The following is a 143,308-nucleotide window of genomic DNA, read 5'->3' on the forward strand; positions in this document are numbered from 1 at the left end:
TGATGGCCCGTTAAGGAGAAAATGGAGGAGAATAGGATGGTATTATGGGTGTTGGATTATGGTGTTATGGTTTGAAGGGTGATGGAGATGAGGTTGGTTACGATGCGTGGGGAGAGAGTTTGGGAAAATTAGGGAATAATGTTTTTTTATAGCAATTTTGTAATTTTAATGATGTAAGACTTTTTAATCATTAATTGATATAATATCAATATTGTAAATAATTTTATTTTTTATGTGCATGTAAAGTGTTATCAAATTATAAACTATAAAATATAGATTGTAATTTTAAAAAAATAAAGGCAAAATAAAAAAAATTTAACTAAACTATAGAAGTATCAAAGTAATTTTCTCTAATTAAAATTATTAGAAATATTTTTATATTTCTAGAAAAAAAATTCGAGGAATGTATGCTTATTTAAATTTTGTTAAGTTTTCATTCTAAAAATTAAGTTATTTATAAGAAATACTTTTTTGGTCACGATACAAAAATAAATACATTTATAGAAAATTAAATTTAAACTAAGAAAATATTTTTCTCTATAATTAAAATCATTTAGATTTTTAAAAATATTCATTTGGATTATTGCAAAGTTAACAAAAATAGGATGCGGGTATACGGCTGGATGAATGTAATAAAAGACGAAAAACTTTTCATATATGTTCTTGAATTAAGTAATTACTTAGTATTGTGTGATTATATATATATATATATATATATATATATATATATATATATATATTATCATCAAGTCAAAAAAGAAGAGTGAAAGGAACTTCCTACGTTTTTCACAAAATGCTCCGAGTGGTAGATAACATCATGATGAATGTAAGAACAACTGTAGAAATATCGAAGATATTGTAAGATTGTCAGTGTCATCAGCACTTCAATTATAAATGTTTTCCGCTATTTAAAGATTCCTCATGTCTCTTTGAACATTAAAATAACATGAACCCAGCAAGCATATGCAGTAACAGTGACACCATCCTTTTGATTTGAGAGCGATGTCTACGTCCATCTTATTGAGGATTAATTTGTCTGAGACAATCCCATATCATTAGCATATGGACAAAACATCCTCCTCTGTGTATATATATATATATATATATATATATATATATATATATATATATATATATATATATATTTGCTTCAACTTTACAGAATTTCTCGTAATTAAGTTCTTTCCCACAATTAAATTATAAAATGGGCCATATATATATATATATATATATATATATATATATATGGCCCATTTTATAATTTAATTGTGGGAAAGAAATGGAGTTAAGTTGACATATTAGCAAGTCGACAAAACGTACTAATCGTACCATTAAATTTCTCTAATTTTCCCAGCATTATTAGTTATTGATTTATTTCTTTGAGAAAAGGACTTCTGGTCTGTGCATTGACACCTCGAGCAAAAGATTTACAGTAAAGATTTTGATTCGAGTTTCCATCCGTCGTGAGAGGGCGAATGTGTTTGGCTTCTTCTGCATTTGTATATATTCTCCTTTGATGTGAGATCACAGCATTCCCAGCTGTTTCTTTCCATCTCTCCCAATAATTCTGTACATGAAATACCTTTATTTCAATTTCGTGCTTTTAGTTTTCAAGAATCTATTAATTAGTTTAAAATTACAAATTAATTTTATCCTTTGATTAAATCAAGATTTTTACCCAAATATTGTATCAAGTTTTTTTATTTAAGTTAGAACTCAATCTTATGACTATCAAATATTGTATCAATTAATTTGCAAATTAAAAACATATCAAACAGACCCTAATTTGATCATTTTAATTCCTTCTACAGTCATTTTTTTTTTTCCAATTATCAACAAAAAAAAATAAATGGTAGTATTGTCTAGTCCTTGTGCTTCCTTTGGAATGAAGTTTAAGTTGCTTGAAAATCATCAACCGGCACAGGATCGGATATTGAAAAGATGCATGGGTTGTCTGGATATGAAAGAGTGATTTGTCCTCTCAATTCATTGCCCTCAAAACGAGTAGTTTGCTACTAAGTTTCAACATGTACTTTTATAAATTGAATGGGTTAGATTGGTTATTTGTTTTTTATAGTTAAATTACTAATTCAACCACATAATAAAATAATCTAATGCTTATTTTTCAAGAATATTTTTCTATTTTCAGATTTTTAGAATAGTGTAATTAATTTGATATTTTTAAAGACAAAACCAACAAAACTCTCATCCAATGATTTTTTTTATCATTTTACATTATTTTTATTGTAAATTCTAAGGGTATTCATCGGTATTGTTGTAAATTATATTTATTAAATATAATTAAAAAAACTTGTTGGTGCATGTTAAGCACGTGTCAGCTTGTGGATGATTCTAGTGCCATTCAGGCGGTGCATAAAAAGGTCGTCTGATAATCAAGTGTCGTCTTATGGGATGGCGTTTGAAAGTTCTCGACGCTACCGACCTGATGAGATGGTGCATGTCCCAAGATTCACAGTGGTTTAGCAACAGTGACTGTTTTCTCGTTTTTTTCTCTCTTTCCCAAACTAGATTTTCATGTCAGCCCTTTAAAAATTCAAAAGCAAACCTTTAATTTATTGATTCTTTAGATTTGGTCCCTTTGACTTTTATTATGGTTTTTTTATCTTTAATAATTTATAAAATTGATATGCCTTTTCAATTTTATTCTTTTTAATTTTTTTTCATCTTTCAAATTTGATCCTCATTCTTTTAATTGCTATTTTTTATTTGGAATCAATTTTTAAATTGATTTTGTTTTATGATTTCACCCTCTTTTGGTCTTTTTTTCTATCAAATTTAATCATTATTCTTTTTATTGCTAATTTTTTTATTTGACAAGTTTTTATTTGAAATCAATTTTTAGATTGAATTTATTTTACAATTTCACTCTCTTTTAGTTTTTTTTTTGGTTAAATTTAATCAGTATATATTTTCCGATGAAAATTATTGACGAAGATTTTCTATCGGTAAATAAAGATAAAATATTTTTTGTTGACACTTCCATTAATTTTTTCAATTTTCTAATTGTGGAGCCTCAACTAGTTTCACTACTACTTAGAGTGTGTTTGGTATTGCGGTAGCTGTTGTGGTTGTGGTTTAAAAAAAGTTGTTTTATAAAAAGTACTTTTAGTTGTGGTTGGTTTGAAAAAATAGGTGTTTGGTTAAAACTGTGGTTGAAATTGAGGTTGAAGAAAAAGTAGTTTAATGTGTTTGGTTAATAATGTTTTTGAAATTGAGGTTATAAAATAATTTTAAAAAATATAAATTAATATTGATGGTTTTTAATTTAAATATTGTGGATTTAACTATTGCGGTAATATTATGAAATAAATCATACTTTATATATAAAAAAATTTATTATTCTATTAAACTATCTACAATTCCATTACATACAAAATTTATCTAACAAGAACTACAGTTTTCATAATTTTTTAGCGTGTAATAAAATTAGATAAAATATTATCATGTATAAAATTCACTCTAAAATAGTTTTTTAAAAAAAAATTAACAAAAAAAAAACTTAACACACTAAAAAAAATAAAAAAATAAAATCCACGCAGAAGTGAACAGTGCAAGAGAATTGCACTGTTCACTATTTTTAACATGAACAGTGCAATTTTCTTGCACTGTTCATGAACAGTGCATCATTTTGCACTGTTAATGTTAATTGCACTGTTTATTGAACAGTGCAATTACGTGAACAGTGCAAACAAAGTATGTAATTCTTGCTTTGCAAATACTGTGTTTCCAATGCAAGGAAAAAGGTGGGACCCAATGAACAATATACTATATTTTTTGATAACCAAACTGCTACAACTGTATTTTAAAAAAAATGCAGCCGCAGCCGCAGAGCCAAACGGGCTCTTAAAATGTTATTTCTAGTTCCTCTTCTTCTCATTTCCTTAAAAGGTAAAAATTCTCCATTTCTATTCCTTTAATTTTCCTTTGTTTCAATAAAAAAAAGAGGTAAATTTATCTTTCTTCGTCTATTTTATTCCCTTCACTTAACGTTTATTTCTTCTTTCTTTATCTTTTTCCTACCACCAAACCACTCATGTTTTAAAATCATGAGTTACTTACAAGCTCACCCAGCTCAACCTACAAATTTTGGATTATTTCAGTTCTGAGTGAAAAATACCGGATTGGATCTTATTTTTGCAATCAATCCAATGGATTTGGCGGATTGGATTTTCACTTGCCTCCTCTAAAATAAAGAAAATATTCTGCTGGCCCCATTATATGACATAGAATATTTGATAGGAAAAAAAAGAAAAAGACAAGAGTGGCCCCACAACGCATATATCACGCCAACATTCCTTGCGTTTCTTGGTCCATATACGTGGGTACATACAAATAGCAGGAAATTGATGGCTTGTTTCAACAGCATGTAGATTACTAAATTAGCGATCTTCAAAACCTTACAGGACCCCACGTACATTTATAAAGCTTGAAATTCCTTAATTTTGTCAAGTGACCCTTCGTATTTGACAGCAAATACACTGTATTTTCTATGTATATACACAGTTTGGCATACGAAGCTTCCTCGGTCTACTACTCCTCCCAAATCTCCATGTTTTAATTGAAGCTGTCATTTTCCCTTTTCAAAAGAAGAAACTTGTTTATTTATTTTTCCCCCACGTAAGTTTTTTCCCACTCCAAAGCATTGGATGCCCAAAATAGTCAACGAAATCCATCTTATCAACTCCCTGTCACGGGCGATGAGTTACTGTGTAGTGTATACATGAACACATTCCATCCTTTCAAATTCCCTATAATGGGTGACGGGCTAACCATATAAGATGGATATATCCTATGGTTTAATTCCCATATCAGCCAAGAACATTAACAAGCGGATAGCCTACTAGCTCCTAACGTTATACACAAGCTCTCATGTGCTTTACTCGACTCCGTAAGCCACAAGGTTGCAACAACAACGAGGAATTCTGCAAGCTTTTTTCTGAATTGAGGCGTCGCATTTTAAATCTGAATTCCTGTAGCAACTTAGAAAACGGGGGCACAGCTAGCTAGCAGCTCTGAATTCTTCAGAAAATTAAACAATTATTAGCCCCAATATTCTTAATTGCACATTTCAAAGAATTCAAGATGCAATGGATCATTGAAATGATGGTACGAGGACAAGCAAACAACCTAGTTGAATTCGAGACATGATCAAAAAGCATGGAGAAAATGGAAACTCCGCAAAATCCAAAAAGGCTAGCTAGTACTCCACGAAGAATTGAAAATCAACGTGTGGCTAGGTAAAGAGAGTGGGAAAAAAACTAGCCTCTGACTTAGACCTTCGAAGGAGTTATAAACATGTCTGTGAAAACACTAATGAACTCAAATCCAAACAAATCATTTAGATGTGTGACCCTTCAGCAGCATATGTTAATATGACATTTCAACCGGCGTGCTATTAAATGATTTATAACATGTCAAAACAGACATGAAAGAACAGGACTCCATTGTCAAAATCCTTACGAAAGTCCACTCAAAAAGTAGACCAAACTTGAAAATCACTCAAGGAAGCATAAATTCAATTATTAGTACATATATATATATATATATATATATATGGCTCTGATTATTATTAAGAAAAAAATTGGTTGAATATATGGTTCTGATTAGTTGGTGTATGCTTTCGTTAGAGGACAGCGACTAATTGGTGAGCTCTTTTACACTCAAGCATGACGAAATTAATGAATCTAGATATTGCAATATTTTATCAAACAGAGCACTAAATGAATTAATAAGCTAAGTTCTTGGTTTTGTTGTCTTTCAGCTATTTGTTTTGTTGGTACGTATGCATGGAGAGAGCGAGCGAGCGAGAGAGAGAGACATGAGCTAACGGCTGCTTCCAGCGGCTACAGGACTACAATATCCGATTGCTTAGGGAATTCCAATTGAGTTCATGGGAAAATTCCATTACCAAGTCTAGCTGCTACTGATTTTTTTCAAGCTCGTGTATACAAAAAAATACTTGTATTAGGTCCTATACGTTATTTTTCTCCTTTCTGCTTGGCAAAAGCAGTCAAATACAATCCCTTTATCTAGTTTATCACGCAATTTAAACTGCTAATATGTCAAATGTAAGAAGCTTAACTTTTTTTTATCATATGTTATTAAAAAAACAAAGAGCCTTGGTGTTATGATTCAAAGTAAGAAGTTATAATTCAAAAATAAATACTTTAATCTATCCCACATCATTAATAAAGAGAAGATGCCTCGAGCCCACCACCATCCCACAACGCTAATCAGAAAAGGGCTATACAAAAAAAAAAAAGCCCAAAAAGTATAACAGGCTTGAAAAGTGAAATATTTGATTGACCGGACAGTATTTTCTTTTTCTTGCGGCTTAAACACAAAAGAAAAGTAACTTGAAGAAATACAAAATCTAGGTATAGCAATCCAAGGGCCTCTTGATGCGAGAAATCACAAATGCCATCAGGAGGAAGATTGAAATACTGCACTCCTAGTTGAAGCCTGAAACCAGTGTTACCAGACCCTGGTTCCCTTGGGCCATAGACGTAAGTAATTGAGCCTCCAAGCCAGGGTAGTTTCTTACACGATCCTATCCTCAAAATTTATTACCATTAAACATCCAAAATGCACAAGGATTGATTGGGGCTCTTCAACAAAGCTGATTAGAGCTACTAAACTGAAAAAATTAAATTAATAGAAAAAACTAGTAAATCAATTAAAAATCAAATAAATCGCTCTATCCAATTTGATTTCAATTTTAAAAAATTTAAGCCAATTAAATCAGATTAAATCATATTGATTCAATTGAATCTGAATATGACTTAAAAATACAAGGTATAAAAGAAAATATATTTAACTCTCATTTTCTCTCCTATTAAACTAACACTAAATCCATCTTTTGAGTTTTAACACCACCTTTCATACTTTCGCCATTGCTATTTGGCCTCCTTTAGGGCTAGGGTGAAACTGATCTTTTTTTTTCTTTGGTTTTTTTATGGAACCTATTTGGCTGACAAGGTTACGTTAAAAAAATTTTCACACGATTTAATTTAAGACTCATGCTAAATAAAAAGTTGGATTATGATTCTTAAAGTTTGAATTGTTGTATTAAGTTTAATGACAATGCCCAAAAAAATGAAGGTCTAGAAATTATTATTTTTACATTCTAAAAGCTTTTTTAGTTCAAGCCACAACGAGAGCACAATTAATAAATTGGTTTGTGTATATATCATAGTTCTAAAACATGGCCTCACTCAACAGGTTGATCCGAAACCCAGTTGACTTAGAGCGCTGGCTGGTTTTACATAGGTGAAAACTAGAGTTGCAATTGGCCAGGCTAAATCTAGGTGACCTACCGAGTCAACCCGAAACTCAAGTGACCCAGCATATTTTTTTTCATTAAGAAAACAGTGTCATTTTGTTTTAGAGATACAAATCCTGACCTTCCCTTTTTCTTCCCTTGTTTCTTCCCCTGTTTATTCATGTCTTCTTCCTTTTGTTCTCGCATCGTTTACATCTATGAGAAAAAACTAAAAAACTCAGTCCAATCCCCTACTCTCGCTCCCTTTGTTCTTCATTTATTTTTGAAACTACTGCTTTAAAAGTTCATCATCTCCTATTATAGGTAATTTATTATTTCCCACTGTTGCCAAATCTTATTATCTTGTATGTTAACATGCTCTTATATTTACAAAAAGAAGTTTTTACAAATATTACTATGGTGAATTGTGACATTGTTTTTGTCTATTTGCAGATATTTGAGTAGTAAAAACAAGCTCACATGTCTAGTTCTCCATACTCTCAAGAAAACGTCTAACAGTGGATAATTGCAACTGAGATTTGTCTATCATCTTCAATGATTATAAATTTCTCAAGTGAAACATATAAATTTTTAGTATATAATTATAAAGAAAAAATTATCAATGTTTGGATAAACTTGTCACACGTGGACGCGCGGTGTCAGAGGGTTATTTAGAGTCACCACCTAGTTATTTGGTTCAGGGTCGCTACAAAACTCGGGTATACTGGTCTTATCAAAGATTCAAGGGTAAAAGACTAGTTGTGACCAGGAAAGGTATCAGCACCCCTAGTGTATCATATCTGAAGTAACCTGCTTTATGTGATTTGATGTGATTTAAAGGTTTTAGTGGTTTTTTTATTGGTGGTCTATCTGTGGTTTAGGATTGAGATTTACTCGTATGAATAAATCTGATGTTTATGAATTTATTATGAACTCGTGTACCCAAATAAATTCTTAGAAAAAGATTCTTCATAATTTGTGTATTATGATGAAAAATATTCCAAATTAAAATTGGTGAATATTTATAATAACTCTGAGAATTTTCTGGTCAACTCCCGATATTTTAAATATCAGTGTCACTTATAGGTTCAATGTTCTATACCAGGATTTTTAACCATTAATTCTAATGAATTAAAAAAATAAGGATTTATTAAAATATTGGCCAAATTCTAATGGGTTTAGTAAACTAGTTATTAAATCCTAAAATGCATGCAAAATATGTATTTTGAATTCTTCATATGTAAATACTAGACGATATGATTTTATTTATGTTTTTGAGAGACTTTGACTGTTTGCAATTAAAAATATTTATTTTGTTTTGTATTTTTAGTTTTAAACATTCTAAAACATATAAAAAAATACAACTACACACTCCCATCAACGGAGAGAGATCTGGCCTTCCAAAGCTTCGATCCTTTTTTCCTTTCTTTCTTCCTGGGTCGACAGTGAGCTTGATCTTTACCTGCAAAACAAAGAAAAACCACGTAAATATTTGATTTTATTTTTATTTTTTTAGATCTGATTAAGCTTTCTATTTCAATCTTTCTCTCTAGTTTGTCTTTCTTTTCTTCTTCTTCAGATGGCAGATCTAGTTATTGGGTAGCATCGGTGCTGATATGTCACTGTCTGCAGGTACTGTTGGAGGTTATTTCAATGGTTAATGGAGCTTTAGAGGTTATTGGGTTGCATCATGGGTATGGTTATTGATGGTGATGGGGCTAATGGTTGTGCTAACAAAAAGGTAGTGATTGGCTCATGGTGGGGTTTTTAGCCATGGTTGAGAGAGGTAGAGGATGGATGGAAAATATAGGGTAACCAACGATGAGAAAGAGAAAATGACAGTGAAGCTACAGTAGTTAGAGGTGGTGAGGAAGTTGTTATTGTCATTGGCAGTGATAGGGAGAGAGAAGAGAGGTTGTCACGAAAAGAAGAAGACACGGCTTGGATTTTTTTTGGGTCTAGGAATGGTGGGTAACGGTTGGATGGTGGTTCGACCAAGGAAAAGGGTTACTAGTCAACTAAAGGTGGAAGATGGGTGGTCTGTAAGGGGAAGAGGTTGCTTGTAAAGAAAAAAAAGAGGGAGACCTCTATACAGGGTTTTTTTTTTTGTCAAGAAAGGGAGGCTGGTGTGAGATGGTATGGATAATAAAGGGAGACAATCAGGAGAGGCGGCCAAAAGGTGTTGTTGGTTTTCTTCTTTTTTTATGTTGGTAGATCTTAGTGTAGAGATAGGGTTTAAAGTTTTTTTTTTTTTTGTATTGTGTGGGTATGGGTAGAGTATGTGTGAGTATTTTTTATTTTTTTTATCTCTTAAATGTTCTCCCTCTCTTAAGTGTGTGTGTGTGTGTGTGTAACTCATTTATTTATATATATAAATCTTCTTTGGCTTGAAGGCAAAGCAAACCAAGATTAATCATTGGATTTTAAGAATAAATCACAACCATTCATTTGCTAACTTGTAGACAAATCAAAAAAAAAATGGAAACATTAATAAAAAGAATTGATTGTGGACCATTTGATTAAAAAAGATGGGTTACTTAGTGAGAGGGTTTTTAATTTTCAAATTGGTCCTCTCCCTTCTGCAATTACAATTAGATCACTAAAAAATTAAATGTATTTTTTTTCTTTTTTTCTCTTTTTTTTATTTTAATGACCTTGTTTATGTTCATTATAATTTGAGATTAAAATAAAAGTATTTTATTTTCTCTAATTCTTCAAATATTATTTTATCTTATTAAGTTGCATCATTGATATTTATATTGTGTTTATCTTTACTTTGACAATGTAGAAATTATTCGAAAATGGTGAAATTATGATCCAATCAATTTTGAGGTATTTTGTGACACTGATAATTAGGTTGTAGAAGATAATCCATCAACCTTAACAATTAAAGAAGATATTTTCGCCTAATCTATCAACGATGACTATTAAAGATACTTTCAATTATGATAATGAATGACTGATGCTTTACTTATTGATTTCTTTTAAACAAAGTATTATATAACATGTAATATTTATTATTTAATTATATTTTAATTATAGATTTTATAAATTTCAATGAGATTGATGATGACACTATAAAGGAGCATGGTTATGTTTTGATAAGCATTGATGAGGTAGACCCAATACCATCGACACTTAATTTGATATTTTTTTTTTCTGTTTTTGTACATATAAGAGCTTACCATGTTCATTATACCAAAGTGAAGGTGTCCACGAGGATGCATTAATATGTGTTGCATTGGTTTTCAATATACTTTAACATCAAACTTGAAATATAATGTTATAGGATCTTGAACTTTTTAATAATGAGGATATTGTTTATGATAAAGTATCTATTAAAATATAGAATTTAAAATTGTAATCATTTAATTGCTTTTTCCCTTGCACCTGTAACATGTTGAATAATAAATGATAATTCAATAACGAATATTCATATGGATATCCTAATCTCGATGGAAATCTAATTTTTTTACTTTATAGGTAATAGGTAAAGTATGGATATAAAGAAATCCGACTAGTGAGTAACCATTGTCATCCCTAATCAATTCAGTGCTATATTATAGTAAACAAAGAATAAAACATTGTTTAAAATTTTTTGGTGATATGGATTTAATAATTTTGTAATTTATGGCATGTAATTAAAAAACTTTACTCTCTCCTCTAAGTTTTCAATTTACCTCAACCAATACATGTGTTTTATTTATTTTCTTATTGTAGAAATTTAAAACAAAAGAGAATGATATTATTTGATAATTTAATTATATATGTGATTTGAATTTCAATTTATATAAGGTTTATATAGTCATATAACAAGACTTAGAAGGAAAAAAAATATACAAATTATAGGAAATACTTGATCATCATTCACTGGATTTTGACTAAAAGATCAATCAAGTGTTCAACCACAAAAAAACACGTGTTTAAAAATTATTGGTGATACAAATTTAAAATTTTTATAATTTATGGCATGTAATTAAAAATCCTTCCCCTCTCCTCTAAGTTTTAAATTTATCTCAACCAATACATATGTTTTATTTTTTCTTATTGCAAAAATTTTAAATAAAAGAGAATGATATTTGTCATAATTTAATTTTTAAACAAATAATAATAATTGAATATAGTTGACAATGAGGTTAAGACAACATAAAATTTGAAATTCATGTAATAATTGAAGAATTAATAAGTTGGAGACTTTAATTGAAATTTGGATTAGTTTAATTAAAAAAATTATGAGCTTAATTAAAGAATTGATGAGTTTAAGGACTTAATTAAATTTTGATTTAATTAATTAAAGGAATCAGGGGTTTAATTGAAAAAACACCAAAGTTTGGAGCTCATTCAAAGAAAAATTGCTAGAAAATTAAAGTCAAAGGACCAAATTGAATAGCCCAGAAACCCAGGAGTGTTGTGTAAATGGTGCTATAACTCAGGGATTCAATTGAGTTTAATCCAAGGGCACAATTAGAAATCAATTATTACTGATTAGGATCCCAATTGTTAAGTTTAAACTGTTTAGGGACCCAATTGAAAAATAGTCATGCCTAAGGACACCACGGCGCCGTTTTGGAAGCATTGTTCATCGTCTCCTACGTTGTGCGCGGATGAAGCCGGTTTAACAGGGAAAATCCAGCAATCACAGCCACTATACCCACGATGCCCATCATCTCTTGCCTCCACGATGCCCGCCGTTTCTGGAGGCAAAGACAGAAGACCTTCTTTGGCATTATAAAAGCCAGAGAAAGGCCTCGATGAAGGGAGGAAAAAAAGGAGGGAATAAGAACAAAAACCCAGAAAACCGAAGAAGAGACAGAGAAAAAAAAACCCCAGAAATCCAGAGCAAAATACACAAAAAAAAAAACTCATAAACACAAAGGTCGGCCGTTGCTTTCATCTTTGCAGACATCCCTGCAGAAAAAAGAAAACAAGAAACACTCAAAAACATCACAGAAAGTCGACACTTTCATCATCTCAGAAGCTGCTGGAAGATTAAAGCATACGGGCACAGAATCAAAAGGAAACAGAAGGAAAGGAGACGAGAGATACCACCGAGCTGCAACCATCTTCGCTGTTCCAGAAGCAGAATCTGCTTGAAGACGAAAGCAGACCGTGGACACAGGAGCAAAAAGGAAAGCAGAAGGAAAAGTCATAGGCAGACGAGAGGCACCATCGCGTTGCAAACATCTTCACTGTCTTCAGAAGCAGGTACGCCCCTTCTTCAAACAAGTTTTGCATTCTTTGAATTTAGTGTTGCAAGAACACTATGCGAAGGTAATTTAATTACCACTGTTCATGCACCCGTGAAATCATTTTACACGTGTTTTCTTTGATTTTTGCCCAGCCAATGACCGAGCTAGTTGGGCCTAGCCCAGCTCATGTGAGTTGAGTTGGGCCCAGTCTAAAAATATATGACTAGACTTAGTTCAGTCTAGTCTAAAAAATAAAAAAAAAACAAAAATGTGTTATGAATTTATTATTTTTATTTATTGATGCTAGAGTTGGAATAAAAATACTAATTGACATTTATTTTATTTAATTACATAAAAATAAAAAAATATGCGTGCAAAAATAAAATAAAATAAAGTAAATTTATTGGTTTATTCACTGACGCTAAAATTAGGAATAAAAATACTGATATAAATTTATTTTATTTTATTGTATTTTACTTTTATTTAGTTACATAAAAAATGTGTATGCGTGAAAAATAAATTTATTTGATTTGTTTATTCAATGATGTCAGAGTCGGGAATAAAAAAATACTGATTTAAATTTATTTTGTTTTTTTGTGTGATGCATAAAAATAAATTTATTTGATTTGTTTATTCACTGACGTTAGAGTCAGGAATAAAAAATACTGATTTAAATTTATTTTGTTTTTATAGCTATGTAATATTTACCAATGCCAGAGTTGGAAATATCCATAGTTAAATATTCATTGGCGCCAGAGTCAAGAATACTACACGCAAAATCATCGTAGCATGAACAAACAAAACATTAGCAATTTATGACAAAGTCACCAATGCAGTCTGTCTTAGGTAGGACGTTCAAGGGGTGATAATATCTTCCCTTTTGTGTAATCAGTCTGATACCATAGAATCTCTATTGACCTGTTAGGGTTCCTAATAACTATAATACTAGATGACGACTCCTTAAATAATATCATTTCCCATCAAAGAATAGGATGCCAAAAATCTGTTCTTTTTTTAGACTAATTTTTAAGATCGTCGCGATGTCGGATGCAACAATATTATTTGATAATATTATTATATATGTGAGTTACATTTTAACTTATAAAAGGTTTATATAGTCATATAACAAGACTAATAAAGAAATAAAATAAAATAAATTATATAAAATGGTTGATCATCTTCTTTAACTGGATGATTGAAATAGTTTCTTAATTGTTTGGAATTACTTGATTCCTTAATTTCTTTTTTTATTGATTAAAAACATATTTACATTATTTATTTCCTTAACACTTATAACATGGTCTATTTAAAAAAAAATTAAATACATTTAAATTTTAATTATGATTAAAAAAAAACAAAACTATAACTTATGAAAAGACTTGGTGGCTAAAGTGGTCTATTTTCTAATGTATTCTAAATAATGAAATGAAACCAACCCTTGTGTAAAAAAATTCAACAGATCTCAAATCATGGCAACCCTAATTGATTGCTAGTTTATATATTACGATGTGTAAATTGAGGAATATAATATTCTAACTTGCTAGTCAAACCAACAAATGTAGATTGATGAATATAATATTCTAATTTCCTAGTCTAACTAACACAAACTTTGTATTTAGACCTTGAATAAGCCTTAGGCCATCAAACCTTTTGGTAGCATGTTTGAGGCTATGACTAATAAGTTTGATGAAGTCATCCAAAAACTATAAACAAAAATTAGGTATTTTATAGGTTGCAATCCTAGACCAAGACATATGGGCTTGAATATGGGTTTGGTGTTTAGATTTGATTATACTTGAAAAATAAGTCTTTTGTTTAACAAAAGCCTCTCTGATGCTTAAGTCGATAAATGCAGGAGAGAAATGAGAAAGATGTAAAAATAAGAGTGAAATGTTGAGTCTAAAGAAATTATAACCTATATGAACCTCTTTGTTTATGTCATAATCCAAGATATTTATAGACCTTAGACATATCAACTCACTTATAGAGTTGCATGAAAATTGATTTGTGAGACTTTAGTGTCCACTATTAGAAGTAGTGTTTGGCATAATATTGGCGAAGTGTTTAGTGAATGTCAATGACATATTAAAAAGAAATAATCATTAGCTAGTAAAAAAAATGTTTGATTTTTATAAAGCATTGAGCATGTTTACACTACAACCATTGGCTAAAAAAGGTGGCACTAACCCTGTATAAAATATGCATTTACAGAGAATACATCAAAAATTATGTCAGTTAATCATAAAAAAAAATATTTTATGTGTGAGTAGTGTGGAGTTGTGTTTTGAATCCTTAAAACTTGAAATATACATTAGGATCTGTATAAAAGTTAAGAATTTTTCGTTAGGTTAGAGCATAAATAATTTTTTGGTTCAAAATAAAAAGAAAAAATAGGTTTGGTTAGTCTAAGTAAACTAAAAAGCATTTTGTTTAGAATGTAGTCTAAAGGGATTGGAAGCAGTCCATTTTGGCAAGAGCTTAAACGGGGCTATTTAGGCTGCTGGCTTAAATGATGTGCATGTGCATGTGTATGTGTGTGTGTGTGTTCCCTATAGTACATGCAATGCACGTGCTAAAGAGTGGACTACTTCTCTATCCTAAGAAAACTTGTATGACCCAGACCATTTTTTAATTGTCTTCCAAGGTGATATTATAATTGTCTCATCAAGATTTTTCTAACGATACTAGGTATCAAAATCAAAGATCAAGTGTGTCCTTGATAACCTATTATTTCCTTCTCTTTTTTCTTCTTATTTTATCTTTCCTCTCTCCTTGCTATGTCATCCATTAAATATTTTAATTTTTATTTTACTCTGTTTAGGACAAAGCCCTAACAGGGTAATTGTTTATTTCACCCTGTTTGGGCCATGGCCCGAATGGAGTAGCTTTTATTTTACTTTATTTTGGCCACAACCCAAACAAAGTGGTTTTCTGTATATATATCACAATTAATCCCCGCCTCTCTAAGGTTTTAAAACATACATGTTTGAAATACTTAACTAGCATAAGTTAGGAAAGAAAACTTACTTGTTTTGTATGGATGATGTTATATGTTGTGGCTATAAGAGTGTTACCGACTTTTGGATGTTGGCTTTTTTATGCTTTGCAAAGTTCCTAACATAAGAGTTTCTTCATGAATTTTGTTAATTTTTTTGTGTGAGAGAGGAGAATTTAATATTGTTGCTTGTAAAGACAAGGAGTGTACTGATAAAAAAAAATTAAATGTAATATGGTTTGTGTATATAGATGAAAATATTTCATGAGCAGCCATAAAAATTGAAGAATGATCCTTGATTCTTTTTAAGGCAGATAATAACATGTACCTAGAGAAATGTGGTCATACAGACCTAAAAAAATGGTCACGAGGACCTAAAGAAAGATCTTTGTTCCTTTAGAAAATATTAAAGACATGTATAAATATTTTATAGAGATTTTGCCATAAATATTTGTTATTGAAATACATTTGGAGACATGAAGATCTCGTCGTGGAGATTTTCATGGATACACATTTGGAGATTTCAATGGAGATTTTTGTTGAAGATATTAAAGATATGAAGAGAAGTTACTGCATTTATTGAAAGTACAAAAGATAGAAATACAATTCCTGGAGTTAATTTGGAGATTATTTGATCTCAAGTAAATCATTAAATATACAGATTTTCTTTCTTTCATGCTTAGGTTTTCTTTCTTTTTTCATGAATTGGTGGAGATAACTTATAATGATTAATCTTTCTATCTCATTTTTCAATGCATGCAATTCCTCGGTGTCATACCCATGGTCACAGTAAAAAAAACAAAATGTATTAAGGCTCTTGATGTTCGCGTTATATTTTATAGGAGAAGGATGTTGCATAAATTCTCTTTCTAATAGCATGTAGCACCTTAGTCCATGTGGTTGTTAGATGGGTTATCAGAAACTTAGAAAATATCAAGTGATCATGAATATGTCATTTGGTGCTCTTTATGATTTGTAAGGCCATCATAGTTATCTAAATTAACATTCATAGGGACATATTCTTTGAAGAGATTAGTGTGTAACACTTTGTGATAAAGTGGAGAATATCATACTTGGTGGGATTAGTGTTCACTCTTAGGAGTTGATCTTATCTCGTGCCCAGGTATTTTTTTTATCGGGGAGTATTCAAGTAAGAGTTAAAGGAGGATTGATGAAGATAATCACTCCTAAGGCCAGGATCCAAGAAGGAGTGCTCTCCCTAGCAAGAGCGGCTTTTTTGGAGTGTGAGAATGTTATGCATATTTTAGATGTTATTTTATCCTGTTCCTTTATTGAACTCGAGTGGCCTTTATATACCTAGTGCATGTAATGGACCTAAGTGTTGAATTTCTTGTTTGTGGAATTGAATGGTGTGAAGTTGTTCTTATATAATCAGAAAATTTTAATGAGTGAGTTACAGGAGATCTAAAGAGTTAGAGTCCTTATAGCAAGGAGGTCAATTGCTCTTTTTTTTTTTTTTAAGTTTTGTCATCTATGAAAAAAGTTTTTTAGTGAGAGATGAAGGTGATAAACCAATTTTTTATTTAGTTTCTCGTAAATGATGTTGGTGATGAAGTCATGAAAAAATTCACATAGAAATTGAACTTTTCACGGGCTATGATCCTGGGCGAGGACATGTGGACTTGAATATGGTCTTGGTGTTTGGGCTTGATTATACTTGAAAAACAAGTTCCTAATAGAATAAAGGGTTCTTCAATGCTTAAGTTAGTAAATGTAAGAACAAGAGTGAAATGTTCATTTTGAGAAAATTGTAACCTGTGTGAATATCTCTATTTATTTGGTGACCCAAGGTATTTATAGATCTTGGTAACGTTAGCTCATCTTGGGAGTTGCATGAAAATTGATTGGAGAAAATATTGGTGCCCACAATTGAAAGTAGTGTCTGGCATAGTAATTGTGAAGTGTTTGGTGAATGTCAATGATACGTTGGCGAGAAATAATCATTGGCTTAGAAAGGAGATGCTTGATTTTTATAGAGTGTGGAGCATATTTGCATTGCAACCATGGCTAAAAAAGTTGGCACAGACCCAATATAAAAATATACACTTATAGAAAATATATCAAAGAATATATCAGTTAATCATAAAAAAAATATCATGTATGTGGGCAGTGCGATGTCGTATTCTAACTTCTCAAAACTCGAAAAAATACATTCAAATATGTGTAGGAGTTGAGAATTTTGTGTGGTATTAGGTTGAGGCCTGAATAATTTCTCATATCAAAACAATAGAAAAGGAAAAGAAGAAAAAAGATTCTAGGCAATCCAAAAAAACTAAAAAGCATTATGTTTGGATAATGGGCTAAAGGGATTTAAAGTAGTTCATTTTGCCAGTAGTCCAAATAGACTAAAAACACCTCTTTTAGGATGTTTGGCCAAATAAGGTGAAGGAATCTTGTTTGGGCCTCAGCAAAGAAGGTGAAAGCACCCTATTTAGGCTCCTGACCTAGACAAGATGATTTTATTTTTATTTTTTTTCTTTTGACACATGCAATGCAATGCAGATGCTAGGAAGCAGGTTGCTCCATTTATTTTAGGAGGCATATGAGGCTCACTCAGTCATCTTGTGCTGGTCTTTCAATATGTCATTACAATCATCTCACCAAGATTTTTATTTAACAATACAGGTGTATCGGAATCGAAGATCAAGTGTGTTTCAATAATAATTTTTTTTTTTAGTTGGTTTTTTTATTTTATTTTTTAATGTTGAATTGATTGGAAATTAGATTTTGTAACTTTTCTTAATTTACTTTTTATAAGTTTATCTTAATCTCATAAACCAAATTAAGGATTTAACATATTAACCTGGGTTGACTCAAGTAATTTTTTTTGTTATTTTTTAAATTTAATATATTTATTTTCAATTTTATCTTTTAACATTGAATTAATTAAGAATTTATTCTTATAATTTTTATAAGATTATCACGGTCTCATAATCAAGATTTTAGATTTGATAAGTTAATTCGAGTTGATTTAATATATTATCATATCAATATTTAAAATGAAAATTCTTCAAATATGATTTTATATTAATATTTAAAAAAATATTAAATACAAGTCTTATTTTAAGTTTATAATTAAATATTTTTTTATTAAAAACATGTTAATAATATTTAAATATTTTTCTTATTAAAAAAAATGATCTAAACAATTATCTAAAAATTAAACTAAATAGCAACCCAGTAAAAAAAAAAACAAGAGAGATAGAAGTGTGGAAGTGTGGACCTATTTTCTGCCCATATCCGAGTGTCTTCATTTCTGCTTTGAAATTCACCGCCACCGCAACACCCTTTCTACTCCTTTCAATCCCAAAATCAAACGGTAAAAAAATGTCTCTCTGTAATGTTTTCTTTTCTCGGCAACCAAACAGCGCGTGCTCCCTTGCTTTTTAGCTCTTTCATTCGTGTTTGTATTAATTACTTGCTATTATATCCTCAGAAGTCGTGATTTGTGGAACTGTTTTTTGATAAATTTAAGTGATTTTGAGTTCCTATCCAGGATTCTATGTACTTTTTTAATATTTAATTTTACATTACTGTTGTTTTTATTTGCTCTTTGTGTTTTTAGGTTTTTGAAGAGGAAGACTTGTCAAGGTGAATTTCTCTCTCTCTCTGTGTTTATTTTTTATTTTAATATCTGATTTCAAGTTAGAAAGAAAAATAAATTAATCGCATTTCAAAAAAAGATGAAACTTGAAACCAAAGAGGCTAAAAAATTGATTTTTTTTTTCCAATCTCACTATACTGTACCGTTAGCAAGTCTTGGTAGCTGGGAATTTTTTATATTTATTTTAGAATTTTTGTTTTTGTGATTATATTGAAATGGGTTTCCCGGGGATGATGTTGCAAATACGCTTCGAATACTTGTTGCAACGGATTGTCATCTAGGGTTTATGGAGATGGATGAGATACGGCGGCATGATTCTTTCCAGGCTTTCGAAGAGACATGCTCCATAGCTGAGCAGAAGAAGGTAATTTTGTTTGTGTGCGCTATTGATTTGCTTTTGTGATGTGCCTGCTGGTTTGAAAGTTCTTGCTATATCTTATATATATAGATAGCAGAAGAGACGTTTGCTGATTTTCTTAAATTCTGAACAATGATCTACTTTGTGATGGCTAAGGCATTGAGAAGCATGTTCTCTTTTGACCGAGGAGCAGTAATTCTCATATTCTCATATTTCTATTTCCAGATAACATGAACAAGTAGATTCTTTAACACCGATCTCTAGTGAAAACTCTTATTTACTGACCCACTAATCAAGTAAAAAACATGCATATCTCCAGAATACAATGACATGTGATACAAAAACATATATTTCTACACAGCCCATGATTTTTAAAGGGACCTACGCAGGCGGCTGGTTTGGTTCCTCTTCTTCATGGCATCTCACACTTCCAAATAGCCTGCTCAACATGTGGAGTACCCCAGCAACTGTTTGGTATAAAAAGCTGTACAACTCCTGGAATGATTCGTATGCTATTTTCACAAATAAACAGGCCCACATCAAGGAAATGATGCAGCCCAAGATTGGATAAAGAATTGCCAGGAGCAAAATTGCAGCAAAGCCACCGGCAAAGAGGCGGATGTTGCCAACATGTGTGTGGTAGATTGATTCAGAAGCTCGGAGCATAACCTCAACCACCAATGCCGTGGCATATATAAATAGAGCCAGGAGGAAAATGAACATGATAAGATGGTGTGTGTCCATGGGAGACGCTTGAATTGATTGGTACTTGACTTGGATGTAATTGCTTAACGTCTTGAGGAGAAGGGCAAAGATCCCATGTTGCACAATAATGATTCTGTCATCACAACAAAATAAAATTGTTTTAGACACGCTAATATTCAACATTATATTTTTCTACGCTGCATGAGGTCAGTAAAAGTCGGGTTTTTTACCAGTAAATATTCGATATAATTTACTTTTAGAAGCTTGGTGTAGTTAATAGTGTTTCCTCTGTTTAGGCCTTGGGGCAATGATTCATGAGCCCTAAAACCTTGTTTATGGGGTAGGCTTTGACAAAGTGGCAAAGTCAATGACATTAGCCCAAAATGTAACTTTTAAAGAGGAAATTTTGACTTCGTTTCCTACACTCTGAGCAAAGGAAACAAAGACAAGATGGATCAACACTAGGTGAGAACAATGAGCTTTATAGACAACGGAAGGAGGCTAGTTTTGTTATTGAGACTAGAACAGGAATGGATTACAGTAGAAGAAAATTTATAGTTAGTGAAGATCAATAAAAGGAAAAAGGAAATTAAACTGAATGAAAAAAAGAAGAAGAAAATACTAACCTTTCTTTTTCAAAAGCAAGATTTGGGCTATTGCTGTCAGCCATTTCCTTTTTTTCCCCTCTCTATAGAGCTAATACAGTCTCTGCAGTTGGTGGGGTGGTGGGAAGGGAGCTGAATTTGGCTATGAGATGGTGCAAAGCCTCTCCTCCGTGTGTATATATATAGATGGTGGGCTTTCTTGGAAGCTTGGTGGTACAAGCAAAAGAAGGGCTGTGGGGGTCAAAGAACGTCTCACAAGACGAATTGGAACAAAACGAGACGTCGCAGAAAGATATGAATTGAGGGGTTTTTTCATCGAACTTTGACTAAAACGGCAATCAAGTCTTCTCCCACGTCATCCGTTTTCGCTTTGTACGAGACGAATTGGAACAAAAGAAGACGTCTCAGAAAGATACAAATTGAGAGGCAATCATAATATTAATCCAAAAGCAGACATGGGTGGAGGCAATAAAATTGTAATATTTGCGTGCCCATAAATATTTTACTTCTCTGTTAAATTACCCGCTTGCTGCTGCAATTTTTCTATAATTTTGTAGAAGCCGTTCTGGATTTTTTATTGCTATGAAGATTCTCAAATAACATCTAGATTTTTTTTTTTTTTTATTTTGATACAGCTGATTGTGCTTGTGATAATTCTCAGTGATTTAATATAATAGCACTTGGATCTCGTTATTAAGGTTCTGACTTACTGTTTTAATTAAGTATATGTTTCCTTTATTAATAGAAGGATTTATTATAATATTATTAAATTAATACACTTTTAAGACAATATATATATATATATATATATATATATATATAAACATATCATTTGTAGTTCGAACATGTTGACACGTTGTTCTAAAAATATTTATAATTACTTCAAAAAGAAAAAAAAGTAATATTATTCAGATAAATATAATAATTTACATAAATGTCAAGTAATGGGATATGCGAATTGGATGGGCACAGTGAATTTTAAACATCAAAAGGTTATTTGAGCAATAAGATATTTCCTTTTATGCATGTAAAAAGAGAATCTTAGATATTTATCTTACTTGTCCTCTCAATTCCTTTTTGGTGCTATAAAGTTGCTTTCACAAAAATTATAATGATAAAAAAATTCACTTTATTGATTTTGCTTTGTATAATGATTTTTTTTAAAGCAACAAAAGAACATGGTTTCAAAAGGAATTGGAAAAATAATATCATGAAATCAAGACAAATTTTTTCTTATTCATTAAATCAATATTTAAAATAAATTATGAAATAAACGGTATAAATTATAATCATAAAAAAAAAAGAGAAAGGAAAAAATCTACATAGTCTCACTAAAGCTCCAATAAAACACCACTAATATTTTCAAAAAAAATCTCGAAAAGACGAATCCAATAACAATAAGAAGATTATTAACTGTGCAATATTTGTCATGTCAAATGTGATGAGGTGGCTCATTTATCTTTAACGGCAAGTGACTTATTTTATTCGTCATTTGTGAGTTTCTTTGTGTTATTTAATTTATATAATTGAGATTTTTTCAATAATATTAGTGGTATTGTTATTAGAGTCTCGGTGTCTTTTTTTTTTCTCTTCCATTTCTTCTCTCTTCATTATATTTTGTGCTAGCTTATTTGAATATTTTTTGAAATTTTGTGTTTTTCAATCATCACGTGCATTATTATTTCTCTAATTTTTTTAAGTGGTTATTTTACCAATTTGTTTTTTAAAAAAAGACAAAAACATACCAATAAGCAAAAACAATCTTATATAATCAGATTCACATGGGATAGGTATCCATAGGATTTTTGGGTTTCCTCTTTCATTTAATGCCAAGTTTAAGTGTTTAGAAGCATGACAGTGGTTACTTTTAAAAGTGTTTTTTATTCCAAAATATATTAAAATAATATTTTTTTTAAAAAAATTATTTTTAACATCAGCACATCAAAATAATCTAAAAAACATCAAAAACATATTAATTTAAAAAGATAAAAATATTTTAAAAATATTTTCTAATCACAGTTTCAAACACTATCTAAATTCAAAATCGTAAGTTGCTTTGACTTCATGTTTTTTCTTGGTTGATTTCTAGAATATTAATATCCAATAGTTATGCAACTATCTTTTACAGCTATTTCAATTTCATGCAACTTTGCTTCCTTTTCTTTTGCTTTCAAGATTCACAAATAAGCTTTGACTCGAAATTAATAGCAACATAATATCCCACATTTATACATTTTTCTTCGCATTCCTTTATTTACAAGACTCGCACGTAATTTTAAAAAAAGTATTATTAATTAATCTCTTGATAATATTTGTCTTTAAAAAACACTTTTACATAGAGAAAGAATATCTAAAACTTATAAACTACTTAGTGAAGTCTTAGCATTATCAATAAGAAGCTTATGATTTTATTTAAATTATGCAAATTATAAGTTTATAACATCTCTCCCCTTCTATAAAAATGCCACTATTTTTCTAAATGAGGAGATATTTATTGAGATATGACTCCCCAATGTTAGAAAAATTCAAAATTATGCATAAACTATAGATTAATTAGCAAAAACTCCTAGTTAATAATTTGCTTTTCATTTCTTATTATCTAAGCGCAATGTGTTTTTTTTAAAAAAATTTAATTGAAAATAAATTAAAATATTGTTTTTTTATTTTTTTATATTAATACATCAAAATCATAAAAAAAATCTAAAAAATAAATTTAATACTAAAAAAAATACTTTGAAGAACATATTGAACCACATTAACAAATATACCCTAAATACATATCATATAATTAAAAGCACTAGAAATATAATACAGTTGAAGCGACAAAACAGCCCAAATATTCCACTTATTTCAAAAAATGAATTGCAGGATATCGTTGTCAATATAAAAGAATTCAGGTATAAATAATATTAATATAATATTAGAAGGTAAAACACTGCAAAACACTATTTATTAAAATACTATTTTATTTTATTTTTAATTTAATCATTTAACAATTAAATCTTTTTTATTTAGTTTTTTTTAATTCTACTGTCCGGTATTAGATTGTTTTAAAAATTATATTTCATAATTTTTTTTCTTTATATTGAGTCATATAATGATCTTATAAATTTAAATTTTTCTTCTTTTTTATTTCAACTTTCAATATTAGATATATTAGAAGTGGAATTTCATAGTTTTTTTTTATGAATTTATCTCGATCATATGACTTAGGTTGTGAGTTTAACAAGTAAACCTAAGTTGACTTGTGTCATTTTTTTGTTTTTTTAATTGATTTTATTTTATTTTATATTTCAATATTGAGTTGATTGAAAATTAAGTTTTATAATTTTTTATAATTTTATTTTTATGGAATTATATAAATCTCATTACTCAAGTCGTGAGTTTAACAGATTGACTATGTTTAATTTTTTTGGGTTTCTTTTTTAACTTGAATATTTTTTAATTATTATTTGTATTTTTTTTAATTTTCTTTTCTTAGAGTTATCCCAATATCATGGTCGAGTTATGTGTTCAATTTTTTTGGGTTTCTTTTTAAACTTGAATATTTTTTAATTGTTGTTCATATTTTTTTTTAATTTTCTTTTCATAGAGCCATCCTGATATCATAATTGGGTTGTGTATTTGACAGATTAACCTTGATTTACTCAATTTATTTATTTATTTTTTAACTGAATCTATTTTTTTTAATTTCACCCTATAACAACCCAATCTTTTTTTAAAAAAATTATTTTTCAATATGAGGTTGTTTGAGAATCAAGCTGTGTAATTTTCTTTAATTTGCTTTTTGTAAAGTTATCCCATTCTCATGAATTTTTTTTTTCAATTTCAATATTTAATATTAGATATATTGGAAATGAAGTTTCGTAATTTTTTTATTTGTTTTTAATAAAGTTATCCCAGTGACAAGTATAATAAGTTAGCGTGGATTGACTTATTTTTGTTTTTTTAATTGATTTTTTTTAATTTTATTTTTTAATATTGAGTTGTTTGGAAATTGAGCCTTATAATTTTTTTCAATTTATTTTCTATGAATTTATCCTGATCTCATAATCTAGATTAAGAGTTTGACAAATTAACCCAAGCTGACTCGAATAGGTTTTTTTGTTATTTTTTTGTTTCATCTTTTAATATTAAATTAATTAAAAATTGATTTTAATAATTGATTTTGATTTATTTTTATAAGATTATCATGATTTTATAATTTAAATTATAGATTTGATAGAATAAATCAAGTTAATCTAATATATCATTGTATTAATATTTAAAAAGAAAAGTATATCAATATTTTAAAAATATATTGGATATATGTCATATTTTAAATTTATAATTAAATAATTTTTTTTATTAAAAATTATGTTTATAATGTTTGAATATCTTTTTTATTAGAGAAAATAATTATCTAAAAATTAAACTAAATAGCAACCCAGTAAAAATAAAAATAAAAATAAAAAAAGAAAGGGAGAGAGAAAAGTGAGGGACTGTTTTCTGCCCATTTCCGAGTGTCGTCCTTTCTTCTTTGAAATTCCCCGCCACCGCAAAACCCTTTCTACTCCTTTCAATCCCAAAATCAAACGGTAAAAAAATGTCTCTCTGTAATGTTTTCTTTTCTCGGCAACCAAACAGCGTGTGCTTCCTTGCTTTTTACCTCTTTCATTCGTGTTTGTATTTACTTGCTATTATATCTTCAGAAGTCCTGATTTGTGGAACTTTTTTTTGATAAATTTAAGTGATTTTGAGTTTCTATCTAGGATCTGAGGTTTTTTTATTTTTTTATTTTAAATTTACATTACTGTTGTTTTTATTTGCTCTTTGTGTTTTTAGGTTTTTGAAGAGGAAGGGCCATGGGAGACTTGTCAAGGTGAATTTCTCTCTCTCTCTGTTTATTTTTTAATTTAATATTTAATATCTGATTTCAAGTTAGAGAGAAAAATAAGTTAATCGCATTTAAAAAAAGATGAAATTTTAAACCAAAGAGGTATAGATTGGCTAAAATTTTTGATTTATTATTTTTTTTCCAATCTCATTATACTGTACTGTTAGCAAGTCTTGGTAGCTGGGAATTTTTTACATTTATTTTAGAATTTTTATTTTTGTGATTATATTGAAATGGGTTTCCCAGGGATGATGTTGCAAGTACGCTTCGAATACTTGTTGCAACGGATTGTCATCTAGGGTATATGGAGAAGGATGAGATACGGCGGCATGATTCTTTCCAGGCTTTCGAAGAGATATGCTCCATAGCTGAGCAGAAGAAGGTAATTTTGTTTGTGTGTGCTATTGATTTGCTTTTGTAATGTGCCTGCTGGTTTGAAAGTTGTTGCTATATCTTGTATATATAACAGAAGAGCCGTATGCTGATTTTCTTAAATTCTGAGCAATGATCTACTTTGTGATGGCTAAGGCATAGAGAAGCATGTTCTCTTTTGACCGAGGGGCAGTAATTCTCATATTCAATCATACATCAAACTTCTTGCTAATAGTATCGAGGTTTACTGCGTGACTTCTATTTGGTAACAGGTGGACTTCTTACTCCTTGGCGGTGATCTGTTTCATGAGAATAAGCCCTCAAGGTCGACATTAGTTAAGGCCATTGAGATTCTTCGCCGTCATTGCCTCAATGATCAACCAGTTCAGTTCCAAGTTGTTAGTGACCAGACTGTAAATTTTGCAAACGTGTAAGAATTTAATCCACTGGTATTTCATTTCTTTTCTTTGGCTGGAAACTGTTTTTCTGCTTCCAATTCATTTTGAAAGAGAGCTAATGACTTCATGTATAAGTTGACCTCTGGATTCTTATCCATGTTGTCACCATGACTTAGTTCATTATTCTAATAAGTTGAGTAAATGTAAAGCCGGACTGTATTTTTAGGATATCCATATTATGATTTTGTGTTTTTTTTTCATGTTGTAACATTTTTGGTTTTTCATTTATATGTTCAATGATAGAAACACTATTCAGGCTATATGTATGGAGACACAAACACACTTGATTCTTTGCAGAAAAATCAAGGTGCAACTCTTCAAATATACTTGGTAGTGCTTAACAACCTTCATTGTATTGTATCAGATTTGGCCATGTAAATTATGAAGATCCACACTTCAATGTTGGTTTGCCAGTGTTCAGTATTCATGGAAATCATGATGATCCCGCTGGAGTGGTATGAATTTATGGTAACATGGTTTTCCTAAGTAAATTTAGAGTGCAGATAACTATTTCTGCTTGTGTTCACTTTTAAGTGGCGCACAAGGATCTGCTGGCTTTTTTATTCAATGCTAATTTAAGATGACAATTTTTCGCTGTCTGTTCTGGCAATGGAAATAAACTTCTTTAAACAAATTTGATGCATTTATTCAACCATATATTTCAACTGCTCTTAAGCACAACACATCTTGTGCTCCTTACTTTGGTCATTGGTGCAGGACAACTTATCTGCAGTAGATATCCTTTCAGCATGCAATCTAGTGAACTATTTTGGAAAAATGGCACTTGAGGGTTCTGGAGTGGGTCAGATCACACTTTACCCCATCCTTGTCAGGAAGGTATGTTAGTGGATAAATTTAGCAGGATGCATGGGGTATTTTAAATACTTTGGAAATGACCTGTAGTTAATTTGATTTGCAGGGTTCAACAGCTGTGGCTCTTTATGGTCTTGGGAACATTCGGGATGAACGGCTTAATAGAATGTTTCAGGTATTTAGTATGAAACCTTTTCTGCTGTTTAATTTCTGATTTGAGGCACTCACCTATCTGTTTGATTTGTCTTTAATTTCTCAGACACCACATGCTGTGCAGTGGATGAGACCTGAAGCCCAAGAAGGCTGTCCAGTGTCAGACTGGTTCAACATGCTGGTACTTCATCAGAACAGGTTGTGTGTGAGTGAAACCGTATTAGTGTGTACGAGTGTGTGAAAGTGTCTGTATGTGTTTTTGCCTGCTTTTCTTGAAAAGGAAATGTCTAGGTTTGTCTTTGAAATTTTACCTAACCTGGACATTTTGACATTCACATTGTCTATTAGAATTATTAAAATTGTATCTTGTATTGTAATTTTTTTTTTATTCTGAATCTTCTATTGTGGTCTGCAGAGTGAAAACAAACCCAAAAAATGCTATAAATGAACATTTTCTACCAAGGTTCCTGGACTTTATAGTGTGGGGTCATGAACATGAATGCCTTGTTGATCCACAGGTGCCACTAGCATTTTTTTTTCAACTATCTTTTTTGTCTGCATCTCACTGAATTGAAGATGGGTTTTGATTTAAAAGGAAGTTCCAGGGATGGGTTTTCACATAACGCAACCAGGTTCATCAGTTGCAACATCACTGATTGATGGAGAATCAAAGCCGAAGCATGTGCTGCTTCTAGAAATTAAGGTAGCCTATAGGAAAACCTTGGAGAAAACATCCTTTTAATAGTTGTGGTACCTTTTGTTTTACAGTGTTTTCTTGATGTGTTTGCCTTGTAGGGAAATCAATATCGCCCAACCAAGATACCTTTGACTTCCGTGAGGCCTTTTGAATATAAAGAGGTAACCTAATGACTTTCTTACTTCATCTGCGAAAGAACTTTACTAACTTGCTTAGGTTCATCATGCAGATTGTATTAAAGGATGAATCTGACATTGATCCCAATGATCAGAATTCAATTCTTGAACATTTAGACAAAGTGGTAAGTCCTGTTTCCTACAATTGGCAAGGACAATTTTGGATATTTTAGGTTACCATTGCCATCTTACCACTTTATCATAGACTTCATTGGTGCAGTGCATTTGCTAACTGTATCATCATAACTTCTTCTGTAGGTCAGAAATCTGATAGAGAAATCTAGCAAAAAGGCTGTTAGCAGATCAGAGCTCAAGCTTCCCTTAGTTCGGATTAAGGTAACATCTGCCTATACTTACAGATGATACTATTTATTACATGTCATTCTCATCATCATCTATGGGGCCCTGCTCTTAAGTCTTCATATTACCATATATTAAACAAAAAACTTAAAAAGTGTTCTTAATATTTCAACAAATCATACTCATCATTATAATCATACTCATCATTATTAGGGACAGGGTACATTCCGCCATATTCGAAGCCATAATTTCTTGTTCAACTCAAATAACTTTTCAGAACTTTATTCTGGCCTTACAATCAAATTATTTGACTCATATTGCAATGCTTCTGACTTTGAAGAGGTTAAAAAGCATTTGGTGCTTCTTTTACCAATCAAATTAGGGAATTTGCAACTTCACATAGATTGCATGTCTCAGATAAGCAGAGGCTAATGGCACCTAAGCCTTCTAGTAGGGATGACAAAAGGTGTCGATAATGGATACTTTACTCTTGGACAATTTTAATCCATCTGCTGACTGATCTGGTTAATTTGACAGGTAGATTACTCTGGATTCATGACAATAAATCCTCAAAGATTTGGACAGAAGTATGTGGGAAAGGTATTCTGCCCAATACTCCTCTCATTCAGGGAGTTAAGCTCACTTTATTTTGAGTACATCCGAGCATTGATCCTTAATTTCTTAAACTTTTTTCAGGTTGCAAATCCTCAAGACATACTTATTTTCTCGAAGGCTTCTAAGAAGGGGCGGAATGAAGGTATTTTGAAACCTCAAATCGATGTTGTTTACCTTCTTTGTATTGATAGTCTGATTATTTGTATATTCTACTATATGTGTGCAAAATTAAGCCTCATTGCAAGTGGATCTGCACATGTGTAATTGCATGCCTGTTCGTTATGGTTTTATTTTGAATCCCAATGAGTACTGCATGTATGAGATCTGGGGAGGTCTAATGGATGAAGTGTGGACCTTGGTCAAAAGATTGTTCAATATCTTTTGAAATATTTAAAATAAATATTTAAAAATTCTTTTTTTATACACTTCTATAATATAATAATACTTTTACAATTTTTTCCAATAAAAAAAACAATTGTATCACATTACTGCTACAAATACTGAAAAAAAAATTTGAACTACATCTATAATGTGCAATTGTTCAATTCTAAATTTAAATTCTTATGACTCTGCCCTAACACTTGAAACAAAACATTCAACAACACATTCCTAAGCAGGAAATTTGAATGCATGGTATGAAGTGATGAGCTCCACACATTCCTGTACACTCAAAAGATTAAACAATGCATATCTATGGAGGGAATTTAAAACACAAATATTTTTCTTCAAGGGATGAATGTTATATGTGCTACCATGATGATGGAGGACCTGTTAGGGATTTTCATATTTTTATCTTAGAAAGAAAATGGTATATGTGCCTTTCTCTCTCTCTCTATATATTGCTTGATTCCTCTTCCCCATCTCCACCTTCATCCTCTCTCTCTCTCTCTCTCTCTCTCTCTCTCTCTCTCCGCACTCTTTTCTTATCTCTTCCCTGTTCAACATTACATGGGGCCTGAGCTGTTTGAGCTTCAGGTATTTTCCAGTTGAACTTGGTCAACCTGAAGTTCATCTTTTAACAATTGCCTTTATGTTGTGGCTTGATTTATAACTTCTTCTTTTTTCTTTTCTTTTCTTTTTTCTTTTTTAAATAAGTTTTGCAACCTTCTAGTGTAATAAAGCAGTATAGTTGCTTAAAGGAACTAACATCGCTTTGAAGTGAAGCTCAAACCATGGTTTATCATCTCAAGTACTTTAAACTATATGCTTGCAAGGAACCTTCAAGTTGGTCTTTGTACTGTCTGTGGCCTTGCAGCTTGGGTTGCTTAGTATGGTTCTGGTACTGTAGTTGTTGAACTTTGACATTGAAACATGTTGGAGTTCTTGTTGCTATTGAAATTTTTGTATGATTTCTTTCTTTAAGTATTTCTTATCGGAAAATGTCCTTATTTCATGCCATGGAACCAACATGTTTTGAAAATAATATCAAGGATTTGTCTTGTACTTCTTTCCCATTGTTTTAAGAAATAAGAAGTTCAGTTTCATTGTAGTAATTGCGTAAATTTGTTGCTGTGTATTTAAGCAACACTATAATGTTTTTCTTGAATTGCAGCTAAATTCGATGATACTGAACGCCTTCGCCCAGAAGAATTAAATCAACAAAACATAGAGGCTTTAGTTGCTGAAAATAATCTGGTACTTGCTCATCATGTCCTCCATTTCTTCATTACTTCACCTGGTAACTCTTGTTTGAATATTAAACATCATAGTAGAATGGAGTTCCTGTATATCATCTACAGGATCCAAATATCTTGTAATGCTTTATTATTCAAGTTCTAGAGGATGACTTTAGTGGGTTCCGTAGATGAGAGATCTCTATCCAACATATAATTCTCTTTTCAACCTCCTATTAAATTGAACTACATAAAATCCTGGAATCAAGTTAGAAATAGCTTAGAATCAGTCACATGGTGCTTTTTTCTTCTTTAATCAATTTTGAGTCTTGATTCTGTGTGATAATTTCTGTTCTTGCAGAAAATGGAGATTCTTCCGGTCAATGATTTGGATGTTGCATTGCACAATTTTGTTAGTAAAGATGATAAGATGGCATTCTATGCTTGCGTGCAATATAATCTTCAAGAAACGCGTGTAAGTGTGCCATACTATATTCCCAATATGAAGTAATTCATGGAATATCTACTGAATCGCTTCTGAATCACTGCATTTATGCTGTCAAAGTCTATATGGATAATTTCTTGTGGACTACTAGTGGTTCTCCTTTGAGTTATTTGTGTGGACCATTGTGTCGGGACATTATACTTCTTGCTGATGCTTTTGATTTATTAACTTGCTTCCACAGAGCAAAATTGCAAAAGATTCAGATACCATGAAGTTTGAAGATGAAGATCTAATTCTTAAAGTTGGAGAATGCTTGGAGGCAAGAATTTTATGTTCTTATTATTCATAATTTTAATTGCCATGAAGGTTAACTAACGTCCAATTATCCCTGGGACTTAGTTCTTTTTCCAAAGCATGTTATACAGGTGGTTGCATTTTTTGAAGCAGTTAGCAGCCACTTATTCAGTCCTTGAGGCTTTCACAGTTGCTCAATTTGATTTTATTTGTTGTGGAAACTTTTAATTTTCACATCTGTTAGTGTGTCTATTCAGTAGGTATCTTTTTCTTCATATATGTATGTGTGCATTATTTACTATTGGTGCCTCAGCATTATGCTTTTGGGGTGGTTAAACCAACAAACAATGAGCTCCAAATGACTCATTCAGAAGCTCTCCTCAAAGCTCATGCTGAGCCCTTATTTTACCTAGTAAAATCAGTTATATACCAAGCCAGGAATTTTTTTTTTTGATGACACTATAATATTTGTTGCAGGAACGCGTCAAGGAAAGGTCTGTACACTCCACTGATGCTGCACAATTCACATCCGGTGCACAGTCCATGGAGGTACTTCCTGCTTATTTTCCATTTTTGTAAGCAAAATGGGTTTTTCCAAGTTCATTGCAATAACATTAGTAATTCCCAATATTTTCTCTTATTAAAAACTCATTGTACCAGCTAAAAGAAATTGTCTGAGCCTCTGCTCTCTCTCTCTCTCTCTCTCTCTCTCTCTCTCAGGATTTCAGAAGTACAAGTGCTGGAGTTGGAAGTGCTGTTTCATTTAGTGATGAGGAAGATGCAGCACAGATATCTGGCTCCACATCCACCACTAGAGGCCGAAAAGGGTCAAGAGTAGGTTCTAGGTCTTCACATGATGTGTCAGAAACTGGTAAAGGCAAAACTTCTGCAAGAGGAAGGGGAAGGGGTAGGGGTAGGGGTAGGGGAAGAGGCTCAAGTAACTTAAAGCAGACGACTCTTGATGCAACTCTAGGGTTTCGCCAGTCTCAGAGGTTCGTGCTTTTGTTCCCGATTTCTCTTATTTTTTGTCTGATTATGTAGAAAGGGATGGAATTTATAGGAATTTATAGTACCATGCCAATTATGTTTGAAGGGGATGGGATTTATCTAAATGACAGCTTTAAGTGGACTAAGCATCAACAATCTCAAGAAAAGAAATAAGGAAATTAAATCATAGCCTGCATCATCTATCAAATCAGAGTTTTATTTAAATTCCAACTATGGCAAAACCAGGGAAATCTGGAGGCTCTGATCACTCACAGAAAAATTCGAGTTAAAGAGAAGCTGCCTTATCTTCATTGTGTACAAAATTTGTGAAAAAGTGCGTTAAACAGTTTTAAGAATCTCTGTTAAACAATACTCATGTATCATTACTACCCTAATTTTCATTTGCCCACTTTTGTTCAAAGCCTTTGAGGGGGTACCTCACTAAATTCCGGGCAGTTCTTTTGGTCAAAAAGGGCATGCTGACTTTTCATATCACTGGCCATACTTCAAATTTTTGGCGTTGCAGGTCTGCATCAGTTTCTGCAACAGCAGCAGGTAGAAGTATTGCTGTTGAGGATGAAAATGTTGATTCGGCTTCAAGTGAAGATTCAAAAAAACTTGGAATGAATGAGGTTGCTGATAGCTCGGTATGGCCAGCTAGCTGCTATTATTTGTTTTTTCATTTCTCAACTCTTTTAAATATGAGTTTTCATGATATCACCTTGATTGGTGTAAAAAAAAAACTGTGCCATAATCTTATACCTTCACTCAGAATAAATTGAAAGAAACAGAACTAGGGATTCCACTAGCAACAGAAGGAACCATCCATCAATTACAGCAATCTTGAATTTATCTTCAGGAAACTAGTTACAAGCCATTGACATGCTCACACATGTACCTGTTTTGCTGTACCGCAATTTACTAATGGATTTTGCAAGATGGGGGCCATGTTTTGTTTAAGCTTGTCATGTGGGTGATTGTCTATATTAGCACACAGCCTCAGTTCATTTTGCTTCAACCTAACCAAGTTAACATAATATTGGATGGAACAAAATATTTTCTTGGAGACCAGATTGCAAGACATTGCCTCTTTCCTATAAATAAGAGTCTCACGTGTGGTCCAACTTAATATTCCGGAAGTAAAATGTAGATTTTTTAAAAGCGAATCTAAAGCTTAAATTCTGAGGTTCAAGTTTGATAATTTTGTTAAATCTGAGTACTTTTGACTTTTGAAGCTCTTGATTAACTGAGAATCAGGCACATATATCAAGATGTCGGTCAATGTGATAGATTCTAATGCATGTGCCAAAAATGGATTGAATCAAATATACATGTAACTGGATTTGGTATGTTGTGCAGAACGATGATGAGAGCATCCAAGGCAAAGGACGCAAAAGAGCTGCTGCAAGGGGAAGAGGAAGAGGTGCTACACCATCAAAGCGGGGAAGAAAATCTGAAAATTCTGCCCTTCAAAGGATGCTCATGAACAAGGATGACGATGAAGATGATGATGATGATGACGTGACAAAGAGATTAAATAAGTCTCAACCTCGGGTTGGTGACCTTTAGATTCTTTCTCTTAGGGGAATTTTATTTGTGCATATTAACTAATACCATATAATTGGTCAATCTCACAGTTTGCCAGACGGCAAAGCTTAGAAATCTCTGCTCCACGGGTTATTTTATGACTACGTTACAAATTTGCAATTTATACTTGAACTTCAAGGTATTAACATTTTTTAGCTCTACTTGAACCTGATAAGTACCCCCTTTTTTGTAGGTGACAAGGAATTATGGTGCTTTAAGAAGGTAAGAGCAGCTGAGGTCTCGCACTCCTATCCTAGATACTGGTGGAGCAGATGGTTTGCTATGATCACGCCAACCCATTCTGGTGTGGATCCTTGTTTGAAGAATTGCTGATGACCCATGTGCTCTGTAATGGAAATGAAGAGAAAAAACTAATCCGGCAGTATTTTCTAACACCGGCAAACCACAGAACTAATAATGCTGATGCGTACTAGAGTGCTAGTTGCCGTATGCTTGCCTTTTTCCAGATAAGTGGATACCTGCCGTAGTTTTGTACAAATTTGAGCTTGTATAGAACATGACTAAGATGAAGCAGCTTTGAGATCTTTTTTTTACATGATCAAGTGGGGTCTTGTTCCTCTTACCCACCCAAGTGGTATCCCAAAGTAAGTTACAATCCAGATAAATATACAAGAGTTAATTGCAAGGTTATTGTTAAGACAGCCTTCTGGAATTAAAAAAAAGAAGAAAGCTGCTTGAAAACTGACGTTGGCCATAAAAAATATGACTCAATAGAATGGTTAGTTTCCTGACAGTTTATTGTGGATTTGAGAATATAGTATTGATTGTTTTTCAAAGTATTTTTTATTTGAAAATATATTAAAATAATATTTTTTAAAAATTATTTTTGATATTAGCATATTAAAATGATCTGAAAATATTAAAAAAAATAATTTTAATAAATTTTTTTTTAATTTTAAGTAAAGAAAATTCTTTTTAATTTTTTTTAAAATATTTTTAAAAATTAAAATTAATGTTCTAGCCAGATTAGAAAGTCACAAGGCCCTAAACAATCTATTTGATAAAAGTCAACTTGTTTGACGTGGGAAGAGTGTCGGCTATGGGACTGTTTGGAAATTTAAAAAGTATATTTTTAGTTTTACTAAAAGTTTTTTTTTATGTATCTTTGAATTACTGATTTTATAAATAATTTTTTTAAAAAAAATTATTTTAATATATTTTTAAATAAAAAATATTTTAAACCACAATTTCAATTCCAAACTATTATTTCAATGCTCAGATAGCAAGGCCTGAGGGAAAATAACCACGGCGCCTGTACGAAAGAAAGCTAAGCATGGCCAGCAAAAAGAAGAAGAAAAGGCATAATAACAAAATTTGCCCCTGAATATGGCAAGTTTGATATGGAAGCAACAGAAGTGGGATGAAATTTCACGTTCTCTGATAGAGAAATTACGTTTACAATATATGTACTGTTCAGCAATGCTTTGTTTATCGGAGGTGTCTCCTCTGAGTCAAATTTGCTGAATGCCTCCCCTTGGTTGGACTGCTGGTTTTTCCCTGCTCAAAAGTTTGTTGAAAAATCAGATTGTGTGAAGCTATGGCATACAAAAATTCACAATCGAGCCAAATAATGACACTCAATTTGTAATCCACCAGAAACATCATATAAGAGATGTTGCTCGGTTCTTTGTTGAAGATAATCCCATCTTCAGACTGAAAGACGCACTTACCACATGAACAAAAGAACTGTAAGCAAAACCACACCAACGATATTCCATCATAACAACACATCAGACCTCTGCATGCAAGTCCAATAAGAAATCCTCCCTAGGAAATAAATTCCGTCAACAAACTCAAAAGCAAACAATTGGAATTCTTTTTTTAAATGAGTAAATTTTGATTTTCAACTGTCACGTTCACGAACATATGGAGCTGCCAACCTCAGGTACTATTGCGTTCTTATGAAAGGTCAAGTGGAGTTAGAGGAGGAAAAGGAATAAAAGAATGGTGCTCATTCTCATACCTGCCTTCGCAAGCTAAAATTCCCAATTAATATTCAATCAAAATTTTAATTTGATTGCAACATGAGGAATGAGGATTGGCGAGGACAGGAGCAATAAAGAAAAAACTTCCACATCATACACATTTATCAGTCCAAACCCAGCATGTGATTCAGAATTTCATATTCTTCCCTTCTTGTGTTTGTAATGCAAAGACATCTAGAAAGAAACAAATGTCTTCCACTAGAACGCGACTGCTCCCACAGGGTAGAAGTGAAATAAATCAAGATGCTTTATAACAGAAGGCTCTTGTTAAATTTCTCATTACCAAAATTTAGTTAACCATTTCAGACTTCTTCTAATGAGCTGTGTAATATTTAACTTACAGATAAAGAAGAAGAAGAAGAAGAAATGTTAAGTTTCATTCAATTTCCGCATGCATGATTTTATCCTCATGAAATAGTAAAGAACCTCACATGTCCATAGATGAATATGCATTTTTCAGGAAAAAAGAAGCAAACAAAATCGAAGTTGAGGACAGAAAATTGATGTTCGACAATTTTGTACCTTTTGTCTAACCAGCACTGGTTTGTCACCCTTTTGTGGCACATTCAGTTTAGTCCCTCTGCTGCTGCAATTCAAGCTCAAGGAAGCTTTTCCTGTCACGTTTTCTTTTCCAGGGCCAACCAATTTGTTGATCCCGCCGACTCTCACCTTCTCCTTAGCTTTTGCGGTACCAGGTAATGGGTGTAGTTCATTACCTCTATGGTCTGCCAACGCTTTTACACGAAGGGTCTGGTTCTGGACCTGCAAAGTTTAACAATTTCAACTTGTTCCCATCTTTATGACAAGTCATTCATTAAAAATCCTATAATAAATGTTACTCATCTTGGCAACCTATTACTGTCATTAAAATAGAATGCAATAAATTATTTTACATGTAATTTATCAAAGAGCCAAAAGTTTCTGGGCTTGGAAAAATTTAGCAACACACATCTCTTGAATTTGTACAGATTCTAACCTTTGATTTTAGAGCTTCTAGGGAAGCTGACTTTGCAACATTACTTATACCTCCCTTCGTAGAATTAAAGACCTTCTCCTTAACTCGAACAACAGAAGCCTTGGACATGTCAGAATCTTTTGTTTTCTTCCTCGCTGCTTCAGTCATCCTTGCCACATTTCTGCTATCTGGAGTTTGTTCTTTGAACGCAAGTGTTGAGCTCTTAGCATCGTAACCAGGGTTTGACGATGATCCCCAACTAGATTTGCTGGATGAAGATTTGCGATCTCTTAATTGCTTATTCTCATCATTAATCTCCACCCTTGATGCTTTTCTTGTAACAAAGCTTTTCCTGAGACCATTCCTGACAGCTGACAAAAGCCCACTTGCGTGATCAAATCCTCGACTTGATACTTCTAGGTTCCTTTGCTTTGCTTGATGATCTCTCTCAGACGTAACAGTACTTGTATTGCTTTCAGCTGCCTTAACCACCAGAGAATTCAAACTACTTTCTGTACCACCTTGACCAGATTTGGCTTCTAAATCAGTTTCCTTAGCATTTCGAGTGAAGCTCTTCCCAGAAACCACACTTGCTTTTGACCTAGAAGTTCCTTTAGAATTTACTAAGCTTAGTCTGGGTTTTATTTTGTCATTGGGTTCTGAATTCACCCTCGAAGATACTTCTAGGTTCCTTTGCTTTGCTTGATGATCTCTCTCAGATGTAACAGTACTTGTATTGCTTTCAGCTGCCTTAAACACCAGAGAATTCAAACTACTTTCTGTACCACCTTGACAAGATTTGGCTTCTAAATCAGTTTCCTTAGCATTTCGAGTGAAGCTCTTCCCAGAAACCACACTTGCTTTTGACCTAGAAGTTCCTTTAGAATTTACTAAGCTTAGTTTGGGTTTTATTTTGTCATTGGGTTCTGAATTCACCCTCGAAGACTTACTTAACACCTTAATTGGATGCTGCTTATTCATTGAAATATCGTTACCTCCTCCCCATTTCTTGCTTGCATAATGTTTGCCCCTTGATCTTGAGACAGAGGATGGAATATTCGGGGAAAATGACTCATTACACTCAAAATCTGAAGATGTACTCTTCTCACCAGAATAAGCAAACGCAGCTTTTAACTGGCGAGAAGAACATTGGTGGAACCTGTATTGATTTAGTTGTTAATAAGCATCCCTCTTTTAGATTTTCACCAACAAAAATTCCACTGCTAAATATGGAAGATAGAAATATAACCAAGGAGGATAAAGATGCTTACGGATGGCTAGTTCTAAACCACTCATCATCTCTGAAATGTGGAAAAAAGAAACGTATCAGTATCACAAATGCAGAATTTCGCTTACCATGGAATTCTAGTAGCAGTTCATAACATAAAGAGGAAGTGATGAACTAACACATCTTGGTAGTTAGACTTCGCTTCTACCAAAAAATCCACCCAAATTGGTGCTTCAATTTCTTCCTATACATCAACAATCAGAGCGTAATCAACAACGTGTAATAAATGAATGCGTGAAAATCCAGATAAATTATAAAGGCCAACATTAGCAAACAAAAGGCAATGTGATTGAAAACAAAAATGATATCAACTGAGCCTAAAGTTTTGGAAATAAGACATCTAATATGCTCAAATCATTTCAGGAATATTAACTGAGTCCAAAATCAACATTGTATATCATGACATAATGCCACAACAAATCTAAATTTTTTTTGAAAAAATCCAATCAATAATCAAAATAGGACCCCAAGATTAAAAATATACTAGAAATAAAACATCTCCTGCCCGAAACATGTTAAATACCTATCAGAGATACTACCAAGATACCAAATTCAAGATAAAGAACCTCGAAATTTCAATCAAAACCTGTTAGATAACCCCTCATAAACTACACACATGACCCTGATAAACCATGTGACAAAATCAACCAAAAAGAAAAAAACATTTCACAATGCAACAAAAATCAGGTACCCATTCAAAGATACAGAAAAAACCATAAACCCTATTAGAAGTACGAGAGTTACCAGAAATGCCCAGTGATCTCTAGCCTTATTAATAGGATCCATTTTATGGTTTCTTTCGTAAGTGATGAAGAAGAACCCTTCAACAACAAAAAATCACACTGTTCATGTTTCTTGATTGAATTGTTGTAAAGAACCCAAATTTTCCATTTCTACTCTAATGGGTTTTGTTTGTTCTCTTGGCTCCTCCGCTTCTCTCCTGTTTTTTTTTTTCACAAAAATCCCATTGTGGAACACGTGTACATTACACGTGACGTTACAAGTGTCTTAGATCTCTGCTTGAGTGAGTTAAGGACGTCGGATTGATTTACGAGTTAGTGCACTATGTGGGGCCTACGAAATTTGACGGTTGAGATCTTTTGATGGGAGGGTTGAAATGTTAATAAAATGGTATGGTTTTAATGGAAATATGGGGCAAGTAATTCGACCGTTGGGAAATTTTGAAATATTGAAATGATGGAATGAGAGTGGGCGAAGGCTACTGTCACGGCGTGGTTCATTTTCTTACATGAAGGACAAATTATATTTCGGAAGGAAGGGAGACCTCGATAGAAGGAATTAAGAAAGAACGAAGATTCTTTTAAGCTATTTGCAATATTTTTCTTCCACTTTTCTCCAATGTTTCTGGATTTTTTTTTAATAAAGGAATTAAGAAAGGACAAATTTTGGTATGGGTTTTTTTTTTTAAATTACACAGTAATTTAAAAGTTTTTACAAAATAACACTATTTAAAATTGTTTTAATTAAATAATAGACTTTTATCTCGTTGTGTTTTAGATACATGAAACGTGTGAAAAACATACAAAGACACAACAATCCTTTTTCTTTCCAAACTGATGTTTTTAGTTTTTATTTTTTTAAACAAACTAACAGTACACTTGTTTTTTTGCCTTTAAACACCCATAAATCAAACTCATTCTAGTCTCTCAGTATTCTTAGATGTTTTTCTCTTCAAATTCATTAACTAAATTAAATATTAGATTAACAGAATAAATAATAAATCTCATTAGAATTATTTTTTTGTTAGATTTAAATACAAGAAAATTTGTTGCTAGAATTCTCTTGGCTACTGGAATTTAATTGATATCACGATTCAGAATTGTAACATCAATTTAATTGATATCGTGATTTCAACTCATGACAATAATAAAATAATTGCTATATTATTTCAGTAAAACTTTTTATTGTTGTGTTAATTCACTATTTCTTTTTAATTGGAATGCAAATTGCTTAATTTGTCCATGTTTATGTCCTTCTTTTCTCATTGACACAAATTTTTATAAGGTTAGGAAGGATAGAGGATAGAGGAAGCAAGGGTTGAGTGTCGTTGGAAAATTGTTCTAAACTTCTCCATCATCTCCCTCCCTCACATCTTAACATAAAAACCGATAATCTTACGATACAAAATCCTAATAATTGTAATTGAATTGGATAATAGGATGTGCTGCAAGGAAATATATTCTTTTTTTACAATGTAATAGGTCGTGCTTTTGAGATGGTTAGGTGATTTTCAAACACTAAATATTCTAAAGTGTAAACAAGTAGTTTATGATTGATATAATCATTGTAAAAATTGATTTTTTAAAAAACGAAATATTTGTTTTAGTACAGATAGGAAAGGGTTTTTTTTTTTTTTTGAAAAAGCGACAAAATTGATGAATTTTGGACCTCTGATTCATTTTTTTCTTAAGAAAAATTGTACCCAAATACAAATACCTTGAATGTGGGACTCAACAACATTTTATTAATAAAAAATTCTTTAAAAAACATAAAAAAACACTATAAACATCCACATTATTTTTTTAATTTCACCCTCCCAGCACAAAACTAAACTAAAGTTCTGCAATGGGGGAGTAATATTTTCTTCTCACAGGAATATATTTGTCTTTCAAAAATTTACTAGGGGTATGAAGGACTTTTATTATTTTATTTAAAAAGTATAATTACCAAAATAACCTTTTAGGCAATTATCCAGGGGCTTTGTGGTCATTTTCTTTTTTAATGAATAGTAAAAAGACTTAAATACTATTGGGATCAAATAATTTTAAAATCTCCGTGGAGGGGCATTCTCGTCTTTGTCTCTAGATTTTTTGTTATTTTTCGGGTGGGTTCAAAGACACATTTGTCTTTTAGTAATATAAAATATTAAGAATAGCGTAACTACACATGCCAACAAGTGGAAACCACTTGTGTGCCGCAATCGAATGCAGTCTTCCACCATAGTATTCATTTTCTCTTGGTGTGATGGGTGTTAGCAGAGGATAGGTAATTTGTTTCTAGTGGCTATTTTTTCTCTCTCTCATCCCCTAAAAAGTATATGCTGACCCGCTTTGTTTTTTGTGTTTCATTTTTAGTTCTTATTTTTTTTATATCTAGTTTTTTCATAAAACTTTTGTTTGTTTTCAATTTAGTTCTTCAATTATAATTTATCTTTTATTATTTTTTCCAGTTTTATCCTTGTTTTTTAGATTTCTAATTTTTTTTCTTGGCTTTTCTATTAAAGTTTTTTTGGTTTTCAATTTCATCATTCAATTAAGGTTTATGGTGTATTATCATTTTCAACTTAGTCCTCATTCTTTTTATTTTTCTTAGTTTTGTTAAAGTTATTTTTCTTTTCAATTTAACCCTTTAATAAATAAAAATTTGTTGCTCTCTCATTTGTTTTTATTTTTTAAATTTTCACCCTCATTATTTTAGATCATTTTGTGTAATTGATTTTTATTCTTTGTTCCATCCTTTGTATGTTTTGGAATTGAACTTTGTAGTTTTTTTATCCATGGTGTTTCTGGTTTAATTACCCAATTCATAAATTTGAAATGTTAACGCAGATCGATATCTTTTCTTTCACTTAATTTTTTTTAGATTTCATCATTCGATATTATTATTTTTTTAAAAAAATGGTTTTGTGGTTTTTTATATTTCATTTCTATGAAGTTATCTCAATTTTACAACATGAGTAACACATTGTAGGTTAACCCAAGTTGGTTGACCTGTTATTATCTAAGTTACATGTTTATCACGCTAACTCGGGTTAACTTAAGTCATTGTTTTTCTTTTTTTTTAATCCAATCTCATACTTCCAAGGTTTTTTTCTAAGTTATCATGATCTTTATTTTTATAAAGATTTTATCCGTTTATTATCATTATCTATTTTCTTATGTAATTAAAATAGAGTTAACCTATTAAACTTGGTTAGACTTGTAACCCCTGTCATTTGTTTTTTTTTTATATTTCTTTTAAACACGCTTGCATCACCTACATGATTACTCTCTTTTTCTTATTTTTATTCTAATTTTGGTTATTATTTTTATTGATACTTTTTTAATAATTTTTAAATTTATATTACAGTTAATATCCTTCTTCTGTGATTTCTTGTTTTGCTTATTTTGTTTTTTTAATAAAGGTTTTTTTAATGTTTTGTGTGTATTTAAATTTTATTCTTATTCATCTATAATTTTTTTATATTTTATATAAATAAAATTTTAAAAAATAAAAAATATTTATTTATTTTAATATGTGCAACCTTGCATGATATTTTTTTCTTTTATTTAATAAAACTATGTACATGTCTATTTATACTGAGCACAAAATCCTTGAGCACAACTGAATATGAATATATGACTCATGTTATGAAATCAAATACTTTGGTTTATATCCATCTCTTAATTTTTTCATTTTTATTTTTAGTTATATTTAATGATTTTTTTAATTTATTGACATAAATGGTTTTTGATTTATTTAGTTTGATGTATATATAGGTTTTTCAATTTATACTTTGAATTTTTTTTATATAAAAAAACACGTCGGATAAGCCTGCATATATATTTAATTTTTTTTAAAAAAAATATTCAATCCACAGTAAAACACGAGTTAAAAAGCTAGTAATCGAAACTAAATCACTTCTCAAGTAATCTTGAAGACCATTCAACATGATGTATTTAAATAAATTTTTATAAATACTGGTCTCAAGATTTGAATATAAAAAATGAAATCATTTCTTTTCAAAAAGAGATTAACAAAACTATCTAAAGGAGAGACAAGATAATATAGGAGGATAGAAGGAGATGAGTTGGCGATACTTAAAATCCTTTGCAGCTTCCTCATTGGTTGTTTTAAACCTCTAAGACCCCCACCACCACCACATGTCTCGCTTCCGTTCTTCACCACTCGTTCTTTTGATTCTCATGCTTTCCTTCACATATAAGCTTAATTAACACTTCCCTTTCGACGCCCTTCCAGTGTACATTTCTCTCCTCTTCAAGAGACATCAACAAGTTTTAACCTAAGAAAACACTGTAGAACGTATTTGCAAGACAATGGCATCACTTGCTAGCTCCAGCACCATTGTTAGACCAACCCCGTTTCTTGGCAAAAGGGGTTCAAATGCTAACCCTCTTAGAGATGTTGTCTCCATGGGAAATGGCAAATACATCATGGTAGCTCTCTCTCTCTCTCTCTCTCTCTCTCTCTCTCTCTCTCTCTCTCTCTCCCTCCCTCCCCTCTAGTTGTCCTTTTTTTTTTTTTCCTTTGATGGGGGCTAACATGGATAGGTTCTGCTTGAATAGAGCAATGAGTTGTGGTATGGACCTGACAGGGTGAAGTACTTGGGACCATTTTCAGCTCAGACTCCTTCATACCTGACTGGAGAATTCCCAGGTGACTATGGATGGGACACTGCTGGTTTATCAGCTGATCCTGAGGCCTTTGCTAAGAACAGGGCTCTTGAGGTAACCTTTTTGTCTCCAAAATCATGACAAGTTTCTCTATAATGAATAATAATTGCCTTAGAAAATCATGTAAGATGGAATATTTTGATAATGCGACTTGGATATTACTAGCCTGGTACAATTCTTGGAGAGGTTTCAGTGATGGAAAGAAGGATCTTCGACAACGTCGAATTAAAACTATTATGCAATATTTTTAGGTGATCCATGGCAGATGGGCTATGCTTGGAGCACTAGGCTGCATCACCCCAGAGGTCCTTGAGAAATGGGTTAAAGTAGACTTCAAGGAACCAGTGTGGTTCAAAGCTGGAGCTCAAATCTTCTCAGAAGGTGGATTGGACTACTTGGGCAACCCCAACCTTGTCCATGCCCAAAGCATCCTTGCTGTCCTTGGATTCCAAGTTGTCCTCATGGGCCTTGTTGAGGGATTCCGCATCAATGGTCTCCCCGGAGTAGGAGAGGGTAATGACCTTTACCCTGGTGGCCAATACTTCGACCCTCTCGGCCTGGCCGATGATCCAGCTACATTCGCCGAGCTCAAGGTGAAGGAGATCAAGAATGGACGGCTAGCCATGTTCTCCATGTTTGGATTCTTTGTTCAGGCTATTGTAACTGGAAAAGGTCCCCTGGAGAATCTCTTGGACCACCTAGACAACCCTGTTGCTAACAACGCTTGGGTCTACGCCACCAAGTTTGTGCCTGGGTCATAAATTAACATTTAATTTCTTGGATTAGAATGGAAAGACCTTGCCTGAATTGTCTTGGTTCCTGTATTTCTAGATTAAAGACTTCGTATCGTTGAGATCCAAAGTAAATTGTATAACCTGTTTTATTGTGTGATCCAGTGTAAATTGTTGTGACGACTGAAGGTTTTCTTAATTAAGATGAACCTCAAACATGGAGGCATGGCATCAATGCTATACAAACCTTACTGCCTGCTATGCCACTGCATCAAATTTGGTGACCTGACCAAAAACCCATGACGGATATTCAAGAAAGTTAAAAACACCATGAGAAACAGCATTTCTAATTGATTGATTCAACTTTCAAGCAATGTTTCTTCCAAATATGAACTTGGTATTTGCATGAACAAAACAATGACAGCAAACTAGAACAGAACAAGCCGATGCTTGGGGGGGGGGGGGGGGGGGGGGGGGGGGGGTGCAAATTACTTACAATGTACTTGTTATGATAGAACAACATAACAAGCAATATAGCAATTTCACAACTGGGACTACCAAGTTCGTCCTTGCATCTACGCTAACAAAATATACAACTGACTTCCACTAAAAAAAAAAAACCTGGGACAGGAACAAACCTATCTGGCTATTCACATGGCCGTCAATCCTTCCACCAAGCAACAAAAATTGGTAGACACGTACAATTTCTCCACCTACACTACCCTCATGAAATATACATACCAATTGCAGTTGCCATAACAAGAATAAAAGCAACACATCCAGAATCGGAAAGGAAGCAGCTTCCTATAAGCATTGTCGCTCCTCGATTGCTGCTTTGAGTACTCTTCAACTTTCTCCATGTCACACCAAATATGATCATATCATAAGCTGGATCATTTTGATCCTCTCATGACTGCCTATCTTCTCCACCATTTTCGGCGATTTCTATCAACTTCTCCATGCCCAAGTTTGTGAAGCCTTGCCTTTGTCTCCCGTAATCTAACCTTATAGTCTTTCTTCCAAGTCTCAAACTTAAGTTTCAATCTTCGAAGCTCTTCATCAGGATTCATGTTGGAAGCTGATTGTCCTGCCCTGACCTCAACTAATGCTTTGGCATCATCATCGAAATTTTGTTTCTGCAGCTCAAATTCCTTCGCGAGATTGTTGACTACATTTACAGAGCCATTATTCTCCCTCCCTGCTCTTAAATCAGGGAAGGCATTAGCAAATATGTTGGGTGTGTTCCCACCAGGAGTTCTTGATTCCATTGAAACATTATCTTCAGAATCATAATCGCGAGGGGATGTAGAAGAATCAAGTTTTCCAGGTTGGGCTGCAGTGTTATCAGCAGCAAGACTCTTTCTGGCAGCAGCAAGACTTGTCTGCAGTAGAATTAAAGAATACTTAGTCAGGCAATGGATACTGAGTTACTTTGCAGTTTTCAATCTTTGTGTGTGTAGGCTTGTGTGCACACACATCAATAAGAGATCAGCAATTTTACTTTCCACATATTGCATTTGAAGCTATTGATAGAGGAGCAACCATAAAAATTTACATGGATTGTCATGCATCGATATGCAAAAATTAATCTCTTAATTCTCGGCTTTGAGATGGATCATGGTGCAGAGATCAGTAATAAAGGAAGTAGCAGAAAGGTTTTGATCTCCTCAGAAGATATGGACCTGAACCAGCCCAATACCAACAAAATTTACCATTACAGCTATTGAATCATTCATCAGAGGATATTTAATAAAGTTGCCTTCTCAACTTCTCCTGGGTTTTGAAAATAAGTCCATCACATAACATTAGAAAATTGAAGATACTACTCAGTTAAAGAGCATGACCATACAATTTACGATTCCTCCACTTTTTTATGACTCTATAGTGGGACCTAGACCAGCTAAAGAGCATTGGAAGTCCCTATGCTTATTTAGTGGATCATCATGGGCAGCCAATATACCTAATATGTACATGGGAATGCTCAAACCAATTCCAATTGACAATCTAATCCTACAGTCTATGTATCTAGTGAAATATAATGACAGTTCAATATAGAAGCAATTGCGTGAAATTAATTTCTCCACAGTTCTTAAATCTGTTTTAAGTTCCTGTTATACTAACCACAAAATAAAACATATGATGTATGCACTTAGTAATGAATTAATATTAACAAGCAAACTCACTTGCAATGATAACATCTGCATCTGCCACATCTCTTCCATTGCTTTCATTTTTGCCTCATAATCTGACCACCTTTTCTCATACTTTTGTAATTGCTCTTGCAGTGCAGCATTTTCCTCCTCCTTTTGCCCAATTGTTGCTTCTGCTTTAACAACCCTTTTTTGGAGCTCTGCCAAAATTGAAGTCTGAATGTCAATCTGCTCTTGTGGTATGACCTGATCAAGCACGAGAAGTCAACTTCTTAGCTCTTCAAAGATGCTTGATATGCACAGAAAAAACAAGGAAAAGGCCTCTCTAAATATTGCACATGTCAGAGCATACATGAAATCTCATCACAGTAGAATGGAACAACATAATTGCACAATGTTATACCCAAAGTATAGCGTTCAAACAGACAAGGCCAAGGATTAACACTGCCCTGAAAGGTTGCAGTTCATCAACAAATGCCATCTATCATAGGTTGAATATAATGCATTATAGCAGGCAGACCAACGACAGTAAATGCAATTATTTATTGTGCACATTGTTTTATTGAATATCAAAATTTCAGAAGAAAATACAGTAGGTTGACTGAATACATGATATGGAAAAGGTCAAATACCTAGAAATCAATTCAAACCAATGAAAGACAAACACTATACAGCCAGAAAGAAGAATGTATTTGGACATTCAACAAATGAACCTGGCATCCATACAGCTTAAAACTGTGGGTGGGTGGGTGCAGAAAAAATCTGTACATATGCATAATAGTGACACAAATTTCAGCCTTGTGGCCCTTCCTCCCATGATGAGTTTCATAAGACAAATAACAAAGGAAATACAACTAATTGAAAGAAATCTTGCCAGAAGCCAGAGAAACCAAATACGTGCAAACTTCTGTACATTATATTTGGGAAAGGCAGTGACCAACAACCAATTTCAACAAAGGGACAAAAAAGAAAATAAAATCAGGTTGTTGAAACGAAATAATAACACCAATGAGCGTACCTTCACTTCTGAAATCTTCTTGCCTGGCTTTCTTTTAGAATTTGAATTCTCATGGATTAACCGCTTCATTTTATGCATATTGTTGAAGTGCTTTCGAGCCAACCACCCCCGGATTACTGCAGGGACAAGTAATGAGAATATTGTATCTAACAGACAAAAAGTAAAAATCAGCAATAAATAACAGCATTTACCAGATTGTAAATATACAGCTGCCACTAGCTGCTCATCCAGTGCTATGGGAGCACTAGCTGTGCACTTCTTTTTAATGTGATTGAATTTCCTTCTTATGTTTTCACCACGGACAACTGCATCTCAATAGTAACTTGAATCAAATGCTGAGCAGAAAATACTTAAATAATCAATAACAAGCTCCTCAGCATCCATCCTAAAGGAACAGACCATGCTAAAGCTGCCTGACAATTGATTTTAGTGCCATATAGCAAAAACATACAGAGCACCAAGGACAAAGGACACCTAAAAACAGAAAATACGATTTGTATTTGTATTTGTATTTGTATTTGTATGGTGCAAAGAAAATGTGAGCCAAAATATGAAATTACCAAGACTACAAAGCAAATGATAAAAATCTCAAATGAGACATTGAAATTTGTTTTTGAAGAATAGTGCATTACATGATTGTAATATCGTCACTCCTTGTTTGAGTTCATGGAAATTGTGACGGGCCTGGCCACCACGGAAGTATTTTTGAACCCCAACAATACCTCGCAGAAACTGTTTTCTCTGCTCTTCTAATGTTCCAATCTGTGAGCCAACAATAAGAGTCAGGGAACTAGTTAAACATGAAAATCTTGCTACAAGCAAAGAGATTTATTCAAACCAATTCCTGAAAGTAGCATCAAACTAATGTGTGAACTCAGCTATGTTTTGCTCTTAAATTGGGTAAATGATGATATTATTGTACACAGAAGAATAGATTGTACCTCCACGTAATGAAACATGGAAATATTACAAGCAAGAACAGAGAGGAGCCAGCAACCCAATATTGTTCCAGCCACTTTAAATTTTTCTAACTCGTCTCTTCCTTTTTCTGATCAAAACCCTAATCTAATACACTGGAGTGCATATAAGCAATTGATACTTAAAGCAACAGCCAATCAAGGCCACAAGGACAAGCAAATGTTCACAGAAATCAAAGCTAACCAGTATGATGACAGCGGCCATATATAGCTTGATCTATTGCACCAGGGCAGAAACAAACCAAGCCAAGACAATTAGAGGTTTGTTCCATTCAAGCTCTATGTGGTTTAATTCTAAAAAGCTTGAGAAATAAATTTTCTAATGGCAGCTCAAGCTTGGAACTGTCGCAGACCTTGGATCTATTGCACCAAAGAAGAAACAAACCAAGCTGAGACAAGTAGAGGTTTGTTCCGTTCAAGCTCCATGAGGTTTAATTCTAAAAAGCTTGAGAAATACATTTTCTAATGGCAGCTCAAGCTTGGATCTGTTACTAAGCTTGACAAGCTTTGATCAGATCTTAAGCTCCTCTATTCCATTGACAACACTGGCAAGAGCCATGCACTCAAAACTTTTACTTGGTCATCTTACACTATTGTTAGTTTTATTATTTATCATTATTTTTTTCATCTATTATGTATAAAACACTTTCTGTTAAGACTTTATTTTCTAGACTGTGCCAGGGTAATTTAATATAAAGACAATCCAATGATTAAATACAGCTCTGGAGGTTTAGCAAAATACACCCTGTCATCAAGTCCATGCTAAAAGGCTGAATTACAACTTCTGGCCATTAAAAGCAACTCAGATATAATCCATAAACACCATATTAGAGGAAATAACAAAACATTTATGAAGTGTGAAAATAACATGAGTACATACCTGGCCCATCCGAAGATACACTTTGGTGTAACCAACTTGATACATTTCAGGGAGGACATTAAAATTTTTGAGAACAGCAACTGACAAGCTTAATGGATCCTGAGATACATTTGTCTCCGGGAGCAGGAAACCATATCTAAATCCAGTGCAGGGTTATGATAGGAACGATCAGCTTTAAAATAAGGAATTATTGGAGAACTAACAGATTGTATCTTATTTACCTTCCTGCAAATTCTTGATGAGTCATTCGAGTAGGATATCCAGATCTTGAGATCCTCACAACCTCCAAAACTCCACAACATCGGAGTTGCTTTGAGACAAGATCATCTTCATACTGGCCAGGAAGCTGCTTAGCATTTGGTTTTATGCAGCGAATGAAGTGAGGTGTAGTTTTCTCCAACTGGTGCATTAGTTTGAAGAGTTGAATCTGTAGGCAGGAACAACCACTCAACATTTTGCAAAATACAAATTATGCCAGAATGCAGATAAAAAAAAAGGTTGATGCTGTTGCCAGAAGAATTATTATTTTGCTCAAGCACAAGATACAATTTTTAGTATGCAGCGATCAATTCTAGAGCACCAAAAGTCAACCAGTAAAAGTGTTCAAAATGCCAGAAAATTATAATTGTTATGCAGAACAGTAGAAGCTTATCTACCTTGAACTTTGTGCCAACACTTTGCATCGAGGGTTCCGACCCACCAAATTGGATGGATGGACTTGCTAATTTCAGTAATTGACAACCACATGATGATAGCAATTGGATGAAATCAGAGTGCATTGGATCTCGGTTCTTTTCCAGAAAGCCATTTGTATCATACACAACCTGACAAAACTCCAAATATTAGTTTATTCTTTAACCTATTATCAACTTAAAGGTTCAGAAAGAATAAAAGTTTCGATGTATCAGAGTCAAATGTAATTTTAGCTGACAGCTGGAGATGCTACTCAAACAAAAGAGTAAAATATGCCAAATACAAGAAAAGGTACCCTCTATCAAAATAAATATCTTAGAGCATTTTCAATTATGAGAAATTACTTGTCTCATTGCTAAGATGCAAATAAATATTAAAATTTGGATTTAGAACAAATGAGTTCCGACATTAAGAGTTTCCTTTGGCATCAATTCCAACTACTGAGAAAAATTGAAGCTATAAAAGCTCTACAGAGTTTCATCATTGTAGCTTTATCTACAAGTGGATCAAATTTGCAACAGGTGCTTGGCCATGATTAGATGCTGCAATATAATTGTTTCCTATTATCTAATTAACTACTTAATAACAAGAAAATCCTCGAAGGAAGAAATATAAGCAGGAAGATATACAGCACCACTTTGCATCTTCAGCTATCCCGCATTATATGGAACTTTCTTTTTTTCCAGAATTGTTGATAATTAAATTTAAAACATGAAAATCATGAGTGAGAAAAGGGTGGAAAGATGGATGATGCAGGACGACCACCAATGGACATAAAGAAATATCTGCAAAATCATTAATAGTACAAGGGTTGAAGTCTTCATAATTATCAGATCCCTATTTACAGGCTTTTTTTGTAACTTTTATTAACTTTTTCTGCGGTCAGTTGTTGTTGTCGTCATGTAAGATTTTTCTTAAGCAAATTATGAACTGCTTTACATGTATTCATTTCAAATCTAATACGACGGAACAAGCAAAAACCCTGATTGAACTAAAGCTGCCAATCTGACTTAAAAATTCAACAGAGCAAAAAATCATAGCTCCTCAAAAGTAAACTATAACTCACCTCTCCAGCATAATGACAAACACCAAAAGCCCTGCCTCTTTCACCTTTAAAACAAGGATTACCATTCAAATATTGCTTGAGCTTATTGGCAAAGGTTAAATCAGTGGCATTGGGGAAATTTGATTCCTCATCCAATAACGACAATAGCCCCAAAGGTTTCTGCAGAAACCAAAACAATCAAGGAGTGACCACCTTAAGTATAAGGCAAGCATTTTGATATCACATGCCTAGGAGAACTCTACAGATGCATGTGCAGGACATAGACAAGAGAAGCTGTTAAAATACCTTCTCAAAGAGATTTAAGCACTCTTGGTTATCCTCAAAATCAACTTTAGTCCAGTCAATCCCATCCTCTTCATACTCCTGCAATTAATAAATAAAATTGTGAGTTTGACAGTTAAAACAATCAGATTCCATCAACCAAAATTCTTAAGCAGGAAGGGGGGGGGGGAGAAAATACACCCAAAAAGTCAATGAGACTTTATAGATGAGGAAATAAAATAATCCAAGTTTTAAAATAGAGAAAAATGGTTTGCGATAATTAGTTGGTGTGATCAGAGCAATGCAGACCTAAAAAATGACTTTCTACACATTTTAAAATGCAACTTACAAGTTAGCACAGAAATTTAACTGAATACTTATACACTTCAATATTGGAGTTGCAACAATCTACATAGATGTCACATTTGTTTCATGCCTATGACCAGGCAGCATAACTTAATGGAAACAGAGAGGCCAACAATTTTGGTGATGTATACTTCTTGATTCGCTTTTAAAAATCCCTCTTGCACAATTTTGAAAGTGTCTAGACAGCAAAAGCATATTCATTTCATTTTTATTAATTAGAGATGACATGTAAACATTCTTTCACAGTGAAAAAACACAGAAAATAAGTTTGTATATGAAATGATAGCATATGGATAGCATTTTGCACCATTGCAATCACGAAGGCCACTTCCATTATGATCAGCACACCCCAGTGTTGATGTTGCTTCAATATGATATGCTTACCTGCTGCTCAAGTTTAAATAGATGCCGGTTGAAATGTTGCTGCAGCCTCTCATTTGCATAATTTATGCAAAATTGCTCAAAGCTATTATTCTGAAAATGTAACGAGGTGATCATCAGGGACACAAGTGTAGAGCACTAAAAGTCTCACCAAACAGATAGATAAGATTTATAAACCTTAAATGACTCAAATCCATAAATATCAAGGATACTTATGGATCTCCCAGTAATCATCAGTTCACCCACTTCAAATGACTTGTTTATTTGTACCACAAGCCACTCAAACAGGTCTGCATAGATAAACTTTGACAATGCATCTCTTCTATCAATAGCCTGAAAAGAATACGCTAAGGAACCCTTAAAAAACCATGTATCACCGGTGAATATACAGTGCTTTTGGGGTAATGCGTGGGTAAATTTGTTTTCAAATGAAGAACTAAACATGCCTGCTGCATTGTCAATTTTTTAGCAATGCTATCCTTTCCAGCTTGGATTTTATGGCTTGATAGAGCCAGCATCAGATCCTGGGCACTGCAATTTAATAGCCTGGCAGCACTGTTTACAGCTGCCAAAAGGAAAACAAATGGAATCAATCTTATTTCAGAAAAATCACCATGATATACCAGTGATAGCATGTCATGAATTTAGCATTGCCTCATGCAATGTGCATGTTTGAAGATCCATTATTAATCAAAATCATTGGATAGGTCCATTCCACTCATTCAACTGAATGTTTATATCAGCAGACATTCAAACACATTCCACGTGTTGTTGATCATGCAAATACTATTTCAGCATGATACTTGAGATGAAATTGCACAAATGATTATGCTCATCCAAATTGCCATAGGAAATCCAGGACCAAACTCATTAAACCCCATCTCTTTCGATGAAAATATTCTTCCTTTAGTGTTAGGAAGACACCAACTCTTAAAACAATGAACAGATTCAACTAGGCACTTGCACCTTTTTTATGATGACTCGAAACGAGCTAATCAAGCCAAAAACAATCAGTATGTGATTTCCCAATTCCATTTATGGTGGAATAAGAGAAAATAAGATATTTTCAGCTATTCTCAAGTACTGAAAGCTGGCAATTCAATTTACTCAAATTGATATCACTCTTACCTTCATCGGCCAATGCCTCCACATGATTTTCGTTGTCAATTACTTGAAATGAAATGTTTCCAAGCCATAACACTGCAGCAAGCATTGCAAATGCCTGCTCTTGATCTTCTTTGTGAATTTGAACAATGTCCAGGGCTTCCTGGGGAGACAAGGAAAATAACACACAAATAGGGAAAGATGGATGCTTATGAACATAAAATAAAATGAAGTGACAGTGGGCCTTCAACCCATAAACAGACAATCATTTGAATTACCACAAGCTTATGAAACTTCATGCCATCATCAACACCGTCGATTACCAAGCACTCACTCTGGTTAAGATACTTGTACTCACTCGCCATTTTAAGGTTAAGTCTATCTGCAGAAGAAACAAGAAATTACCCCAACTTGTATCAATTGCATAGTGGAACATAGAACTAGAGAACACATGATATATGTTTACCTTTTCAAGAAAAAGAGCTGGAACATAGAAGTAGAGAACATAGAAGTAGCATGAGAGTTTCTGACTGACAACTACAATAAAGCCTTCCCAAACTAATCTCAGTCAGCTATATGGATTTATGATTGACCATTAACAAATTTCATTGTGTTGTGTCTTCTACAATTATTAATCACCAACAAAATTAGCATATAGAGAAGGTTCAAGCAATTGGATGATCTTCCATTTGGTTACAAAAAACATCTTTCCAATTTTGCAGATTTCATTTTCTTTTTTATCAGGAAAAGGTGTTCATTTGGCAGAACACGAAGAACTGTTTCCAATTATATTATATTTTGAGAAAGACAACATAATACGTAAATACATTGATCAAGCATGAATATCATTTGAAAAAAAATAACAAATTATTATAATCTGAGGGCACAACAAGGATTTACAGGCTTCAACCACCAATGAAAATAAAAGCAATAACAATCAAAGAGAGGAAAAGTACTTTGGTAATAGTGAGTATCAAGAAACTGCGCAACAAAGTGGATGACACCAGATGTTTTTTGGGATGCTAATAGGGTCGGGGAAAAAAAACTTGAAATTGGTAGGATCCAATGTTGTCCAGATGAAAAACAAAGCAAAATTGTATACAAGTTTCGACATAAACATGGAAAAACAAGGACTCACAATTCTTCTTTTTTAAGGGAAAGGATGGGGGGGTTTGCAATATACTTGGGGAGAAAGAAAAAAGGCTTTGATTTTTCCAAGACTGAGTGAACCTTCATTTCCCAGTGCAACTAACATTCAGTTGAGATTCTAGAAGTTATAGACACGTGAGAAACTATTAGCCTAAGCAGCATTATGTCAATGCTACTAGTTCAGCCCTTTCTGTTCTATGAAAGAATGGAAAATACATGCATCCCATCCCATACAAGGTAGCATAATGCAAAAACAGTACCTCTAAGAGTCGATGGAGCACCAGCACAAAGTTGGTAGAAGATATGGTATGATCTTTCACCATTGGCAAGCTGAACTACTCTTGACTGGTCAAATCAGAAAATGTAATTTCAGAAATGGATGGTAATGCTGATTGACATTCCAAGCTTAAACTTCAGAAGCAGGGGTAACTTACCTTTTCGAGTAGGACTACCAACAATTATCATCGGCGAATGGTTTTCGAATATACATGGTTCAAGTTAATCAGTAACCAGATATCAAATGGCAGACTAATAATGACAATCTATTCAACTTCAACATACTTACAAGTTTGGATTTTAGCACCACAAATATTTCCTGATGCGGTAAAATGAATTTCAATCAACTTTCCCTGCACCAATTGAGAATTACCTATAAACCAAATTGCAAGAACAACAGATTTAGGAATCTAACCCAACAAGAAGAAAAGAATTGGTGACAACTTACAAATCTACTAGAGTTGTCATTCCTGGATGTTTTTGCATTCCCAAATGCTTCAAGTATACAATTGGTCTGAAGGATTTCATACTCCATACCATCATTGCCACAACCAAGAGCAGCCAAGTACTGCATAGCATACTTTGCTGTCTCAGTTTTCCCAGCTCCACTTTCACCACTGTAGGATAAATAATAAAAGTTCAGAGCAGCAGAAATATCTCAATTGCTCATGAAACATGAAAGAGGCAATTAAAGTTGCATAAAAGAAAATACCACAAGACAACAAGGGAAAATATCATGGAAAAGCTCCAAATTAGACTACATTAATGAAAGAAAAAGGCAACAAACCTTATGATTATGGATTGGTTCTTTTCATCTGCAAAGCCGCATACAGGAAAAAAAAGAATGAAGAAATAAGAACTCTCAGAAACAATACCAACTTCAAACTCAAATGGTGAAAGGAAAAAAAACGATTCATCCACCTCTCATCATCTCATTATAAGCAGCATCTGCTATAGCATAAACATGAGGACTGTCCTTAGCATTCTGCTTGTAAGAAGTGAGGGTTTCATTTCCATAAATTGGAATGTCTTTAAAAGGATTGACAGCAATCAAAACTGGCCCTGCTTTACTCTGTGGAAGGAAACACAAGAGCCAGTCAAAGACAAGCCGAAAGGAAACATAAATTTGGCTTGCAAGGCAATTGCATGACCATCAGAATTATATTCTACTCACATAAATCAGATCCTGAGCATATCTGTGCTTAACATTATGAAGCACAGAAGGTTCATTTAAATAACTAAGCTGAATGAGATCATCTACACCCTCAAGGACATCAGGATTTGCAGGTATGAGCTCTTCTGTAGACACTTTGATAACCTAGCAAAATGACAAGCATTATTGCATATATAATCCACCAAGGAAGTGACCAGCACATGTGTAAATAGAATCAGGGATAAAAGGAGCTTATTAACTTACAGTTCCTGATGAAAGTGAAACAGTTGCTTCATCCCCTGAAGTTGACTGTATCTTTCCTATCCCCCATTGCCCATTTGGGAGCCGACACCAGACACGTAGCCTCTGGAAAAAAAAATGTGTAAATTAATGTTTCAATTCTCACAAATTTAAAGAAAAAGCAGAGAGAATTTTTACACAAAAGTATGCTCTTCTCAAAACAAATCTGGTGCCTTCTGGGAAGCTACTGTAATAATTGACAATAAAATAACAAATCCTTAGTATCTAGCCTCTCTAAACACTTCAGCTACAGTGGATCTTCTAATTCAAATGAGGGTGTTTGGCACAGCTTTTGCTTCTGCTTTTAGGTGCTTTTGGCTTAAAAATGCATTAAATTGATGTTTTTTAGTGATTTATGATGATTTTGATGTGCTAATGTCAAAAAATAAAAAACAAAATTGAAAGAATGCATTTTCAAGCAAAACAATATTTTGAAAAGCACCCTGCACCACAATCCTAGACACCCATTTATGATAAAAGGTGTCATCCAAGTACACACTACGTGATACCTACTAACTCATCTCAACAACACAACAAAGTTAACTCGTATCTTCTTTCGCACTCTGCCCCACCCACCATAAACCATTAACAATAACAACTCTGCTCTTTCTTCAAAGTTAGTCTTTCAGTAAGTACAGCAATATAGAATAGGAACTACTGTTCTCTTCGAGCTTAAGTACCCCTGCTGCTACACATGACACCAATGAATTCTCCATGATTAGAAACTTTCTTTAACTCTTAAAATTACTATTTCTGCCATGTAATTATAACAAAAACCTTAACTAACAAAACATGCATAACAAGAAACACCCAAGCATTCCTCTTCTTGCAACACAAAATTGCAAACTAATAATAATATTACACACCAATAACCAAGTTAATCCAACAAAATAAGAATAAAAACCAAACACATTAATTAATTTTTTTCATCAGTTACCTTCTTGATAAAATAACCAATGTTATCATCCCACTCTGGCTCTTTCCCCTTTGGCACTGAACCCGTGACTGGTCCCTTCCCTTTCTCATTATTCTCTTCTACATACGGATTAGAATCCACACAATTTTGATCTTTCCTCATTTTCTTGCTTCCGAAACTCCCTGATTTGTACCCTAACTCCTTCTCCTTTCTTTTATTATACTCCTTCACTTTAGTAACTCTTGTCTCCTCTTTGCTCTCCACTTGTCCATTGGAACCAACTTTAAAGTCTGTAGGCAGTGAGTGGCGTGCCGATGGAAGCCGTGCCCTAGAAGCAGGCCGTGCTGGCAAAGCGGGTGGCAGGTCCTTTGAATTCTCCAAAGCCTCATCTCGTCGCCGCAGCGAATCTAGCATCTCCTCCAGAGAGCTCCTTGTCACTGCAGCTGGTGATGCTGATAACATCATTTTTATCGCCAATTTTTCTTCCAATGTCAAAACCCTGAAAAAATGACACACCAGTAACTCATAATCTTTAAGAAGAACGCTGAAAGTGGGACCTCAAAAATTAGATTACAGTCAGGATTTCTCCTAACAACTTGGGATCGATGCTTGCGTTTATGAGGCCCAGAAGGTATGAGAAGATGTCACAAATTGGGTTTTTCTTTTCTGTTTTGGTTTTTCTCTATTGAGTCAAAAATTGAATAAACTATAAAATTGTCACCAAAAGCTCAGAAACTTGTAATTCAGTACACAACACTTTCAAAAAAACAAAACAAAACAAAACAGCTTAGATAATCTGCTTAAGATCAACTTGGGACCCGCAAACTTAAATTAACAACTAAAGACCGGTGATTATGAGACCCGAAATGCAAAAGAAAAGGGAAGAAACTCAAGATGACACCATCTTCGCAATAAACTATTATATATACAGAAAGTTTCTAATTTGGGGTGGTTTTGTGATTAAAACAAATATTAAAGAGGAACAAAGAAAAACGAAGAAAAGAAAACTATAATTCAACAAGAAGTCGATAATTGTTACCAAAAGCTGAAAAATTGGGATTTATTAAGGACAGCTTGACAGCTTACAAACCCTAATCTGGATCAAAACTACAAATCTCCAGAAACAATAAAGAAGACAAAAATCTCAAATTCAAAATAAAAACAACTTCTTGTCTCAAAAACTCAAAATTGATGTTTAGACAAGACAACAATTCAAAAATAATAATAATAATAATAATAATAATAATAATAATAAAACAAGTATACTTACAATTGGTAACCAGAAACTCGAAATCTTTGTCTCCAACAAACGCCACCTTGTCCACTTCGAAGCTAAAGACCCAAAAAAGAAACCTTAATCTGGACAGAAATTTAAGGCTAAAGGTTTTAAGAGAAGGCGAGATTTACAGGTGGAAACAAGAAAACAAACTTCGTTTTAAGGAAAAAAGAGCGTAAGTTACGAGGGAGGTTGAAAGAGTAACAAAATGTGGTTTGAGTTCGTTAAGAAAACAAAAAACAAAAAACAGAGAGAGAGAGAAACAAACCTTGAGACAACAAGGAAAGAGGGAAAAAAGCTGTTTTTTTATAGAAAAAACAGCAGAACAGAACTTATTACTAGTTTTGATGAGGTTGTTGTTGCGGGTAGTGTCGTTGTTGTTGCTGCTTTAAGGTTTTCTTCTTCTTCTTCTTCTTCTTCTTCTTTTTTGTAATGTTGTTTGTGGTTGCAGGAATTCAAATTTTGTGCTCGTTAGGTGGTGAGGGTATTTTTATTCGTTTCTTGTCAAAAACGATTTATTAGATCTGATATAAAAGATGATGGATAAGGCAAAATGTTAAAACTTTGCTTCATAAGACGCACAACATTTGCCACCGTAATGGTAACTCTTTAAATTTATTTTAAAAAAAATAATTTTTTTTATGATATTAATGTGATAATATTAAAAATAATTTTTAAAAAATAAAAAAAAATATTAATTTAATATATTTTTGAATGAAAAATATTAAGATTAGAGAGGTTGTATAGACATAAATTTATTTTTAAATTGTTCAAAAGACTATTTAGAATTATTTATTTATTGTATTATATTTAATTTTAATTTAATTGATAAATAAATTAAACTTATATATTTAGAAAAGATAAAATTCAATTTATTTTTTTCTTTTATTATACTTATCACCTTCCTCTTATTTTTTTTTTTTAAGATCTCTAAAAAAATAGATAAATGACTATTTTAAAAAAAACTACCTATTTAGTTTAATAAATCACAGAAATTGGCTTTTAATTTATTTTTGTCCTATTTTTAGATATTCAATTATTTTTTAAATTCAATTCTTAACACTTAAAAATAATTATACACATGAAATTTTATTAAAACATCTTAATTTAATATACTAATTTATTTTATTTCATGTATTTACTTTTTAAACCAAATATATTTTTATCTCTTTTATCTATTTCTTCTATTGACCAAATATAATGCGACTTAAAAAAGCCACGAGAGAAAATATGGAAAGTTTACCGGGGGTTTTTGGGTGTTTTGTTTTTATTTTAGGTGGAATTTACAGCTTTTATTTGGTTTTAAAAAAGTAAATATTTGAAAAATTGAGTTAATTACCGTTATAGGATTTGCTGTGTTGTTTGGTTGGATGACATTACCCCACTGAGATTCTACTGCTAATGTGGGACTTTGTTTATTGCACTAGAAATGGAATTATATGTAATGATGTTATCTACGACAAAAAAAAAAAAAAAGAAGAAATCTATCAATCAATCATGGATTGCCGTAACTGTTAAGAAAATTCAAGTTAAAACTAATTCTGATCTTGAATAATTGAACCCATGGCCTCCTCTTCTTCGTTATAAATTTATTTTCTTTTAACGATTCATTAAATAACGAAGCACTTAGACGGATATAATTTGTATAAATAAGGTAGTTAGCTTTTAAACCCTCTACTTTCCTTCGTTTAACATTCATAGTATTATAAGATTAATTATGGCAAATCAAGACTAGGAGAGTGCTTGACAGTATGATAAATTTTGCTTTTGAAATAACTTTTTTTTTTGAAATGCATGTCAATAAATTTTTTTTATTTTTAAAGAATTATTTTTAACATCAGCACATTAAAATAATTCAAAACATATAAATCATATTAAATTTTAGTAAAAAAAATTTAAATTTTTTGAGATCACGGTTTGCACCGTATTTCTAAACATAGTCTAAGTCTCTTGTAAATTGAATTGTGGTTGTTTTTTAAAGTATTTTTTTTAGACATATATTAAAATAAATTTAACATCAGCATATCAAAACAATCTGAAAACACAAAAAAAAATCATTTAAAGTAAAAAAATTTAATTATTTTTAAAACATAAAAACAAATAAGTTCTAATTAATCTCATAAATAAAAGGAAAATAAAGTTCCTCTTGGCATAAAGTTTTTCAAATTATTTTTCATATTTAAAATAAAAAAATTACAAGAACTCATGTTATAAATAACTTTTAACTTAAAAAAAAAACACTTTTTAATCTGAGTCAAATTTTCACTTTTTAATGATATAATTCTTTTCGTAATTCGTATAGCTAAAACCGTGGCGTGTGTTGGTTATAATCAAATGTTCTTTTAGAGAAACATTATATATATTTAAATAAACTTTCTGCTCACCCGTCATCCAGTCGCTTGGAAGCTAAGCACATAGACCAGTGAATTAAAATGATCCACTGCCGGAAATGGCATGGTAGTGAATAAGCTCTCGAAAGAGGGCACTTTCATTTTTTCCGGCATATAAAATAATAAGAATAATTGACGAGTTTTAATGGCTGTATGCAGTGCACCGTGCCGAAAAGGATAGGGAATGTCTTTTTGTCCTTGGACCATTTTTAGTCGATTTTATTAAAAAGCTAAAATAATCTTTTGAAAATTAAAATCATGTGCATGATTATGGGTCGAGTTAAGATAAGGTATTGTAAGTCAATGTTGGTTGGATTGTGACCTTCCATGCTGAGGAGGGATGCCTGAATAACTTGGAAAGTTGTTGACACTAGGGCCAGAGATGAAAAGCTAATTATTATATTAAAAAAATATATAAGTGTAGTTTTTCTTTTCATGTGATAAAATATTTAAGATAAAAATAAAAATAAAAACTTAATTAGTGTATCAGATGAGATCGGATTAATCGATTGTTTAATAAGTAAAAAATAAAGTTTGTGGGACTTGTTCAACCTAGCAGATAAAAAGCGAACCGATCACGCTGTTCAAATGGTGATCTGGTTAAAAAAATTCATGTCATTGTCGTTTTAACCTTAATTTATTCCCAGCTTAAACGTACAATAACAAACTATCAAATGATTAAATCGTACAAAAAATTAGAGAGTGAAATGAAAAGACAACGACACATTGTATTAACCAGGATTAACATGTAAAAACTGTTAAAAAATAATATAAATCATATATTGAAACCTCACTTAAAAGTTTAAGTTATTGGGTTGAATTGATTATTTGACATGGTATCAGAGCCTTGATGATCAAGCAGTTACGAGTTCAAATCTCACCATCCTCATTTATTTGATAAAAATTAAGCACAAGGTAGTGTAAGCTTGTGCAGGTTTCAAGCTCAAAGAGTTTTCACTTGAGAGGGTGTGTTAGAGAATAATATAAATTATATCTTGAAACCTCACTTAAAAACTTAAGTTATTGGGTTGAATTGATTTTTTGTTAAAATCTATGACCTAGTAATGGTCATGACCAGAATGAGCTAACTTAGTTGGACAATTTGTGTCTTTCTTTTTCCTTTATTTCTTCTCTTCCTGGTTGGGCTTTGATTGAGTATTAATTGACCGCGAGCTGGATTACATCCAAAACCAAATTCTTCAGTTGTAAAGAATTAGAAATGAAATTTAAGAAATATAAAAGCGTTTAAGGGTGAAACTGGAAAAAAAAATATGAGTATGAAGAAAGGAATAAAAACCAAGAAAATTCAAGCGAGTATCTTAAACTTGGGTTAATTTTTTAAACTCACAACTCATGAAATGCTAGACTCGAGTTCAACAAAGAAATTCAATTCCCAATTAATTTAATATTGAAGGCTGAAATAAAAAAAATCCAATCTAAAAAATTTGCCAAAGTAAAACAGATAGCAATCAAAAAAATAAGAACTAAATTTGATATAAAAATAAAATAAAATTAAATATTGATGGATGAAATTGAAAAATAAATTCAATTAAGAAAATGATTCAAGATAAAATAAATAAAAATAAAAAGAATAATGATCAAATCTAGCATATGAAATAATTAAAGGAGGATGAAATAAAAAAATTAATTTTATAAATAATTTTAAATAAAATAAATAGTAATAAAAAAACAAAGATTAAATCTGAAGGGAAAATAAATTGAAAGGGTTGGTTTTAAAATTTGGATTTCGTGCATAAAATCAATGAGAAAAGAGAAAATAAGGAAAAAAAATAAAAGAAAAGGCTATCGGTGCCAAACAAGAGATTTGTAAGTTACACGCGCCATATAAAAACAGAGGGGTCGTCAAGATGATTTGAACACTGCCCTGTGAAACACCATTTGGTTATCGTATTGCCTCTACATGCGTCATCCCAATGATACGGCTTTAACCCACGCTTTGACGCATGCAATGCATGCACAAGTCATTTTTTTAATAATATTTATATTTATTCAATTACAAAAGTGCTTTCATTTAACTTAATAATAACAAAAAAAAATTATAATAAAAAAAGATAAAAAAGCCCATGGATACTAATTTTTATTTTATTTTAAAGACAATCTAGTTATTTTAATATGCTTTAAAAATAAAAATCTAAAAGGTCCTAAAAATCAATTCAATATCTTTTGCTTTCACGGCTAAATTATTAATTTTACCGTGCAAAAATATGAAAATAACCTATTATCCCTAACGGTGAAGCCAGATGTTTTTGGCAAGTTGAGCAAATTTGTTATTTTATTATTTCAATCAATAATGTAAAATAAAAGAGTTTAGAACTACAGTATCTGTCACTACTAGTTTTAGCTTTTTCTCAAGGATGCCCCTCAATCGGACACCTGTTTTGGTATTAGTGGCTAGCTACCTCCTGTCCAAAAAAAATATTAGTGGCTACTAAAATGTTTCTATAGGCCAATTTATGTTCTTAGGTTGTGTTGCACCGTGTTTTTAAAAAATTAATTTTTTTTATTAAAAGTTAAATTTTTTTATATGCTCTGGATAGTTTTGATATATATCAAAAATAAATTTTTAAAAATAAAAAATATTATTTTAATATATTTTAATATAAAAAATATTTTAAAAATCAACCATAATTATAATTTTAAAGATATAAGTATAAAAAAAAATAAAAACAAAAAAATTAAGAGAAAATGGTGGATGAGATAGTTACGTGCCAATGTAGAGGTCAAGATTTGCTTAGACCTCTCGAGTCTCGACTATTTGTTTCCATGCAATATTTTTAATTTGTCCTGCTATTCCACTACTATATTTTAGTTTTCTTTTTTCCTTTTTAAAGGACATCATAAGAGAGTCAATTCCACGATAGAACTATATATATATATATATATATATATATATATATATATATATATATATATATATAGTTCTATTCCTTGTAGCTTTGGATGACCTTGGATGATTCATATTTTCTGAAAGACACAACATGCAATTGATTTCTTTATTAAGGTTTTGTTCGGTTATAATTATAATTAAACTAATACCACTCTCCACTGAGAATAAACCATTAATTGACTTAAAATTGACTCTTGACTCAATTATATACAAGAGGTTATTTTCATGTTGAATGGAAAATCAACATGATGTCTTTTTTAATAGAAAACACTTCAAATAATTTTTTAATGATTTTTTTATATTAATACATTAAAATCATAAAAAATATTTAAAAAACATTAATATGATATTTTTTCAAGTGAAAAGCAAATTCAACCTAAAAAACAAATCTTTTTTTTTTTTTTTTATCTCCCTCTCTTCTCCTAGGGACGAGGGAGAGAAAAAGAGAAAAAGGCTCTCGAGGTACACCAAAAATACGATTACGACACTATTAGTAACATAAAAGAATTTTGATGAGATGAATTCAACAACAACAACAAGGTCACCAATGATGATCGAAGTAGGCCACCTATTAAAGGCAAATGAACTACTCGTCATCTTTGAACAGTAAATGTAACTCACTCCGATCTTTATTGGTGACCTTTTTTGGTGTCATTGTATTTATTTTTTTGAGATTTTTCTGATATATCAATAGTGTCGTAATCAAAATTTTGATATATCTATGAGGTTTCTCTATTTCTTTATTTTTCTCTCTTTTCTTTTTTTATTGAAATTTATGTAGTCAATTTCACAATTTCTTTAAAATATTGCATTTATAAATAAAAATGAGTTTAAATATCATGTTTTTCAGTCTTAACATTTGCTAATTATTTTTCAAGTTGTGCTATTTTGCAAATTAAAAAAAACGTGCTAATTTTAAAAAAATAATCTAAATTGGACAGCGAGGGATCCTGGATTTTATAATTTGTTCGAAAGTGGAGGGAGATTAATGATAACGGTAGCATGGCCCCCGATAATTAAGGGCAAAAGGCAACGGCCATATTAGACAATGTGATGGAGAAGTCAACAACAAAAGCTAGCAACAAACTTGAACAGGCAAAGCCCACCTAATCCTCGGCAATGTTGGAATGTATTAGTTATTTCTTTTCTATTTAGGAGTTGATTTAGATTGAGAGTTGATTTAGATTGAGGGACATGTTCTTATTTAAAGTTTTTTTTTGAAAATATATAAAATAATATTTTATATTTAAAAATTTATTTTTAATATTAATATTTTAAAATAATTTAAAAACACTAAAAATAAATAATTTAAAATAAAAACATATTCAGATTTTAATAAAAAATAGATTGCACCGAAACTGGCATATAAATCCCTTGAACCTTTTCCTTCCTTCCTTTTTTCAAAGCTACATTACATTGTGAATGCACTTGGTTTTCCATATATTTATGGCATTAGTCTTCATTTAGAATAATATGTTGCCCCGTTTGAAAACATGAGCCAACTTATATTTTTAAAAATTTTATTTTTTTTGTTAAAAATTAAAATTTTTATGTTTTTGGATTGTTTTGATATGTTGATTTCAAAAATAATTTTTTAAAAATAAAAAAAATATCATTTTAATGTATTTTTAAACGAAAAACACTTTGAATCGTAACAACAATCCCAAACAGGTCCGACTCATCTTATTGGTTTTGTGATTGTTACCAGCTACATTTGCAATTTTGTTTTTTAAATAGTAAACTACTTCTGCATTATTCGTTTAAGAGTTGAAATTTTGAGTTCATAACCAAGCTCTCTCTTGGGAAATTTAATGGATTTGTTTTTTTAAGAATCATGCTTAACATGGGTATATATTACAATAAGTTTATATACCATTCCGAGTACATAATACTATACAAATACAATTTCTATACAAAGATTTCATTAAAAAACATGTATTAATTATTATTTTTTAAACAAGAAGCTAATCATTTATGACATTCGTCGATAATCAATTTTCTTACCATTCCTCTCCACATTACTTCTCTCTTGAGCAATTTCTTAAGATGACATCAGGTAATTTACTAAAGATTAAGTGTATATAAAAGAGGAATTGTGAAGGTATAAAGCTTTTAGTTTCACATGATTTTTAGACCATTGATTTACTCTAAATTTAAGGATTAATATAAAATAAAATAAAAGAGTCACGCACACATATATATTAGGACTGATGATGGGATTCAAGTGTATATATGAAACGTTCTTACATGATTTTTATAATAGAATGTGTGGTATTTGATTTAGTTCAGAAAAGTATCTAATTTCTTAATTTCGTACAAAAAAAAATCTAAATGGATGTATGTTAGTCAAATTAATAACATTTAAGAGTAATTAATAACATGTCATATATATAAATTGCTTCTAAAAGGACCAAAACTTGACTGAAAAAACTAAGAATACTATAATAACATCAATCCTAAATATTATCTTAAATTATTCCAGTACGTTCATGTCTTTACTTTAATAAATATATTATTATTTAACTCACACACATCGATTTAGATATATACTTAATTTATTATGCAAATTAAAAAATCAGCCACCATTTAAATAAAATTAAAAATCAACACTTAATTGTGAAAATCATACAAATTTAAGCGCTAAAAAATTACTGTATCTCATTTATATTATTAAGAAAAATAATATTTAACAAGAAGAAACAGCAAGAACAAGTTATTGGTATTAAAAAATAATATAAATTATATTCTAAAATTTTATTTAATAATTTAAATGATTAAATTGAAATGAATTTTTTATGGTTAGATTAATTAAACTTATTGTAATTATTAACATCACTCGTTATCATGTCATTAGTTTTACATGCATGACATGTAAGGGCAACTAAGCTAGTCCGAGGCAAATCTGCTATCATGTCACTAGCCCTTCACAGTCCCATGATGTCGTCATTTCATAGGTGATTTTACGACTTCCCACTTTGTTGGAATCCTCGGAGAAGCCTCCCCTTCCCCTCCAAACAGACAATTTTCTCTAAGAAATCAATTTCTTTGCATCATGTGGAACTTTTATCGTGAATATGAGTAGCAAGATTCTACTCAGTTTACAGCATGATCGATTTGGAAGATTCGGAAATAAGGTTGTTATATTGTGCCAGCCAATAAGCCTATATATATATCAACATTAATTTTACAGATGTTCAAATCATGGGCATTCAAGATTTCCACAAAAAATGCTTTCATTGAAGATACATATATTCATTAATTAATTTTAGTGTTTGGCACTTGTGATATTTAAATTAAGAAACAGCTCCCTGCTGATATTTCTTTCTTGCTTTTAAAGGGTATTAATAAATGTAGTAGTTGTTTTTTAAAGTATTTTTTTATTAGAAAATATATTAAAATAATATATTTTTTTATTTTTAAAATCAACACATTAAAATAATCTTAAAATATAAAAAAAATTTAATTTTAAATAAAATTAAATTCTTAAATTTTGCTCAACCTCGTTTAAAATGTAATACCAAACAGGAGTTTAGTTGATGCATCGTATAGTTGTCCACATGCGAAGCTAGTTTTTGTTTCATCTCTTCCTTTTTCTTTGTGGAAAAAAATAAGAAAAAATTCTAATAAACCTCATGCAAAACTTAAAAAATCTGTAATTACTTAATTGATTATAGGAAATTCCAAAATCTAGAATATATATGCGTGTGATTAATAAATATTATGATGTAAAATATTTTTTAAAAATATTTTTTACTTGAAAATAAATTATATTTTTTTTTCAGATTTTTTTATACTAGTACATCAAAACTACATAAAAAAACATTAATCTAATATTTGTTTAAATCAAATGCATTTTAAAAATGCAGTTACAAATGCAAGTGTAAACAGTGATACAATCCTTGCTGGGATTTTGGCAAGATTCTCGCTAGTCAACCTGGATTTTGGCAAAATTCATGATAGTTTTTGTACGTGGCTGTGCTGCATTTAACCTCTGGGTTAGCAATTTCTAAGTTCTAAAAGAGAGAGTGATATGTTTCATAAAAATGTTCCCCGTTTGTTTCCCGTGGCATGCAATTCACCTAAAAGTCTGTCTGAAATTTAATATAAACCCACTTCACCTAAAACAACACATCAAATCATTATTCCCCCCCCCCTTTTATCATCAATCCAATAATCACTGCATGTTCGCCATCTATTTAAAGTCTCTTGTCTTATGTATTTGATTTGAACGCTCATCATTCATGTCCTTTATGGCCGCACAGTTCTATTCTAAATAAAGCTGTGTATTGCATTTAGGAGTAGGTTTAGATCAAGCATCTAAGCATAGTGGATAAATACTTAATATCTAATTGATTAAAAAAGTAATCCAACTCACGTTTCTTAATGATTGTTGCTTGGGGTTAAAGACAGCCAGTTATTATTATTTTTTTGGGTTCACATAGGAATAGTAGTAGATTTTCTTTTTACTCGTCCAATCTCAAGGTTGATGAATGAAATAAACCCTAAAATATATCAAGTTATACTCTTAATAATCCATTCTTAAAGACACATATATAGGGTTTTTTGTTTATATATATCATGAGGAACTTGAGCTCACATGCATCTTTTAAGTGTATGTTAGATAGATTTCAAATATGTTTTTAGCAGATTCAACGTGACTGCGATTGAAATGAGACTCATAAAGTCAATTTGTGGCTCACAAGAATATATATAGTTCCATAAGTTTATATCCCATTTTTCAACCAGTAATTAAGAGTTCAATCTTGCATTATTTGTTTGTCTCTGCGCGCTACTTATTTTTAAGAACCATTAACATCAGCACAAGATTCTTAGAGCGACTCGATGCAATCCTACCAAGAAGTTGGTAGGATTGCATGTAAAACGACCGAGTTGAGCTTCATCATCACCAGCTTATCAATGAAGGATAGGTAGCTGTGTGCTTGTTGATTAGGTTGGAATGTAAGCCATGGAAGTAGTGTAATGGCTTTGACACAAGGGCCCTGGAAAAGAGCAGCAGTTGAGCGATCGCATGTGTAAAAGCCACAGGATGCCTCTTCTTTTTGTGGCATGTGCCAAGACACCTTTTTTAATGATTGAACATCATTGTTGTGATGAAGATGAAATGTTGCTGTCAATTTTAACAGAATGTGTCTTAAAAGAGGCAGAGTGATCTACAATAGTCCAAAAGTTGTTGCCAATTTTTACCAGATAAGCAGCTTCTTGGCTCCCCCACAAATCCCAGTCCTTTGATTGAGTAGTTACCAAGTCAATGGATCTTCTGTTCTACTACTGGGGCTCCTTTGCCCTTGCTGCTCCTCCCAAAGTCACGAGATCTGATCCAAACTATTTTTTTTATATATAAAAAAAATAGCTTGAATCATTTTATGAACAAAAATTAGGTAAGATAACTAGTTCAATGGGTCATCGAGTTAATCCATTGAACCGGATTAAGTCTTCTAACTAGGTTTAATTTTTTCTTGAGTTTATATTTTAATTTTGTTTTTTGTTAAAAGAATATTTTTAATGCTTTGTGTCTCCTATGCTCTTGTTGCTTATAGAATCAAAAAAGGATGAAATTTAAGATAACTGTCCCCTTTAAGCAAAGCATCGTCTTCAAATTCCTTGTTTTTGCTGTTTATTTAGGGTTTGCATTGTATCTGTATGTGTAAGGTGGGCATTTGTATAGTTGTATCGCACCTACAATGTTTTTGTACAAGCTAAACATGAAATCTATTATTGAGAAAACATGTATAAAGTTATCATTATTTTTTATTTAAAAATACTTGTATTATATATTTATTAACTTCCAATCAATTAATAATACTATTTTAACTTATTAGAGATTAAATAGTGAGTTGATTTAAGACTATTTCGGTTATCATAAAAAATAAAATAAAAATTAATTTGATATTATCTTATTAAAAACTTAGATGGACTTATAATCTTGTTGATTCAGGTTAAATTTGATTAAAAACCTGTTGATTTTTAATATTGTTTTAAATTTTTTATAATTTTATTTTAGTAAATCTACGCTAATCCACTTTATGCAGGCCGAGCTTGTAGCATGATCTTTTTGAAAGCATGGCGGGACGTGTATGAATGGTATCCATAAGAAACAGGGAATAGCTGGCCCAAACTGTTTTGTTATTGAGTCGGGCCATTTTCATTCTAAAAGCCCATTGGTCATCCACTTATAAAAGCTAGGGTTTTGTTTTTAACCATCCTAGCAGTCTCTCCGTCTCTCTACTCCCTCAACACTTCTTCAACCATGGCGAAAAACAGAAACAAGAAGAAGGAGAAGAACGGTGCCGTGTCAATGGACGTCGCAGAGCCCACTGTTTCAGATCTTCCTCAAGGTACCTCTCCCAATCATGTTTTTTTATTTTTTTTTTGTTATAGCTCCTGTTTTGTTTCCAAGAAAGAATAATAAGAAGTCAAGAAAATGAAGCTTGAAAAATTGTACGTGCAGCGATGGACACGTCAGAGTCTGGAGCTCAAAAATCAGCTCCTGTTACTTCTGTTAGGTCAGTGCTAATGAGCTTGTGGTTTCTCTTAATTGCTTATAATAATTAATGATGACTTGAACTTAGCTAGCTTGTACTTTATACTCTACAGTCTACATAGCATATATCAAATTGTAATAATTGTTTTGCAGAAACTGCTTTTGTTGTTATAATTCTGCAATTAACTATATAAAAAAGAGGAAATGGGCATTTTTGTAATGAAATTTCACAACTTTTTGTATTTTGGAGATGTGCTTTACAGTTTGTTTTAGGATTAAACATGTGTTTTAGAGGTTGCTCTTATGGTTTGCATATACGCTGCTTGTGTTTATTATCATGGGAATAGGCATCTGTTAGATATGTCAAATGGAAACTCTCCAACTCTCCATTGAAGGGCTCTAGTACTTAAGGTTTTTGCTATGTCCTATGCTGCCAAACTTAAGTTTCACCTCCAAGGAGACGGAAACCTCTTCTGATTTTGATCCTTTGGTTTTTGTTTTCAGCCCTTTGCATCTGCTTAATGTCCCCTTCTTTTTGTACTCCCCCTGTCTTGATCATGAGCTTCTTTTGAAACAGAAAGACAAAGGGAAGACCAATGAAGAGATCAAAGAATGTTCGGAAGATGAAAGCAATAGCTAAAGCTATATCTAACAATGAGATAACTGTTGAGAAAGGTTTGAAGAAAGATGGTAAAACAACAAGAACTCAATCAGCAAAAAAGTTGTACGAGTGAGCACTGAAGGATGCCGATTTCTTTAACCTTAGATGTCTTTCCATCTCCATGTTAATCTTATTATTTTCCTCTGCTGTGTTGTTTGTGATTTAATTATTTTTCCTCTCTTAGAGTTTCTAGAGTCAGTTAAATTTATACAAATCCGAATGGTCGAATACTGATTAACTTGATATCTAATGAGTATTTAGACCTCCAATTGGAAATCCAATAGGATCCTTAAGCGAACTCAAGAGAGCGAGGGGGAGTGAGAGGGAGAAATGAGCTTCGGACGGTTTGGAGTGGAATCTTAAACAATCTTCGGCCGTTCTCTCCAAATTGATTGCTCATGCCGGCTGAGATTAAATGAAGAAACCTTGCCTCGAAACTCGGAAGATCAAATTTAGGACAAATAGCGCCGTTATGATGTAGGTTATGTTTGGAACACGGTTACATTTTAATTTTTTTTTTAAAATTTAATATGATTTATATGTTTTGGATTATTTTGATGTACTATTTCAAAAATAATTTTTTAAAAATAAAAAAACATTATTGACATTTATTTTAGTACAAAAAGTTATTTGAAAAGTACCCGCAACCACACTGCCAAACACGCTCGTAGTGAATTAGCTGAGTTCCTGAGACAAGACTTCGATTTTGTTTTAAGCTATAACCAGCCTCGAATTTGTTTGTTGAAAAATAATTTTTTATAAAAAAAATAAATTATATTTTGATGTTTGATAGTGTAATGAAAAATAAGTTGGAAAATATTTTCTAGTGTTTGATTATGTCATGGAAAATAAGCTGGAAAATAATTTATTAATGTTTTATTTTTTTCAAGTTTATTAAAATAATAAAAAATAAATCTTACAAATTAAAAGTTGAATGAGAATGAAATTGAAATTTTTTTTTCATAAATTATCTCAAATAAAATAAATAATAATCAAAATAATAAAGATCAAATCTAAAAAATAAAAAAATAAAAAATAAAAAAATTAAAATAATAATAATTAACATTTCATAAATTATTTCAAATAACATAAATAACAATCAAAAGAATAAGGATCAAATTTGATAGATAAAAAATTTTAATAAAAAAATGATAAGAAAAAAATAAATAACAATTATAAAAATAAGGATCAAAGATAATATAAAAATTAAAATTTAAGAGATGAAATTGAAAAATAAATATTTAAAACAAAATATATATAGCAATCAAAAGTTTGAGGATCAAATTTGATATAATCAACAAATAATATGATATTTTTAAATTTTTCACAACTTTCAGAAATTGTTTTTCGTTCAAATTTTTCTTGAAACTAAATTTTTTTTTTTACTGAAAAGTATTTTCTGTTGATCAACTTTTTTAATATCAAATAAACACAAAAAAAATTTAAAAAATAATTTTTCAGAAACAACTTTTCAGAAACTATGGAATATTTAAGATATCTTCTCTTTTCGTTCAATGACAAAGAACTGGGGCTCACAGGGAAGAAGATTCTTGCTCGCTTGTGGGACTATCTAATGAGCCATCTTCACGTCGAACTTCATGCTGTCTGTCTGTGGAATCTGCGTTTTGAGTTTGAAACATGTGTGAATGTCTGGTTGTCTTTCAGGAGGAGGCCTCGGAGAACTCTGATGAAACAGAGATTAATTATTATTTCAGTCTGAGTTCTGGATCAATATCTGAGTGGGGTAAAATACTCCTTCCTATACAGTGACCCTAATTGATCTACCCGTCGAATCGATTGAAACATGCAAAATACTTCCCAGAAGAAGGAAAGCAATGTTTCTGAAATATATTGCTGCATTGCATTTTTTATACTCGTTTCAAGGATAGAAAAAAAAAGGCTTTTATCTTATAATAAGAAATTGATAAATAGGTCCAAAAAGGTCCTACCGGGAGTCGAACCCAGGTCGCTGGATTCAAAGTCCAGAGTGCTAACCACTACACCATAGAACCAGGATGTTGGGGGGCTTGAATCAATTAGATATATAGATGGGAGAAGCCATCAGCAAGTCTCTATGGTGGTTGTGAGAAGATGGAAATAAAAAGACATCTATAAAAAGCAAGAAGACAGCAGCTATGCCGATTAATGCAACATATAATTACACTAGCGGGCTCCCTCTGACACCAATGCTTCATCCTGCCTCCAACCCAACTACCACCCATGGAAAAAATGCATGAGAAGGAAAGTGCAGAAAAGATATCTGGATTTACATTTGTGCGATGGAGAAGCAAAACCTGAGTGTCTGAGTGCTACCGCTATCGGACATATCATGGAGCCTGGCACAGAGCTCTTTCTATTTGATTTTTGCTTGAAGCGGCATTCACACTGCCATTCCCAAGGGAGAGGTGGATTTGGAAGTGGCTGTGAAGGGAATTTCCAGCACAGGTGAGATAAATCGTTTCATAATGATATTAATCATATATGCATAAAAATTTACTGAATTGAGTTTTCTTATCCAATAATTAATAAGACTCTTGACGCAGAGCGGCATACAAGCATCTTTGTAATTTATTTTATGCATATATGATTATACCATTTTTGGGTTTTTATCTTTATATTTTATTAACATGTTTTAAAGTAATTTTAGGCTTTTAGCAGTAAAAAATATGGTACCAAATAGGACATCCTATATCTTAGTCGTTGAATGCAAATGCTGGTCCCAGGAGGAAGAAGTGGTGGTATCTGTTGGGCTTAAAAACAGAGGAAAATGAGTTACGATGGGCTCGTTTCCAAATTTAAACACCGCGACAGCTACCTTAATGGCAAATTAATAATTTTCATTTACAAAGACTATTTAGATATTAAAAAAAATTATAATGGTAAACCTATGATATTTTAAATTTTTTCAATGTCAATGATGCGATATATAATATGAAATTAATTTTACAAATAATAAGATATATAACATAATTTGTAAAAAAAAACGATAGATAGAGTATTTCCATGTTTAAACGACAAGAAGTTTGTAGTCATTTGCTTTAAAAAAATGCTTAATCAATAATCCAGGTACTTTATTGGTTTAATAATGTTTTCATCAAAACGCAGCCGTATAATAAAACGCGGTAAACCAAATAACCGTTAAATTAAAACGTCATTAACTTAGCCGCCACAAATTCATCCAAGAGACCAGAAATATCTCCCGCTCCCCAAAATTTTCCTTTCATTTTCTCTCACACTTTCTCGGCAACCAAACATCATTGAAGAGCTTCAATACTCCCCTTTCTCACCTTCACAGTAATGAGCTTGCTTATAAACCACTGTGCTATTTACTGTCGTGTCAACCAGGGACGCAATAATGGTGAGTTCAAATTAGGTCATTTTATTATCTGCTGGCTTTACAACATATTTTATTTATTTGTGTAATTAGCAGGGAAACATAAGGCGCCAATCAGAATGAGTAGCAAATCCTCCAAAACGAAAGAAGATTTTGTTTCTTTATCGAAGAAGGATAGGAATTGCAGCCTTGGAATTAACACTATTATTAGTTCCATAGCAGGCAAGTAATTATGATTTTTTTTTCTTTTTTAAATCCTCAACCTGATTTAATTACTGAATAAGAGTTTTTTTTTTCAACTTAATTGTGTATGTAGAGCATGTGGATTTAATCGAATTTCTTAATATTGAGACTTTTGAAGAATTTAGTTGGTCATATTCTCTTTTTTTTTGGCTTGTGTTAATTGATCTAGAGGTTCACAATTGTTTGTATGCTTGTATTCGCGATGATAATTTTTTTTTCTTATTTGTGCTTTCTCAGTCTCAAATTTGGTTGCGATAGACATGGCAAAGGCTGTAACTCTGGATAAAGTACTGGTAAGAATCCATGCTGTCTGTGTGCTTGAACTGGCCACATGAGAAAGAGCACAAAGAGAAGCTTTTGATTCATATTTTGTTCAAACCATTAGTTCCTCGCTCCCTTTAATTCTTCACTTCTCTCAATAAGCATACCTATACTTACATTTTTTTTTACCTATTTCTATCTTGAAGTTTTCATATTCGGTGTCCTTGTATCACAATTGGTTGCGTTATTTTTGGAGTATTTTACAGATTATATCGCTTGTATAAGCTAAAGGGCTCAATTTGCTTTTCCTTTCGAGTTAGGAGGAGGCTGCTTCTGTTTATACTTTGGCTGATGGAAGCATTGGGGACTGGTTTGGAGGTTTCTTATATTCATCTGGGCAACAAGCTAATGAAGCTGTTCAAGACCAGTTATCAGCACTCAGTTTTACTAGGTTTGTCTCTACAATTTTACCTTCAATTTGCTATCATATTTCTGAAAATTTATTACTGCTTTTTTCTTATGCACTGTGTTTCACTGCTTATTCTGCTTTACAGTTTGGCAGTGATTTTTGGAGCAGGGCTTGTAACCAGCCTTTCTCCTTGTACATTAAGCGTTTTACCGTTGACCCTTGGTTACATTGGTAAGTATTTGTTGGATGTAGATTTGGCAGCGAATGGATTTATACTACTATTTTGTAATATTCCTTTTCTCTTTTGCATCTCTTATGAGCTCTGATACTTGATTTCGGCCTTGTTTGGATCATGCAGGAGCATTTGGCTCTGGAAAGAGCAGGGCAGAGGTTATGACTTGTTAAACGGCTTGTCTGCATTTTATGTTTCCCTTACTTTCTTATTTCACACATTGAGCTCAAATTGCAAATCTTGAAATTAGTTCAGAATTAAAGAATGAAATGGAAAGATTTTAAAATGTTTGGAGTAGAAAAGGAAGTCAAAGATGTTGTTGGCATTTTTTACCACCAAGACTATACAAATCATGTTGTGGCAGGATATGGTCCTTCTCTCGGAGCACTGAAAATTTGCAGTGCAAATATCCCTTTCTCTGTCTCACTTTCTTGCACACACCAGACACACACAGATGGTCAAATATGCACTCACACATATTTCGTGCTCAAAGCCTCAAACATGTTTGATTGTGTTTCTGGTTAGATTGTTGGGGATTCTATTGCATTTGCTTTGGGATTGGCAACTACACTAGCTCTTCTAGGCATAGCAGCCTCGTTTGCTGGAAAGACATATGGGCAGATAGGACAAGGATTGCCCTTGGCTGCTTCTGGTCTGGCTGTTATTATGGGTCTAAATCTTCTAGAGGTGATGATATATTTTGATTGATGTTTGATTTATGTGCATCACAAGTTTTAGGGTTTTTACTTGATGATGGATTTTTCAGTGTTTCAGAGATGGCTTTTGAATGGTTCAATTGCAGATAGACTTTCTTTTATCTGACTGTCTATTATCTAAATCTCCCTCCTATTTATGGGCTCATTTTGTGCAGGTTATTGAATTACAACTACCTTCCTTTTTCAACAACTTTGATCCCCGTGCTGCTGCTGCTAATTTTCCATCAAGTAATTGGCCTTCTCAACTCTAAGCAATTTGTCAACTATTCATTATCAAGGTGACCTGTGTTCTCTGCATGTTCTTCAATGTTTTGAATAAGATGGAAGTATGACATTCTAGGTGTGCAAGCATATTTAGCTGGGCTTACTTTTGCACTAGCAGCCTCGCCTTGCAGTACACCTGTGCTGGCCACTTTGCTGGGATATGTGGCTGCATCTAAGGTATTCTAAAACTACCAGAGTTCTCTGAGTCCTATTGAGCTTAAGTTCTTTTAAGATTGCAGATCAGACACATATGCATAAATGTACTACTTTGAACTTGCCGGTCATAAAACACAATTTTTTTCCTTTTTGTTGGAAGAACTAATCTTTTGCTGTTGGGATTAGTTACTGCAGTTATTTTGTTTCATGTAAACTTCATTATCTGAAACTCGTAAAAGCTCAGTCACATTGGGAGAGCTTTTTTTTTTTTCCCGAAATATTTTAATTACTGGTACACACCTAGAGGAAAGAAAGAGTTCTATGCTCAGTGCAAATTCTATTTGAAGGTTTGGAAAGTTGAAGGGCTTGTAGTGATGACTTTTTGAGTGGATGTTCACACTGAAATGCTACATGGAAAGGTAAAGAAAATGAAAGGAAGGGAAAACATCAGTGGAGTAATGGATTAGTTATATTCAGAGTAATGTTTGGTGCATTGTATCCCGAATTCATTTTTGAAGGCTTATTTTGTTTGCTTTGCATATTTGTCAATAACAGGATCCAGTCGTAGGAGGCAGCTTGCTCTTAACATACACAACTGGTTATGTTGCTCCTCTACTTCTCGCAGCTTCTTTTGCTGGAGCATTGCAGGTACTTGATTTTCTACTGCTGGGGATACAGTCATTATTTCAGTTAAATCAACATTATGTGCAGCTATGTGCCAGTGCCTGGAATTGGGCCTGGGCCTAATGTATAATTATTGTAACTCCTGTAACTAGCGGTGCTAGTAATAGCTTAGCACAGGTATAACTTGGTTATTGGAGTGGGATTGATTTGTCGTCTTCTGTTCTGATTTTTCATTTTCATTTTTAGAAAACCTGACCTCTCTCTAACTACATTTGCAGAGCTTGCTGTCATTCCGCAAGTTCTCAGCATGGATCAATCCAATGAGGTATTCTCAGAGAATCTTTAATGCTTTGAATTTTATGACAGGCAAACTACTGCTTCTGACTCCCGTAATCCATCAATTCATTAAACAATTTGACGGTATATATGGCCAAGTTGATCGGTCTATTGTCATATGGAACTCGCACCATTGTGTGGCCATCTTATTGAACTGCATGCATGTCATAAGCTTGTATTTTCAGGTCTTAGGTTCCCTGAAGTCTCCTTTCTGATACATGTTTGAATGTGATTGGTTGGCAGTGGTGCACTTTTGTTAGGAGGGGGCGTGTACACTTTCTTGGATAGGCTCTTCCCACCCACGATGGCAATGTAGATTTACCATCCTCAGGCTCTGTGTAGACTTACTATACATTTGGAAACTTGCATACAGTAGGATTGAGCTCGCTCATGTTGCTGGTCAGTACTTGTTACTTAAATACACGTTGACATTGTAATATAATATCATTTCTCCACCAAGATCGTTACTAGTGTTGTTGTTTAATAAACTTATTATTTTTATTTTGTCATGGCGTGTGTGTGTGTACTATTTTCAAAATTATTCTTAAAAATCGTAAACATTTATATGGTGTGTTTTATAAGACATGCAAGGAATTTGTTATTCAATTATTCTTAAAAAAATGCATATTTGCCACTATAGAACAGGTTTACACAAAGATGAACATTATCTCAACTCAAAAATGGATTATAGTTTCATTTTATATACAAATGATTTAGTTTTCTCAACCCTTATTAGTATATAATATTTTACTATCCATGCGTGTATCCAATAAATGCCCAAATGGCATTTGATAAAAATTTGAAAATTCTTTTTTCATGTTGTTAGATTGTTTTGATGTTGATATTAAAAATAAATTTTAAAAAAATAAAAAATATTATTTTAATATATTTTTAAATAAAAAATATTTTAAAAAACAATTATTACTAAAATACTAAAAATCACATTAACAAGATAAAAAAGAATTAAAACTGACAATGTGCTACTCAACTCTCCTCTCTGCACAAATTAAGAGTATAACTAATACAAAAATTGACAATAAAGACATGGAAATTCAAATTCCTAATTTCTATTACCATCCACAAATAAAAATTGAGCATATACACTAATATTTGAACGTTTGATATAATGTTCATCATCTAATTTCCTCATAGTTACACCTTTTTTTTAAAAAAATACAATCAGGTTTCTACACATTTATTTGTCCAATTTAATTAAAACAAACAAGTATATAATTCATGAAGATTTTACTTGTTATAGTAAGAAGTAATTCCAAATCCAACATAAAAACTGGGACAGTACCATTTTATTTTATTTTTCTTAAAAAGAGAGGAATACATGGGGTTTAAATTAAAATTAATTATATAATACATTGATATTTTGTATCTGTAAGGTACATCTAATCCGTGATCAGTTCCTTTACCAATATTGGACGGGTCCTAAAATCACCTCCTTTCTTCACTTAATTCTTACCCCTTCCATTCAAGAGAAGATGGCGATACAAACAAGGTCTAATATGTTCCACGACCAATCATCTCTTGATACTGGTTCAAAGACTCCTGCCTTTGCAACCTCATTTCCTCGTTAAACTTCTTTATAAACGCCTCAACTCGCTTGTTCAACTCGTCCTGACCCAGTGAAGGTTCTCTACCGAGTTTCCCTGACCCTTGCGGACTCCGAGCTAGCTTCTCTGGCTTGCTGCTGCTGCTCCTATCGTTAAAAGTCTCAGATTTCTTCGTCAGTTTTCGTGGGCGGGTGCTGTCTCGGCGCAAGTGTGTTTCCCACGTGTCGGACTTCTTTAGGTGTCTGGTTAGTGGCATCGGACGGCCATCCGTTATCGTCTTCCACGTGCTCTCCAGCGTGTCGTACCGTTTTGGCTTTGACACTCCCAACGCTGCTGGTGCTGCTGCCTTCCCATTACCTAAAACAAGAATTTACCCAACAATGTTTCATTATGATTATCATAATCATCTGCAACTTTGATTTATGTTTCTCCATGATTATAAGACTCGGTACGGAATGACGAATCACCAAGTTAACTTGGAGGATCTTATAACTAGGTTTCTATGGATTTATTGGATAATCATGATCTCGATTACAAGAGGGATTATCCTGTAACATAATTACATGGATTTAATCCTCCTTTACTCGTAACTTAAATAATTAAGAGATAATAAAAAGAATTATTAAGACGGTCAGGAGGAAAAATAATTTCTTTTTTGTTTTGTTTGTAATAGCTGATGAGAGAAGTGCTTATTTCAAAGCAGCTTTGTCGTTGTAAAAATAAAAATCCCATGACAGATATTGGCCCCAAACATTCAGAAATGCATATTGGGAATCTAGTAAACAAATTGTAATGGTAATTGGTGCAACTCTGCATAGTATTTGCTAATTCATAAGCAATGAGTAGCTAAAATCTTGGTTTTTGTGTGTAAGAATTAAAAGAGAGAATTTACCTTCAGGAGTTGCTTTCAAAGATTTCCTGCGACCCAATCTTGCAGAAACCAATGGTTTCTCTTTCTCAAACAAGAACTCCATAGATGGGGCTGCCTTACCACCCTCTTCCCTTTCATATACCCCAATAGTCTTCACCGTACAATCCTCCACAGCCGCAGCCTTCCAGTCCACATCCGATTCTTGATAATTACTACCATATTGATAACTTGAAACAACAGCAGCATCATTATCATAATCACTTCTTGCACGAACAGAAATATTCTCCACCTGCACCGGAGAGGCAATAATATCCGCTGATGATGGCAAGGGTACTTGTTGCTCTTGGTTTGGCTTTTGAAGTTGAAGCTTGGAAGAGGCGACAATAGAGATGATTATGCAGTTGACGACCAAGTAAAGATAAGGTGGCTGAAGCCAAGAAAGAACGAAGGAGTACATGATAGGTAGCTCAGAGACTGCAAAATTTGCTATTACTGAAAGGACAGATAATTTTAGCATCACCGCTAAAGATAACACCCCAGCTGATATCAAAGCCACTTTGAGAGAGAGCATTGGATTTCCAGAACTTGATGCAGGAAGCACCATTATTTTCTTCTTCACTCAAAATGGAGCTTCAAGAATCAAGATTGTTCGAGATCCTCGGGCTCTTAACAAGTGCAGATCGCAGAAAGAGAGAAGAAGGGAATGTGAGAAAATTGCGATGTGAGAAAATGGAAGGTGGTATATTATATGGAGTGGAGTTGCAGAGAGTTTGTGGTGAAATGGGGACCGAAAGATGAAAGTAGGACATGGCAATGGAAGAATTCAAGGGGCACTGGTGTGGGGCCTGGCGGTGTTTCCACGTACAAAGTAGAACACTTGTTATTTGCTGTATAATAAGAGTTTATCCATTAGGGTTTTTCAAGTATTTAATTATAAAAAAACAATCTTTTTCGTCCACCAGACAGGATGATCGTGTTTTTCTACACTAGTTCTGATTATAATTAATGTGAAAAACTCACTAATAACACAACAATAAAGAGGAAATCTTTTTCGTCCACCAGACAGGCCATGAACATGTTTTTCTACCGAATATGCATGCCAGTACTTTCTCATACCAATCGAAGTGATATTTGTTGAAATTAATTTTAATTTTTCTAGTCTGGATATTTATGTCCAAACCCTCTGAATGAGAAGGACGGGAGTGATTGGATTAGAAAAATATAAGACTACTGTCCAAACCTTAATGACAGTGATCATACGGATCAGATTAGTTGGCTTAATTTCCATCAGTGACAACTAACGAATTATGCCTCATGTAAGAATCAGAGGCGATGAGGGTTCAGACATTTTAATCAGATAACGTCGAGCATCAACATCTTGTTAGGCGATAATTATCAAATCCATGTTTGACGACGCCCCCTAAATCTGTTTGCCACTATCCGGCCGTTCCAACTAATTTTAGGTTCCCGACTTGCAAAGAAAAGAAAAGGTATAGTTTGGATCCTACGAGTTACCATGTAGTTTTCCTCATTAATTATGCCTTCGAATTCCTTTCCAAGGCAAAATGGAGCTTTAACAAAAGATCAAACCAATCATGCATGATCACCCTTATTTAATATATAAAGTGTTTTGTCTTTCCATTGCCTATTCTGTCGGAGTTTTCAATAATTTTTTTTTGTTTTATAATTCACCACCTATCAGTAATTATTCACGATAAACCCACAATCATAACAAAAAAAAAATCTTTAAAAATTAAAATTTTAAAATATTCAGAGTTAAAAATTAAAAATATTTAAAAATTAAAATGAAGAACACAAATTAGAAAAATATAAAACAAATTTATCCAGTAAATATAGATATAATATATTATAAAGTACCAATAAAAACCCTAGGCATTTTGAAATATCATATCTAAATTAATTAATCACCTTTTAATCAATGCTCTTCTTTGTTTTCATTATTATCATGTCGGTAATTCAAAATGTTAGCAATGCAAATGAATTATTGTTAGTAATTTTTTTATCCCATCACAATTTAATTTCATCTAAAATAATTGATGAAAATTTTCTGTAATAAATAATAATAAAATATTTCCCGTTGGTAATTTTCTAGCGGTGGAATTATGACATTAATTTGCAAGGCATTGCTATTTTATCAAAACATGCGCCGTGGGAAAGAGAGGTAATTATATATTAAGAACAAGATATATATGAGGCATAGGGGGGAGGACTGGACATGCATGTGCGTTGAGATGGTCAAATGTTTACAGACAGTACTGTTGTGTTGAATAAAACATCACAGGATGGATTTTTAATTAATGTGAACTCCTAATATTTAATTAAATTTAACCATTAAAACCAAGATCTACTAGCTACAAAACAAATGCATGCCATTGCTCTGCACATATAAAATATATAATTAAAAGGATTGGCGTCGATATATTCTTAATTTTTTAATAAAACAATAATATTCTGGCTTGTTCCTTGTGCATGCACTGCATAAAATATATTTATAAAGGAACTAGCTAGCACTCATGGCTTCTCTAAGAGTCTAGACGCTTCATATGATCTTGGCTTAACTTGAATAATCTTCTTTTTATAATCTAAACACGACAACCTTCTCATGTCCTGAGAAAAATATTAGGTAAACTATATGTTGTGATCCTTATAGTTTCATCAATGTTCCATTTCTACAACTATAGTCTATAATTTTCTATTTTTTTTAGTTTTTTATGAGTGTAAAAGTTTCATTTTTTCCCTTTACTACTAAACAACTAAGGACAAACCTCAATATTTCTTTTCATATTTGTTTTATTTTTCTTATTTTCTCTAATTATTTCATCTTAAATTCCCACAAATATTACAATATCTCACAAGGAAAAAACTAGAAACCTAAAAAAAAATTCTCAAATACCAAATTCAAAAGGCAGATTATTTAATGATTAATTAGCGGTACAATATTTGAAACCTTCTGAAACTAAAAGGGTAGCATTGAGAAGTTTTGAACTCCAGGGCAAAAGTAAAGCTTAATGCTACAGGTCAGCTAGAACATGTGATTTGTTTTTAATCATAATCTCACCATTAGAGTCGGAGGGATCCTGAATCTCCGGTGATGTTCGAGAGGTAATTAGTCTAATGGGTCTCCCATGTGCCGAGCAGCCTAATGGGTGCCGACCATGAGTTTGTTCCTCGGAAAGAAAACTGTAACAAATGGAATATGAAGACATGGCAGTAGTGGGTACTGCTCAGTCCAAGATGATAAGAAAGTCCACGGATACCCGACGACGAATGAAGACATGTGAAATGCTCACATGCTTTGTTATTTTGCCTGTAACAACACATTTTAATGTTCTTAATTTAAATATTTCTATAAATTCTTAGACGAGCTAAAATCACTACAAGACTACATACTTTTTTGTTTTTATTCCAACGATGGGGAAATATATTTGACAGGAAGTTATTATCACTAACAATTTATTACTATTAAATTAATACTTCTTAAATGTTTTTTATTTTATAATTTTAACATGTTTATATATCAAGAAATAAAAATAAAATATTTTAATTTATTTTCAACTAAAAGACATCTTAATTTGAAAAGCAAACACCGGTGTTTACCGATTACATTAGGTAGAACTTCTGTGCTAGTCCACTCGATCGATGCCTAATTTTGGGTGGAAAATTCTGACAAAGAAGATAGGTCGGGTGATTGGTGAAGGTCTCAAAATCTTGGACTTTCAGTAAGACAGAAAAGAAAACAGCAACCTTCCAATCATTGTCCGATTTTGACATGTTCCAGAATCCTTCTCAGTTTTTTTCACATTTCTTTCAAGTAAGTACGTCACGAAACCACAATTCAACGATCCAAGATTTTTTTTTCTTTTTCTTTGTCTTTTTTTCTGAAAAAACAATCACACGCATACGTACACATATGTGCATTGCAGTGTGATCTCCTTAATTATTATTTTAGACGAGAAGATGTTAATTTTTACAAATTTTAATAACCTGAAGCAACATGGTTTAATTAATAACCTATAAATTAAATTAAAGCAAATTTAGAATTAAATTCAGCCCATGCTTGAAATAAATAAGAACAAGAGAGAAGAATTGCTTGGTTATATATATATATACTCCCTCAATCTCAAATTAAATTAAATGCTCTTCTTAATATGTTTTGAGAGTTCATTTGAAACATCACACTTTCACTTAGACAAAATCATTATTTTTTTTTCCTACAATTAATGCTGTGTTTTTTCATTTAGGGAATTCAGTGGTTGATCAGGAAGTACTTATGAATATATATGGCGACATGAGCTCATTTATTTATTTCCTACAATTAATGCTGTGTTTTTTCATTTAGGGAATTTAGTGATTGATCAGGAAGTACTGAATATGGCGACATATATGAGCTCATTTATTTACTCCCCCCCTTAAAATAAATGCCATTCATTTTTAATCAGACCTTACATTCTTGCATGCTATAGAAGATATTTAAAAGGGACAATTTAAGATTTTCAAGAAGAATTTGCTGTCAATCTTGATCAATGGATTAATTTATGATTTTCAAAACTACAAGGACTAACTTATAAGATTGTAAACATACAGGGATTGAATTGTAATTTACTCTTTCTAAGTTACTATCTATAATAATAGTGGGAGATAAACGATTCCAAGGTTTCCAACTACATAGCTAGCATTTAATCTTAGTCATCATTCGCAACCTATTTCATCATTCTGAACCTTGCATCAATCTCAAGTCTCGACCACTAGCTCTAAATCACCAACTAAACACTAATTTGTATTCTTCCTTGCTTATGATGCCTTTCCCTTAATTATTGTCAAGTCCCACTCACAGCACCAAATAAGTTGGCCTTGAAGCTTGAATTAATCCACGTCTTTCCCACCATCACAACAATGCTGCGAGCACTAAGAAAGTACTTTGAACTGATTGATTCCACGGAACATCACGTTTTGATGGCCATAGATAGATGATGATATCAAGAGATTAGCAAGAACGGAACTTATCATGCTGATAGATAAGTGGCTGAAATCCCGTAACGATTACGACAGAGACTTGAAGATGCGTAGGAAGGAGGGGGGAACAAAGGTGGGTTGCCTGAATTAACAGTCTTCCCATAACGATTGGGACAGTCTTGAAGATACGTAGGAAGGAGGGGGGAACAAGGTAGGTTGCCTGAATGTAAAGTCTGAAATGATAAATGTTATCACTACCAAGAACATAAACACAATTGGCACTCACAGAAAATGACTGGAAAAAGGAGCGAGGTAAAATGTAAAATTTCAGCTATCATCTGTTAAATAATATTTATGTAGTCTTATTTATTAAGGGTAGAATAGTACTTTCAGTTCAACCTATATATACTTTAGTTGTATTTAAGTTAACATTAATGCATTTCATAATATACAGATTATTCAGAATTCTAGCATCCTTTTTGTGTTCGATCTTAATTACTTTAACATGGTATCAGAGCTGATTTTATGAAACGAGGCTTAATCTTAATTTTTTTTGGAGTGATATTTTGTCTTCCGCTTCTGCAAAATTAGGTATTTCGACAATTTCTGCAATTATTTTGGTATTTCATCTTCCCTTCAGCTTCTGCAATTTGGTATTTGCATTCAGTTTTTGCAAATTTGTTATGTGTTTTGGAGTAATCGTATAATTTCAAGAAGGGATTTGTTTAGTTTTTGCAATTTAGTATTTTGTTTTCCACTGTTTTTGCATTCTGGTTATCTGTGATTGTTGATTATGGCTACTGAAAGAGATGATTCGCTTCAGTCTGTGAGTGTGAGGTTAGTTAGAAAGAACTATTCGTATTGGAGTTATGTAATGAGAAATTTCCTTAAGGGAAAGAAGATGTGGGGGTATGTTAGTGGGACTTATATAATACCTAAGAATCTTGAGGAGGGGGATGTTGTTTTGATAGATACATGGGAAGCAAATAATGCAAAGATCATTACTTGGATCAACAATTCTGTTGAGCATTCGATAGGTATGCAGTTAGCGAAGTATGAGACAGCAAAAGAGGTTTGGGATCATCTGCAAAGGTTATTCACACAATCAAACTTTGCAAAACAGTATCAATTAGAGAATGACATACGAGCTCTTCATCAGAAGAATATGAGTATCCAAGAGTTTTATTCTGCTATGACAAATCTTTGGGATCAATTGGCTCTTACAGAATCAGCAGAATTAAAGGCACGTGGTGCCTATATTGAGCGTAGAGAGCAGCAACGACTGGTACAGTTTTTAACAGCACTTCGCAGTGATTTCGAAGGACTTAGAGGTTCAATTCTGCATCGTTCTCCACTGCCTTCTGTTGACTCTGTTGACTCTGTTGTTAGTGAGTTATTGGCTGAAGAAATACGCCTTCAGTCTTATTCTGAAAAGGGAATTCTTTCTGCTTCAAATCCTTCAGTATTAGCAGTGCCTTCTAAGCCATTCTCTAATCATCAGAATAAGCCTTACACAAGGGTTGGTTTTGATGAGTGCAGTTTCTGTAAGTAGAAAGGTCATTGGAAGGCTCAGTGTCATAAGTTGAGACAACAGAATCAAGCTTGGAAGTCTGGCAATCCGTCACAATCTAATGCTCATAGACCACCTCAGGGTTATAAACCACAACATCATAATACTGCAGCAGTAGCTTCCCCAGGCTCTATTACCGATCCTAATATTTTGGCTGAGCAATTTCAGAAGTTTCTCTCCTTGCAGCCACAAGCAATGTCCGCTTCTTCTTCCATAGGTCATTTGCCTCATAGTTCCTCAGGTATGTCACATTCTGAATTGGTCTTGGATTCTGGTGCTTCCCATCACATGTCTCCAGATTCCTCATCTTTTACCTCTGTATCCCCTTTGTCCTCCATCCCTGTTATGACTGCTGATGGCACTCATATGCCCTTAGCAGGTGTTGGTTCTGTTGTCACACCTCACATGTCTCTCCCTCATGTTTATCTTATTCCACAACTCAAACTGAATCTTGCGTCTGTTGGTCAAATATGTGATTCTGGTGATTATTTAGTCATGTTTTCTGGTTCGTTTTGTTGTATACAGGATCTGCAGTCTCAGAAGCTGATTGGGACAGGCCGTAGGGAGAATGGACTTTATATTTTGGATGAGTTAAAAGTACCAGTTGCTGCTGCTGCCGCTGCTACTACCGTTGATTTGTCTTCCTTTCATTTGAGCCTTTCATCTTCTAGTTTTTATTTATGGCATTCCCGTTTAGGTCATGTTTCGTCTTCTCGTTTGAGATTTTTGGCATCCACAGGAGCTTTAGGAAATTTGAAAACTTGTGACATTTCTGATTGTAGTGGATGTAAATTGGCAAAATTTTCCGCCTTACCTTTTAATCGAAGTATTTCTGTTTCTTCTTCACCATTTGATTTGGTTCATTCTGATGTATGGGGACCTTCTCCTGTTGCCACAAAAGGAGGGTCTCGATATTATGTCTCTTTTATTGATGATCATACTCGTTATTGTTGGGTTTATTTAATGAAACATCGTTCTGAATTCTTTGAGATATATGCAGCTTTTCGAGCTCTTATCAAAACTCAATATTCTGCTGTGATCAAATGCTTTAGGTGTGATTTGGGTGGGGAATACACCTCTAATAAATTTTGCCAATTGCTAGCCTTAGATGGAACCATCCACCAAACTTCATGTACAGATACTCCTGAGCAAAATGGTGTTGCTGAAAGAAAACATACGCATATTGTCGAAACTGCTCGTTCTCTCTTGTTATCTGCTTTTGTTCCTAATAAGTTTTGGGGAGAAGCTGTTCTTACTGCTGTAAGTTTGATTAATACGATTCCATCTTCTCATAATTCGGGTATATCTCCTTTTGAAAAGTTATATGGGTACATCCCTGATTATTCATCATTTAGAGTCTTTGGTTGTACTTGTTTCGTTCTTCGTCCTCATGTAGAACGTAGTAAGCTATCCCCTAAATCCGCTATTTGTGTCTTTCTGGGTTATGGTGAAGGTAAAAAAGGATATCGTTGTTTTGATCCAATAACTCAGAAACTTTATGTGTCCCGTCATGTTGTCTTCCTTGAGCATATACCTTTCTTTTCTATTCCATCCACTACTCATAGTCTGACTAAATCTGATCTTATTAGTATAGATCCATTTTCTGAGGATTCTGGTAATGATATCTCTCCCCATGTTCGATCAATTTGTACTCATAATCCTGCAGGTACTGGTACTTTACTCTCTAGCACATCTGAAGCTCCATTCTCATCTACAACCCCTCAAGCTTCATCTGAGATTGTGGATCCACCTCTACGTCAGTCCATTCGTATTCGTAAGTCTACAAAACTACCAGATTTTGCTTATTCTTGTTATTTTTCATCATTTTACTTCCTTTTTAGCCTCTGTTCATTGTCATGTTGAGCCCTCTTCCTATAAAGAGGCAATTCTTGATCCGCTTTGGCAGCAAGCTATGGATGAGGAACTTTCTGTTTTGCATAAGACAGGTACTTGGGATTTGGTTCCTCTACCTCCTGGTAAGAGTGTTGTTGGTTGTCGTTGGGTGTATAAGATCAAGACTAATTCTGATGGGTCTATTGAGCGATACAAAGCTAGGCTGGTTGCAAAAGGATACTCTCAACAGTATGGTATGGACTATGAGGAGACATTTGCCCCGGTTGCAAAAATAACTACTATTCGTACTCTTATTGCCGTAGCTTTGATTCGTCAGTGGCATATTTCTCAGCTTGATTTTAAAAATGCCTTCTTGAATGGAGATCTTCAAGAAGAAGTTTTTATGGCACCCCCTCCTGGTATTTCACATGACTCTGGATATGTTTGTAAGCTTAAGAAAGTATTATATGGTCTCAAACAAGCACCCCGTGCTTGGTTTGAGAAATTCTCTATTGTGATCTCGTCTCTTGGCTTTGTTTCTAGCAGTCATGATTCTGCTCTTTTTATTAAGTGCACTGATACAGGTCGTATCATTCTGTCTTTATATGTTGATGACATGATTATTACTGGTGATGACATTGGTGGTATTTCAGTTTTGAAGACAGGGTTGGCTAGACGATTTGAGATGAAGGATTTGGGTTATCTTCGATATTTCCTGGGTATTGAGGTAGCATACTCACCTAGAGGTTACCTTCTTTCCCAGTCTAAATATGTTGCAGATATTCTTGAGCGGGCTAGACTTACTGATAACAAGACTGTAGATACTTCTATTGAGGTTAACGCGAGGTACTCTTCTTCTGATGGTTTACCTTTGATAGATCCTACTTTATACCGCACTATTGTTGGGAGTTTGGTATATCTCACCATTACTCGTCCAGATATTGCATATGCTGTTCATGTTGTTAGTCAGTTTGTTGCTTCTCCTACTGCTATTCACTGGGCAGCTGTTCTTCGTATTTTGCGATATCTTCGGGGTACCGTTTTTCAGAGTCTTTTACTTTCATCCACCTCTTCCTTGGAGCTGCGTGCATATTCTGATGCTGATCATGGTAGTGATCTCACAGATCGTAAGTCTATTACCGGGTTTTGTATCTTTTTAGGTGATTCTCTTATTTCTTGGAAGAGCAAGAAACAATCTATTGTTTCTCAATCATCCACCGAAGCAGAATATCGTGCCATGGCATCTACTACCAAAGAGATTGTTTGGTTACGTTGGTTACTTGCTGATATAAGAGTTTCATTTTCTCATCCTACTCCTATGTATTGTGACAACCAGAGTTCTATTCAGATTGCTCACAACTCGGTTTTTCATGAGCGGACTAAGCACATTGAGATCGATTGTCATCTTACTCGTCATCATCTCAAGCATGGAACTATTACTTTGCCTTTTGTTCCTTCTTCCTTGCAGATTGCCGATTTCTTTACCAAGGCGCACTCCATCTCTCGTTTTTGTTTTCTGGTTGGCAAACTCTCGATGCTTGTAGCTGCTGCATCGTGAGTTTGAGGGGAGATGTTAAATAATATTTATGTAGTCTTATTTATTAAGGGTAGAATAGTACTTTCAGTTCAACCTATATATACTTTAGTTGTATTTAGGTTAACATTAATGCATTTCATAATATACAGATTATTCAGAATTTTATCCTCCTTTTTGTGTTCGATCTTAATTACTTTAACATCATCAACGTGCTAAACTATCAATCGATCATGGAGCTTCCTCGGAGAAAGTATGTTCCTTTTCCAGACTTCCAGTATCAGTGTAAGAATGCTGCCCAGTGTGGCATGCATGGAAGAGCAAATAAAAGCCTCTTTTTGTAGAAACTAGTTTTTGTGCACGTGATAAGATGATCTCTATCATTTCTATGTCATTTTAAATACCATTTCTATTGATCTAACAAAATAAATATATAAAGAGAAATAAGTTTTTTAATTGAAAAAAAAAATTTAACCAATGTTATGCATGAAAATAATTCAATAAAATAAATCCGTGATCTCGTTTATTGCCATTAATTTCTTTTTCTTGATCAATCATTTGTTTCCTTACACTATCATTACATTTCTTTCTTATGCTTATGATGAAGTGAATCTCTTTTTACCACCACATAACAAGAATTTGCATTTCTCATGGTTTTTATCATAATAAAATAGGACACTCTTTCATTTTTTTTTCTCTGAAATTACAGTTTAAATAGTACATAAACTCAATTTTAAAATTTAAATAAAAAGATTAAACTCCCTTGTATATAATATAATAAAAAAAGTAAACAAATGACAGATCTCCCTTCCTTTCTCTCATTTGTAACCCACCCTAAAATACCATTCACTACTAGAAAGTTGGCTAATACAAACGAATACATCAATAGAATGTTTTTATTAGTAGATTACGGCGAGTTTTCTCGACTATATATACCCTCACAGTATCCATCGATAAATACTGATAAAAATGTTTCATCGATATATACCAAGGGAATTACAGTGAAAAAAAAAGGAATGAGAAAAAAAAACTAAAAAGTACAATGACGTGTTATTTTTACAAAAAAAATTATTGATATATTTAAATTTGTCAATTAAATTTATCGATCATATTTTATTTATGACATGATAAACGACCCTCCTTTTTCCCTTTCCTATTTATTCTTCTTCCTTCATTTTTCTCTACAACAAACACCACAACCCCCTGCCCCCTATATTATTACAAATCAACCTCCCACTACAAATCCAACCATTTCAACACTCAGTTTATCAGTATTTCTGTTTTGATTCAAATGTTATTGAGGATTCTCCACTTCAAGTAAGCAAAACTACCCGTTTTTTATTTGAACTCAATTTTAAAATGTTAAATTTTATTGCATATTTTTGCATTATATGTATTTTATTTGTATTTACTTGTCTTATAGCTTTTTTCCATAGAAATTTATTGTACGAATAAATGATTTGTACATGTTAAGGTTTGTTTAAGATCTTGTAAAATTGTATTTGTTTGTAAATTGATGAAATTTAATTTGAATTTGTGACTTAGATGTTTTGTGATGAAATAAATAATAGCTTATTTAATGGACCCGTTTTATATTTTGTCAATTTTATTATTGAGTTAAAAATTTTGGTTTTTATTGTTTACTATTGTTTACTATTGTTTTGTCACTGTAAAATTATAGGGTTGATTTATGACGGGTCACAGGTCGCGAAGCCCAAATATAGTTTCATCTTAAACAAGAATACATAATTACTTATTTATCAATGACTTAAGAGTCTGCGTTTTTCTAATGAACATGCTTCAAACATATCAAAGTTGGTGAATTTAGATGATTGCAAAGTGTATGGAATGAAGAGCTATGACTGCCATGTGTTTATGCAAACACTCATTCCATTACCTTAACAAGATTTATTATCAAAAGGGATATGAGATGCACTCACGAAGATCAGTCACTTCTTTAGATATATATGCTCTAACAACTTGTAGACATAATACATGTTTAGACTTGAAATGAATATCATTCAGACAATCTACAAACTTAAGATGATTTTCCATTCATCATTCTTCAACTCTATAGAGCATCTGCCTTACATCAATCATTTCAGAAAAAGGTTGGAGGCCCAGTCCAATATAGATGATTGTATCCATTCAAGAGGTTAGAGATTATACATGCATCGTAATTAAAATTCTATTGTCTTTTTAAATAAATTCATAACATTTATTTAATTCCATGTAATTACTCGTTCAACCTTTAAAGAAAAGTAAAAAAGCAAAGCACATGTTGAGGCTTCGATATGTGAGGCTTATATTGTTGAAAAGATCTCAACATTTATCTTGTACTATTTTGAGCCTCACTTGAGAACAAGAATCAATCATGTTTCAAGGCATGACGACGGTGGGGAAGTGTCTTCGAGTGAGAACTTGTTAATATTCTCCCATCCTAGACGACCCGTACCAAAAAATATTATGAGAAGAAGATATTTGATATAAATAGAATTCAGACAAGTACATAATTATATGTTATTTAACTGCGATGAACTAAAGCTTTTTATTCAGTAAATAAAAAAAACACTGATGGAATGACATATGATTTTTCTATCAGTGATATGTTTTATTCATAAATGAAAATACCAACGGAATGAAGCAAATAAAATTTTTTTGGCACGTTTTGTTCGTCAATAAATCCATTGGTAAAATTATTATTGACAGACCATGAATCATCGACGAGAGTTTTTCCAATGAATTATTTTCATCGGTGAGCCTACCGGTAAAATTTGTGCCAATGGACTGTGAGTATGAATATCGACAAAAAATTATGTCAGAAAATCTAAAAATTCTGATAGTGTTTATGGCTACTAATTGAAGAAAAAATTCAATCTCCATCATTTTTGTAAAATAATTGGTCACCTCAAGTCGAACTTTATAAACTCAATTTAATATGTTTTTTTTTTTGAAAATTTAAGTTTGAGTTAAGGGGTGATGGCTACTTTTATTTTTTTTTAATTCAAGGGTAAAGTTGTAAGATTTAACATAATAACTTTTTAGTTATTAATTGAAATATAATGACAATCCTGAAAATACATTATTTTTTTGTTGATTTTTTTGGTGTGCCTCAAGTATTATCAATTTATAAACTCGATGATATAAACTATAATTTTTTGAAAAATAAAGGTAAAGTAAAAAAAATAATTAAATTATAGAATAATTAGAGTAATTTTCCCTATTAAAATTTGTTAAATTGTTCTATTACTTTTCTTAAATTACATTATTGATATAGTTATTTTTTTCAGTATTTTCGCACGCATGGTGAGTTTTTTTTCTAAATATTGATTTGAAAAATCTCAAAATATAATTAAAATAATTAATAGATATTAAAAAAACTAATATTGAAGATTTTCAGAAGAAAACAAAAGAAAGAAAGAAGATAATTTCAAGACACGATAGAGCACTTTAAGCCCAGATAAGAGGCCTTATGGCCAGGTAGACAGTCTTGTGAAAGAAACGCAAGCACCTGAACGGACCACGTAGACAAATTCAAGCCCAGAGTGACAAGTGAATGGCCCACACTACCCAAATTCACGCTTGCCCATCGCTTTGCTTTAAAAGCAAATTAAGGGTCAGAGTGCTTAGAAAAATATGAGGTAAACTATATGCTGTGATCCTTATAGTTTCATCAATGTTCCATTTCTACAACTATAGTCTATAATTTTCTATTTTTTTTAGTTTTTTATGAAGGAAAAAGTTTCATTTTTTTCCCTTTACTACTAATTAAACAACCAAGGACAAACCTCATTTCTATTCATATTTGTTTTATTTTTCTTATTTTCTCTAATTATTTCATCTTAAATTCCCACAAATATTACAATATCTCACAAGGAAAAAACTAGAAACCTGAAAAAAAATTCTCAAACACCAAATTCAAAAGGCAGATTATTTAATGATTAATTGGCGGCACAATGGACTTCTGAAACTAAAAGGGTAGCATTTAGAAGTTTTGAGCTCCAGGGAAAAAGTAAAGCTTACCCTAAATTTTTTATGCTTAACGCTACAGGTCAGCTAGAACATGTGATTTTTTTTTAATCATAATCTCACCATTAGAGTCGGAGGGATCCTGAATCTCCGGTGATGTTCGAGAGGTAATTAGCCTAATGGGTCTCCCATGTGCCGAGCAGCCTAATGGGTGCCGACGATGAGTCTGTTCCTCGGAAAGAAAACTGTAACAAGTGGAACATGAAGACATGGCAGTAGTGGGTACTGCTCAGTCCAACATGATAAGAAAGTCCACGGATACCCGACGACTACTTATGAAGACATGTAAAATTTATGCTAGTGCTTAGGATGATATTTTAAACTTCAATTTGAAAAAAAAAATTTATTTTTTTATCTCATTACTCAACATTGATTTTTTTAATAAAACAAGCTTTATTTTTATATAAAGTTATCTTGATTTTCATCACATGACTCATGGGTTTGATGAGTTAATCTATGTGGGCTAATATTTTTTTTAATTATTTTTATTTTATATTTTAATATTTGATTTATTGAAACATGGGTTAATATGTTTTTTTATTGTTTTATTTTTATTGTTTTTATGTTAATTGTTTTTCTTTAAAATACGCAAGCATTGACTAAATATAAAAATTGTTTTTAAATTGTTTTTTTATTTGACCCATGGTGGAGAATAATGGTCAACACGCCTTCTCTTATTTCTTGTTAATTGTTGTAAGATCTGTAAAATGATTAATATATGACTACAAATTCATTTTGTTGCTTAATGGTCACCACGCGTAGCTTATGGAGAGCTTAGAGTGGAAGGTGCGTGCCCACTAGACTAATAACCAACTAACATGATGAATTTTTGTTTAAGATAAACTTTGCTGTAAATTATATTAAAAAATAATATAAATTATATCTTGATATTTTATTTAACAGTTTAAATTATCTATTTGACATGATATCAGAACATTGATAACTAAACGGTCATGAATTCGAATCTCACTATTTTCATTTATATAATAAAAATTAAATACAATATAGTGTAAATATGTGTAAGTTTCAAGTTCAAAATGCTTTCATTTGAGGAGATGTGTTATAAAATAATATAAATCATATCTTAAAATATCACAAAACAACTTAAATTTTTAAATTAAATTGATTATTTGATACATTAATCACATCATTGAGTGGAGGTTTATAAGGCTGATTATATAGACAAAAAACAAAAATAAAAACTAGCCTAGGCACATTGTTCTTCTTCGTGCCCATGCGCTTGTGCTTTTTTTAATAAACAAGTAATTTTTTCTATTGATCATTTGGTTTTTATTATTTCTATCATATAATAAAACAAAAATATAATTTACCCTAGTGAAGTCCATAATTCAAATCACGAGTTTTACAGGCGGATTAGAGCGAACATAATACATATTTTTTTCCTTTGATATTTTTCTTTGGATCTATCCAATCGACAAGATCATGTTGGTGCAACTCTCATATAATTTAATTTAAAAATCTAACTATATAAAAAGTTGAGTCAAGATTTTTTAAGTTTGAATTATTATACCAAGTTTAACAACAATACTATAAAATTTATGATGGACTAAATATTATTATTTTAAGTTCCAAAACTTTTTTTTTTATCCAAACGTAATGAAAGAGCGATCAATAAACTAGTAGGTTACAAAGTCAATTGTTAAAAAAAATAGGCTAACTATTATCAAGCTACTCAATATGATAGGTTTCTAACGTCGTCTAATCACCTTGCTCATTAATTAATGTTAAGTTTTTTTTAAAATAATTTTTATTGTATTCTCAAATATATTATTTTTATCATATTTAAGTATCAAAAATAATTTTTTTAAAAATAAAAAATATATATTATTTTAATATATTTCTAAATTAAAATTACTTAAACATAATTATTATCATATTCTCCAATATATTATGATATTCTATCTTAAAGTCAGAGAATTTCCAAATCAAAATATCCGCTGGTCAAGCCAAGGCATGGTCTAAACTTGGAGCAATATCCGGCAATCATAATTGACTAGTTCCATTAATTTCTTTTTGAAATCCCATGCACCGTTCAATTTACAGCATGAAAGAACATATTTAAATAAAAATTGCAATACCCCTTCCAATCACATTCCGCGTCTTGGAATTAAAATTGTAAAAATTATGCAAAAAAAAAGTTGAAAAATCAAAATGAAGCTGCTGAGAGAACCTAGATTTTTGCGGTCATAAAGGGGTTCGGACTGAACATTTCGAAGAAGAACAAAGGCCACGAAAAAGCAAACCTCTACAGTTTGTGCTGCCACCACTATTTAAGGAGGCAATCGTGTCTCTTTCCTCAGTCAAAACTCATTTCGGCGTACACCTCTACATCAACCTCATCATCTCCTTCTCCACCGCCCATCATCTCTGTCACGAGTTTAAACTCTTGTGACATCTTGGCTTTGAGTTTTATAGCTGTCCTATCATGGGCAAACAACAAAAACTCCTCTTTCACATCTTTCTCTGCTTCTCTTTCCTTTTGCTTCTCTCAGGTATATGGATGTTACTTATCTTTTTTAACCATTTTCATAACTTTGATTTCTTTTTTTTTAAGGAATATGATCTTGGGCTTGTTTTTTCTCTTCAAAACTTGTATAAAACTACTTATATATTGCAGAGAACACTAGGGTGAACGGTTCATCTCACCACCACCATCACCACCACCACAGACATCGTCCTCTCTTCAATTTTAGACCAAGCAAGCTCTTTGTATTTGGAGACTCGTACGCAGACACAGGCAATAACAGGAATTCTTTAGCAAGTTCATGGAAAGTTCCCTATGGAATCACATTTCCAGGCAAACCTGCCGGTCGGTTCTCAGATGGCCGTGTCTTGACTGATTTCATCGGTAAGTGGTGTCTCTGGATTCCTCTGTCTAATGATGTGTTTTCACCTTTAGCTTTACTTTCTTAGGTGTGTCACCATGTAATCAGCTTTACTTTGCTTTTAGTCTTGTAGATGTATAATTATATTTTAGTGGTGGGGTTTTCCCACTATTTTATCCTCTTGTCTTGTGACGATCACTACCGACTCTGCTGCCTTTGTTTTTTTTTTTTAAGCTGTAAAATGCTTCATTATCGGGTTAACTTTAAAAAAAAAACAAAAAATCTTGTTTCAGTACTTTCGAAAGGTTCTTCTATCTTCCTTCCATTGTCTCAGCTCCCATCATCCATCTTTATCCCCACCAGGGCCACCACTACCGTCGAAATAGTTTCCTTTTTTGTTTTTTTATTTATTTATGCTGATATTTACTTTGCTGCAATTATTGAAACTTATTGTTGCCCATCTGACAAGATTGTACACTTCAGCACTCTTTACAAGTGACGACGAATTCTTGCAATTTAAGGTTTAGCTATTAACTTTAATCCTTGTATTTTAAGAAAATGAATTGATTAGTCCCTGGTTTTAGAATCCGTCGGTTTGATCCCTTTGTTTTTCAAATCCATCCATATTATTTTAGTTCTTTCGCCAATTTCATGTTTTCTTTCCTTTTTAGTTTTCTTATTTGAGAAATAGGAAAAGGAAAAGAGAAACTGCAAGTACGAAGCTTGATTTAATTGACGTTAAAAACTATATATATATATGCAGCTAAGTCTCTCGGAATCAAGTCTCCGATCCCATACAGATGGAGAAATGTGGGGATCGAGCACTGGAAAAACGGGATGAATTTCGCATATGGAGGCACTGGGGTGTTCCCTACCTTGGCTCCAGATCCGAACATGACCACACAGATTGATTTTTTCCAAGATATCATCCATAAGAAAATCTACTCTGGATCAGACCTTTGTTCCTCTATGGCCCTTGTTTCCGTCGCTGGTAATGACTATTCAACTTATGCTACCACAAACGGCTCACCACAGGTAACATTCGATCATCCGTACACTCTGTTTTCTTCTTATTTCTGTATTTTGTTCTCGAATTCATTCATGCACACGTATTTGTTCAAGATGATGATGTTACATCATGTTAGTTTCGTATTTTTTATTCTTTTTGGAAGCATGGGCTCCAACGATTCAAACATAAATGGAAATTCAGGATGAAAAATTTGTTTCGTTTGCCTCTAATCAATAGATGCCTTCAACACTAGACGATGGAATGTGTGATCTTAATTAATTTATTGTCACTATGGTAGGGCTGGCAACCTTTCATTATAGAAGTAGTGAATCAACTAGTTACGAACATGAAACGCATTCATGGCATGGGAGTGAACAAAGTGGTTGTCACCGCCCTCCAACCTCTGGGGTGTCTTCCCCGCAGCACCTTTACGTCCTCGTTCCAGCAATGTAATGGAACCGAAAACGAGCTTGTCGGTTTCCACAACCTCTTGTTGCAACAAGCAGTCACAAAGTTGAATAATGAAACTAAGGATTCTACGTTTGCCATTCTTGATCTCTACAAGGCATTCATGGCTGTCTTCAAAAGACAAGGAAAAAATCCAGGTTTGTTTCTTTATTTTTTCAGTGTTTACATGAAACAATTAGTACATAGCAAACCTGCTTGGCGTCTAAACGGGCTTGCTATATCATGCATGTTGTCTCAGTTTAAGATATTTTCAAGCTATGCTCTTGACCGTAGCTCTTCTTCTTTTTCTTTTATTGCCCTGCTCAGGAAGTTCGAAGTTCGGGAATCCGTTGAAGCCATGTTGCACTGGTATATCCACTGAATATGGCTGTGGAAGTGTAGATGCGAATGGAGTGAAAAAGTACGTAGTTTGTGATGATCCTGAAACTAAATTTTTTTGGGACACAGTGCACCCTACGCAGGAGGGATGGCGAGCTGTGTATTCAGCTTTGCTCCAAGAACAATAATTGTAGAAAAAAAAGAAATTGGTGATGTGAAGTAGTTGTTCCTGTTATGCATTCCCCAATAATATGATCTTTGTATCTGCTTTTCTTTTATTTTTATTTCTCATCTTTCAAGAATTAGCGAATTGCTATATTAATTAGTTTTTATGATTATCTTGATTTTTTTTTTATTTTTTTTGGAGATGATCAAATTTCTCAGTCAGTTAGATCCATGTGTGCGATGATAGGCTATTAGATCCTGCTCGTGCACTTTTTAACCAAGCAAATCACCTACAGTCTTTTGTTCAAAAACAGTAGCGCTTTAACTTGTGAACATTGAATCACATTTTTTCTTTTTTCCAAATTAAACTTGAAATTATGGTAAAAACACAAAATTAAAAGATAGAGGATGAAAATTATATATTCCAAAAGTAGTTTGATGGCTGCAGATTTTGTGTTTTGAGGTTTTGTTTTAGTTTTTTTTGTTTGGTTAATTTTTATTTTTAGGTGATTTTAAAGTGTTTTGAGGTTGTGACATGGTTTAGGATGATTTGTATTATGTTTATTATGTATTTTGGATAAAAATAGATTGCTCAAAAAATCCTCCCCTAAATTTTTATCCACCACAATGATAGCTGGATTTTAAAGAGCATTAGGTAACGTGTCACTTTCTATTTTTTTTTTTTCTTAAGTGGACCTTTGAAAAAGAAACAAATAAAACAAAACGCCACCCAAAATGATTTAGATTTAGATTGTTTTTAAACTCAAAAAATTTACGAGGTCATAATCAAAATAACTTCTACAAAAATCAATTTAAAATTCAAACTAAACAAAAAAATCATGTCAAAAATTTCCACGTGTGACCAAACTAGATTTAATAATAATATATAAAAAAATTCCCGTCTTTTTATCCGCAGTGTAGCTGGTCCTTGCTAATTTAGATATCCTTTCCTTCCTTGCATTGAACTCATTAGACTTTAGCTCTAAAAAGGAGCAACCATAAACCATATCCCTGCACCTTTAAACGCTACTATTTTTAGACTTGAAAGTCATAACGGTCGTTGATATAATAAAGAGTTGCAGCTTTTCTTTTTACTTATCAGCGAACAAATATATTTTGAGAATTGGATTAGAAAAACAAATATATAAATCACTTGCATTTATTGGTACAGCTTAAAAATGGCTGTCATTTTAATATCAATTAGTAAAAAAATAAAATTATAAACGCTATTAGTGCTTAATATTTGCTTTATCGAAATTATGATATCTAAATCATGGCTACCAACACGTTTTGGAGCAGAAGAACACCTACATTTTAAGACAACAAACTCGAACCAAGATGGCTTTCTGTTGTTCAGTTCGGAGTTTGCACAGTGGGGGGAAAGGGGAAAGGGGAAAATGACAATCAATCTTAGCCCATCTTTATTACTCTGAATACTCGTATAAATGAACCATCAACGAAATATGAAGGAAAAACTGGAACTGCCTCTACAGAGTAGTTTACAATCGCAAACCAAGAAGGGAAGAACAAAATCTTTGAAGTGCTATTTTCATGTAATCAAACTATTTTAGTATTGTATGATGTAGCCAACTTCAACTCCTGATGGCACTCAATGCTTTGAGAACATGCCTTGCATTAAAGAGGAGAAGTCATAATCCTTTCCGGCTGGTGTTGAAGTACCAGATGAGACTGAGGATGACGATTGAGTTTTCCCGACTCCATTGTTTGTCCCACCATTAGCAGGGGTAACTTGCTCAATGTTATGAAGGCTGCAAGCACCAAGGGTAAGAATATGAGTGCAGAAAATACACAAAATCTAGACAGGAGAACAGATTTTAAAAGTGGTAAAGAGAAGCATCAATGGATATGAATTCAAAGTGTACTTGTAAAAAACTTTCAAATTCCAGCATTTCTAATCATTCTTTTAAGTTTTTATGACGGCAACATCGTTTTACTAACATAGAAAACAGTATGAGGATTTTACACTCTATGCAGCTACAAAACAGGAATACATGTGCTCACGTAAGACTTGAAACTGCAGTGCTTTTCAAGTGGCTCGGAGCTTCCATCCTGTAAGTAACAAAAGGGGGGAGAAGAAGAAATGCAGCAACAAGCTTATGCTATAGCTTTCTCACTTCCATCATCTTCACTCCACAACACTACGTGAATTTCTTCATGGAATGTTATAATTGATAACAATTGAGTAATTAGCAATTTTATACCTCGTGCAATGGAAGACTGAGGACCAAACTCAAGCAGGAAGATACAGACATGCACACAGAAAAGTGGGCAGGGAAGATAGCATACAGAGAGTAAGATGAAAAAAGTTGCCATTTGATTTTTCTATTCTGTCTACTTGAAGACCACAAATTCAAAAGCAAGCCCAGTTTTACCAATTGAGGAATGATTGTTGGACTTCTGCCAAAATAAAAGGAAGCTACTATGCACATAACAAGATATGCATGTTAAAAATATTCTCTGGCAGTCTAATACTATCTGAAACTTGACTCACCGCAAACAAGCTGATCAAACAAATTAACAGCTGACAGGGGGGCCCTCCCCCAAACCCCACACAAACACCAACAAAAAAATAAAAAATGAAAAAATAAAAGGGAAAAGAAAAAGGTTATAAAATTCATGGTTTTAGTTTCAACAGAGTTCAAAGCACGATCACAGGTTATATATATTCATCAACACCACAGTAGACTGGGGAAAACAAATTACCTAGATGTTGGATATGGTACAGAGCTTCCCCCAGGATGTGTCAGTCTTATGTCAGCAGTCTAGCCCAGTAAAAAAAACATCATCAGAAAACTACTGAATTAAGCTAATTAAGTATCGGCAAAAATGAAAGCAATCCATTCCATAATACGAACCTGCTTAAGTTTCTGTAAGTCACCCTGCCCAGCTACTGGCATCATCAAACCAGGGATTTGGTATCCAATATTTGGCCAGTTTTGTACAGGTATGCTGATACCATTTGGTCCTTGCTGTTGAATACTGCCTGAAAGTTTTTGGTCCCCACCAGCAGATTTTGCTGCAGTGGCCATAAGAAGTTGCTGTTGATGCGCCAGTATAGCAAGTTGCTGTTGATTCATTGCTTTTGGGTCCCCGCCAGCAGATTTTGCTGCAGCAGCCATAAGAAGTTGCTGTTGATGCGCCAGTATAGCAAGTTGCTGTTGATTCATTGCTTTTGGGTCCCCGCCAGCAGATTTTGCTGCAGCAGCCATAAGAAGTTGCTGTTGCTGTGCCAGAATAGCAAGTTGCTGTTGGTTTATCGCTTTTGGATCCCCACCAGCAGATTTTGCTGCAGCAGCCATAAGAAGTTGCTGTTGTGCCAGCATAGCAAGTTGTTGTTGATGCATCGCAAACGGTGATACCATATTTGACTATAAAATTTTGCAAACAAAATCATCAGATAATATTTCAATTCCACATTAATTCCACAAAGTTGAACTCCAGTGCAAACTCAAACTAAGTTGGTTTTTAACAGAGGTGATAGATGTGATCAAGAAATCAGAACATCCAGTTAGAATCTAATAAATTACCAAACAAAGTTTTGAGGAAAAGTTCAAAAGATGCATAAATGATGCCAAAGCATATACCTTCTCAAAAAGGCTCATTATATCATTTTTTACATCTTTCTGGGGTTTCTCCAAGACTGAAGGGGTTGCTAAAGAAGGTGAATCTTTAAATAAATCCTCAATTCCAGAAACGGACTGGGTATCATTTTCTACTGCTTTAGTTGGACCAGTATTTCCAGTTGTTGATACTTCTTCAGCAACTGCTGCAGCTGCAAATTTAGGAAGAGTCCACATTGTTAACAAGAATCACTATGTATGTGTGTGCGTGTCTGAAAAAGAAAAAATCAGCAAATTACACATAAAAGGTCATGGTAAGTAATGATTGCCCAAACAGATGAAAACATACATTGAAAACCTGCCCAACTGTTATCATCATTAGCAGCTGCCTCCGAACCATTTTCAGTAGGGCCATCCATGGAGAGCAAGTCGAAAAGGTCAGTAGCAAAATCAACTTTGGGTGGAGAGACAGCTGGAGCAGCATCTGCAACCTTCTTTGCAGCTTCAGTAGCCTCCGCCATTGGTTCAGCTTTTTCAACAACCTGTTGAGGCTTTGCAGGAGCAGTGACCTGTTTGTGAAAAAATATCTTATGCTCAAATAATGATGCATCTAGGAACTTTATGGGTGGTAATGAAAAAAGAAACAGCAAAAAGACGTGAGATGAGTGCAAAGTGAGGAAACAATGAGAATTATGCATTTAACCCCTCAAACCAGTAGTCATTGCATAAGAGACAGGAAACTAGATCAAAATGATTTAGATATAGCATAATTTGATTTTATATAAACATTGGGTTATTCTGATTGGTTGTGCTTTTGGAGATAGATTTTACCTTCTCGAAACCATTTCTTCATAACAAGATTTTTATACCCACATCCATGCTCTAATTGAACTCCCTAGCTATAATAGCTAGAAAATATATGTTTTACCCGTAGCATTGTTGCTCCTCAAAGCACTTGCTATTCTGGCTTTGTAAACAGTACTCGCTATATATAGTGTATACTGTAGCACTCTAATTGCGGTGATTCGGTGGTGGTGAAAAGGAAGAAGTGATTCGCAGGAAATTTGTTGGTGTTGCTGTCATTCTTCTCTGTCTTCTGCGACTTCTAGTTACTGTTAAAAATAGGAAATTTGTTTGGTTATTTGTTGTTAATTGCTTTGGATTTCAAAGCCTCTGCCTCTTCTCTGCTAGAGCTACCAAATCAACAAATCTCCAGCTTCGACAAGGCAGAAGGTGCAGCCACCATGGTACATCTCCGCATCTCTCTCCCTCTCACTTCTCTCTCCCTCTCTTTAGCTGCTTCTTGATTCTTTCCTCTTAAAGATCTGCTCTGCAAGGGCATTAGCTAAAAGGGTTTGTGCCTTCATTCATGTTTGTCTGTTTTGCAACCTAAATTTGGTTTCTTCGTGGTTTTTATCATCTGGGTTTGTGATGTCAAATGTAATTAGCAATCCTAGATGGTTACACTTCATTAGATCCCATTTTGCACATCAATCTATATAGTGTATGAAGCATAACCAGTAATTGAATTAAACAGTACTTGAACAGTCCATGTGTTAAAACTGGGTTGCTGATTTTCTTTCAGGGACATGGTATTCCACATGAGATTCTTGATTTCTAATGTTGCGATTTTTATTATTATTTTTGTTGTCGGGTTTCGTGTTAATCTGCATTTTCTGTATGTTGAATTTTTTAGGTTGCGAATGATGACGAGGATGAAGATGATGTCTATGATTCTAAACATGCAGATAATGCTCAGCTGCAAGACACAAAATCTGAGTCCTTTACAGAATTGCCCAGGCCTCAGTCTGTTCTTACTATGGATTGTTTTTATAATAAAGAGGCAAAGAGAAAAAAACTGGTACATATTTTTCTTTGATTCATCTGAATTCCATGGGCAAAAAGTTCAACGGCCCAGTATGTTGTAGATATTCTTTGAATGAGTGGCTAAATTGTAATAGATAGCAAAAATCTTTTTGAATTTTACTGAGAGCAACATTGACATAATTTTTTTACAGTATTGCAACTTTCTTCAAGCATTGCCTTTGTTGAATGGTCTAGCAACTTTAAATGAATGAGAGCAATACACAAGTTTCAGCAGCCAGTGAGGGTGTGATATTCCTAGCTGTCATTGCATAGGAGTTCTATGCAAGATTACCTGGGCTCATTTAACATTTTCCTTGATCAGTTTTCTGTAAACTCGTTTCCAGCAACCAAGTCAACTTCTTTTATCTTTAGCTGTATGTGAAATCATAAGAATTTGTGAAGAAATTACATTACAGCTTTTTTCTCTTCTTCTCCTGGTCAGATTTTCTTTTCTAATTTCACAGAGATGAAGATTAAAAAGTTGATGCAATACTAGACACCCATCATTTTGTTTCTTTTGATATTTCATTTTTGCATATGAACAAATTGTGCTTCTCATACCTCTCCATTTTTCCTCACATGGCTATCCTTGTCATACACCTATTTGAAATGCTCTTTTTTTTTTGGAAATCAAAACCATTGTGAGCTTAGGATTCAAATGTGTGTTCAAATTTTTTATTTAGAGCCTATTTACTGGAAAAGTTCCATTTTTTATTTCCCTTTTTTCTATAACTTAAAACTGTCATGTGATTCGTAATCAGGTTGCTAATACAGTTTGATGCTAGGGTGATGCTATACAGCTTGATTTGTATATTTTCATTTGCCTTAATAGCATATGTGATCTTTAAACCTTTCATACATGCTAGGGTGACATGCTGTATAACCAGACATACAACCTTGATCAAGTTGCATTTGCTTCTGAAGAAATTAAAGATGCTCAAAAAACTGTACGTTCCAAAACGTCAATATAGTTTTAAAAATGCTCATGTTTGGAGCAACTTGTAGAAGGGCCCTATAAAGCATCTATTACTCAGATGAATTGACACTTAAAATCAGATTTTCTTGTGCAAAAAGTAGTAGACAGTTAAGGCATACATGCAATGAATATGGCATCCCTGTGAGTACTTGTTTGCATGTTGTCTTTGAAGATTCATCTTACACTAGATAGATTTATGGTTGCATTGGGATTTTAGTTGTGAGTACTTTGTGTGTTCAAAAAAGAAAAACTTGCAGTTGGTTGTCAAGGAATTTTAGTTGTGGTACAGATAAAAAACAAGGTCCAGTTCTTTCCAAATGCATGTAAATAGGTAGATTAAGACGTTGAAGATGCTAACTAAATTTGATGGTTCTGATGAATTTCCATATTATTCTAGAATCAGATCAACTTGTTTTGCTCATTCATTAATGAAAGAATATAACTGTTTGATGTGCAAGTGCAATGAAACAGAGAGGCAATGAAACATGAAAGAAATAACTGCTTGATGTGTTTGATGGTCAGTTTCTGTACATTGGGAGCTAATATTTTTCTCCATAGTGCAATAAATGTAGGATTGATGGTCAGCAACTCCTGCAACTCATTCTCCCTTTACTCAAAGTTCAATCAACTTAGATAAAGATGATGTTGTACTTGGTGACAATGACAATATGGAGAGACTGATAGGTAGAAAGGCGGCAAAGAAGCAAGTTAAAAAAAGATAAGGGTAGCACAATTTCTCATGTTTGATCGATCTTAGAGGATTACAAAGAATATAAAATGACATGGAACGTAAGAAGATGGAATATTTTGAAAAATCATATGCTTTAGAGAAAGAGAAAGTAAAGGCAAAACATGTCAAGGCAAAGACGGAAAGAGGCAGGATTGTTATTATGCAAGAACTTTTATTGAAACAACAAGATGAAGAAACAATAATGTTGATAGATACAACACGCATGCCTTGACATTGGTTGAATATTATGAGATGTGTCAAATGGAGATATTACTAAAATGATGTGATAGTGATTTTAATTAGTAGGGATTGTTTAAATTTTCTTGTTTTTTTAATTGTATGCATTTTCTTTTTATTATTTTTAATTTCTACTATATTAAAAGAATTAATTTTCAAAAGTGTCACTAAATAATTAGAATATTCATTAACATAATTTGAAAGCAATCAAAAGCAAGAAATAGCACACACTTGAATATTCATCTCACATATAATTTGAATAGCAAAAAATAATAAAAAAATATTCATGACTCTTTATTTTAGAGAGCATGGATGTGATCACATGTTTTAGAGAGCTAGCTAAAATGGCTTTCTAGCTATTTTAGCTAGGATTTAGCTAAAAAGTAAAGAACATGGATGTGGATGCTCTTAGGTCTTAGTATTTATTGAAGCTTTCTTTTCAAACATAAACAAAGGAAATAAATGATCAAGTAGTCCACTACATATTCTTTGAATACAGGAAAATCCAACTCGAACTCAGAAGGTAAAACTCAACATACCTGCTCAAATGCCCTAGGAGGAGCAGGAAGACTTATTCTTGTAGCAGGAGCACTGTTTTTTGAATTTGATACTTGAAAATTCTTTCTTTCCTCAAACAAATTTTCAGAGCTGCTGGTGTGTCCATGCCCACTTCTTTCAGCAGGTCTCTGCCAATGCAAAGAAGACCTTTCATCCCTCCCACTAGAAGGAGATTGTGGTTTTCCATCTTTAGAGACCCATCTCTTCTCTTCATACCTGAGAAAAAAAGTAACAATCAGGCACACTGCAATCATATGGACACACAAAGAGAATGACCAAACAAAACAGATTGAGAAAACTTGCTAATAATAGGGTTCTAACTATAGACATACTTTGCACGAATGAAATTCTCAATTCCAACTCTGTCGTAGTTCGGTGGTAGGTCTGCTTCCCAATAACTATTTGCTCTCTCATTCCCCATTGCTAAAAAAAAACAGCACAAAACAGGCTATTTATTACCCTCAAAAGTAAATGAAAATCGATCAGAATAAATCACAAGTTTGGAACAAGCCAATGAGCTTACATTGAATAAATGCAACCTGCTCTGGAAGCCATGTGTCAAGGGTTGCAGATCGAACCTGCAGAAGAGAATCAATCAAAGTCAGAATATCCTCAAGGATAATTGCAGTTTGATGTCTAATAAGCAGCATCTCCAAGTGGAAAATTAATAATCAAATTCAAAAGGTATAGACAACAGCAAGATATAACTTTATTGATCAACCAACAGTAGGCCTGGTTACCATGAACATCAAAAAAGAAGAAAATGGACAGCGCGTCATTAATCTCATAATAGTAAATAATCACCATACCATTTTTCTTTCAATTTTCTGTTTCTGTAATCAAAAGAGGCTAATACAAAAACTATTTCTTCATTGTTTTTCACAAAGCAACTCTTCATAGAAGACCTTGAACGTCTCATCTAAAATTCCTACTTTATGCCCAAATGTTTTTTAAATTATCTTAGTCTTCAGTTAAAGATGCTTAATTGGATTACAAAGCAGTTAGTCACCTTCGATATGTGTACCCCAAGACTTCTGTGGATCCCTGAACATTGCATGCAAATAAAGATACCCAAATTTACGCTTGCCCATCTTGGACCTCTGCAACAGAAACAGGTTAAACTCAGTAGCTCAAACAGATTGTAAAGCAACAAAAAAACTTAACAGTATCCAGCCACTTAAGAAGATCCATGACTTTAGAGTAATTTTTTATGTTTATGTTGCCAATTATTTACTATTATGCTAATTGTATCACATCTTCATATTCTTTTCGGTACATACTTGGCTTTGCAGTCAGCACATTCCCTATTCTCGGGCAATTTTAGGAGTCCTTCCAATATCTGCATAAGCACAAACAGAAAAGATGGAAGTAAATCAACACAATACATTATTATGAAATAAAAACGGAACAAATAATATTGATACTAGAATTCATAAAGTACAAACATTTAGAATGCAGAAAACAACAAAGCAAAAAAAAAAAATTATTAAAAAAAATCATAGTCCACTTCAATGACGAACAGCATCACATGCAGTTAGCCCCAATGGCAGTCATAAAGTCTAAACTTTGACATATATCAAATGTAGCAATGCCTTGCCATGAGGTTCAAAAAATCACTATAAACATGGAATGCATGATACAAGAGACAAGATGGAAATCAATAAAGACTCTAGAAAACTCCATGGTGCAACTATGAATCAAATATCAGGAAGAAATCACATTTCCAGCTGCTTAGACAAAAACTAATATTTAATCTCAAAAAGCTCAATTCACAATTGCTCCCCAAAAACAAAAGAATCAGACTGCCAAGTTGGCAGATTATGCATACCATACAGGTAACAGATTCGATCATAAAATGAGCACTCCATCCCATTTAACACAAATTACCCAGACAGCATATAATCCCTGTAGTTAATGCACTCAAAATCCAAACAAATTCTAAGGTTGAAGAAATTCAATCCCTCCTAATTCCATAATGCCACATCAGCACTCATGAAAGATGAACAAGAAATACCTATATTTAGCATTAGAGAAGAAAACAAATCACAAGCAGCAAAATAGTCAAGGACATTGACATAGTTCAGCCTATCTTAATAATTACAAAATGCAAGAATGTTGAGAAAATTTCTTTGTTCTTCATTCCGAATTAGACTGAAATTTCACCACCAGGATATATAATTCAGAGAAAATGCAACTTTAATCTTCTACTTTGATCTCAAGATATTATATACTAACCAGCAATAATGCAAATGAATCGCATCATATCAAATATAAATCTCTGGCAATCTAAAACTTGAAATTCACATCCCTAAAAGGTTAAACTCCAAAAAATTAACACAATCACCATTAATTAGTATAACAACCATCGCCATAATCAAGACATACTTCATCGATACCAAAAATATTAGATCAAATGTAAAATCAAGCAGAAATAAATATCAATGATCTAATTAATCATCTATCCAATCTAAAATCGCAAGACACATCAGATCAAATCAATCGCCACTTAATTCATAACCATAAGAATAAAAAAGAAATCGAGATTAAAGCAAAAACAGGATAGAGATTTCGATCAAGAAAAAAAGACTAACCTTTCTGTGCCTGGCATTAAGCTCTTTAGAGACGTTGGCCTTCTCGTTCATGGTGAGCCTGCAATAACCGCCAGAAAGAAGAAATTGGCTGATCGAGAGAGTGACAGAAAGTCGTAGCTGCAAAAGATAGAGAGGTCGAGGTAGAGGTCAATTTGGTCTTTTCAGCACCACTTTCTCCTCCCTATCTCTCTTTCTTTCCCTCTGATTATTGCGCGATCCAAACAGCACAATAAGAAGAGGAAGAAGGGAAAGGGGGGGTTTTTTATTTTATTTAAGCGTTTCCTTATTTTTAATCTTTATTTTATCTGTTTATTCATTTTTTTTAAAAAAAAATTTTAAGTTTATTTTGATATTAATATATCAGAAAATATTTAAAAAATTAATTTAAAACAAAAACTATTTTTAAAATATAAAAACAAACAAATTGTTATCATCTATCATGGTTGGTACGTGTAAGATATAATGGGATTAAGAGTTAAGACGCGAAACGCGTGGGAGAAATGTATCTTTTGTGCGACCTGGTCGGGTGTGACTAGTTGCATCACACGGTTCTCGTCAAAAACATTTTGATCACGCCCAAGCAATTGACATGGAAAATGTTGTTCTCGAATATGTTTTTTTATTTGACATCAAACGTATTCTCAAACTATAGAAGAAACTAGTTAATTAGCCCATGATAGGTTCTGGATAAACTTTATTTTTTATAAAAAAAATATTAAAAAAAAGTTAGGATTCAATAGTGTTAAATTTGTCTGCAACGTCAAATTCAAGAATATTATATTTGAGTTTGGCTATAATATCAAATTCAAGAACTTTTGGTAAGACAAGATTACAAAACCCAAAAAACTTGAATCTGACATATATTCTAGCCTAAGCAACTTGGATCAAGCGTTTTTTTCCTGCACTAAATTACTTAGGTCTAAAAGGAGATATTAAACTCAAGTTAATAACGAAAGTAGTAGTAGTAGTAATAGTAATTGATTTTACTCTTCAAATCAAATCTTTTTTTTTTCTTGATGGTAATAATATTTATTTTAAATTTAATAATATTTATAATATTAAATTTATTTGACCCAAGTTTTTATAGTTTTTAATCGCTTCCAATAAAATTTATGGTTTTTTATAGTAATAATATTGTTTTTTCAAATTTATTAATAATAATAATAAATTTATCTAAGTTCTTATAGTTTTTAATCTCTTCAAATAAAATTTATGATTTTTCTTCCATAGTAATAATATTTTATTTCAAATTTCTTAATGATGATGATGATAATAATAATAATAATAATAATAATAATTTATAATTTTACCATTCAAATCAGATCTATAGTTGTTTTTCAATATTAATAATATTTTTTAAAATTTATAAATTGTTATATTAATAATATTAAACTTGAATGACCCAAGATTAAATGGGTTTAGCTTCAACGTTAGGCCCAAGAACTTTGGGCCATTTTTAGACATCATATCCAAGAGTTTTAGGTCTAACTGCAAAGTCGGACTCAAGAGTTTTAAGTCCAGTTGCCAGACCCAAAAACCTTAGGTCCAGACGTCGGACCCTAGAGCCTTGAGTTAGACATAGCTGCAAGACCCAAGTGACTTGGATCTGACGCTCGTGCGAGACCCAAGTCACCTGGGTCTGGAAAGAGAAGTTAGACCCAAGTTGATAACTAAGATGATAATAATAATAATAATAACAATAATAATTGATTTTACTCATCAAATTATATCTATATTTTTTTTTATAGTAATAATATTTATTTTAAATTTAATAATATTAATGAATTTAATAATATTTATAATATTAATAATAATATTAAACATCTCATGCCCAAGTTTTTATAGTTTTTAATCTCTTTAAATAAAATATATGGTTTTTCTTCGATGGTAATAATATTTTTTTCATATTTATTAACGATAACAATAATAATATTATTAAAATCATCTGACCCAAATTCTTATAATTTTTAATCTATTCGAATTAAATTTATGGTTTTTCTTCAATAGTAATAATATTTTATTTCAAATTTATTAATGATAATAATAATAATAATAATTTTTAATTTTACCCTTCAAATCAAATCTATGGTTTTTTTCAATATTAATAATTTTTTCAAAATTATTAATTATTATATTAATAATATTAATTATAATAAAAATAAGAATATTTATAATACAACCAAATCATATTTTTAATATTAATAATGATATTAAAATTGTATGTCCCAAGTTTAAGTGAGTCTGACTATAACACCAAACCTAAAAGCGCTGAATCCAAACATCACACCCAAGAGTTGTGGGTCTGGATGCCAGACATAAGAGTCGTGGGTCATGACGACGGACCCAGAAACTTGGGTCAGACGTCGGACCCAAGAGCAACGAGTCTAAACATCGTACTCAAGATCCTTGGGTCAAGTGGGGCTGCAAGACCCAATTGACTTAGGTCTGAAAGGGGATGTCAGACCCAATTTAATAACAACAACAACAACAACAATTGATTTTACCTTTCAAATAAAATCTATGATTTTTTATATTAATAATATTTATTTCAAATTTAATAATATCAATGAATTTAATAATATTAAACTTGTATGGCTCAAGCTTTTATAGTTTTTAATCTCTTTAAATAAAATTTATGGTTTTTCTTTGATAGTAATAATATTGTTTTTTAAATTTATCAATGATGATGATGATATACTCGTCTGACTCAAATTCTTATAGTTTTTTAATCCCTTCAAATCAAATATATGGTTTTTCTTCAATAATAATATTTTTTTGAAATTTATTATTAATAATAATTTTTAATTTTACCATTCAAATTAAATACATGGTTGTTTTTCAATATTAATAATATTTTTTTTCAAATTTATTAATTATAATAAAAATAAACATATTTATAATACAAATAATCATATTTATAATATTAATAATAATATTAAACTTGTCTCACCCAAGTTTTAAGTGGGTCTGGCTGCAAAATAATACCCAAGAGCTTTGAGCTCTTTTCAAACGTCAAGCCTCCAAGCCCTAGGTCAGGCTGCAACATCGGACTCAAGATTCTTGGGCCAATGCTCCTTTCTAGCTCATAGTTACTTGGGTCTGGAAGGGGATACCACACCTAAGTTAATAACAACAACAATAACAATAATAATTGATTTTACCCTTCAAATCAAATCGTTTTTTCCTTTTTTATAGTAATAATATTTATTTCAAATTTAATAATATTTATAATAATATAAACTTGTCCGACCAAAGTTTTTATAGTTTTTAATCTCTTGAAATTAAAATTATGATTTTTCTTTGATAGTAATAATATTGTTTTTTAAAATTTATTAATGATAATAATAATAATAATAAAATATCAACAACTTGGGTCAGACACCCCTTTCCAGGTGTGGGTGTGCAGATCCTAGGCATAGGTCTACAACCCTTACAGGGTGTGAAGACCCTAGGCTTGAGTTAGCATACCTAGGCAAACCCAGGTGCGTGGATCTTCATAGAATTTCTATTGAAAGAATAACAAATTCATAAACATAAAAAATAAATTATTTCAATGGGAAGATGTGATTTAAATTTTTAGATATAAAACATTAAATTAGATTTTTGTAATGGTTTGTTGTTTATAAATTATTTATAAGTTATTTATAAATAATTTTTTGACCCATGTTATCTGGGTGTAACAAACATGTCTGACCTAAACTTACTTGAAAAATCATAATAACAATAACAATAAAACAAAAACAACAATAGTAATAATAATCATACTAATAATAGAAGATATAATTTATATTTAAGGAATAACAAATTTATAAACATAAAACATTAACTATTTTAATGAGAAGATATGGTTTGAATTTTTACACGGGTCTACAGATTCAGGCACGCAGGTCTTACTCTTGAGCCTAGGGTTTGGTTTCAGTGTAATGTGTCTGTTAGTCATGTTATTCCCCAACACCACATCCCAAAAAACCAGAACTGTCCCCAAACATTATTTTAATGCTAAATGTATTACATGGAAAAAACAATCGCATCGCAACTATATGCCTAACAAAAGTTTTTATAAGGACAAATATTTTATTACACTATTTTAATCCATAGTATTTTATATCTTGTTGAACAGTATAAAATAAACAAAAAAGAGATCCAAACCATTTAGCTTTTGATATAATACATGTCATAACCTACACGCAGGGACATACCAACGAAAACATTGTTGGAATAATGACAGCACAACATGCATGGACAATGACAGCACACATGAAGCAAGAAATTTTCCTCTAATACTTGTGCTTTTGATTTTTCTTATTTGCTTGTATTATTTACACTTGTTTATAACAAATAAGAGATTGGGAACAATCTCTTGTACGAGTGAAACACTTAGATTATATGCAAAATACGAATAAATTTGGTGAGAAAAAACTAATTCTAGTAGGACTGGCAGCAATAACTAACATGTGGCATTTAGTATAGTATATTTACACGACACAAAATGATTTGTTCTTGTACTGATAGGACTCATAACAGCATGTTTTTAATTTATTGAGTGTTAAAAATTGAATTTGAAATTGAATTTAATATCTAAAAATACTATAAAATAAAAATAAATAAAAGATCAATCTCTTTGATTTACAATTCTAATAGGAGAAATTTGATATTAAAACTAATTTTCTCATAATACTCTTCTAGCTCTTTTATGAAATTAATAAAAGTAATATAAAAAGTAAAATTAATTGAATTTTATCTTTTTAAAACATGTAAATTCAATTTATTTATTAATTAAATTTAAATCAAATACTGTAATTAAATTCAATTACCTTATAATTGGCTCTAAACAACCTTAAAAAGATTGCACTGAAGGCACCAACATCAATAGTTGGTTCCATCTATTATACTTTCGATAAAAATTAATGGCTATCATAAAAAAATAATGAACAAGCAAACGGAGATGTCAGGTGGCCAAATGAAGAAAGGGGATAGCTGGAAGGAGGAGGATATGATGGTCAACTGGCAGGTCAAAATGAAAGGAGAGGACGAGAAGGATAGGTCCGATAGGACAACCTTCCAGATTATAGATGATTACTACTTACATGACCCGCGTGATGTTGTGGGTCAATGATTTTTACATAAAAATATCAAAAAAAAAAAAAAGATCTAAAAGTATTAGGTCATTTTGCAAAGTTATACCTAAGAGTCCTGGGTGTGACTGCAACGCCTGACCCAAGACTAATATTTATAATATTAATAATAATATTAAACTTGCATGACCCAAGTTTAAGTGAGTCTGACTGCAATATAAGACCCAATAGTCTTGGATGTGAGTCTGGTTGTAAGGTCATGTCATAAAAGTGTGATAATTAAATAAATTAATTAAAAAGAAAAAAAACCAAAAGGAAGAAAAAAATTAATGAAGAAAAAGAAAAAAATCTGAAAATTAACTGGATTAACCTTTCAAACCAAGTTAACCCGTCAAACTTTGGATTCATGTCGTGAAAGTTTGATGACTAAATAGAAAAAAAAAAATTGACGGGTTAACACAAAATTAACTGGGCTAACCCGTCAAACCCGGGATCCGTGTCATGAAAATTTGATAACTAAATAGAAAAAAAAAATTGAACATTAACAAACTAAAATAAACGAAAAAAATTAATTAAAAAGAAAAAAACAAACAAAAAGACATCAACCCTTTCACTGTGAACTACAGTGTGCAATCCACAGTTAAAGGCATAAAAACAGCAAAAAAACAAAAAGAAAAACTAAAAGTATCAGTTGATAACTAAATAGAAAAAAATTTAATATTGATGAACTAAATTAAATAAAAAAAATATTAAATAAAAAGAAACAATAAAAGAAAAAAAACTTATAAGAAGAAAAAAACTAATGAAGAAAAAGAAAAAAAATCTAAATTCACTGGGTTAACCCGTCAAACCTGAGATCTGTGTCATGAACAGTGAAAGGCATAAAAAAAAGCAAAAAAAAAAACTAAAAGCCTTAGCCTTTTCACTGTGGACTGTATACAATATTAAAAGATGAAATCGAAAGAACAAAACTAATAAGGAAAAAGAAAAAAAATCTGAATTAACCTGGTTAACTCGCCAAATCAGGTTAACCCATCAAACCTGGAATTCGTGTCATGAAAATGTGATAACTAAATAGAAAAATGATTTATTATTAATGAAATAAATTAAAAAAAAGATTAATTAAAAAGGAAAAAGCAAAGAGAAAAAAAACCTACAGGAAGAAAAAAACTAATGAAGAAAAAGAAAAAAATCTGAATAAACTGGGTTAATCCATCAAACCTGGGATCCATGTCATGAAAGTCTGATAATTAAACAGAAAAAATTTAATATTAAGAAACTAAATTAAAAAAATAATTAAAAAAAGACAAAAAAAAAACTAAAGGCATCAGCTTTTTCACTGTGAACTGTATTGTGTAATCCACAGTAAAAGGCTTAAAAAGGAAAAGAGGTAAAAAAAAAAGGCACACGCCACATTTTTTTTCTTGCATAAAAAATATCAAAAAAGGCTAAGATCTAAGAGTGTTGGGTCTTTCTGCAAAGATATGCCCAAGAGCCTTTGGTTTAGCTGCAACGCTTGACCCAAGAGTAATATTTATAATATTAATAATAATATTAAACTTACATGACTCAAGTTTAAGTGAGTCTGGTTACAGCACCGGACCCAAGAGTCTTGAATGTGGGTCTGGTTGCAAGATCGTGTCATAAAAGTATGATAATTAAATAGATTAATTAAAAAAACAAAGAAAAAAAAACCAACATGAAGAAAAAAACTACTGAAGAAAAAAAAATCTGAATTAACTGGGTTAACCCTTCAAACCAGGTTAACCCGTCAAACCTGGGATTCGCGTCATGAAAGTTTGATAACTAAATAGAAAAAAAAATTGACGGGTTAACCCGTCAAGCCCAGGATACGTGTCATGAAAGTCTGATAATTAAATAGAAAGAAAATTAATATTAAAAAACTAAACAAAGAAAAATAACTAAAAACAAAAAAAACAAAAAACAAATTTCGGGTTAACTCGTCAAACTTTAAAAAAAGCAAAGAGAAATTCCAGGATAACTCGTCAAATCAGGTTAACCCGTCAAACCCGGGATTCGTGTCATGAAAGTCTGATAACTAAAAAAAAAATTAACATTAACAAACTAAACTAAACAAAAAAAATTCATTAAAAGAAAAAAACACAAAAAAAAAGCAAAAAAAAACCCATAATGGCATAAAAAGCAAAAAAATAATAATAAAACAGAAAAAAAAATTAAAAACGAAAAAAAAAGCTTGGCGTTTCACTGTGAACTGCACAGTGAAACACTAAACAGTTTTAGTATATGTTATTAATTAAAAAGAAAAAAAAATTCGGGTTAACTCGTCAAACCAGGTTAACCTGTCAAACCCGAGATCCGTGTTATGAAAATCTGATAACTAAATAAAAAAATAACATTAATAAACTAAATTAAACAAAAAAATTCATTAAAAGAAAAATACACAAAAAAAAGCAAAAAAAAAAAACGCATAAAGACATAGAAAAAAAGAAAAAGAAAAAAGAAAAAGAAGAAGATTGCTCAGCGTTTCACTGTGGACTTGAAAAAAAACAAAAAAAAACAGCTTAGCGTTTCACTGTGGACTGTACAGTAAAACACTGAATAGTTTTAGTATATGTTATTAATTAAAAAGAAAAAAAATTTGGGTTAACTCATCAAACCAGATTAACCCGTCAAACCCGGGATCCGTGTTATGAAAATCTGATAACTAAATAAAAAAATTAACATTAATAAACTAAATTAAACAAAAAAATTCATTAAAAGAAAAATACACAAAGAAAAAAGCGAAAAAAAAAACGCATAAAGACAGAAAAAAAAACAGAAAAAAATGGAAAAAAAATAAAAAACAGAAAAAAACGAAAAAAGAAAGAAAGAAAAAGACTGCTCAGCGTTTCACTGTGGACTTGCACAGTGAAACACTAAGTAATGAAAGTTTGATAACTAAATAGAAAAAAAATTTAACATTAAAAAAATATTCATTAAAAAAAAATAAAGAAAGAAAACAACTTAAAAAAACAAAGCAAAAAGCAAAAAAAAAAAGACAGCTCAGCGTTTCACTGTGGATTGCACTAAAAAAAATAATTAATTAAAAAGAAAACCAGAAAAAAAATCCGGGTTAACCCGTTAAACCCGGAACTCGTGTTATGAAAGTTTGATAATTAAATAGAAAAAAATTTAATATTAACAAAAAAATTAAACAAAAAAATAAACAAAAAAATATTAATTAAAAAAAACAAAGAAAAAAACAGCTAAAAAAAAGAAAAAAAAGCTAAAAAAAAGGAAATCCAGAAAAAAAAATCCGGGTTAACCCGTCAAACCCTGAACCCGTGTTATAAAAGTTTGATAACTAAATAAGAAAAAAAATTTAACATTAAACAAAAAAATATTTATTACAAAAAAACAAAGAAAAAACAGCTTAAAAAAAAGTAAAAAAAAACAGCTTAAAAAAAAAGCAAAAAAAAAAAAAAGAGAAGGCTGCTCAGCGTTTCACTGTGGACTTGCACAGTGAAACACTGAGCAGTTTTAGTTTATTCTTAATATTAACATTTGAAAGAACTAAATACTTTCAATAATCATTATTCAATAAAGATTACAAAAACAAAACAAAAAATTCAATTAAAACATAAATTAAAAAAACACACATATAAAAAACCATTAATATAAAAAATTAAAAAAAAAAGAATGAAGTCAAGCGTTACTAGGTCTGGTAAGCGAGGCCTAGCACTTGGCTCAATCAAGAAAAGGCCTTGCGTGCGGGCTTTTATTTTTTTAAGTTAAATGGGGCAAATAACACATAATCCATCTCAGCTGCTCAGAAAAAAATAGACGATGCGTCGTCTATAAATCTTAGAATATAGCTACTAATGTGGCTGGAAAAACATGATTCTATTTTATTTTGACCCAAGGATTTATTTTTAACTAAGATAACATCGATCGAAAACCCGAAATCAACCTAAACCCAAAAATATTTCTAAGCTCGAATCTGTTTTTCAGGTGTTTTCAATGTAAAAAACACCTAATCGTAACCCTCATTATCATATGACACAAAAATCAAATGTTTTGGTGGTTTAGATCTTCCCCAATAACTTTTTTCTTTTTAAGCTGAAATCCGATGAACTCCTCTCTTTTTCCAAAAAAAAAGGGAAATAAAGTTTGGTAACAAAATATATATTTTTTAAAATTATAGGACCGGTTACCTGATAGATTAAAAGGATGGGAGATGTAAATGAACTTTTCAAAAAAAATCCTGACCTGTCACTTATGTTACCCGTTTTTGTCACTTCAGTTCTCTGTTTTTCAATTCAACCCTCACCCCCTAAAAATATGTAATTTGGCTTTAATTTAGGCTCTAAAAGACTTAATTGTATATAAAAAAAGGTCAAGCATTAAATTAAAAGTTTTTTTAAAAAAATTCACCATTACAATTGACGATGAATTGTGAAATGATAAACAATGAAAAACCCTACGATGATTTACCTAGATGTTTTAGTTTTTGTTAATTATTAAGAGTACTGGAACATTGCAGAGGAGTTTGGTTCAACTGCCATTAAAATCTCCCATCAGCATTGGTTTTTTATTTTATTTTCATGAGTGGAACCAACCACTAACAGCATGGTGCGTTCCAAAAAGGATGCTAGCTTCTCTATCAATGACAAAATGTTGAAAAGAAATCAGGACTTCAATGTCAATTGTTGTCGGTGTCCATTTTCTTATTTATCCATGACATTATATTATTTTACGTTATTACCAGATTCTGAGAAGTAAAATAATTATAACCGAATTTGTAAGTGAACGGTGAAAATCTTCTCGTACTGAATACTTATCTTTCAGATAATAAATATTTATGTTTTGTAATTAAAAGTAACGTGGCATCACTTATTAGCATAATTTTGCAACTCGGCCTGACAAGTTAATTTGAGATTTGATTGACCCTAAACTAAAACTAGACAGGATAAAAAAAAATAAGAAAAAAAAAAATTCAGTGTGACTCGGTCAAAAATCCAATTATAACATGTTAATTTTTAATTTTTTTACTAAAATAACATCGTTTAAATTTTTTAAAAAATTGATCCGGTTAAAATACGAAACTCGAACATTGAACTGGGCCGGGTCTGAAAATTATGTTTAAGAGTGCATATTTTTTTTTATGTATTTGTAATGGATTAATACTAACTTTATCTAAATATTCTTTCCAAAATTACTTATTGGGGATTTCCAATCATTACATTTATAGAATTTATTAATTAGTGTGGTTCCATCGTTGAGATAAGATAAGTGATTATGAAAAAAAGAATTCCTAATATTAGAATTCCCTAGTGGGATTCTTCCTTTTACTTGTATGTTAATATTAGCTTTAAAAATATCCCCAAAAAAAATCTAAAAAATTAAAAGGGTATTTAAAATGTGATAATAATTGTTTTTTAAAATGTTTTTTTAAGAAATGTATTAAAATATATTTTTTTATTTTTTAAAAATTATTTTTGATATCAACGCATCAAAATTATCTAGAAATACAAAAAACATTAATTTAAAATAAAATAAATAAAATAAAAATTTATTTTTAAAAAAACTTTTAAAATATAAATAACAAATAAAATTATAAAATATAAATAACAAATAAAATTATAAAATTAATAGGCTTGAATGATTGGATGGAGCTGCCAGATCGCCTCCATCTTTTCGAACATGATAAGTTCCATGAGGCAATCATTACGCACATAATCGAATATTATTATAAAACATAGTTGCAATGAATCGAATTATATCTTCGAAGAAATTTGATCCACTTTGGAAGAAAAGGACTCGTTGGGAATTTATCTTCAGAATGTTGAAGAAAAATCCCAAAGAATCATCAACACCGCTGGATTACATTGTCGCTACCACCATCTCGATAAGAATCTAATTGGAATGATCTCATGTGGCCAGATTTTTTTTATTATTATTAATTAAGGTATTTAGCTACCTTGAATATATCTTGATTAATTTTATAATTTTATAATTAATAATTATATAAATTTTTAATGTACATAAAAAAACTCAAATTCATGATTATTAAAGACTAAGCCTAAAACTCAACTAGTAAAATTATATAGCAAGATTTTTTCAACAACCATTTGATGGAGGAGAAATTCCTGTAAACTTGAAAATGACATTAACACCAACATCTTATGTAGTCATTAGCTGATCAACGATGCAAAGTTAAAAAAAATATCATATTATTTTCTTTTAGTTTTTGCATAGATATTAAAATTCCCTCGATTCTATTATGGAATAAATTTGTGTAGCAGCCTAGTTCCTCATTAAACTTGGCATTCTCTCATCAATGCCACTCGTGTTTGCCTAGCAATTAAGTGTTTCACTCACCCAAGAGGTTTCCAACACTTTCTCTTGTTACGTAGGCAAGCGAAATACACAAGTAGATTCCACAACACAAAGCACGTCGAGCATACAAGAAGAACTCTCAACCTTTATTTATCTTGTTAACAAAGGATTACACAATGTGGGCTATGCACAGAATTCGCATGCTATATGACCAAGCTTACACACATTATTTCCTCTCTATGCATCCTCCCTACAACCAATAGCTGTAACAACTATTTATAGCAAAGTATATGAGCTGCAAGACACACCCATGATCCTATTTTTCAGGATATAGTGGGGCACTTTCTCCTCTATGATCTTCATGATCTTAGTGGCCTATTTTCCAGTAAGTAGTGGACAGTTACTGCCTATGATCCAGCAGCTTGTAGAGCAATCATTTGATCAGCCCGCACGTTCTGCTCCATGATCCCATGATCTAGGAAGACCCTGACTGCCACTAACCCATGTTCTACATGCCCACCTAGCAGCCCCAGCTGCCAGCTCTTGCTGTGTTAGCTGTTGAGTCACTCGTATGCTTTGGACAGTCCTTTGTCCAAGTTTTAAATCGTGCTAAGTCGAACCCATGACTTGCACAAGCCGTTGCGCGCTACCGAATTCGCATCTGCGTGCAGGCTGCCAATGTCTTCGTTGCCAAATTCCTCGACAGCCTCTGTTCTCGTCAGCCTATCCCCCTGACGAGTTTTCCTGCCTGACCTGGACATTCCAGCGTCCGGTCCATGTTAGTTAACAATATGAGCTGCTGATTTTCCTTTGACGAACTTACAACCGCACAAATTTGTGTTGCCGATTTATCCCACTGTTGGCATGGCTGCTAGCACCCTTAGGCACTGTGTTTGGACAGCCTGCTGAAGCATGCACCTCGTGCACATTTGACACTGTTACAGTAAGCCTCTATGTTCATGTTTTCACGCATAATCTGATTTTTTTGTATAAAAAATAATATTTATATATTCAAATAGAGTTAAAAAAATATAAAAAATTATTCATGACAAATATGTCACAACATTGATTAGAGCTAAGCCAATATGGGATATCATGTCAAATTCGTTGCTCAAATTATATAACTAAAATAATCTGATAAAAAAATAAAGAGAATTATAAACACTTTTTTTTAAAAAAAATATGTTAATTTTTTTAACCTATGACTTGAGTCATTAGACCTGAAGCACCAAATCTAAAAAAATCATGAAGTCTAATTCCTAATAAATTAAATATTAAATGATAATTTTTTAAAAATAAATAAATTCAATCATACAAAAAGATAAGAAAAAATAACAATTCAAAAAATAAGGATTAAAATCACCATTACCCCTGCCCATGGGCTACTATGAAATTTTCATGAGTGGTGTAAAATTTGAGGTGGAGAGAGAGAAGAAGGAAAACAAATAGACTACGACGCCAAACCAGCGGCGACGTTGTTACATGCGCCACACCATTATGTAGAGGGCATTGAGATCTTTAATATATTGCTCTAGAATGCTATTTTTGGTGGCCAAAAGGCCTCGCACGCATCGCCTAAAAGGCATAGGGCCGTCCACACACGCCAACAATTGCTTCTTTTTTAAATAATATTAAATATATGTTAATTATAATAATACCCCTAAAATACCTCAAAACCTATAAGAAAACCAATATTAAATAACCAAAATACCCTTATTAGAGAGTTATACTTTTATTTTTGTCTGAAACGGCACCAAAGCAATTTAACTATTTTAAAAAAATGAAAGGACAAAAACATCTCTGAGGCAAAAGCATAAGAGTTTTGTATTCCAAGGCCAAAATAGTAATTTTATTGCGCAAAAAAAAAATGGAATGACAAATATAACCCTATAAAATATGCTAGAGACAATTGTGTCATGATAAAAAGACAATCTTACCCTGAAAGCTTGGTTCATTGTTTTTATTTACAAGGATAAATTTGTAATTATACTGTTACAATGAATAATAATATGTGAGTAGATGCATAATAATATGACTAGGATCTTTAGTGTTTTTGAAAATAATAATGGAGATAGAAGTGAGTCAATAATAAATTTATAAAACTATGTGTTAAAACTTGTTGAAGTGTGGATCATGAATAAGAGTTTGTTTGTTTGTTTTTATGTTTTAAAAGTTTTTTTGAAAAAAATTAATTTTTTTTCTTTGCTTTAAATTAATTTATTTTTAGTTTTTTTAGATTGTTTTAATGTGTTGATGTCAAAAGTACTTTAAAAAGTAATTGTTATCACAATACTAAATAATACAACATCGTTTATTTTTGCAGTGCAAAAGCAATTTTGAAAAAAATTATTATTTTTTGTTTTAAATTATTTTTTAAAATAATTTTTTTATATATTAATGTTAAAAATAAGTTTTTAAAAATAAAAAAAATATTATTTTAATTTATTTAATCGCTAACATAAGGTAAAATGGGTTTTATATAAATAACATAAGAATGCAGTGGAAAACTTAATTTTTTTTATTTAATTGCTAACAATTTTTGTTTTAATAATTTTTAATAATTTTAATATATTAATATTTAAAATAAATTTTAAAAAATAAAAAAAATATTATTTTAATATATTCAATCATCAACAAAATAAAACGAGTTTTATATAAATAACATAAGAAAGCAGTAAAAAATTTATAGGGTGTTTATAAATATGATAATAATTGTTTTTAAAGTGTTTTATATTTAGAAATACATGAAAATAATATAATTTTATTTTTTAAAAATTATTTTTAACATCCGCACATCAAAATTATTTAAAAATATTAATTTAAAATAAAAAAATTATTTTAAAAATATTTTTAAAACACAAAAACAAACCATCACTTAAAAAATTACAGCCGTTGCCATCAGAAAAGCGGTGAGTTTTTAGGCTCTGTCTCTCCCTCTTCGCTGTACAACACTAGTAAAATATTCCTCTCCCCAAAATCGGCAGACGAACGAAACCTGTAACCCTCTCTGTCCCCCCCTCTAATTTTACGCTCTGTTTGGTTACCGAGAAATTGCAATAAAAGAAAAGATCCGGTACTCTTTATTCTCTCTTTTCTCAAGCAACCAAACACTTTCGTAAAGGGACTGTGCACGATTATCTCAATTAATAATTACTCTAATTTGAATCGTGTATTTTTTTTAAAAAAATTTCTTATCTTTATCTTATTGGGTTTGCGCAGATTTGAAGGAAATTGGTGTTTTTGTGGCCAAGTTGACGATGGAGGCTATGGATACTACGACAAATACACAATCATCTACGCCTCGATGGAAACAGACGGGTAAGGAAGAGAAGACTGCAGCAGTTCATGAAGAAATGAAGAGAATTAATCAACTCCCTGCAACCAGCACTTATGCTACTCATCGTTTGCGTGTTCTCAATAAGATCCTCCAACTTATGTCCATTAAGGTATCCGAATTATTTACCAGCAAAAGTTGTGGTCTTAAAAGAGATGCTAATTTGACAGCAAAATTTGAAAATCTTCTTTTGTTTTTCAATTTTGTTAGAGGACTGTATCACAAGATGAGGAATTGGAGTTACTTTTTGCTGGGTTGCATCTGTGATTAATTTCCCAGTGCTTTGGTAAGCTACCCTCGAAAATTGTGTTTTAGAATTTGGTTTTGTTTGTAATTGCTTATGTTTGTTGATGAACTGGCTGGGTGGTATGGCGGATGGAAGGTTCAATTTTGCTGAAAATTTGATATGATTCTGTTATTCCAGTTTTGCATATTAGCTTGATAGTTAGATTGCTGAAGTCAACCAACTTCTTTGCGTCTGTGTTTTGGAGCTAGTTCAGTTAAAGATTTTGTCATGGCCCATTCTAAATGCTTGATATTTCATAACCCAAAGCTTAAGGCATTAAGATATTTCTCTTTCTGTGTTTTAAGATTGCATTACCATATCACATGTTAGGAGAGTCTCTGAACTTTAGTAAGGCTTTTAAATTTCAAGGTGCATTCCCTTCTTTGTTTTTTGCTCATTCTCCAATGGCTCTTCTTTTCCTTTTGCACGTCAAAGATGCTTAGGATGTGAAGGTTTCTAATTACCAATGGCTGCCTTGCCTGTTCATTCATGCACATTTCATAAATAATTCATTTGCATACCACCCTCATCGTTGCTGATAAATTTGATTTTGCAGGTTGGCAAACATCATCACAGAATGTTAATCTCCAGACTGTATCTCCAAGGTGTGACAGACATGGTTCGACCTTAGTATGCGGTGTGGGAAGAATACCGGTAGGCTGAAAACTAGTTCTTGTATCTTCTGAAGCTGTTTTCAGTAAAGTGCTCTGTATCTTTTGTTTGATGAGGGTCCTTCTTGCCCATTTTGTTTTTAACTATCTGTGGCAATTGGATAGCTACCAGCAGCTAGTGATGTCCTTCCCTCGTAAACTTTGCTTCAGCTTTCATTCTCTCTTGTCGGTGAGGGAGTTCAGTTTCAATTTTGTGTTGCGCCAAGATAAGTGATTTTGTTTGGGAATGGATACCGATCAGAACTTCCTTTTGAGCATAAAAGTAAATCACCTACCTCCCGTGCGGACTCGTGGTTAATGCTCGCTGCTTAACGAGCCAGTCTAAACTTGAACCAGTTGCTGTTCATCCAAATGAACCAGGCCCATAAACGTAATAGTCTTTGGGCAGGTCGCTGGCTTTTATTCTGTAGTAGCTGGACATGGAAATGGCTCATAAGGCATGGCAAAAAAAAGGAAGCAGGGAGAAGATGGAATTAGGGATGGCGATGGCAATGGATATCATGAGTCGGGTTTTTTTAATATCCATATCTAATCCAGAACTTGAAACTAAATTTATTACCCGGACCCAATTAAAACCCTATTAGGTATAAATCAAACTTGACCCAATCAGGTTTTGGGTATCCATTGAGTATTCTTGAAAATTCAAGTAATTTTCTGCAGAAAATATTTGAATGATCATTAAATAAAATTAAGTGAAGATTACCCTATGACTTGGAAAGAAATTGAGCACAGAATGTGCAGAAGCAAAGCGACTAGGCAAATATTAAAAAGCACGTAAGGAGTAAGGAATTGACCTGACTGAATGAATCCAACCGGGCATATTAGTAACCCGTGAGTCACGTGGTGATGGGGTGGTTTGGGGAGAGCCAAAACACGTGGGTCATGGTAAAGGGCTTCATTATCTTAGGTGTGAGGTAGAATTTGATTGTCTTGGGTTATAACTCCAGTTCAAATAGGTCTTGCATGATCCAATTCTATTGGATTTTGATGAAAAATTTTAAATATTTTAATTTTTATTATAATTAAAAATATTATTATAAAAAAATAATATTATTTGTGTTATAAATATTTTAAATTTTATTATAATTAAAAGTATTAATATAAAAAATAGTATTATTTTTGTTATAAATATTTTAATTTTAATTTTAATTAAAAGTATTTCCCTTAAAAATAGTATAATTAGTGTTACAAATATTATTATTTTTATTAAAACTTAAAATATTCATATAAAAAATAGTATATTGTTTTATTTATAATTAATAGTATGAATACTAAAAATATTATCATTTGTGTTATAAATATATCATATTATAACAACAATAACAAATGGACACTTGGCACTTGGGTGGCCCTGTTCAAGCGCTACCTTAGCATGCTGACTAGAGTGCCCGGTGGCACTTAGGGGTGTTTGGGGTGAGCCAAATAGCGCCCACTCACGTGCATATCGAGCACCACGTGGTGATGTCAGTCACTTGAGGTGAGCCAGCCCACGCCCTCTCAATGTGGGGCATTAGGCGTCTGGGTCTCAAGGAGGACCCATTGTGACATCAGCACCCAAGCTTAATGGGTCTTGCATGGCCCAATTCTATTGGGTCTTGACGAAGGATTTTAAATATTTTAATTTTTATTATAATTAAAAGTATTAATAGTAAAAATAGTATAATTTGTGTTATAAATATTTTAATTTTTCTTACAATTAAAAGTATCACTCTTAAAAATAGTATAATTGGTGTTACAAATATTATTATTTTATTATAATGAATAGTATTTGCTTTAAAAATATTATTATTTTTATTAAAATTTAAAATATTCATATAAAAAATAATATTATTTGTGCTATAAATATTATTATTTTATTTATAATTAATAATATGAATACTAAAAATATTATCAGTTGTGGTATAAATATTAGTAATTTCATTATAATAACAATGAAAAGAAAAAACAGGGCGCTTGGGCTGCTCTAGCGCCACATAGCGTTGAGGCTACCATAGCCAATCGGGCCTTTTGCCAAGACCTAAGCGCTAGGTGGCGCTGGGGTTTGCCCGTGCATTGGACATGCACAAGCTCTTGGTGGCGCTTGGGTCTGCCCCGCGCAAGGGCTGGGCAGCTCAAGCGCCAGATGTCCTTGTGGGGGAAAATCTAGCGCTAGGTGCCCGCTCCTCATGGTTTGCAGCCCTACCACAACATGTACTGATCGTTTTCTCCCAAACTATTTCTTCAATGCCAAATACACCCCAGCAAAAAGACAACCTCACCCCTTCCCTACTATCCCTATAACTTTTTGTGTTAAAGGCTGAAGTGTCATTATACTACTCCAATCTATCATTTTTTATATCTATATAAATAATAATAGTAGCACTGAGATCTTTTAATATATTGCTTAATATCCTCTCTACATATTGCTAGCTGGATATAGGAGGAACAGAGCAAGAGGGAGAAAGCAAGAGAAGGGAAGTCTGATGGCTGGGGAGGGGACACCCTACTTTTTCATATATATATATATATATATATATATATATATATATATATATTTGAGTACAACTGTAATATTTTTAAATCTTTAGGTTATGACTTATGGGTCCAGTTCGGGCAGGGTTTAGGATTTCGAGTGGATAATATAATATTTATATCCTATCTGAACTTGAGTTTTTAACTTCAGATATTACACGAATCTGGGAAAAAATTGTATAAAATTGTTCCTAATTACTATATCTTTCACATTCTGTCGGTCGTCATTCCTAAATGGAATCATAAATAATATCTCATCTTTGTTTAAAGGAAAAAAATGGGAATTCATTGACTTATTGAAATGCTTTGCTTTTTTGCCAGAGCCTTTGTCGGCAATCCTCGTACTGGAAAATTTATAAACCTGTGTCGTGTGAGTAGAAGCGTCCTGCAATGTTCATTAATATCATCATTGTAAAAAAAACAAAAAAAAGAAAGAAAAGAAGAAGAATATAATTTTAATGTAAGACTAAAGAGCAGTTAATCTTTCTTACTTCTCTTTACGAAGGCAAACCTCTTACACTCTTAAGGAAGAAGACAAGAACAGTTTTACTTGCTGCCCGGTTGTTCACGTTTTGTAAATTAACCTTTTTTTTTCCCTCTCTCGCTTTCACCAAAATTAATTATTTATTAATTCGTCATTGATGCTTTTCTTGTTGTGAAAAATTTTCTGATGATGCAATTCGAGAGGATAACGTGGGAAGGATTTGGTTGTTTTTGTTTTTACACCTACAAAATCATACAGAAAAGGCAATTCAATCTGGATTATTTGTAACTGGGCCGAATTGCGGTCAAGAAACAAAATCGAGGACCAGAATTTGTAAGAGCTAAATTTAATATGAAGCTGACATAAATTACGAGAAGAAACTTGCCCTTTAGTCACCAAACTCAAGACGAGAACTCTTAAACCAAAACGTAATCTCAAAGGCGGCGGTCTGTCGACAATAAATGCTCATTTCTTACCAGCATCTTCCCAAGATAAAAGCTCGCGTGGTGGGACTCGTTTAAGGTGAAGATTCTAGCAACTGGCTTCGCCTGTTCCTTTCTTGGCCTCAACATCTTTTAAGAAGAAAACCACACCAAACCCAGCCGGCCAGCTAGAGCTAGAGGTATGCTATGCTGTCTTCGTTTCGTTTCATTTCATTCTCCTATTTATTTTTTTTATTTTCTGCTGTCTGTTGAAGTTACGGTAAAACTACACATGCTTTTGTTTTTCATTCCTTTTGTATGTTTATTTATAGGTTGGCTTGTTGCCTCTTGGTATCATCAACTTCTGGGTGGTGATTCTTACGCACAGTTTCTTCATAACGGCATACCCCTTGTAAGCTCAGCGACAACAGCACAATACACCACTATTTTGAAGTGTGCCGTTATATATATGGGCGGTGTGGCAAAATCACCACCCTCTAGCTACTTCTTTATAAATTAGTTGTTAAAAAAAGAAATTCTAATTTGAATTAATTAATCCAGTTTAACTTCCTTTCTTCTCAAATGAATTTTGTTTGTGTATGTAGGAATCAACTTGAAAAGAGATAAAACATGGTTAGACCGAATGATCCCTTCTGGGATTACGTGGAGAAGATGACTGGTGGTCTTTTGAAGTGCATGTTTTGTGAGTATATATTTGCTGCTGCTACTTCAATTTCGAGGATCAAGTCGCATTTCGCTGGAGTCAAAGGGCGTGGCATTAATGTTTGTGCAGAAGTGCCTAAAGATATCCAAGAAGCAGCCTCCCTAGCTATTTATGGCACAAAAAAGAAACGTAAAACCATGCCAAGTTCAAGCAATAATGGGGTGGCTATTATGATTTCAACTTCTTCTCAAGAAGAGAAGAAAGAATTTGAAACTCTTGCGAGAGATGTAGAAGAGATGCTAATGGAAGTTGAAAGCACCGATAAAATAGAGAACAAGAGTGCTGGAGAATTGGTCCAGCTTGTTAAAATGAGTAGCTCTCTTGAAGGGAATATTGTTGATGCACATGACACTAGTGGAAATGCATTTCCAAGAACGGACCTAGTTGGTCAATCAATTGAAAAAGATTGGCATGAGATATATGGTTTGTCAACGGAGAACGATGATTTGAATTGTGGCAGAGAGAACATGGCTGTAGATTTGATTCCAGAAGCGGTACACGAGTCAAGAGGAGATGCATGGCCGACAACAGAGCAAGTGGGTTAAGCGTTTGAAAGAAATACGGATGATATTTGGTCTCTGTTAAATAAGGAGCAGGTTTTCACTACTGGTGTTTGTGGCAAGGGGGCCGTGGGCAAAACAACACTGGTGATGCATATCCATAATTTGCTTCTAAAAAGACCAAACTATTTTCGTCATGTTTATTGGATTACCGTAACACAAGATTTTAGCATTTATAAGTTACAGAATCTGATTGCCGAATACATTGATTTGGATCTTTCAAATGAAGATGATGAGAGTAGAAGGGCTGTAAAACTTTCAAAAGCATTCGTTTCAAAACAAAAATCTTTACTGATTTTAGATAATTTGTGGTATCATTTTGACGCACAGAAGGTGGGAATTCCTATTGGAGCGAAAGAATGCAAGTTGATTTTTACAACTTGATCATCAGATGTTTGTAAATGGATGGGCTGCCTAGAGAACGTGGTCAAGTTGGAGCCTCTTTCTAAGGATGAGGCTTGGAGTTTGTTTGCCAAGGAACTGGGGAATTATGACATCAATGTGGAACCTTTGGCAAAACTTCTTGCGAGTGAATGTGCTGGTTTGCGCCTTGGGATTAAAACATTGGCGAGAAGCATGAGGGGAGTGGAAGATGCTTATGTGTGGAGGAAAGTACTAGAGAAATGGGAAGAATCAAAACTTGGACAAAGTAGCATGGAACTTTAGGTGTTCAGGATGTTGAAATTTAGTTATATACACTTGAATGATTCATCATTGCAACAATGTCTCTTACATCGTGCGTTATTTCCAGAGTATTCCAAGATCAACAGAAATGAAGTGATATAGTATTTGATTGTTGAGAGAATAATAGAAGCTATAGGGAGCAGGCAATCCCAATTTGATAAGGGCCGCTCCATGCTTAATAAACTCGAGAGTGCATGCTTATTGGAGAGTTTTATAACTGAAGATTATAGATATGTCAAGATGCATGACTTGATCAGGGATATGGCCCTCCAAATTATGATTCAAGAGCCATGGTTGAAGCTGGTGTTCAATTAACAGAATTCCCAGATGAGGAGAAATGGACCGAGGACCTTGACAGTCTAATTAATGGAAATTGACATCAAGGAAATTCCGTCTAACCTTTCACCAAGGTGTCCCAAACTTGCAACCTTATTGTTATGTGGAAACTACAAACTGGAATTAATTACGGATTCTTTTCTCAAACAATTGTGTGGGCTCAAGGTTCTTGACCTCTGTTTTACTGCTATACATGAATTACCAGGTTCCATCTCTGGTCTTGCGTGTCTCACTGCATCGTTGCTGATGGGCTGTTACAAGATGAGACATGTACCATCATTAGCGAAGCTCAAGAAATTGGAGATGTTGGATTTCTGTTATGCTATACTTGAAGAGATGCCTCATGGGCTAGAATTGCTGTGCAATCTGAGGTATCTTAATCTTGACAGAACTAGACTCAAGGAATTTCCTGCCACTATGTTATGTAATCTCTCCAATTTACAATTTCTCTGCCTGCATCAGTCTTTGGGAGGTTTCAGATCAGTTGAAGTGGAGGAAGTAGCAGGCTTGAGGAAGGTGGAATCTTCGAAATGCCATTTCTATGATGTCATTGATTTCAACAAGTGTCTCCAAAAATCTCTAGAAGAGAGGCAACTATCAGGTACATTCATGTTAGGACAACTAGGTGGCCATGTCATAACATATTTTATACTTTCTACAATTTCAAAGAAACATATAAATAAAGAGGTTCAGTTATATAACTGCAATATTGGGCTGAGAGGAGATTTTCTAGCACTTCCTGAAGGCATACAAAAACTGTTGATTGCTAAATGCCATGATGCCAGAAACTTATGCAATGTACAAGCAACTGGACTGAAGTCTTTAGTAATTTGTGAGTGTGATGGTATAGACTGCTTGCTCTCGTTATCCATATTTGCCACCGATATACTTGAAAGACTTGAAATTCTTCATCTTTACTGGTTGAAGAACCTACTTGTCCTCTTTGGCAGAGAAGGAGCTTCTTTACAACCATTGCCATCTAATGGCACCCTTCTCCTGTCTTAGAACAATTGAGGTGATTAATTGTCCAAGTATAAAAAAGCTGTTTCCTTCTGGCTTGTTACCGAACCTCAGAAACCTGGAAGTGATTGAAGTTGAATTTTGTGACAAAATGGAGGAGATAATAGCAGCCGAAGAAGAAGATGAAGGCAGGATTGTGGGTGAAGAACGAGACAATGGCAGCAGCCGTTCCATTGAATGCAGTCTGCCGAAGTTGCGGCTATTGAAATTGAGAAATTTATCATAGCTAAAAAGCATTTGCAGTGGGGTAATGATTTGTGATGCTCTCCAAGAACTTGAAGTTGTTTACTGTATGAAGCTAGAGAGGATACCGCTCTCTTTAGCCCCGCTTGAAAATGGCCAACCATCTATTGGAAGAATCCAGGTGTATCCAAAAGAATGGTGGGAATCTGTGGAGTGGGACCAGCCAAATGATTAGAATATCCTTTAACCCCTCTATATAATCTTGATGTGCGATATGCTATCATGCAATTCCCAAGCAGTCAACCAGAAGTTAATGGCATTCACTCTCATCAGCATCAATTCATTTTCAGTAGGGATTCCTTTAGTCCGTGTTTTTCCCCTTATGATCTGTGTAATTACCTTTTTTCTATCGAATTATTATTTTCTATAATTGGATGATTTGGGGAAAACGTATCTTTGTGCTTAATTTTGAAGTCATGAATTCTTCCACTGAACTCATTAAGGCTATTGGGATTGTAATAGTAACGTTGCTATATCATGTACGTTGCCAATACCATGAATTGAACGTCGACATTTCTCATTCTTGCTCAATTTTACCTACACATGTACTTGCTATTGCTTGGTTCTGCCCTCCTTTCTACTGCTCTTTTGGGTTCAGGCTGGGTTTTAGAATTTTTCAATGTTCTTGTGTTTAATAAACAATATCCGTAATAAATCAACATATTTGTAGTGTGTATATAAAAATAAAACTTACAACACAATGATTCCTGGTGTCGATGATTATAGCTGGAGAGGAAGAATCACGGATCCTCTTCTTTCCAGGTTACTAAATGCAGAGTTAGGAAGTTCGGCTGCATAATTGCAATATCAGCAAAAGAGTGGATCTTATCTTCCAAGCTGTAGCTCAACCGGATATCTCATTGTAATAATAATAAAAAAGGAGATCTCCCAGTACCTCCCAAAGGAATTCAAGAACTGATCATTATAATATGCAATGATGCTTGCTGTGTAGTTTCTGTACTTTACGAATAAATTATAGATGGTAGAATATGCACTTCTGTTGGTGAAGTTCTTTCTGGAAACAACCTGTTATCATGTACGTTGCCAATACCATGAATAAGCTCCATTCTCAGTTAATGTTTCTTGAGTTTTTCCATATGGTTATAGGAAAAAGGGAGGGAATGGTCAACATTAACGATCGATTGTGGGATTATGCGGAGAAGGTGGATGATTTTCCTTTCTAGTGTGCGTTTTGTGGCTATATATTTGCCGCTGGTACTTTAATTTCAAGGATCAAAAGGCATTTCTCAGGGGTTAAAGGGCGTGGCGTTAGGATTTTCGAAAAAGTGCCTAAAGATGTTCAAGAAATACCCTATCTTGTTATCAATGGTAAAAATAGAAAGCTTAAGATCATGCCATGCGCAAGCATTAATGACGTTTGCAAAACAGTTTCAACTTCTTCAAGGGAACTGAACAAAGAGGTTGGAAATGTAAAACTATAAGATGGAAGATTGAAAGTGTTTGACTTCAATGCACGACAGTATATTTTTGATATTGATTTATACAGAAACTTTACAATATTGATAAATTATTTAAAACTCTGCGATATTTATTTCCACGCCACTCTGGACGAGACATTGCTTGTGTAAAGCAAGGAGGTTCCTGTTCATTTAAAACACTAGAGAACACACACGAAGGATGCTTAGTGGAATGATAAACCTCGTAGTTAGGAAACTCTTTGGGCATCTTATGACCTGTCTGGGACCTAGTGATGATGGTTGTGGTCAGGGGTTGTCTCATGTTCCGTTGACGGTCGAGATTTGTCTGAGTTCGTAATTCGAACGAGGGTAAAACGTGATCAATCCATGAGTTTTGTGAAGAGTGTTCTATTTGTAACGGAGGAGAAGGAACCGACAGACATTTCATCATTTGAATTTTGAGTAGCAGAATCTAAAGGGTACAGGTGAAGTCCAAATATCTTAATGAACTGAAGACAGAGGTACCGTAGACTGACAGATTGACTAACAAAAAGGTAATTGTTTGGCTTTCCTTGATGGACAAGCATAAAAAATCTCTAACCTCTTTGGCTGAACTGGATAAAGACAGATTTTGTGCGAGCTAAAAGTCTTTAAAACAAGTATTGATGTGACATTCCATCCTTATGATCTGATATGAGCATTTGCTCCACTGTCGGCACACCAAACTTGATTTTTGTAAAAAGTGATTTTCTTTGATCTTTGATTAGTGGGCGCTGTAGCTTTTATGATTATGATAATAATTTTAGTTTTTATAATTTTTTAAACTTATAATAAAATCAAGTAAAATATCATAAAAAATAAAATTAAAATTGCAATTAAATTTTACAAATACTATGTTATTATGCGATATTCTTCTAATTTATATAGTGTTATTAAATAATATTAAACACTAATTTTTCGAGTAAAACATAATTTTTAAAAAATTAATTTTTTTTACCGGGTACTGTTCACGTGAACAATGCCACGTGAATGCTTCTTGCGTTGGCAGGTGAATTATAATTCACACGGCATGGACACTATTGTGAACAGTGCCCAGATGAATTACACGAGTAGCAGCTCCTAGCTGTTGTGTGGGAAACGACGATTTGAGGAAAATATTTATTGGTCCCACTAAATAGTAAATTGCTTTTTTCATGTTACCAAACGCCTAATTTATGTGGTTTGCTTTAAAAACTAAAGTTACCGCGTAAATAAACACCTCTTTAGATTCAACCACCGTTATTGGAAGCTCAGCTAGAGGATGTTTGCCTTGGTATGGGAAATCAAATTGGTGGTAATAGTCAAGAGCTGCTTGAACTGTTCTTTCACATATTTGACATACGGGTCGGTTTTCTAAGGGATTGGGTCCCTGAATTTGCCTTGTTGCTTGTCCCTGAATTAGTTCACTAGGAATCAATCAATGCTACATAATTCAAGAGCGCAACATGAAAATAGTGGTGCTATGATTTGAATTCGAACTCGTTTGGAAATGTGGGCCAACCTGCGTTTCCAAAAAAAATTAATTTTTTTTGCTAAAAATTATTTTTTTGTATGTTTTGGATCGTTTTGATGCGTTGATCTAAAAAATAATTTTTTAAAAATAAAAACAACATCATTTTGATGCATTTCGGCATGAAAAACACTTTGAAAAGCAATCGTAACCACACTCTCAAATAGGCATAAGAAAGGAGTGGGCTGTGATTTTGTGTGCGTTTGGGAGAGTGGTTGCTCTTGTGGTTTATTCCAGACATAAGTTGATATTGTTTGGTAATGAAATGAAACTGATGTTTAACTTATGGACTCCACGTTAAAATTGAGATATGACTGCAGGCAATGAAAAACATCTTTTGCCAGCTTTTCACGTGAAAAGATGGTCAGGAGATAGCATCCAAACAATGAAATTATAGGTGCTTAATATGATTGCAAATATTGGACAAAACTATCCTCCCTAACATTGTAACCCAGTTCTCTAGAGCTTCTTTTTTTTTCTTCACCATAGCCTCCAGATCTTTAAGCCATCAATCTATTTACATGTTTCAGAGCCCTTACAATCATTGTGAAGATTTATCTGCATGTTTCAGAGCCCTTACAAAGTAATTAAAGTAATTACAAATTGGTATTTGTTCCATATTTGCTTTTATGCATTTGCATTATAATTACATCTCATATTTATACATTTCATTCACATTGCATTATATGGGTGATATTTGTAAAATCACTAAGATGATTTTCAAACTGTCTTGAAAATGAAAAAAAATAACAAATTCATTTTAATTTTTCACATATCTTTCTGTATAAAATCAATTCTTAAATTCAGTTTAAATTGTTTTGAAACGTCTACTTCATCAATATTGCTTTGGTTAATTAAATTCTCAACAACCAAGAGTGTTAACACTGAACCATAATAAATATTGTCTGTTAGTCATTATAACAATTGCTTCATACACTGCTTCATAAAGATTAATACACACACACACACACGTGGACTAAAGCTTAATGGTCATAACTTAAGAGGGAAAAGTTAGCTGGGAAAGCTCAACTATTATTAATACTACTACTATTATTACTATTATTATGGTTCTATCATTATTTATTTTTAGCTATAGAGTTTCGAGGATTCCGACTTCAGGTTAATTTATCTACCATGTTAATTATTGTCATTAGTATATATTTATTGCATAAATAAACATAATAGAACATAATGGGGATAGATATTTGAATCAATTGCATTGATGACAACATTATCATATTTTTTAATATCAATTTTGTAAGAATTCATGTACATATAACATCTTTAATAATCATTGCAAAGTTTAAATGCTCATGTGTCCTTTTATGGTTGATGAATTAGGCTAGAAACAAAATAATCAATGGAAGGTGCTGAAAGCTTGGATAAAGCATCTTGGACTAAAAAGATGTTGCATACATTCTATGATATTTGTATTGTCACTATTGATAGATGAATGAGGTCAAACACTCATTTCGATATGGTTAGATGGAAATTTATTATGGCTGTCTTCAAAGAAAAAAATGGTCATGCTTTTAGTAAGACTCAACTTAAAACCAAATAGGATGGTGCAGAAAAAGACTTGGAGGATTTGGAAAAATTAATTTATGAAACAGGAGTAGGATGTAATAGTAAACTTGAAACTATTAGTGTTAGTAATGAGTGGTCGAAGAAAAAAACTTAGGTTAGTTATTAATATCTCCTTTGTCTTTGTCTTGTCATGTTTCTTAAACTATTTAGCATGTTTTATATGGTTTATGTATTTGATGTTTTATATTTCTTTTATATAGAAAATTAGAGGGTCTAAAAAGTTAAGACATACTGGGATTGAACCATCACTTTGCAGTAAGTTTGATAGAATGTTTAGCAATGTTGTGGCGACTAGACATTATGCTTGAACTCTATCTTCCAGAACTTTATTTGATAATGATGTTATGAATCAAAACACTCACGATGTTAATGTTAATGAATATGAAAATCTAGAAGAAGGAAGTGGTGATTCAGAGGAAGATGTCATTCCTAATTATGCATTGATGTTTGCAATTTAGTTGCAGGAGTTAATATGGAAAATAATAGTACCATAAATAGCAGTGGAAAGAGAAAAGCAAAAGAACAATGTGGTGTGCAAAATAAAAAGAAAAGCAAAAAACCTTATAGATTTGGAGCTCAATTCCTTTCACGTTGGGATCAATTGCTTGATCATGAATGATAATAGGGATAAGATAGGGTGTAACATTAGTAAGGTGATGATTGAGGTCCATTCCATACCTGAAATTACTTTCGGTGATGATTTATACTGTTTTGCTACTAAGAACTTGTCTATGAGGAATAAAGGAGAGATGTAGGCATCAATTGGAGATATTAATAGGAAGTATCAGTGGCTTCAAAAAATGTACCAGAGAAGTCAAAAACATTAAATCAAGGTTAGTATTACTTTAATGATGCTTTCAGTTTTTGTTCTGTCATGGTTAATTCAAATATTTTATTGTCAATTGCTTTAACAATTGGATGTTATGAAAGTTTTATTGTGGTGCCAAATGATGTACATGTTTGGAATAATGGGACAATGACTCCTAAGGCCGATGTATTAAAGCATGAAGAATAATGTTGATTTCAGTAAAGAACCATCTTTTTTTAATTATGTGTGCGGATTGCTAGTCTAACATGTTTTAAATTTATAGTCATATTGGTAAACTTGTGGTGTTCTCTGCTGTTATGTTGATGGTGAATTATTATGAATGTTCTTATCCAAAGGCTAACTAATGTTCCTATCTAGGTGCTGGAGAAAATTTTCAAATTCCAGCTAGTTCTATTATTGTAATGTTATTGATAACAATAGCAATATGGATCCAATTATATGTTAAATTCCCAATATCAGCCTTTATGAAACATGAAGGTGAAATCACACATCACCAATAAAATTAGAAATTTTATGTATGTTGATGTTGTTCCAAATCATAATAGGATAAAAAATACAGTGAGACACCGAGAGAAAGAACTGAAAACTAGAACATGAAATTACAACAAGTAAATTGAATTGATAATTCTTTTTATAACATGAATAATTAATAGAGCTGTGGTTCTCAGCATAACAATTTTATATTTTTCATCGTGTTCAGCTTTAGACAAAACAATATGATTAATGCTTGATTTTTGTGACATAAACATGTGAAATAAAACTATTCCAACAATTTATTCTTGACAATAATTATATATAAGGCTGCAGGTTGAAAAGAAATTGGAGTACATACAACTGAAAATCCAAACCAAAGTTCAGTAATTATTTACTTATGACCACATCAAGAGAAATTGATCATACCAATATGAAATAGAAATAGTGATAATGGAGCAGTGGATATAGTGCATGAAAAGTTGGCAAAAATATATACAAGAGAATATATGTCAGGCATATTTGTAATTATGGCTGACATATAGTATAGACATTCTGTCAGTTTGTAAAAGTTTTTTACAGTACATTGATGCAGATTATAATTTATATGTTATTTGTTTGGTTATAATAATTTACTAAAACTTGTGAAAATATTTGTCATTTTTTTTATCCTACAATACTTAAAGATTTCTATATAATGCATGTTGTAACATCAACATGAGAAATAACCTTCATGAACATTTCAATACACTAAAATAAGAAAACTTTTAGTCTTGAGAGCTCCTAAAAAATAAATTGTAGTTGTAAGTTACTCTTATGTCCTCCAATTTTTTCCAAGGAACCTTGTATGGTTTCATATAACACAGGGATGAGATAGTTGAATGAATTCGTATGAGGACACTGTAAATGATGTGTTAACATTTGTTATGACTTGGAAACACAGTATGGGTTGAAACCATAACAAAAGATGAGTGTTATTGAGAAGGTGGCAATGTTTTTGTACACCATTGCATTAGATGTAACAAATAGGCGAGTTTAAGAAAAATTTCAACATTCTGGTGAAACTGTGAGTCAATATTTTAAATAAGTGTTGGAGACAATTTATTTGCTTGAGCTAGAAATAATTAAACTAGAGGACTCTGAATTTTTAAACACTCCATGAGAAATTATGATGAATTCGAGAATTATGTCTCATTTTAAGGTCAGATAGATGGTGTTTATAACAATTAATGACACAAAAATTAGTTTCAGATTCTGCTAGTCATTATTTATAAAATGTTGGTTGTTGTTTTGTTTTGTTTTGTAGAATTATATTGGTGTGATAGACGACATACATGTTCGTGCTTTTGTTTCTCAAGAAAATCAAATACTATTTATCGGTAGAAAAGGTGTGCCGACATAGAACGTAATGACCGAGAGTAATTTTGATATGCAATTCATGTTTGTTTGGGCAAGATGAGAAGACAACGCTCATGATATTCATATTTTTCTAGAGGCTATTGACAATCTAACTATAAAATTTCCAAAACCTCTTGAAGGTAAATATATAACAATAATTAATTGTTATTTGAGTTTAAAATATGTTTATTCTATATTTTTTTTATTAAATTTGTTATAAGTTTCTTACTTGTCATTGTAGGGAAATATTATTTTGTTGATGCTGGGTATCTAAATGAGTATGTATATCTCGGTCCATATAAAGCTGAGAGATATCATTTCCAAGATTTTCAGCGTCAAAAGCAACCAACAAGCCAGGAAGAGCGATTCAATCGTGCACACTCGTCACTTTGCAATGTTATTGAACGTGTATTTGGAGTGTGGAAACAAAGATGAAGAATTTTACAGAACATGTTGTTATATCCACACAAATCACAAGTGCAGATTATTGTGGCATCAATGACACTACATAACTATATTAGGAAGAAGTCATAAGAAGATATTGCATTTACAGAATATAATCGCGATCCTAATTTTATTTCTGATGATTTTTTAGTCGATGTTGTTCCACATTCTCAAAGTCAAGACAATCAGAGGCCTTCTCGAATGAATTATATTCGTGATGGAATAACAGATACTTTAATGAGATAATTGAAGAACAACAATAATGTAACATTCTTATTTTTTTTATGTATTACAAAAAAAAAATGCTCACAAATGCTATTCATAACTTGAAATTCACACATGTCCTTCTTGTTAATTTTATTACCAGAAGCACTTACAAAAGTAACTTAACCAAATACATATAAATTACTTCTTAGATAATAATAATTTTAATCATAATTTTAACTAAACATGTATTTTATTATACAAAACCACAAGAAAAAATAATTTTTAAAAAACTACTTTGAGCGTGTTTGGCAGTGTGGTTGCGGGTGCTTTTCAAATAACTTTTCGTGCCGAAATGCATGTCAATGATGTTTTTTCATTTTTTAAAAATTATTTTTGACATCAGCACATCAAAACGATCTAAAAAGTACAAATCACACTCAATTTTAGCAAAAAAAATATTTTTAAATTTTGATGAAACGCAGTTACAAATGCAATGCCAAATAGTATTCATCATTTGTAATTACAAAAGTCACCACTCTCCCACACGCTCTTTTAATTGCTGGGAGAGAGAGGAAGGAAGGTGAGCTATGATTTTTTTTTTGGGACTTGTTTGTTACTGGAATGAAAAGAGAGGGTTTTTTATTTATTTTTTAATGTTGATAACATGACTATAAAATAATGTCAACGCAATTTGATAAAGAATGAATGAAATATGGAGGACGTAATTAGTAGATGAAAAATCTTCGAGAGGAAATTAATAAAATCCATTTGCTTAAAGGAGTAGAATAGAGTTAATTCTAAAATATAATTATTTATTTGAATTTGGTGGGGGCTGGTGGCGCGTGAGGGTGCTTATTGGAAGGCGAAGTTGAAATAAAAACTTATTGAATTGCGTGGGTTTGAAAGAAGAATGAATTCCTTCCTTCTTCAATTCACCCTTTCCCTTTCTTTCCATCAGAGTTAAATAAGATATTCATTTTGGAGAACATCTTCATCAGGCCAGGTAACCCAATAACCTTAGAATCTTTTCATTTGTCGCCATGATTTCTCAGTTATAAATAATCAAGTTCTTTCCTTCTTTTTTTGTCTAATAAATAGTCCTCTTCCTTTTCCTATTCTTATTATTTTCATGTAGGTATGTAATCGTATCCATGTTTATTTTGTTATTTTTTACTTCTAAACAAGAAGAGTTTGTTCAAGCTTTTTAGCTTCTTCTTTCTTTTTCTTTTTTTCCCAATTAATTCAACTTTTTTTTTTTAATTCGTTGTTTTGACAAATTTCTTATAGAGACACTGAAGGATAAAGGAGAAAAATGGTTGTTTCAGATGATGAATTCTGGGCTCATGTTGAGGACATGAATGATTGCAGGAAGAAGTGTGAGTTCTGTGGGCATCTTTTTGCTATTCGTACTTCCATTTCGAGGATCAAATGGCACTGGTCAGGTATTAAAGGCCATGGTGTTGCCATTTGTCAACAGGTGCCTAAACATGTTCAAGAAGCAGCCTTTCTAGCTACGGAGGGTGCCAACAAAAAACTTAAAATCAGAGGTAATTGGTCAACGGAGGATGATGATGATGTAGATATCAAGACAGAAGAAGCATTAGTGGAGATTGTTGCAGAAGCTAGCTCTTTTGGGGGCCTTACTCTCAACAAAAGGGATGCTAGAGAAGATGCATTACCCATTAGAGAGCTAGTTGGTCAAGCATTTGAAGAGAATAAGAAAACCATCTGGTCTTGGTTAATGAATGATGAAGTCTTTTGTATTGGCATTTATGGGATGGGAGGTGTGGGTAAAACATCACTGGTGAAACATATCTATTATCAGCTTCGAAGAAAATCAGACACTTTCCATCGTGTTCACTGGATCGCCGTGTCGCAAGATTTTAGCATTTATAAATTGCAGAATCGTATTGCAAAATGCCTTGGTTTACATCTTTCAAATGAAGACAGCGAGATGCAAAGAGCTCAGGAACTCTCAGAAGCATTAGGGACGAAACGACCGCATTTCCTCATTTTGGATGATCTGTGGGACACTTTTGATCCGGAAAAGGTGGGCATTCCCATTCAAGAGGATGGATGCAAGTTGATTATTACAACTCGATCATTAAAAGTTTGTCGAGGGATGGGCTGCATACACAAAATCAAAGTGGAGCCTCTCACTTGTGATGAAGCTTGGACTTTGTTTATGGAGAAACTCAAGCATGATGTAGAACTTTCTCCAGAAGTTGAGCAAATAGCAAAATCGGTTACCAAGGAGTGTGCTGGTTTGCCACTGGGAATTATTACAATGGCAGGAAGCATGAGGGGAGTGGATGATCTACATGAGTGGAGGAATACATTGGAGAAACTTAAAGAATCAAAAGTTAGGGACATGGAAGATGAAGGATTCCGGTTATTGAGGTTCAGTTATGATCGCTTAAATGATTTAGCATTACAACAATGTTTCTTATACTGTGCATTATTTCCTGAAGGGATCAGTAGGGATGACTTGATAGGTTATTTGATTGATGAGGGAATAATCGATGGCATCAAGAGCAGGCAAGCAGAATTTGACGAGGGCCATACGATGCTCAATGAACTTGAAAATGTCTGTTTACTGGAAAGTTGTGATGATCATAATGGTTGTAGAGGTGTCAGGATGCATGACTTGATTAGGAGCATGACCCACCAAATACAGCTAATGAATTGTCCAATCATGGTTGGCGAAGAATTACGAGATGTGGACAAGTGGAAAGAGGATCTTGTAAGAGTGTCCTGGACAAGTGGTAAATTGAAGGAAATTTCTCCTAGCCATTCACCAAGGTGTCCCAATCTTTCAACCTTATTGTTACCCTGTAATGACGCTTTGAAATTTATTGCAGATTCTTTTTTTAAGCAATTGAACAGGCTTAAGATTCTTGATCTGTCCAGGACAAACATTGAAGTGTTACCAGATTCCGTCTCTGATTTGGTGAGTCTTCGTGCATTATTGCTCAAAGGATGCAAGCAGTTGAGGCACGTTCCATCATTAAAAAAGCTCAGGCTACTGAAGAGGTTGGATCTCAGTGATACTGTACTTGAAAACGTGCCTCAAGACATGGAATACCTATCCAACCTCAGGTATCTTAAACTCAATGGATGTAGACAAAAAGAGTTTCCTACTGGAATATTACCTAAACTTTATAGCCTGCAAGTCTTTGTACTAGATGATGATTGGGTGAATGGACAATACGCTCCAGTAACAGTTGAGGGAAAGGAAGTAGCATGCTTGAGGAAGTTGGAAACTTTGAAATGTCATTTTGAACTTTTTTCCGACTTCGTGGGGTATCTCAAATCTTGGGATGAGACCCTATCACTAAGCACATACAAATTTTTAGTAGGACAATGTAACAATGACGATGTAGCTTTTTTGGAATTTTCTGGCAGAAGTAAAATAGTATGGTTGTGTAACTTCAATAATCGAAGTTGCCTAGAGTTCCCAACTGACATTCAAGAACTGGTGATTTTAAAAAGTATT

The 143,308-nt window shown here is 32.5% G+C and overlaps 12 protein-coding genes and 1 non-coding gene across 23 annotated transcripts in view; 7 read left to right on the plus strand and 6 right to left on the minus strand.

Annotated features, from left to right (window-relative positions):
* Nucleotides 1-12,359: 12,359 nt before the first annotated feature.
* Nucleotides 12,360-34,732, plus strand: LOC133672584 (double-strand break repair protein MRE11). 3 transcript variants are annotated; one of them, XM_062093051.1, is made up of 23 exons: nt 12,360-12,487; nt 19,053-19,078; nt 19,373-19,455; nt 26,280-26,437; nt 26,830-26,920; nt 27,183-27,302; nt 27,385-27,453; nt 27,538-27,629; nt 27,847-27,949; nt 28,027-28,134; nt 28,227-28,289; nt 28,358-28,429; nt 28,563-28,640; nt 29,142-29,204; nt 29,301-29,361; nt 30,772-30,854; nt 31,194-31,307; nt 31,519-31,596; nt 32,049-32,120; nt 32,292-32,563; nt 33,085-33,205; nt 33,918-34,112; nt 34,339-34,732. In XM_062093051.1, the coding sequence occupies exons 3-23, from the start codon at nt 19,378-19,380 to the stop codon at nt 34,369-34,371; spliced, it is 2,124 nt and encodes a 707-aa protein (XP_061949035.1). In that variant the 5' UTR covers nt 12,360-12,487; nt 19,053-19,078; nt 19,373-19,377; the 3' UTR covers nt 34,372-34,732. The 3 variants fall into 3 exon arrangements, with proteins under 3 accessions (XP_061949035.1, XP_061949026.1, XP_061949018.1); XM_062093042.1 differs by lacking the exon at nt 12,360-12,487 and adding an exon at nt 18,680-18,806 and having other exon boundaries at nt 19,280-19,455; XM_062093034.1 differs by lacking the exons at nt 12,360-12,487; nt 19,053-19,078; nt 19,373-19,455 and adding exons at nt 25,201-25,336; nt 25,584-25,620; nt 25,882-26,017.
* LOC133672602 (uncharacterized) lies at nt 19,711-21,137 on the minus strand. The gene is made up of 2 exons (XM_062093063.1): nt 20,781-21,137; nt 19,711-20,287 (listed from the first exon to the last, which is right to left on the minus strand). The coding sequence occupies exons 1-2, from the start codon at nt 20,822-20,824 to the stop codon at nt 19,831-19,833; spliced, it is 501 nt and encodes a 166-aa protein (XP_061949047.1). The 5' UTR covers nt 20,825-21,137; the 3' UTR covers nt 19,711-19,830.
* Nucleotides 34,733-35,468: 736 nt separating the features above from the next.
* Nucleotides 35,469-39,362, minus strand: LOC133698832 (uncharacterized). The gene is made up of 6 exons (XM_062121923.1): nt 39,139-39,362; nt 38,514-38,578; nt 38,378-38,407; nt 37,128-38,265; nt 36,674-36,913; nt 35,469-35,663 (listed from the first exon to the last, which is right to left on the minus strand). Exons 1-6 carry the CDS (start codon nt 39,178-39,180, stop codon nt 35,595-35,597), a joined length of 1,584 nt encoding a protein of 527 aa, XP_061977907.1. The 5' UTR covers nt 39,181-39,362; the 3' UTR covers nt 35,469-35,594.
* Nucleotides 39,363-43,348: 3,986 nt separating this feature from the next.
* On the plus strand, nt 43,349-44,722 carry LOC133670121 (chlorophyll a-b binding protein 13, chloroplastic). Its single transcript, XM_062090590.1, has 3 exons — nt 43,349-43,571; nt 43,701-43,862; nt 44,060-44,722. Exons 1-3 carry the CDS (start codon nt 43,452-43,454, stop codon nt 44,567-44,569), a joined length of 792 nt encoding a protein of 263 aa, XP_061946574.1. The 5' UTR covers nt 43,349-43,451; the 3' UTR covers nt 44,570-44,722.
* A 305-nt stretch (nt 44,723-45,027) lies between these two features.
* Nucleotides 45,028-59,040, minus strand: LOC133670100 (myosin-2). Of its 3 annotated transcripts, none has more exons than XM_062090580.1 (26): nt 58,845-59,040; nt 58,500-58,561; nt 57,251-57,728; nt 56,278-56,379; nt 56,035-56,178; nt 55,782-55,932; nt 55,648-55,675; nt 55,309-55,477; nt 55,150-55,213; nt 55,019-55,032; nt 54,845-54,929; nt 53,714-53,817; nt 53,460-53,598; nt 52,778-52,896; nt 52,509-52,664; nt 52,335-52,424; nt 51,609-51,686; nt 51,324-51,482; nt 50,221-50,388; nt 49,786-49,991; nt 49,565-49,700; nt 48,340-48,469; nt 47,899-48,012; nt 47,708-47,823; nt 46,723-46,935; nt 45,028-45,921 (listed from the first exon to the last, which is right to left on the minus strand). In XM_062090580.1, exons 3-26 carry the CDS (start codon nt 57,692-57,694, stop codon nt 45,457-45,459), a joined length of 3,594 nt encoding a protein of 1,197 aa, XP_061946564.1. In that variant the 5' UTR covers nt 57,695-57,728; nt 58,500-58,561; nt 58,845-59,040; the 3' UTR covers nt 45,028-45,456. The 3 variants fall into 3 exon arrangements, with proteins under 3 accessions (XP_061946564.1, XP_061946547.1, XP_061946556.1); XM_062090563.1 differs by having other exon boundaries at nt 58,774-59,040; XM_062090572.1 differs by having other exon boundaries at nt 58,500-58,588; nt 58,774-59,040.
* Nucleotides 59,041-70,001: 10,961 nt separating this feature from the next.
* On the plus strand, nt 70,002-71,247 carry LOC133700624 (uncharacterized). The gene is made up of 3 exons (XM_062124205.1): nt 70,002-70,159; nt 70,273-70,327; nt 70,883-71,247. Exons 1-3 carry the CDS (start codon nt 70,072-70,074, stop codon nt 71,037-71,039), a joined length of 300 nt encoding a protein of 99 aa, XP_061980189.1. The 5' UTR covers nt 70,002-70,071; the 3' UTR covers nt 71,040-71,247.
* A 1,659-nt stretch (nt 71,248-72,906) lies between these two features.
* Nucleotides 72,907-72,978, minus strand: TRNAQ-UUG (transfer RNA glutamine (anticodon UUG)). The gene has a single exon. It is a non-coding gene; the product is annotated as a tRNA-Gln (tRNA).
* A 1,138-nt stretch (nt 72,979-74,116) lies between these two features.
* Nucleotides 74,117-78,000, plus strand: LOC133691558 (cytochrome c-type biogenesis ccda-like chloroplastic protein). Of its 4 annotated transcripts, none has more exons than XM_062112129.1 (12): nt 74,117-74,324; nt 74,394-74,522; nt 74,781-74,836; nt 75,128-75,255; nt 75,359-75,444; nt 75,572-75,603; nt 75,971-76,132; nt 76,317-76,389; nt 76,502-76,602; nt 77,137-77,229; nt 77,484-77,530; nt 77,785-78,000. In XM_062112129.1, the coding sequence occupies exons 1-12, from the start codon at nt 74,264-74,266 to the stop codon at nt 77,855-77,857; spliced, it is 1,041 nt and encodes a 346-aa protein (XP_061968113.1). In that variant the 5' UTR covers nt 74,117-74,263; the 3' UTR covers nt 77,858-78,000. The 4 variants fall into 4 exon arrangements, with proteins under 4 accessions (XP_061968113.1, XP_061968097.1, XP_061968124.1 ...); XM_062112113.1 differs by having other exon boundaries at nt 74,118-74,324; nt 75,125-75,255; XM_062112122.1 differs by having other exon boundaries at nt 74,119-74,324; nt 74,397-74,522; nt 75,125-75,255.
* Nucleotides 78,001-78,823: 823 nt separating this feature from the next.
* LOC133700515 (uncharacterized) lies at nt 78,824-80,837 on the minus strand. Its single transcript, XM_062124081.1, has 2 exons — nt 79,996-80,837; nt 78,824-79,460 (listed from the first exon to the last, which is right to left on the minus strand). The coding sequence occupies exons 1-2, from the start codon at nt 80,576-80,578 to the stop codon at nt 79,051-79,053; spliced, it is 993 nt and encodes a 330-aa protein (XP_061980065.1). The 5' UTR covers nt 80,579-80,837; the 3' UTR covers nt 78,824-79,050.
* A 15,202-nt stretch (nt 80,838-96,039) lies between these two features.
* Nucleotides 96,040-98,893, plus strand: LOC133677859 (GDSL esterase/lipase At5g03610-like). The gene is made up of 5 exons (XM_062099999.1): nt 96,040-96,427; nt 96,553-96,783; nt 97,524-97,795; nt 98,068-98,374; nt 98,544-98,893. The coding sequence occupies exons 1-5, from the start codon at nt 96,361-96,363 to the stop codon at nt 98,741-98,743; spliced, it is 1,077 nt and encodes a 358-aa protein (XP_061955983.1). The 5' UTR covers nt 96,040-96,360; the 3' UTR covers nt 98,744-98,893.
* A 1,225-nt stretch (nt 98,894-100,118) lies between these two features.
* On the minus strand, nt 100,119-109,534 carry LOC133670254 (ADP-ribosylation factor GTPase-activating protein AGD5). The gene is made up of 11 exons (XM_062090782.1): nt 109,260-109,534; nt 107,949-108,007; nt 107,678-107,768; nt 107,192-107,246; nt 107,001-107,091; nt 106,650-106,884; nt 102,651-102,870; nt 102,326-102,513; nt 101,597-102,109; nt 101,445-101,503; nt 100,119-100,489 (listed from the first exon to the last, which is right to left on the minus strand). The coding sequence occupies exons 1-11, from the start codon at nt 109,308-109,310 to the stop codon at nt 100,330-100,332; spliced, it is 1,722 nt and encodes a 573-aa protein (XP_061946766.1). The 5' UTR covers nt 109,311-109,534; the 3' UTR covers nt 100,119-100,329.
* Nucleotides 109,535-123,560: 14,026 nt separating this feature from the next.
* On the plus strand, nt 123,561-125,064 carry LOC133699297 (uncharacterized). Of its 2 annotated transcripts, none has more exons than XM_062122506.1 (4): nt 123,561-123,707; nt 123,854-124,080; nt 124,179-124,254; nt 124,811-125,064. In XM_062122506.1, exons 2-3 carry the CDS (start codon nt 123,892-123,894, stop codon nt 124,233-124,235), a joined length of 246 nt encoding a protein of 81 aa, XP_061978490.1. In that variant the 5' UTR covers nt 123,561-123,707; nt 123,854-123,891; the 3' UTR covers nt 124,236-124,254; nt 124,811-125,064. The 2 variants fall into 2 exon arrangements, with proteins under 2 accessions (XP_061978490.1, XP_061978499.1); XM_062122515.1 differs by having other exon boundaries at nt 123,567-123,707; nt 123,886-124,080.
* Nucleotides 125,065-140,664: 15,600 nt separating this feature from the next.
* LOC133689512 (probable disease resistance protein At4g27220) overlaps nt 140,665-143,308 on the plus strand; it is a 3,880-nt gene continuing 1,236 nt past the window's right edge. Inside the window, exons 1-3 of one of the 3 annotated variants that reach the window (XM_062109379.1) lie at nt 140,665-140,815; nt 141,100-142,614; nt 142,723-143,308. The exon at nt 142,723-143,308 is cut by the window's right edge and continues 711 nt beyond it. In XM_062109379.1, the coding sequence (XP_061965363.1) occupies nt 141,125-142,614; nt 142,723-143,308 (2,076 nt within the window). In that variant the 5' untranslated portion in view covers nt 140,665-140,815; nt 141,100-141,124. Of the gene's footprint in view, nt 140,816-141,099 lie in introns of all 3 variants that reach the window. The other 2 variants (XM_062109384.1, XM_062109372.1) reach the window with 2 other exon arrangements.

The sequence above is a fragment of the Populus nigra genome, chromosome 1, assembly GCF_951802175.1.
Source record: "Populus nigra chromosome 1, ddPopNigr1.1, whole genome shotgun sequence".
In the NCBI taxonomy this organism is placed as follows: domain Eukaryota; kingdom Viridiplantae; phylum Streptophyta; class Magnoliopsida; order Malpighiales; family Salicaceae; genus Populus; species Populus nigra.

Coding starts and splice junctions, on each gene's coding strand:
- LOC133700624 (XM_062124205.1), top strand. CDS start 70,072: ATGGCGAAAAACAGAAACAAGAAGAAGGAGAAGAACGGTGCCGTGTCA. Junction 70,160..70,272: donor TGTTTCAGATCTTCCTCAAG/GTACCTCTCCCA, acceptor TTGTACGTGCAG/CGATGGACACGTCAGAGTCT. Junction 70,328..70,882: donor GCTCCTGTTACTTCTGTTAG/GTCAGTGCTAAT, acceptor CTTTTGAAACAG/AAAGACAAAGGGAAGACCAA.
- LOC133670121 (XM_062090590.1), top strand. CDS start 43,452: ATGGCATCACTTGCTAGCTCCAGCACCATTGTTAGACCAACCCCGTTT. Junction 43,572..43,700: donor GAAATGGCAAATACATCATG/GTAGCTCTCTCT, acceptor CTGCTTGAATAG/AGCAATGAGTTGTGGTATGG. Junction 43,863..44,059: donor CTAAGAACAGGGCTCTTGAG/GTAACCTTTTTG, acceptor CAATATTTTTAG/GTGATCCATGGCAGATGGGC.
- LOC133672602 (XM_062093063.1), bottom strand. CDS start 20,824: ATGGCTGACAGCAATAGCCCAAATCTTGCTTTTGAAAAAGAAAG. Junction 20,288..20,780: donor CTTGCTTTTGAAAAAGAAAG/GTTAGTATTTTC, acceptor TTGTGATGACAG/AATCATTATTGTGCAACATG.
- LOC133670100 (XM_062090580.1), bottom strand. CDS start 57,694: ATGATGTTATCAGCATCACCAGCTGCAGTGACAAGGAGCTCTCTGGAG. Junction 52,665..52,777: donor AAAAATTGACAATGCAGCAG/GCATGTTTAGTT, acceptor TATTCTTTTCAG/GCTATTGATAGAAGAGATGC. Junction 48,470..49,564: donor TGTATCTTCGGATGGGCCAG/GTATGTACTCAT, acceptor GTTGGCTCACAG/ATTGGAACATTAGAAGAGCA.
- LOC133677859 (XM_062099999.1), top strand. CDS start 96,361: ATGGGCAAACAACAAAAACTCCTCTTTCACATCTTTCTCTGCTTCTCT. Junction 96,428..96,552: donor TTTCCTTTTGCTTCTCTCAG/GTATATGGATGT, acceptor TATATATTGCAG/AGAACACTAGGGTGAACGGT. Junction 97,796..98,067: donor CCACAAACGGCTCACCACAG/GTAACATTCGAT, acceptor TCACTATGGTAG/GGCTGGCAACCTTTCATTAT.
- LOC133699297 (XM_062122506.1), top strand. CDS start 123,892: ATGGAGGCTATGGATACTACGACAAATACACAATCATCTACGCCTCGA. Junction 124,081..124,178: donor TCCAACTTATGTCCATTAAG/GTATCCGAATTA, acceptor CAATTTTGTTAG/AGGACTGTATCACAAGATGA.
- LOC133700515 (XM_062124081.1), bottom strand. CDS start 80,578: ATGGTGCTTCCTGCATCAAGTTCTGGAAATCCAATGCTCTCTCTCAAA. Junction 79,461..79,995: donor TTTGAAAGCAACTCCTGAAG/GTAAATTCTCTC, acceptor TTCTTGTTTTAG/GTAATGGGAAGGCAGCAGCA.
- LOC133698832 (XM_062121923.1), bottom strand. CDS start 39,180: ATGGATCCTATTAATAAGGCTAGAGATCACTGGGCATTTCTG. Junction 38,266..38,377: donor TGGTTTAGAACTAGCCATCC/GTAAGCATCTTT, acceptor AAATCAATACAG/GTTCCACCAATGTTCTTCTC. Junction 36,914..37,127: donor TAGAAGCTCTAAAATCAAAG/GTTAGAATCTGT, acceptor TAAACTTTGCAG/GTCCAGAACCAGACCCTTCG.
- LOC133672584 (XM_062093034.1), top strand. Junction 27,303..27,384: donor ACCCCATCCTTGTCAGGAAG/GTATGTTAGTGG, acceptor TTTGATTTGCAG/GGTTCAACAGCTGTGGCTCT. Junction 28,641..29,141: donor TTCCCTTAGTTCGGATTAAG/GTAACATCTGCC, acceptor TTAATTTGACAG/GTAGATTACTCTGGATTCAT.
- LOC133670254 (XM_062090782.1), bottom strand. CDS start 109,310: ATGAACGAGAAGGCCAACGTCTCTAAAGAGCTTAATGCCAGGCACAGA. Junction 106,885..107,000: donor GAGAATTTCATTCGTGCAAA/GTATGTCTATAG, acceptor TTTTTTTCTCAG/GTATGAAGAGAAGAGATGGG. Junction 101,504..101,596: donor ACTTACAGAAACTTAAGCAG/GTTCGTATTATG, acceptor TTACTGGGCTAG/ACTGCTGACATAAGACTGAC.
- LOC133691558 (XM_062112113.1), top strand. CDS start 74,264: ATGAGCTTGCTTATAAACCACTGTGCTATTTACTGTCGTGTCAACCAG. Junction 74,523..74,780: donor TATTATTAGTTCCATAGCAG/GCAAGTAATTAT, acceptor GTGCTTTCTCAG/TCTCAAATTTGGTTGCGATA. Junction 75,256..75,358: donor TCAGCACTCAGTTTTACTAG/GTTTGTCTCTAC, acceptor TCTGCTTTACAG/TTTGGCAGTGATTTTTGGAG.